We start from the raw sequence: 107453 nt of genomic DNA, 5'->3' as shown, positions 1-107453 counted from the left end.
AAGGGCGCCTCAGAGCCAGTAGCGATCAGACTGTACGGGATTCAAAACAGGAGACACAAGACCCTCGTTGGCTTCCGTGGGAGCAGGATTCGGCCCCTAGTTTCTAACTAGGGTGACCAGATGTCCCGATTTTATAGGGACAGTCCCGATTTTTGGGTCTTTTTCTTATATAGACTCCTTTTACCCCCCACCCCCGTCCCGATTTTTCACACTTGCTGTCTGGTCACCCTATTTCTAACTGCACCTACATCATCGCTTTGTGAGTCAATACACAGATCAGCAGCACAAGCCGCTGGGACGTATATAGCAATTACACCCCTCAGCCATTCTGGCTTCTCACTTCCCCAGCTTTGCCTACTTGCTACTGAAAATGCTATCAGCTCGCATGAGAGGCCAGAGTCTGACGGAGCTCAGTTCCATCGGTGTAACTCCTCAGGGATTCCTTTGACTTGCATCATTCTGGATTTACACCAGAATAACTGAGATCAAAATCTGACTCTAGCTCAAAAATTCATTCTGAGTTCTGCTGCTGCCTACAGACTGGCTTCCCCCTGCTGGAGTGCTTGGGCCATGCGGTTTATCTGTTAACTGCATCCCTCATCTCTCATGCAGCGATGCTGGGACATGTGTGGCTGTTTATGTTGAGAGGTGTGTGGGCATTCTAGTGGTACGTGTGATAAGGATGCGCTGTAATACTCTCTATGAGCTGAGGGGTGAAAACGTTATCTACTGAGCATATTTCCTTACCAGCTTTAGTTATAAACTGGCCCAGTACCCCTCTGTATGGTCACCAGTCTGTGCAAGTGGACCCAATTGCTGGGTCCCATATAATTCTGAGTCTGCTGGTTCTGGGTAGTTTCATCACTGTTTCTAGCTCTGGAACGCTAGGCATTCTGGGCCCAGCCCTCTCGTCTTGCATCCTTCCTTGGGACATTGGACACTAACTCCCTAGACCCTCAAACCAATGTCTGAGACCTTCTAGGTCTTCCCAGTCTCATGCACTCCCTCGGAGCTCTACACAGGGTGTGGACACTCATTTAATTCCTTCAGAGAAACCCTGGCAAGCAAGCAAAGAACACAGGCTTAGCGAAGGAATTTCTTAACCACAGTGACTTTGCCATTAAAAGCACTCAAGTTGCAGATAATTGAAAATAATTGAAGTCCTGAGAGACATTCTCCCCCGGCTGAGCTCACCCCTTCAGTGAGTGTGTAGTTCGTCAGAACTGCAGGCGGGGCAAAGTCTCTCCTGTACTGCCTTCTTATGTGTGCCAATGGTCAGGACCCCTTGCACAGAGCTGTAAAACAGAGCCCGTAGCTCAGTGCCGTGTGTTCACACTCCCAGTCCAGCCAGTCACGTTTGTTCCTCTCCCTTGCCAGCTCCTGTGTAGAAAGGCCTTTGTTCCATGGAGCTGGACCATTAGTTGGTGGCCCTAGATTGCAGTCTTGATGGCTCTCAGCAATGGTCATAAGAACGGCCATACTGGGTCAGGACAATGGTCCATCTAGCCCAGTATCCTGTCTTCTGACAGTGGCCAGTGCCAGATTCTTCAGAGGGAATGAACAGAACAGGGCAATTTTGAGTGATCCATCCTGTTGCCCATTCCCAGCTTCTGGCAGTTGGAGGTTTAGGGACATCTGGAGCATGGGCTTCTGTCCTGCCCATCCTGGCTAATAGCCATTGATGAACTTATTAAGTTCCTCCATGAACTTATCTAATTCTTTTTTTCAACTCCTAGTTTTGGCCTTCACAACATCCACAGGTTTCACAGGTTGACAGGGCGTTGTGTGAAGAAATACTTAAAACAACCTATGTTTGTTTTAAATCAGCTGCCTATTAATTTCATCAGGTGATGCCTAGTTCTTGTGTTATATGAAAGGGTAAAATATTCACTTTCTCCATACCTTTTTGCACTTTTGATCTTAATCATGAGACTGCCGATAACAAGTGTGCTTAGAAATCCAAGATCCAAACAGGTGTGTCAGTACTTCCTCAGGGGGCATGGATCAGTGTTCATGTCACACTCCCCGTCAGCACCCGGCCCAAGCCGGGGAAGCTAATGATCCAACCAGAGGACCAAATTCGGTGATGAATTCTGGTCATATGCCACCTGAGGCACATTGTGCATATGCTCAGAAGTACTTCCTCCTGTCCACTTTATCTCTTGTCCTGGTGGGGATTCATCCCAGAAGGAGATGGGTAGGCAGGGAGATCTACCCACCTGGCTTTGCTCGCTTCTCACAGCTGTTACACAGATGCCCTCATTTCCAGAACCATATCTCTCTCCATCCCACACAAGCCTGGTCTCCTTGCACTTTGCTTATTGTAAGTTAATGACACCAGGAATGCTGAATCATGGGACTGAGAGCAGAGAAAATTAGGATATAGAAACTAATCTCATGCTGTTTACAGATTCCTGTGCTATCATATTTCATTTCTTCCACATCATATTCCAGATCTTGGGCCACAGCGCACTGGGAGGTTTGGTTGCAATGCACCAGAAAAGACACAGGCTCTGACACCCCTTTATATTTTTGGGGGGACTTCCCCACAAAGCAAACCCTTCTGGGTTAGAGACAGAAAACTATTTGATTTGGAGGGAGTCTTTCTAGCCCCCCCTTACGCTCATCTTCATTAAGACCACTTTATCCAGAGCTGCTGTTCAAAACCCAATTACAGGGGAGATTTTCAAAGGCAGAAACGAGTCATTTGGTTAAGAATCGGCTATTGATTTAGTTATTGACCTACGTTAACAAACAATCTGAAATAGGCCACTTTTAAACCAAACGGAGAGTATCCAAACTGAGCTTCGCAGTAGTTTAATGAAATCCATTTAACCAAATCAGTTCAGCTAAACCAGTGCAATACAGTCAAGGCCTTATTTCCCTCCCACCCTTCGTTTATCTTTGTCTATTTAGATTGTGAACTTTATGGGACAGGGACTATCTCTTGCTATGTGAGGTGTTTGCTCCGGGCCTGATCTTAGTTAGAGTCTACAGGCGTGACCATAATACAAAGGGGAAGGGAAGTGGCCTCTGACAGCTGTCAGGCCATTTAGAAGGACAAAGGTGAGGACAATAATGTTTATGTCTTGTGCAGCTCCGAGCACGTTTTCCGCCCCGGGCAAATAATAACTCTCAATAATATTTCCTGTCTTGCGGTGCCTGCCACCCCAGGATCACAGCGCTCTTGATAATGAGTGGTCTAGTGTAAACTCTTTGGGAAGGGCCACCTTTTTGCCATGTGTTTGTAGGACACCTAATGGCCAGTCCTTGGGCCCTGATCCAAACGCATAATATCTCTCACGACAGCCCACGAGGCAGGTAAGGGATGCAGGGGGGCTCAGTCACCCACCACGGACATGCAGCCACCTCTGGGGCGGAAGGCGGCAGCTGTTCAGCAGACACCGGAGGCAGAGGCTCGGGCCAGGAGGCTGCTCGGTGCCTCCTTTGCCCCTTCCCCGCGCGGGTCTGACAGCGGGACCGGTCCGATTCCCGGGCCGGGCCTAGGGCTGGGCGGGTGCCCCCGGGACCCGCCGAGCTCGCCCCGCGGCCCCAGGGCCCGTCGCGCTGAGGATCCCGAAGGTGGCGCCCTGGAGCCGCGGAGCCGCCTCCTCTCCACTGCCATCTCCGCCCCGGCTGGCGGGACGTGAGCGCTCCGGGCTCGGCGGGGCTCGGCTAGCGCCGGCTCCTGCCCTCTGCAGCCGGGCTGGCCGGGGCGGGGAGCCGCGGCAGGGAAGAGGCGCCCGACGAGCGGAGCCCCTCGGCCAGGGACGGTGAGTAACGACTCGGGGGGTGCGGAGCCTGCAGAGTGCCCCGGGCAAGGGCAGGGGAGAGCCCGGGGCAGGCTGAGCGGGGGTGGGGGTGACCCACTAAAGTGGCTTCAAGTTGAGGAGCCAGAGACAGAAAAAGGGGGGCGAGGGAGACAGGAGACACCCCCCCCCCCCCGGGCTGGCAGCACGGCTCCCCTAGGGCTGGGGGCAAGCAGCCAGCGGGAGACAGACAGACATGCGGGCACACACACTTGCGAGGCAGCCTGGCCCACGGACCCCGGAGAGACAGACTGACAGGCTGACCGGCATTGAGACAGACGCAAACACCCGCTGAGAGAGACACCAACAAGGATCTAGAGCGAGAGCCAAGGAGACACGCAGGCATTGGGATGGACACAATGTCACACTGGGTTGCAGCGACCCGCCCTCCCTGAGAAGGGTCCCAGCAAACCCGCACAGAGGCACCGCGAATGCAGGGAGGCTGGTCCCAGAAGCTGGAAGATTTGTTTTCCTTCCCTTAGAAAGTGAAGCCAGAGAGCGAGAGTTGAGGCTTGTCTGGTTGCCATTGGAGACCAAACCTGCCTTGCAAATAACACCAGACTGTAAAGAAGCAAACCTGATGGTTTGGTGGGGGGATCCTGCTGCTTTTTCACTCCCTTCCCCCCTAAACAACCCATTTCACCCACTTTCAGGCTCTCGACCATCCCAGAATGTCTGGCTTTAGCAGGAAAATGTTTGCTACACAATTGCCCACGGGAGAGGAGAGCAATTTCTTTTGGAGTTTAAGTAACTTCAGTAAATCATGAAGAAAATGCAGGGGAGTTAGTCAGTTGCTCTGGGATTGCCTATTTCCAGCACTGTACAGGATCAGTTCATAATTTTTCCAGTGATAATTAAGAACTCCTAATTAGAGAGTCCACTGAGATTCAGATGCTTGAAAGCGAGCAGAAAGCAAACACACACTTTAAAATACAGTTCCTGCATAAAGTACACAGCTCAGAGGATTGTCATTTGTACCTGGGCATTACTGCAGGGCCAGTGCGTATATGGGGCCGAGCAAAACTCGTTTTTAAAAGATTCATATTAAGACCCCTATTGACTTCGGCAGGAGTAGAACATGCTCTGCAATTTGTAGGATCAGGCCCTCGAGTCTTATCATCTGTTCAAGTAGTGCCATAGCTGTAGATAGCAGTTGACAAACTTGTAGTAAGACGTGGTTCCTGTGAGCTCTTTTGGGCAAGGAACCATCATTTTGTTCTGTGGTTTTACAGCGCCCACTTCCTGGATCCCAATGAGGCATTTGCCCATGCCTCGGATGCCTAGGTGCTGCTGAAATACAAATTAATAATAATAGTAATAATTAATAATGCTTTGAGGAGTTTAATGCCCAATCCAACTTTGGCTGAAGTCAATGGCAAGACTCCTGTTCACTTCACTGGGAGTTGGATCAGGCCCTAAATATGACAGATGCAACACACTTGATTAACTATCAGTCTCTAAATGGCAGACTTGATAGTAACACCCTGGAGAGAGGAGAGGGCTGCTTTCATTACTACAAAGGCATTTCCAGAGGTGTCTCTGCAGTCCCTGTGCATTGAATGTGAAATCTTCCAGTTAGGCACTGGCAGCTGAGTCTCAAACCTGTGAGTCTTCATGTTTTCTCTTCAAGTCTTTATCACCGTACTAGATGTTCCCTTATTCTGAATAAGCAAAAGAATTTTCCATCTGACATCTGACTGGAGAAACAACTGACTAGTCCAACCTTTCTCATTTCACTCAGCTTTCCCATTTGCCACCATAGACTCAAAATCCCTCACCCTACAGGAAGTTAATCACAGAGTCAGTTTGAGTGATGCCTTTTATTTTCTTCAATTTCACTCCCATCCCCATTATACAGGGTGAAGGTGGGGCCAGGGGACACCTCACCAAAGCAAACGGTCTGCATGAGCTCACTTTACGTTGGTCTTGGATCTGTAGAGGGTCAGGATTTAATAGTTAAGGGATGTAAGTCTAAGTCTCTGGGTCCACAATCTTCTCATTTCCTTTGCCTGCCCTTTGGAGTTATAATTTGTTCCACATTGTAGTGTTGGAGCCAGCCCTCAATCCGCCCACGGTGTCTTTGCTGCTCTCCGTCTGAGGCTGCGACTCTGGTTTCCATTTAAAAAAGGAAATTCTGCAAAAAGGGACCTGAGATAAATAGCCTCACTGGTTGTATTTCTTGGACAGTTAAATCTGAAATAAGCAGCACACATGCATGTGCAATAGGCAAGCACAGCCACCTTCCCATTGTTGTGTGTAACCTGCATGCTCTGGGATAAACACAGGGGAAATTCAAGAAGCTTGGAAGAGTGCTAATGTTGTGCCAATATTCAAAAAGGGCAAACGGAATGACCCAGGTAACCGTAGGCTGATCAGTCTGACATCAATCCCAGGCAAAATAATGGAAAAGCTGATATGGCTTGCAATTGATAAAGAATTAAATGATTTTAGAATTAATGCCAGTCAACATTGTTTCATGGAAAATAGTTCTTGTCAAATAAACCTTCATTCTGTGAGGAGATTACAAGTTTGGTTGATAAAGATAACTGTATAGATGTCATATACTTACCCTTTTGTAAGGCATTTGACTTACTACTGCACAACATACAGAGTAATAAATTAGCACTATATAGTATCAATAAAGCACACATTACATGGATTCAGAACTGGCTGAGTGACAGCTTTCGAAAAGTAGTTGTCAGAAGGGGATCATCATTGTATTTCTAGAGGGGTTTTGCAGCCCCTTCAGGACTTGAGGCTAGCCAGTACTTGCATCAATGATCTGGAAATAAATATAAAATCACGGCTTATAAAATTTGCGGCTAAGACAAAGATTGGCAAAGTGATAAATAGCAATGAGCGGCCAGGCCTACAGAACAATCTGGATTGCTTAGTGAACTGGGCCCATTCAAGTAAAATATGTTTTAATATAGCCAAATGCAGAGTTATACATGTAGAAACAAGGAAGGCAGGCAATCCCTATAGAATGGGAGACTGTATTCTGGAAGGCAGTGATTCTGAAAAGGATTTAGGGGTCTGTGGACAAGCAAATGATTGTGAGCTCTCAGTGCGATGCTGTGGCACAAATGGTTAATGCGATCCTTGGATGTATAAATGGGAGTAGTGAGTAGAAGTCAGGAGTGGGTTTTAACTCTGTACACAGCCTTGGTGAGACCAGTACTGGAATACTGTGTACAGTTCTGGTGTTGCGTTTTAAAAAGGGTGTTGAAAAATTGGAGAGAATGCAGGGAAAAAAGCCACAAAAATGATTTGGAAGCTGGAGAAAATGTTTTCCGGTGAGAGACTGGAAGAGCTCAGTCTGATCATTTTATCCAAAAGAAGACTGAAAGATGACTTGATTGCAGTGTACATGTTCCTTCCTGGGGAGAAAATACAGGATACTAGAGAGTTCTTTATTCAAATAGAAAAAGGCATAACAAGAACCAATGATTGGAAGCTGAAGCTAGACAAATTCAAATGGGAAATAAGGCACACATTTTTAACAGCGGGGGATGATAAACCATTGGAATAAGCTACCAAGGGAAGTCAGGGATTCCCATCTCTGATGTCTTCAGATTAAGAATGGCTGCATTTCTGGAAGATGTGCTTTAGCCAAACATGAGTTACTGGGCTGTGTACAGGGATAACTGGGTCAAATCTAATAGCCTGTGAGATACAGGAGGTCAGACTAGATGGTTTAATGGCCCCTTTTGGTCTTAAACTCTGTGAATCTATGACAAAGATTATGTCTCGGCACTGACTACCTCTTTCTAAGGCCAGGTCTCCACCACAGACTTATAGCAGTATAACTATGTTGCTCAGGGGTGTGAAAAATCCACACCCCTGAGTGACGTACTTACACTGACCTAACCCCCAGTGTAGACAGCACTATGTCGGCAGGAGGACTTCTCCCATCAACATAGCTTCTGCCTCTAGTGGAGGTGGTTTAACTACGCTGATGGGAAAAGCTCTCCTTAATATAGAAAGACACAGCAAAATATAACAAGCCGAGGAAGAAAATCTTTGAGAGGGTCAAAAATAAGTTGCGCTCCCCACGGGGAATTCCAGGGCTTCTTGTTTTTCTCTGGGCAGTGTAGCACCTTTGATGAACTATTGGGCTGATCTGTTAGCTATACCCACTGGCGTATTTAACTCTCTCTACCTGTTGTGCCTGGCATGTTTTTTTATAGGCTAAAAAGGGAAGAGCTGAAGGAAATGTGCTCCTTCCTGACCCTGCACTCTCTCGAAGTCTTGTCCCAACTTTGTCCCCTTATGATCTTGGAGTAGTGCTGCTGGGATTTTGAGTGAGCTGCTAGACCTGGTTGTAGTGGTCTGTGATCCCAAAAGGGGATAGCATCCCTTGTAATTAATCTAAGAATGTGTTTGCAGATCTGTTTCTCTCAGGTATTGCGAAGGCACTTGTCATCACAGTATCTAAGCAACAGCCATCAACTAAAGATAGCAGTGAGCCTGCCCAAAGAGGGCTCTGTGCTTTCCATCTCCCCTCATTCCCTTTTTCTCACCTTCCCTTCCTTCCACTCGTATAATGCTTCCTTCTTGCCTTGCCTTTCTCTCCCCCTTCCTCACTCTTTGTGCCTTTGGGGTAGACTCTGCTAACTGGACAAGGCTTTGTTAGAGAAGTCGGTCTTACATTTAGACTTGAACGTGATCGGGCTCTGTCTCAGTCCGGCTTACCCTGCTAAGGAGATCACACTGCCGAGAAAGGCCTTGGTATCAGACTCTCAGCCAATCCAGCTGCAGCACCCTTGTGGAGTGTAGGTGCCTTGGTGGGTCATGGTTGGACAAGCAACTGTACAGCCATATCAGTCGCCCGCTCACCATCTACCCATCAGCTCATGGGCCACCTTCATCTGCAGGTTTAGCCCATGGAGACTACAGGCCCCAGCATGCCATGCTCTGCCTACTTGGATCAAGCTGGAGAAGAGTAGCTGGATATGAGGGCACCTGTGAGTAGTATGGTAGAGCTGTACTTTAGCCCCCGCGGCAAAGATAAAAGAACAGCTCCACCAGGGGGTGCTGTTATATCCGCTAGCCGCTGATATATTTCAGTAGAGCAGACCTGTGGCTCTTATACACACATAAGCCATCACATCGCACCATCGCTGGAGGACTTCAGAGGATATAATTGAATGGCTCTTGCAGATCTTTGTAACTGGGGTGAAAGTGAAATGATGTTCTCTATTTTCCTGTCCTGTTTCAGAAGTTGGAGGACCAAGTTTCTGTGAAAATGAATAATGCAGGGGAAGCTGCAGGGTTTGCCATGAAGAGGAGAGTAAGTGACTGAAAGAAAGAGATGTGAAAAGAATGGCAAGGTAAGTAAAGGTCTTTAAATAGGCATCAGGAGGCACTTAGCTGGAACATTTGGGACCGGCTGCTAATGTTTAAAGTTACTGAGGGCTGAGGCAATGGGGGAGTAGGGATTCCACTCAGCCATAGGAAACTGTCCATATGACTGTCTTTGGTACTAACAAGAGCTGCCCAGCTGATTTTGGGACGTTGAAATTATACCCCAACAAACCTAAATGACTATTAGATTTGGTGGTGTTTTATTTACAACACCATTGACCCGCTAATGATAAATTGCAGTGCAGTGCTCAGAAGGGAGGACATGTGTTGACCACATGAACATCACATTCATTTGTTGTGATCATTACCATAACAGTGCAGAATAAATAATGGCATCACGAATAGCCATTGTTGGTGTGGCCAGTCTGTGTGTTCCATGACATGCAAAGAGAGGCCTAGATACTCGATACAGATTCCGCTGAGAGGAAAAAACAAACCGCTGGCTGATTCCTTTATAGTTTTCAACAGTAAATGCCAAATAAATAAATAAAATAAAATCTTGCTTTCTACTTTTGCATATGGCAAATGTTTGGAATGTCTGGAGCTGCCTACCTCTGCTGCAAGCTTTTTGTCCTCAAACAGGCATGTTTTATAATAGCCTAATAGAGGAACTGTCCTGTAAGCACCAAGGAGGAGATTTGGGGGATTTAGGTGCATGAGGCATTTAGGTGCACAAGTCCTAGTGACTCTCCGTAAGGCTTGTGTGCCTAAATTGCTTAGGTGGTTTTGAACATTTTCTCCCCCAAATGACTTGGTAGACCTGGAGTTACTTTGACACGGGTAATATGAGCTGAGATGATCTTAGTTGAAAGCTAGCCCCGGTGTTTGTTCTACTCTTCTCTATTTTAGTTTCTTATAAGATGCCCATGAGCATAGAAGTCTGGAAAGAACATGTTTCATTATCACTCTATGTTGTGCCTTAGGCGCTCGGATGGAAATAAGACCATATCTTATTTTGTATTTTGCAGAAAGCCATGATTTTTGGATGGGCTGAACACCCATCACTCCATTTAAAGTCAATAAGGGCTCTGAGTTCTCAGCACATTGCAAACTGGAGCCTTTCCTGCACTACCAGCACAACAGTGAAATGACCATGCTCGGAGCCTCTTTGTATGCAGGGTTTTTGCCGCCCCAAGCGGCGCAAAAAAAAAAAAAAAAAGCTGCGATCGCGATCTGCGGTGGCAATTCGGCGGGAGGTCCTTTGCTCTGAGCGGGAGTGGGGGACCGTCCGCCGAATTGCCGCCGAATAGTTGGACGTGCCGCCCCTCTCCAGAGTGGCTGCCCCAAGCACCTACTTGGCAAGCTGGTGCCTGGAGCCGGCCCTATTTGTATGGATGAAACACATTTTGCTCTGAAGTTTTTGGCCTCTGGAACTAGAGAAGCTGAGTTTGCATAGGGCGTTCTACAAAAAGAACACAAAAGTTGCTGCGCTATAAACAATGTAGTTAAAATTCAGATGGGCACTTTAAAAAGCACATATGGTTTTAGCTGCCTAAGTTTGGGGCTTGAAGGAATGCTTTCTGCAGTTGGAAGTGTTATGAAGTTGTATAGGTAGGTGCTGTAGGTAGTTTTGCACTGATGAGATTAGCTGGGAAAATACACAGCTATCTGCATGTTCTAAATCAGGGGTCGGCAACGTTTGGCACGCGGCTCGCCAGGATAAGCACCCTAGCGGGCCGGGCCAGTTTATTTATCTACTGACGCGGCAGGTTTGGCCGATCATGGCCCACCCTGGCCGTGGTTTGCCGTCCTGGGCCAATGGGGGCGGCGAGAAGCGGCGCGGGCAAGGGATGTGCTGGACGCGGCTTCCCGCCGCCGCCATTGGCATAGGACGGTGACCCGCGGTCAGTGGGGGCCGCGTTCGGCCGAACCTGCCATATCAGCAGGTAAATAAACTGGCCCGGCCCGCTAGGGTGCTTACCGTGGCAAGCCGCGTGCCAAATGTTGCCGACCCTTGTTCTAAATGATTCTTACATAAAAGTTATTTTCTCTCTCTCACTCTCATCTGTCAGTGGAGTCTTTTGGGCAGACTCTTAGGGCAGGTCTACACTAGAAAGTTAGGTTTATCTAGCTACGTCACTCAGGGGTGTGAAAAATTCACACCCATCAGAGATGTAGTTAAGCTGATCTAAGTCCCAGTGTTGACACCATTAGGTCGGAAGAATTCTTCTGTTGATTTAGCTACTGCCTCTCAGGGAGGTGGATTTACTAGAGCGACAGAAGAGGGTCTACACTATAGCGCTAGAGTGGAACAGTTGCAGCAGCTAGTGTAGACATACACAGAGCTGCATCAATTTTTCTTCTGTCCTTTTCCAGAATCCCTTTGTCATGCTCCAGCAATCTATTGCTAGTGAGGACTGATTGGGCTTTCCTAGGTAGAGTTGGGCAGGAAACAATTTTCCCATCCCTCAAGGTTTTTTGATGTTTAAAGTTTTTTTTTCTGTCCCAAAACAGAATGAAAAGTCAAAATCTCAAATTTTTGTGAACCGATTTAAAAAAAAATTGCATTTGGGTCAGTCAATATGTTTTGTTTTGATTTTGATCATTTAAAAAAATGTTTAACCTTTTTTGTAAAAATTAAAATTTCAGAATGAGAAGTCATTTCAAGTAGATACATTGAACCTTTTTTTTAATGCCCAAATGGGATGTTTTGACAGTCTTGAAACTTTCTTCAAATAATGTTCAAACTGGGAGATTTACGTAACCAGCCCTTTCCTGCAAATAGTTTCAATGAATCAACACTTCCCAATGAAAAAAAAGGTTGTTGGAAAATTACTCACCATCTCTGATCCTAAGGGCTTGTGAAAGTTGGTCCTCAATCAGCCAGTTAGGGTCACTTTTGAATGACCTGAGATTTACTCTCCTCATGGCTTGAGCCCGTTGCTACAGCAATGCTCCTGAGAAATGTTATTTTCTAGAGAATGCCAAACTCGGTTTTTAAATCAGAACTGACGGTCAGGTTCTAAATCGAGGGAAGAAGAACGGTCTTGTGGATTATTATTATTTAACATTTCTATGGCACTACATGATAATTCATGAGTTCTGGGTTCTAATTCCATCTCTGCCACAGACTTCCTGTGTGGCCTTGGGCAAGAATCCCTGTGCCTCAGTTTTCCCATTTGTGAGATGGAGGAAAATAGTATTTCCCTATCTCAAAGGGATGTAGGAAGAATAAATTCATTAACATTTGATGCGCTTAGATGCTGTGATGAACCTCATAGATAAGTCAACACAAACCACAAAATACAACAAACAGAGCCCCCAAGATTATATATATTTCAAGCTAAATACTGCATTCTTTTAACTGACAAGACACTGCAAATTAAACTCCCGCGGCCGGCCCGGGCTAGCTGACTCGGCTCGGGCGGTGTGGCTGTAGAATTGCGGTGTAGGTGTTCAGGCGCGGGCTGTAGGGTCCCGGAGCCCAGGCTACAGCCTGAGCCTGAGTGTCTGCACCACAGTTTTACAGCCCCGCAGCCCAAGCCCCAGAAGCCTGAATCAGCTGATACAGGCCAGCCCCGGGTGTTTAATTGCAGTGTTGACATACCCTGAATGTCTCTCTGCCCTATTTCCTCATCTGTAAAATGGGGATGATAAAACCTCCTTTCTCCAACCCTCTCTCTGCCGTGTGTATGTAGACTGTAAACTCAGGGGCAAGCACTGTCCTTTACTCTGTATCTGTACAGCGCCTAGCACGATGGGGCCTGATTTTGGCTGTGGTGTTAGGGGCTGCTGTAATCACACATTTAGTCCATAAATCCATCTGTGTTCACACCAGGCCTGGAGCTGAGCGTCAGTTTGTGTGTGTGTAGTGGGGGATTCACCCCCTTTCTAATACTCTGCTGCACACATTCCTGTGGAGAACTTTCCCTCACTGCAGTGGACCAATCCCATTGCTCAGTGCTTTGGGGCTGACACCCTCTTTTTATTTGACCATCTATCTGTTTTTGCCATTATTAATTGCCTGCCTGAGGGAGAGACATTTCAGGGAGCCCGTTGCTCTTGGATGCTGCTGCTACTCCAGCAGGGAAAGTCACCTCTCTGCCTTGGAGCAGGAGGGGAAAGGGGCAAGGTTTTTTTCCTCTCTGTTTCTTGCTTTGTTTCTTTCTGTGCCGAATCACTGCAAAGGTAAATGCTATTACAGATTCAGGGGAGACTGTCTGACTCAGGATTGGAAATGAGATATTACCCAGGAGAGGAAAGCGTGGTCCAGTGCTTATAGCTGCAGACTGGGAGTCACTAGTTCTGAGTTAGAGCCACTGACCTTGCACAAGTCATGTAATCTTTCTGTGCCTCAGTTGCCTCATCCACTTCACCCCAGGCAGGGATGGGGAGGGGCCTGTGAGTTAATAGGGAAAGGTGTCTGCCTCCCTGCCCCCTTTTGCCCTGGGTGCACAAATGACTCTTGTAAGGGGCAGGCTAGTGATGTGAGCGGTACGGGGAAGGTGATAAGGGAGGACAGGGCATGAGAAGGGGCATCAGTAAGGCTGTATGGGAGCAGAGAAAGGGGATCCCACTGAGGCTAGAGCTGGGTGTGATATGTGCACCTGTGCAGACTGAATGGGAGAAGGCAGAGAGATTATACCTTGGAGAAGTTCCCACCGCTCACAAAAAACAATAAGACCAGAAGGTGACCTCTTCCATTAGCAGCAAGGGCGCTTTCCCATCCTGGGCTGGAAGATAGTTTGGAGTCTGTCCAGTGCCGACAGAGGATCTTTCTGATAACGTTAGCGCTCTTCTTGGATATTATGAAAGACCTGACAGAAATAGCATCGTCCACAGGAGGCGAAGTGGCCCTGTCGATCGGGCACATGTCTCAGTCTCAACCCTACTCTGATGATTATTTACTGTATGAATTTAGGTAAGTCCCCTGGCATCTCTTTGCCTCTATTACAACAGTGGTTCTCAACTAGGGGTACACATACTTCTGGGGGGATGTGGAGGTCTTCCAGGGGGTGCATCAACTCATCTAGACATTTTCCTAGTTTTACAACAGGCTCCATAAAAAGCACTTGCGAAGTCAGTACAGACCAAAATTTCATACAGACAATGACTTGTTTATACTGCTCTATGTACTGTACACTGAAATGTAAGTACCATATTTATATTCCAATCGATTTATTTTATAATTATATGGTAAAAATGAGAAAGTGAGCCACTTTTCAGTAATAATGAGCTGTGACACTTCTGTATTTTTATGTCTGGTTTTGTAAGCCAAGTAGTTTTTAAGTGAGGTAAAACTTGGGGGTATGCAAGACTAACCAGACTCCTGAAAGGGGTATAGTAGTCTGGAAAGGTTGAGAGCCACTATAGTACAGTATTAATAAAAGAGGGATAATGAGGCCTCGCCATCGTTGTGAAGTGCTCTGAGATCTGTGGAGGAGATATGCTAACTGTGGTTAATGATGATGATTGATGTCTGCCTCAGAGGGAGGGTTACGAGGTCCTTGAATGGAAAGCGCTCCCAGAGTGCAAAGTAGTAGTGATAATGTAACAGCAGTGCTAATTGGCTCTGTAGAACCTTTCGCCTGTAGGCTGCCATTTCACGGCCAGTCCAGGATACTAGTAACAACCTCGCTTAGTCACTATCTGATGTCTGCTCAGTGTCTGCAGCAAAATGAGCTTCATGGGCTCAGGCCCCAAGTATCCACATTAAACCCATAGGGCCATCACAACTGGCCCTGCTTGACGGTGTTGTTGACAGCCTCAGCAGAGGCCCGGGACTGAATGGGGGATGTAGACTTAGGTGGTACATTCCTGTTAGGTTTGATGCACAGCAGTAGAGTGGAGGAAGCTTGTCCTGATGCTGTCTGTGCTGTACCTGTTTTGGGATAAAGAGATGCCTGCGGTTTCCAGGGTTGTCAGCCCAGCACTTTTCTCCAGCAGTAATGTCACACGCTGTTATCTCAGAGTGTAGGTCAAGTAGGAGGAGTGTGGAGACAAATAAAACTCCAAATTCTGCCTTGTGTCCAGTGGAACAAATGCTCCTTCCATGCTTGCCCTTGATACATTCGCTCTTGGCATCATTGAGCTATTTAGCTACAAAGTGTTGTTGGGACTTTTATTGAAATCTCTTAAATCTAGGGAAGCATGTGTCCGGCAGTAACTCACATATTCACAGTTGCAATTGTGTGTCCATTCACGCATCCGGATAGTCACACTATGCTTGGTAGGAATGATCATGTTATAAATCAACTGTTGGTTTAAAGTTGATAATTTATATAACAATATGTATCCAGATTTTTAAACAATAGTCTATGAGAATGGGTGAGAGGTTCTTGGAGGGGAAAAATTCACATCGCAGGCCTACCAGAGACTGCTCCTGATTTGTCCACCTACTGTAGGGTGATTCATAAAGTTAGGATCAGCACCTTAGGATATTTCTAGCTGTGCTTAGCCTTGATGTAGCTGTAGTTGTGCTTAGCCTTGATGTAGATGCATAAGATGCTTTTCTCTTGCCAGATGTCTCTTGCCAGATCTCACTCGAGTCCTAAATGTGAGAATGATTTTAAAAATAAATCTTGTATTTAAAAGTAGAGCTGCAAAATCTAAACTGAGACGTAGACAAGCCGAGAAAATCTGTGCCAAATTCCTCCCCTAACTGGCCATGGCAAGCATTCAGCAAAGAAATTTTCCTGTGAGGTACCACCCAGTCTGCCACACATCACCGCGTCCTGGTTTGGTAATGCAGGCAGCCCTCGTTTGGGACCACTGGAGAATAGCTGATATACAACAAGGATTTCATTTGTCCTTTGGTTGCATCGGGAAGTGGTGTCAGTGATGCTACAGAATAATGCACTTTGGAATGTCCTTAGTGAACCAGGAAGTACCAGAAGATTTGGTGGGGTGGAGGGGAGAGAAGTTTTTAGAAAGGTTAATCACAACTTGTTTTTTCTAGTGCCTGTTAGCAGGGGCATTCAGCAGAGAGCTGCAGGCTTACCTTAATTTTCACCTGAGCTTTGCATTTCACCTTTAAAAGTTGAATTGATTCATAACTTGTAAGTGAATGGAACTCCTGAGACCTTGGCTACTAACCAAGAAGGTCTCTGTGATGCTTCTCGGGGCACGCAGGGCTGTGAGTCACAGTATTGCCACCCGCCTCCAGCACAAGGGAGTCTTGCCTTTGCCAGCTGGGTGTTAGCTCCCTAACACAACCAGCTTGTCAGCCACTCAAGCAGTGTCCTCTGGCCTATACCAGCCCTGCCTTTGCCCTGAGGGTTGACAAGAGATTCACCCTAGCCATTGACTCCCTTCAAAGTGTCTCCCTGCAGTATTCAGCCCCGATCTCTGGATACCCACCAAAACCCCAGATCCTCTCTTCCCAGCAGAACAGTGTTCCTCAGTTTACCAGTTTTACCTTAGCCTGCCGCTCCTGTATCACACTCAGCACTTGAGTTCAATTATAGTAAAAGAAAAGGGAGTATATTTAGGAAAGACTAGAGTTTCAAATAGAGCAAGTGTGAGTGATGGAAACAAATGGTTGCATATAAAACGCACACTAGGGCCTACGCTTATTAATAGCTACCTTTCCTGTCTAATAAAGAAGATTCTTACCCCAAAGTTCAGTCTTCTGCAGCATTTGCTAGCCACAAGGAGCTACTCTCCGCTCCTCAATGAATGCATCCAGAGTGTCTTTCTCCACCTTGCGATATACTGCATCAGTCTTTTGTCTTTATTCACAGACAGGGCGATCCCTTCACTGTCTTGCTGTTCCTTTCCCCTTCCAAGTGGTTTTGATGGTTAGTCTGTCTTTTGTGGTTTTCCATTGACTTTTCTTGGTTGGTGCACCAGTGGACAATTGAGCAATATATTATGTGATCGGCTACCCAGGGATTATACGTCACAGTTCCCTGGCGACTCACTTTCACTCCAAGATCATAAGGCCAAAATGTTCACATTACTCCTTAAATATCACCCAGATACACATCTCACAATGATTACGAGTATCGATAAATTAAAAGCTTTCACATGTGCTACCCTCCATAGATAAATACCATGAAAGCGGTGTATTATGTGTAGTGAGTTTGTCAGGTCTAAAACAGGAGTTGGTTGTAAAGAACAGTAAACCCTTTGCCAATTGGCACCAGTGAGCCTCCGTGTCACAATCTCCTCTTGTGTTCTTAGTGTAACGAAATTGCTGGGCTCTGCTTTTCTCTCACCCCGAGAACATCTGCAGGGAAGCATGTGCTTGGGTAGCCAGGAGAGACATCCATTGATCTATAAACTGAGGATGCACCAGATCAAATTCCTAGGGACAAATTCATCTCTGGAGTAATTCCACTGATTTCAGGGATGATGGATGAATTTGGCTCCTGCTGTCCTGTGTCACAACTCGCAGCATCATTCCTGCACTCTTCTTGCCATTCCAGAGATGACCGCATGTCCCCTCTGGGCCACAGTCCAGGCATGGGATCTTGGAGTCACTCCTGCTCCAGTTTGTTTGAAGGTTTCTGCTCATGTGCTTGCTATTATCTGTTTCCCCACAGGGCTTTAAAACGCTGATTTGCCTTTTTTGTTTCTGTTCACTCTGCAGCTGTGTCCCATGACGACCTCCCCCGCCATGTTCTATGGATCTTCGTCCGCCATGTCCCCACCTTCCAAAAACAAGCTCAAGCGTCAGAGCCGGATATTCTCTCAGGTCTTGTACCGGACGCTGAGCTATAAGGACCGCAGCTCGGTGTCGGCTTTCCCCCTTGCAAGCAGCGATGACCCAGCTGAACTTTCCACTCAGGTTTCAGCCCCTGGGGTCCTGAAGATATTTGGGGGCAACATCTGCGCGGGCACCAACTACAAGAGCGTCCTTGCCACTGGGAGCTCGAGTGCGCGGGAGCTGGTGAAGGAGGCGCTGGAGCGCTATGGGCTGAGCAAGGTGGACGCCGGCCACTATGTGCTGTGTGATGTCATTGGGATGTTCAGCGGCTCTGGGAAGCAGTGGCAAACGGAAGGGTTGCGAGTCCTCGGTGATAATGAGAAGCCCCTTCTGATTCAGGACCTGTGGAAGCCCAAGGAAGGGTTCTCCCGGCGTTTGGAGCTACGGAAGAGATCTGAGGTGGAGGAGCTGGCTGCGAGGGACGTAGACACGATCACGGCAGGTAAGAGACTAGCGGAGAGCTACGTATAAATGCTGAACTGAGCAAGGGCTGTGGCGTGAGCTCTCGGCTCTTAAAGTGGAGGATTTGCCCCTGTCTTGTGCCAGACCAGTGATGGTTTTATAGCCTGTAGGGGGCACCGAATCTCATATTTTAGACATTGAGTGCAGATCCTTAGCTAAGGTAAACAGGTGCTCTCCAGTGGCACCTTAAAGACTAACAGATTTATTTGGGCATAAGCTTTTGTGGGTAAAAAACCCTCTTGGTATCGACACCTCCTCATCAATTATTGGGAGTGGACCACATCCACCCTGATTGAATTGGCTCTGTCAACACTGGTTCTCCACTTGTAAGGTAACTCCCTTCTCTTCATGTGTCAGTATATTTATGCCTGCATTGGTAATTTTCACTCCGTGCATCTGAAGAAGTGGGTTTTTTACCCACGAAAGCTTATGCTCAAATAAACCTGTTAGTCTTTAAGGTGCCACCGGACTCCTCGTTGTTTTTGTGGATACAGACTAACAAGGCTACCCCCTGACACTTGAGGCCTACCTCTGTTATCCTCAGTGTGTGTAAATGGCCCTGGTGGCATTAGCATTAATCCACTTTATTACTTCCCACCCCCCTTTTTCTTCACATCAGTGAAGCTATGACAATTTACAGCAGCTGAGGATCTGGCCCTGGGAGCATTGTAGACAGGGCCGGCTCTAGGCACCAGCAAAACAAGCTGGTGCTTGGGGCGGCACATTTTTAGGGGCGGCATTCTGGCGTGGGCCATGCCGCCCCTAAAAATGTGCCCCGGCTGCCCTAACTCACCTCCGCTGCTGGCGCTCACGCGCCGCTGCTCACCTTCCCTCCCAGGCTCTCAAACCCGGGAGGGAGAGGGAGATCCCGAGCGGCCGCGGCGTGCAAAACAGCTGATTCGCACGCCGCGGCCGCTTGGGATCTCCCCCTCCCTCCTGGGTTTGAGAGCCTGGGAGGGAGGGGGAGCAGCGGCGTGCGAATCAGCTGTTTCGCGTGCTGTGGCCGCTGGGGATCTCCCCCTCCCTCCCTCCCTCCTAGGCTTGAGAGCCTGGGGGGAGGAGGCAGGGCTGGGGATTTGGGGAAGGGATGGAGTTGAGGCGGGGCCGGGGGTGGGGTAAGAAAAAAACGGGGGGGGGGGGGAAAGGGCACGGCCAAAATTGTTTTTGCTTGAGGAGGCAAAAATCCTAGAGCTGGCCCTGATTGTAGATCTTTCCTGAGCTGGCGATAGTTTATATAATATTGCAATGTGATATTGTGTCTCTGCCCAGTCGCAATCTGATGCACTCTGGGCTTTGTCAAAGGGCCTTACAGAGGTGCCAGTTCAAGTGACCATCCCCCTGGGGGTCCAGAAGGCCTGATAGGTAGAGGAATCAGCCTGCCCTCTTGGACAGTGGAAATTTACTATCAGTTTTAGGGGTTCCGCTCCTTCTATGGGACCCAAAGCTGTGTTCCACAAGCTTCCCCTGCAGTCCCATGCAAGGGGAGTGCTGATGGTGGGACATGACCAGTGGATCCACGACTAAGGGGCATCCGTGTAGGGCATAGGCACAGCTGCCACAGAGCCAGCTGTAACCTGGAGGCTACAGTAACAGCCATACGAGCATGGGGGACCCTGTCTTATGCTGAGGATTCTCTTAGGCTTGGCACAGGGCCTAGGGTTTGACCCAGAGGAACTGAACTTATTAGGATATTAGGAAAAACGTTCTAATTTTAAGGATAGTTAAACACTGGAACAGGTAACGTTGGAGGTTGTGGAATCCCCGTTTTGGAGGTATTAAGAAAAGGTTAGACAAACTCCTGTCAGGGATGGTCGAGGTATACTTAGTCTTGCCTCGGTATGGGGGCCTGGACTAGATGACCTCTTGAGGTCCCTTCCAGCTCGGTGTCTCTATGATTCTATGGCAATGCTGAATCTCACCTTTAAATTGTATGTCAGCATTTTAGACTGTGCTTGTTTTCTGTCCCTCCGGTCATAGTTAAATTACATTATGATGCCATTTGGGAGCCTGCAGACTGTTTTGCTATTGGCTGAGTTCCCTGCCTCCCCTCTCCTCCATTCCCAAACAGGCTTTATCTTTATCAGGGGAAAAACCTGAACCTGCAAGTTGAGCACTTAGGAGCAATCAAATGAAATAAAGAGATAATGAGAGAAAACCAATGTGGGCCAAAACGTACTCTGCATTATTGCCCATGGCTCTCTGGGGCCCATGGCTGGACAGTGGACATTAATTGTGAATCAGTGGGTTTGTAAAAGACCCAAGTGCAATGTAACGAAGCTCTGATTTCCCTTCCTGAATTAACACCCCCTGCTGGGGTGTTGCCAGGGGGTTAAAATCAAACTTGTACTGTAATACAGTCATTGGATCACTGGAGTGTCGGAGCACCTGACCCCACATCATCTGAGATTACTCTGACTAGGAGATACAGGATGGATTCTAATGCTTGGTTGGTATCTTCTCTGTCTGCAATTCTCACAGCTGCTTTTGCAGAGGAGATATGATATAATTTCCTGTTATTGTCACTGTTACCCCAGCAGGATGTTATGTTATGGGGAGAGGTGCTAAGGAAAGGGTTAATGGTGAGTCCAAACACAGCCCTATTAGCCTGGGGCTGAGTATACACGTATGCAAGCTGACTGAACTGAGTGAGGTGGCAGAGATGTAATTGGAAGCAGAATTGGGCATCGTATGTGCTGGAAGCCCTTCATTGCACCTATAGGAACCCATGATAGTTTGGTCTGGGTACAGAAGCACAGTTGTATGGACTTCCAGGCTTGGTGTTATGTGAGGTTTCTATCCAAGCCCGTTTTTGTTTTTAAAAACTGAAGTGGTGGCTATCAGAAGAGAGTGGCAGTTATACCAGAATATCATGAAGAATCCGCTTAGCCAGGTGGCAAAGTCCATCTCTCTTCATAAGAGGCGAGAGAGGATATCCTCACTACCAAGCATTGCTGCTCAGGTACCATGGAGGTGAGGGGGCCAGATGCTATCAGTACCTAGCTATATTTCCACCATTTTAATCATATGCATGGGATACTACGGATGATAGCAAAATCTATAACCCAGTGGTTCTCACCCTATTTACCATTGTGGGATGGATATGCAGCTCTCTACGTGTTACGTGGACGGCATCCACACAATATTTAGTACCTGTACGGCCCTGAGGATATCACATAGGCCGTAGCTATGTGCTGATTGGGCTGTAAGCAGCTCGTGGGCTGCAGGTTGAGAACCGCTGCTATAACCGCTAACGGAGAAGGAATTAACAGCCTGCTGCATCCACTGCTGAAGGGAATTTGGACGCTTTCCATTGGTTTTAACTGAAGTTGGATCAGGCCCAAACTGAACGAGTAAAGGAAATTCAGAGGGAAGCCGGCGGCTATTTGCTTCACCGTGAGGTGCAGGTGTTTCAGGACGCATTGCTCGGCTTCTGTATAGTCCTGGGCAGGCTCCCAGGTTTCAGGAAACCCATAAGTGTTGCATGGTGCTATAAACGCAACCCTTTCCTAGCTGCAGTATCCACCATGGCAGGAGTCCATTCTCTCTGAATAGGTAGAGGCCAGGCTTTCCAGAACCTCAGGATAATGTTTCTTTGGCAGTCTTTAAGCAAGTCTTAATCCATTTTATCTCCCCTTTAAAAAGTAAACAGGATAACTGAGCTGGGAAACCAAGCACACAAAAGGGAGGATACACGACTGCTAGTGTGTCCTTGGGATGCAGCTCATTTACCATGCAAAATCAAACCATATGGATGGGAGATTTGGGGTATCTTGTGTAACAACCGTGTAAGGCACGTCTTGCAACTGGGTTCAGATGGGAGGACCCCTGCCCCTACAGAGAGCCCCAGGAAAGACAATGGGGCTTCACGTGGATTGCAGGGGTCTGCTCCAGTTGCAAAATTGGGACACAGATTGGTGCTTTTAAGCGTTTATGCTGTCCCGTGCAGCCAGTGCCTAGCTTTGAAGCAACATAGCTCTAGACATGCTTCCCTAGACGTCTTGCCTTTGGAATTCAGTACCGTGCTCTAGGTTGGCACTTACTCTTATGTTAACCTGGCTGTAAGAGCCACTCTGCATTAAAGTTCTCTGCTCTGAAAAGTGACTGTAAAGGTGGGAGCTCCTTGCTCCCATTTGAACCCTCCCAGTTTCACAGCAAACCACTACCCTGAGTGTGGGTTTTCAACCAGTTTTGCACCCACCTTATGGTAATTTCTTTTAGACCACTTTTCCCTAGTTTGCTTATGAGAATGTCATGTGGGATTGTGTCAAAAGCCTTACAAAAATCAAGATATAGCACATGTACTGCTCCCCACCATCCAGTTCTGGCATTTCCTAAATTTCGACTGCTTGATTTTGCAACCTTAAGGGTATTTTGACATAGTTTTTCTGCGTTATCTCCTAGGTTTTTTAAAAAAAATAGCAAACTGATACCCCTTCCCTGAAATCCCATCATACTGAATTATATTAACACCCACATGGGTCATCAGCAGACTTGGGACCTTTAGATCCACTGCACAGACCTCTGCCATTCGAACTAACAGAGTAAACTGATAGCAGTAGTAGGTTGTCATCCTCTAGCTGGACCAGCCACTAGAGGGAGGCATGAAACACATACTTTGCCAGTGGTTTTCACAGATATTTGTTTTCAGCAGAGGAATGGTGAGACTCAGAAATCTTCCATTCCATTATGGAGGGGGGAGTGTGCTCTAATGGTCACTGACTATTCTGCCCTGTCTCCTCCAGTCGGTCCCAGTACTATGTCTCCTGCACACCTCCCCAGCTCCTTGCCCCAGGCTCCCCCTCCAGGCTTCTTGCCCAATCAGCAGGGCCGGCTCCAGACACCAGCCTGGCAAGCAGATGCTTGGGGCGGCCGCTCCGGAGGGGGGTGGCACGTCCAGGTATTCGGCGGCAATTCGGCGGACGGTCTCTCACTCCCGCTTTTTTTTTTTTTTGGCTGCTTGGGGCGGCCAAAACCCTGGAGCCGGCCCTGCCAATCAGTCTTGCTTCCCCCACCCCCTAGCCTGTGACTTCTCTTCAGATTTCAGTCTCCCTTCCTCCTACTGGACTCCTCAGCAGATTTCATTCTCTCCCTTCCCCATCTCCCCTGGGCTCCTTGGGGGGAAGGAATAGCTCAGTGGTTTCGGCATTGGCCTTCTAAACCCAGGGTTGTGAGTTCAATCCTTGAGGGGGCCATTTAGGGATCTGGGGCAAAATCAATACTTGGTCCTGCTAGTGAAGGCAGGGGGCTAGACTCACTGACCTTTCAAGGTCCCTTCCAGTTTTAGGAGATAGGACATATCCATTAATTAAAAAAAAAAACTGAAGTGATATCTGTACATTGAAAGAATAACAGGTTTCTTTCCAGCCTTGTGCATATTATCAACGCCAAGAACTTCTTGCCAAGTGGAAATAAGTAAGGGAGGCCACAGCTAGGCAGACAGTGTTTATGCACACTTTACAACTCCACAAACAAAACAGTGCCATGGTTCATGAACTATCTGCATTGCCTGAAGGAGCTCGCAGCTTTGCTGAGGAAAACATGAGGGAAACTGTGTCTAGGTTGCACCTTAGCTTACATTATTTTTTTAAGCCACCATCAGTTCTTCACCACCAATGGTTTGTTAAAATTGCAACCCTGAAATTCCAAGCTCAGATTAAATCGCTCAGGTCATTGTCATGAGTCTGAAGGCAGCTTGGTTTGTTTTATTTTCATTGCTCCAGCCTCCAGGTTCTTCTCTTTCCCGATCCAGGGTTAATTCCCCTCTGAGCTTGCTTCAGGGCAGAGGCAGGGCTGGGACTAGTTAAATCTTTCCCAGGAGGCTGGTATTTAGGAACAGTGTCACATGAAGAGCCCAGTGCTAAAATAAAGACAATACTTATCCGCATATGTCCTGTGGTCGGTGTTGGAGTGGCATGTCAGACAGCCTGGCTTTCATCAAGGGCAGAGACAGGAGAGTAGGAGCAGTTAAAATAGACAGGAACGTGTGTTTTTACCACATGGCTTGTGGTACCTGAGGTATCTCAAGGCACTGTATAAGGCACCATGTTGAGGCAAACGTGATAATCATAATGCACAGCCCGGTAGGTCATCTATTAGAATCTGCTTTTGCTTTATTGCCAAAGAGAGCATTGGTCAAAATGCCTGAGTTCTCCCTTCCAGGCCCCGTAAGGGAGCCCAGGTGAAAGTTTCTCTGCTTTGCTTTGTGAATGAAATCTCCCAGGACTGTGTCCCAAGCTCAAGGCCGAGCTGTTTGCTGCTGTGTTTTCCCCATTGCCAGTATCGCCTCTTCCATGGCTACCAGTTTCTTCTTTTCCCACAGCCCCAGGTTGCAGCTGCTCTGTGTCAGGAGTGAGGGGGCGAGGGAGTGCTGGAACTTGTTCCAGGTCTCCTCAGGCGGCGGTGTTTGGAAATGATGCCATGCAGAGAGAGGGCTGTGCCCAGCGTGGAGATAAATGCAGGCGCTATTAATGTACAGTCTGTGGGGGTGGCAGGGAGTTACGGGGAGGTTGTTTGTAATGTCGCTTGGCTTATGTGAAAGATGCAAGAGAGAGTGAGGGAGAGCATGGGAACTAACGGAAGCCATTCACCAGGCTGAAGCCTTGGGAAGGCGACGGGCTCATCTTGCTGCTGCTTGGAGACCTGGGCTCGAGGCTGGAAGATCCAGGATCTGCTGCTTTATTTGCTCCTGTCCCCTTACCAGCCGTTGCACAACAGCATTGAAGTCTTGGAGGAAACTCCTCCCCGGCATCAGGAATTGTGCTGTGACGAGATGTCTTGGTAGTAAGGGCTAGAATTTAAAGCCAAGATGCTAGAGGGGAAATAGAATGCTAGAACAAAGAGGGTTTTTTTTCTTGACCTGCCACCTGGACTGGCCCTAATTCTCCGAGTCACTAGAGGTCTCCCATGACGTCGGACAAATGGGCTAATGATACAGCAGTTGGTGGCTGTGTCTGACAGGGGACTTCCGCTGAGGTCTAGCTCATTGATTTCCCCCCACTCGTGATCTATAATGGTCATCCTTTCACACGCTGAAAATGCAGTGGAGTCAACCAAATAGCTGAAATGTAGTGGTGAGTGTCTTCATAGAATATCAGGGTTGGAAGGGACCTCAGGAGGTCATCTAGTCCAACCCCCTGCTCAAAGCAGGACCAATCCCCAGACAGATTTTTTCCCCCAGATCCCTAAATGACCCCCCTCAAGGACTGAACTCACAACCCTGGGTTTAGCAGGCCAGTGCTCAAACCACTGAGGTATCCCTCCCCCACTTGACTCTGAGATCTCCTGTAAAATGGCACACTTTGCTGATTATCCTGCAGGCAGGCTCTGTTTAACTGGCCAAAGCAGACCTCTTGATTTGTGTTCACAGTTATTTTTTGTCTCTCTACTCTCCCTCCAAGTGTCCCTAACCCACAACTGCCATGTGGCTCCATCTCAGACACCTGCACTCTGGGACACACCTGAGAAGGATCTGGAGGATGAGGCTGGGTTAGGAAATCTGGGTCGGATGGGAGTTTTGGTTCCACTTGTCCTCCTTCTTTCAAGTCACCAAGCAGTGGCCAGGACTAGTGGGTGAACTCATTTAACCCTGCTACTGATATAGGGCCAAATTCTTGGTTGGTGTAAATTGGCACAGTTCCAGTGAGGTCCGGGGCACCACACCACACCAATTTATGCCAGCAGAGAATTTGTCCCATAACATGAGGCCTGCTGGGAAGTGAGCAAGCTTCTTCTGTAACACAAGCAGTCAGAAAACAAGGAACTCCAGCATGGGATCTGAGTGCAGATTTCCTGCTTGCTAGTAACACAGGCTGTCTAGCTTCTTGAGCCCTCCTTCGTGTTCCAGATGTGCTAAGCTGCGTCTGCAGATCTAGCGGGAGCCAGGCAGCAGTAGCAGCCCCACTCCTATCCTCTAACGCCCCCCTCACTGCCCATGCTCATTTGGCTCCTCTCCCAGTCCTGTGCATGACATTTCACATTTGCATGAGACAGGATTCGACAAGCTTGTGTTTTCCTTGGTGACTCACTTATTTTGCTCTAAACATACATGAGGGAGGCAGGAACCTGGGACAACATTTGTAATTGTGACTATTTTTTTTTTAAATTGCTTCTACATCCTTGATGGGCCAAAATGCTCCTCCCATTCCACCAGCTTATGACTGCCTCCTTCCCAAACGTCGTGTCCACTGTCCTCCTTGCTAAATGCGATCGGGCACTGTCCCTAACTGAGCACACTTTTCTCCGCATGTCCATCATAAGAGGCTGGAACCAAAAATCCTTTGTGCATTACTTGGCATTTATCAGCGTTGAATTTCATCTGCCATTTTGTTGCCCAGTCACCCGGTTTTGTGAGATCCCTTTACAGTCTCTTTTGGACTTAACGATCTTGAGTAGTTTTGTATCATCTGCAAATTTTGCCTCCTCACTGTTCACCTCTTTTTCCAGATCATTTATGAATATATTGAACAGGACTTGTCCCAGTACAGACCCCTGGGGACACCACTATTGGCCTCTCTCCATTCTGAAAACTGCTATGACACTAGGATGTCCCATGTTCATTATTTTTAATGGGAAGATTTGCATGACACCACGGTGGGAGAGCTGTGGTGCTGGAAGCTGGCTTTGACCTCTGGCTGGCGGCATTTAGCACGTCAAAAAAATATGTGTTGTGACATTAGCGTGCTGCATGAATACCCCCTGCTGATTCATCTCTGACATTAGATTTGGAGCATCTGCTTGTGTTAGCCGTCCTTTGCCCAAGGATGAAAACCACATCACGCTGTCTTCTCTCCTGGAGGGAGCAGGCTTAGGGAGTGGAAGGGAAAGTTTAGGTCCCAGAATGATGCGATTTGGGTCCCCCAGACTCCTGTCAGGAATGGTCTGTAGTTCAGGGACATGCAGCAAAGCAGACCCATGCTGAGATGCTTTCAAGGTGTATAGGTGATCAATAAATTGTTGGGCGGGTCTTTAAAGGATGGGTTTGTGTGGACAACACATCTGCTGCCTTTGGTCACACACTGCCGTGTCACTATGTATATAGACACAAGCATGCCCGCCACACACTCCTTCCAAGGGCAGCTGGAAACTCCCCCTCTGCTGAGCTATTAGTGTGTAGAATAGGCTCTGGTTCCGTCTATGACCTAGCAGATAGCTTAAGAGTTTTATCTATTCGGTTATCCATTATCCTAATTAGTTTATTAGCGGCATCCCACTGTGGTGGGAGGGAGTTGTTCACCGTTCAAGCCACTAATTAGTGCCCAGGTTGTAAAGCTCTGTTTTACAACTGGGATAATGTCTTATGTTGTCTTTAGCCCTCTCGTCTCCTGTCTTCTATCACTCCTTCTTTGCTAGAGACCAGCCCTAAAGGCAGCTGACTTAGCGCCTGGGAGCTGACTAGCAGAGACGGATTTAAGGAACACTGCCCAAGGTGGACAGTGAGAACTGGAAACAACCAGTGGGACATCGATTCACATTGCCATGCTTGTCTGTTTACACATATTTGCCTTCTTGCCAACCAGCTCCATTTTCAAACCTTTCTTGAGGGTTTAGCTCCCACCAACCTTACTTACTCACACACACCTTGGGAGATTTAGGGATAAGACTATTATATTAAAGGGATGGTGCCAAGTAGTTTTTAGGCTCAAGCTTTGATTTACCATAACATGCTATTACTGAGGAAGAATTTCCTCGGGATTCTGAATTTCTCCTTTTTTTTTTTTTTAAACCCCACATTAACCCATCGTTGACAAATTAAAAAAAAAAAACATACTTGCTGTGCTTGCTGAAAACATCACTGAGTGCCCCCTGCTGTCTCGGCTGTCTAACACACTCTGCTTCCACAACGGTTGACCTATGTGACAACAAAGTTGACGACGCTCAGAAGTGTGCTCAGGAATTTAAAAAATAGACCGCTTTTGCAGGGGCACATTCTGCAGCCCGGAGGCCAGAGGAGCTCTGTGACCCAGCGGCAGCCCTGAGGCTAGAGGCGCTCGCTCTCCCTGCCACAGCCCTGGTGCTGGAGCAGTTCTGTGCCCTTGCCGATTATTGCGGGGGCATGCCCCTGCTTGCCCCCCCGCCCCCGTGCAAACTAATTTGGAAAAAACACTGTTATTCCAGAATAAGTGTGTCCATGCGTGAAGTGATTTCAGAATAGCTGCCCCTGAATAACTACTTGTGTAGACAAACCCTTAAAAATAATAGAATTAAATATCAGCTCAATCCCCTGATGGCCAACAAAGCTGAACCCCCTACAAAACGGAGCAGGTAACTCCCCGCAAATCTGCCCCCCATCAACCCTACTCTCTGCAGCAGCCCACTCACTGCCACGCAGGGTGCCTGGAAGGCCCAGACACTTGGGCAAAGCTTGATTCAAAGCCGAAGGCTCTGCTGCCAGCCCCTTGTCTCTTTCACATCAAGGCTGATCCAGCCGGAGTGTTTCTGCTGACTGCAGCTGTTTGGCCAGCAGAGCGAGGTGATCTCTCAGGCAGCAAGGCCCCAGGCCAGTTAGGGCTTTGTAGGTCAAGATTAACTTTTAAATTCAGTTTGGAAAGCTATAGGCAGCCAGTGCCTATCATGGAGCACAGGTGTCATGCACTACCATTGGGAAGTGCAATGTAATAAGTGGGTGACACATTCTGCACCAGCTTCAGCTTCTGGCTCGATATGGATAGCTCAGTGGTTTGAGCATTGGCCTGCTAAACCCAGGGTTGTGAGTTCAATCCTTGAGGGGGGTAAAATCTGTCTGGGGATTGGTTCCCCTTTGAGCAGGGGGTTGGACTAGATGACCTCCTGACGTCCCTTCCAACCCTAATATTCTATTAAGTATAGACCCATGGAGAATGTATTGCAGAAATCTAGTCTTGAGCTGACAAAGGCACAGAGTAAGGGCCTCCTCCAAGTGAAATAATCTCTGTCTCCTGGCCTGGTACAGATCGTTCAAAAGCATTCGTGGAAGCTGCTGTTATGTGGGGATCCAGAGATCCCATGTGGCACAGAATACCCCCAGGAGGAACCATAGTTAGGTCAATGTAATTCCTAGGGTAGATGTGGCTACAGTGATGAAAGAATTCCATATATGTAGCTACCACCTCCTGGAGAGATGGATTAACTGCATCCATGGAAACCCCCCTGCCATCAATGTAGAGAGCATCTACGCTAGAGTGCTGTATCTGTAGCACAGACATAGCCTCAGAAGGGGCCAACCACTCTCAACTCCAGTTGAAGCCAGTGTGAGCCACGAGGACTCAGCACACTTGAAAATCAGGACCTGTGTGTGCCAGTTTCCCAGTCTATAAAAGGGGATGATGCTTGTGTTGTTTTGAGAGAGAATAAACAAGTGCAGTATTGCCAGCTCCAAACTTTCAAAACTCCTGAGTTGGGCTCCAAAAAGCCCATGAGATTTAAAAAAAAAAACTGTAATAAATGTTGGGTTTGTTTTCTTTGCTTCTGGTTTCGGAGCCACTAGGGCACACTCGGGTTATGTTTTCAAGCTTCTCTCTGCACCCAGGAGGGCTAGAAAGCTACAATTCTCAGGAAATCGCTTGATTTCCTAGGAGCTGGGGCTGTCAATAAAACCGTAGCTGTCACAATAGCATTGCAAGTGTTGGCCACACTGAGTGTCTGTCCAGTGCTCTGAAGATGGAAAGTGCTGCAGAAGGTTCAATGCGGTCGTTAGTCCAGGTCATGATTCTTTGCCCTGTCCAAAAGCCCTAACGCACACATTGGCTATCCGGGTCCCTTCCAGACCCCCCTCGCTCCCGAGAATCTGTGTTTTCGTGTGGTATATAAAAGCAAACTGCCAGGCGCGCCCCTGAGCCTGGTGCCCTGGAGATGCCTGTCATACCAAGGGAGTGGGGGAACAGTACCAGAGGGTTAGAAAAATAACCCAGTTATAGAAGGACTTTGTTACGTTCAGGAAAAGAGCTGTGTTTATCTTTCCCTCGTGGCTCAGGAGTTAGAACAGAGCCTGTGACAGAGGCTCTAGCTAGAGTAAAAAGCAGCTTTTTCCTAGTTGATTTTGCTACACAAAGTAAATACAGAAGCTTCCTTTCCTCTAGATAAGAAAACTCTGAACATTCATGTCTCTGGTTGTGGGATGTGTGTGTGTGGAATCATTCAGGCAGACAGATTGCAATCTCTCCCAGGCCCCCCTTTCCACAGCCTGACCCCACAAGAGCAGCTCTTGGTTAGACAGAAAAGGGGCAGTTGGTTTTCTCCAGAGCCAAGCGCGCCGGCTTGTATCCCTGGGGAGAAGAGAAAGCCAGACCGAGGGTTGGCTCCTGCACTGCCCAGGTGCTGAGTGTTGGATGTATAAGAGCAAGGTAAAAAGTGCTGCGCAGGAGAAACACAAATCCGACACTAATGAGAGTACTGCCGCCAATCCACTCCTGGCCAATAGCAGGGATATGGCCTAAGATGGGGAGTGCAGAACTGGTGATCTCATGTGGGGCAGAGGATGCCCTGAAGGGACTAATGCAGGAAAGGGGCTTAACTTATCATTGGAGGTGTAATGTCTCCCCTTCTGCTCGCTGGCTAGAAAATCTTTATTGTTGCTTCACAGTGGGCTAAGGGTTGGGACTCCGGACAGCAAGACAATATTTCTCTGCCACATTTCTGTACACGTGCCAGGAGAGGGCTCCCATGCTGTTTCATACATCAGAGCAATGCAATCAAGTATTTTTTATGTTTTGTTTGTTCGTTCTCTCCATTTGGCCTTCTAGGTGAGGGTGTCCTGGCGCTAGGGAAGATGGGTTCTAATCCAGGCTCCGTCACGAGCGTCCTTGGGTAAACATGTCACCTCTTTGTGCCTGCACTTCCTCCTCTGTAAGCTGGGGATAACACTTACTGTTCAGGGGAGTCCTGTTTATAAAGCGCTTTGAGTTTCTATGGTACCTTCCCTCTGAGGATCCCAAAGTATTGTCTGTATCCTAACACATTACATTGACGGGCGATGCCGCTGCTGGATAGAATATTGCTCTTACTCACGTGTGATAATGTTGTCTTGTGTCTGCAACCTACACAGTATAAAATCCCTAATACTGCTGCACAGGGTTGAATGTTTCATAGGTTCTCAATAGCTCCTTGTTCTACCCTCTGAGAAACTGGAAAATAGCATTCCTTTCTCCGCTGTTTTTCTTTTTAACTGCCCCCACCCTTTCTTATATGCTTCCTTTTTTGTGCAGCAGTCTTGGAGTCCTGGGTGATGCCAGCAGAGCTCTGAGACTAGTTTGTTAGTGAAGTGTCTGCTGTAGATCCACAAAAGCATGAAATATTGTTTTTTGCGCAGTCCTAAGGCAAAGGCATCCACAGTTTGCCCAGCTGAGCGGCTGCATTGGCCAGTTGCCAGATTGCAATTATTCTAGACTCTCAGACTTTAAGGGTAGAAAGGGACCGTCATGATCATCTAGTCTGACCACCTGCACATCGCAGGCCACAGAACCTCCCCCGCCCACTCCTGTAATAGACTCCTAACCTCTGGCTGAGTTACTGACGTCCTCAAATCTTGATTTAAAGACTTCAAATCAGAGACTCCACCATTTACACTTGTTTAAACCTGCAAGTGACCCGTGCCCCGTGCTGTAGAGGAAGATGAAAAACCTCCAGGATCTTTACCAATCTGACCCAGGGGAAAATTCCTTCCCAACTCCAAATATGGAGATCAGTTAGACCGGTGGTCCCCAAACTGTGGGGTGCCGCCCCCAGGGGAACATGGAGGAACATTCAGGTGTGGAGGGAGCGCATCAGGCCTGGGCCAGCCATCATGGGGGGTGCAGAGAGAGTGCCACCCAGCCCTACTCTGCTCCCAGCTGCAGTACCAGCTCCCAACCCCACTCCCAGCCCCGGCCCTGGCTCTGGTCCTGGGCCCAGGCCCAGGCCCGCCTCCAGCCTCAGCCCCTGCCCAGGGCTGATTCCAGCTCCGGCCTCAGCCCCTGGCTGCGGCTCCGTTCCTGGTCCGGGCCCCAGACCTGCCTCCAGCCACGGCCCCAGCCTTGGCCCCCTTGCCCCTGTCGGTGTTCCCCGTCTTCCCCCTAAGCCATGGCCCCGGCTCCTGGGGGGGCGCACAGACAGGGGTAAGGGGGGGTGACCCTGAAAAGTTTGGGGACCACTGAATTATACCCTGAGCATGTGGGCAAGACCCACTAGCCAGACACCTGGGAAAGAATTCTCTGTTGTGACTCAGATCCCTCCTTGTCTAGTGTCCCATCACCAGCCATTGGAGATATTTGCTGCTAGCAGTCACTGATGGGCCACATGCCATTGTAGGCAGTCTCATCACATACCACCCCTCCATACACTAATCAAGCTCAGTCTTGAAGCCAGTTAGGTTTTTTGCCCCCCACTGCTCCCCTGGGAAGGCTATTCCAGAACTTCAGTCCTCTGATGGTTAGAAACCTTCGTCTAATTTCAAGCCTAAACTTCTTGATGGCCAGTTTATATCCATTTGTTCTTGTGTCCACATTGGTGCTTAACTTAAACTTAACCCCTCTTCCTCCCTGGTATTTATCCCTCTGATGTATTTATAGAGCACAATCATATTTCCCTTCAGCTTTCTTTTGGTTAGGCTAAACAAGCCAAGCTCCTTGAGTCTCCTCTCATAAGGTAGGTTTTCCATTCCTCGGATCATCCTAGTAGCTCTTCCCTGCACCTGTTCCAGGACGGAAGCACAGCCTATGGAGGCCACGTCCTAACCTGCGCTGCCCCATCTTGCTCTGAGATGGCAGCGGGCCGTGTTTCAGAACTCTCTAGGCTGTGTGGCCATCCCCTGTCCTAATCCTAAGGCATGTAAACAGTAGGGCTTATTTCTCCCCCGCCCTCGTCTACTTCATTTTCCCAGCAAAGGAGCGATAGTCTCAAAACAAACAAACAAAAAATGTGCTTCAGAACCCAGAGTCAGTTCCTCACCAAATAAGGAAGGTGGCATTTTGGGTCTAACCTCGAGAGTGTCCCTTTAAGCAGCCGACTGCTGAGTTTGCCTTTCCAGTTCAGAGTGCTGCTCTGTTCTGAACAGAGGGATATGGTTGGTGTCTCCCTGTGTGAGCTGGAGTTTGACTGAGTTCCTGCTGGGGAGAGCCTGTATTCTGCAGATGTCTGGCGTGTGGTCCAACAGCCCATAGAAGACTGCAGGAGGAATCCAGAAGATGGGGAGTCTTGCGCTTTGTTTTAACAACGCCGCTGTTGCTTTAAATTAAATTCTGCTGTTGCATTAATCCTGAAACAGAATTTTCGAGACCCCTTTATTCTCCTCCCATGTTAATCAACGAATGAGCCTGCAGCCGACCTTCCTGCTCCTGGGGACCCCGGATGAAAGGTCGGAGGATTCCAAACAGCATTCACAACTTCTGTTTTTCTTTTCCAGAACTTGCGCCCAATGGGTGATGTTTCCAGCATAGAGAGGGACTTGGGCACCCTGGCTTGTTTCCGCAGTGGGGAATCCAGTCGGGCTGAGCAGGATGGGTTTGGGTTTGGCCGTTTGATCCTATTTATACACTGGCTCTAGCCCCCATTTGTCTTCCTGACAGCTCTCCCGAATTGATGCTTGTGAACTTAATTACAGCTCTGCTCTGCAGCAGGCAGGCAGGCACGCTCTTCACTGCAGTCTGCAGGTCCTGGCAGTCAGCCCTCACACCCCACTCACAACCAGGTGCACTTAGCCAATGGTGCAGTGCTCAGGACCCTCAGTGGACCCTGCCTGCTGGCTGCCTGGTAAGGGATGAAGCCCCCGGGCTGTCACTCTGCATTCTGGCCTTTGTTTGTTTTTGATCAAGGTATTTTCCACCCTGGGTGGCTTGGGCCAGCTGGTAAAAAGATGCTGCAGATTTGAGATGGATCCTGGCTGCTCCCAAGTAAGGTGGGGAGGATATTTCAAGAGACCATTTTGTGGCTGGAATGGGAAGGGTGGGGGGTGGGGCTGGGAAGTTACTCTCATTGATTAGCAGGGTGAAGTTGGCATGAAACTTGATTGTATTTGCTTCCAAGAGCTAGTGTCTCGCCCTCAAAAGCTGTCAGTTCTAGGGGTCCAGCTGCATTGCTCAGGAAACAGTGGGGGTTGGGCTTATTCATTTTGGAGGGATAATGTTGCTTTCCCCTCCTGGTTCCTGAATGGTGTGGTGAGTTTCCAGGAGCTTTAAACAACATTTTGCTAATCCTCTGCTGGCCAAAGCGGTGAGAAGATGCTGGACAGAATATGACTAAGGGTCCTTTCTTAAGAGGCTCCTCTGCTATTCAGAGTCTCGCAAGTGATGCATCTATTTATGATGGGTTTAAAGATGCTGGCCCGCTGGCTTGGAGATATAGTCCAACTGCAGCCCCAGGTTCTAGGGGACCTTAGGATTTTCAATGCCCTGTGATCCTGGGGCAGGTGACAGCAGGTTCTAGGCAGAGTCTGAGCAGGGGAGTACAGGCAGGATGGAAAGGCAGTTCGTGCGATGTCTGGGAACATGTCTTTGCTGTGCTAGGGCTCTCTTATGGCTCCATCTATGCGAGCGGCTGACTAGAAGGCATGTGTTTGGGCAGTGATGAAGGTGTCCAGAGATAAAATGGTGGCCTAAGGATTAATAGACAGAGAGATCTCCAAGGCCCTCGTTTGGCAGGGTGAAGCCAGGCCTAGGGAGTGAAGGCCGTGTTCAGAGAGCCCACACTTTGGTATCTGGGATGTGGCTGGCTCAGTTTCTGGCTGGGCAGTCCCAGGGCCAACACTCACTTTTGTTATTCCCCAAGCAGGACTGGCACAGGGCAAAAAACCAGGGAAGCTCTTTGCATGCCCCAGCACTGAACGCTGCTCTCGTCCTTAGGCATCAATGCCCAGGCTCGGAAGCTGCAGAGGAACCGTGCAAAGGGCACCATGACCCTGCTGACGGGATGCAAGCGACACTCCACGCCACCCACCCTCCGACGCAGCGTGAGCGAGACCAGCCTCAGTCACGTGGGCTCGCCAGAGGAGGAGCAGCTCAAGAGACATTACTCCACGCTGCCCGAGACCATCCGCAGCCTGGAGAGCTCGAGGGATGAGCAGCAGGCCCCCACGGCGGAGCGGAATGGCAGCAGTGTGCGGTACTCCCTCTACCAGTCCCCTCACCTCCTACTCCTGCAGGGCTACAGCTACCAGCATGTAAGCACCCAACCTGTCACTCTGTGAGGCTTTACTTACATTGACGGTCTGTGCGCTCCCTCTACAGCCCATGCCATCAGCTCCTGACAGTCCCAGCAGGTGCCCTAGGGGAGGTGTGGGTTTTCAGACACTGAGATGCTTTATGGCGTGGCATTTGCTACTCTCCTGGAGTCCAGAGACATGCTCGGAGAGTGGGCTGCTACATCCCCTGCCCCAAGGGAAGGGGGATCCTGGCACAGAGATGCTGAGGGAAAGAACTAGCGTCTGCTAGTAACCCCGAGAGCCACTCAGGCTGACTGCAGTTGTGGCCTGCCGGGGGTTTTGAGAGAGAGTTGAGTTTTCTCAAACAATATTTAAGCAGATGTCTTGTCTCTTGACTTTGCTGCAAGGGCTCCTGCTTGTTTGGAGCATTGTCCAAGTTGCGTCTCTTTGGAGCCATGGCGAAACCTGCATGGCGACAGGGACAGGCGTGAGCGTCAGCTGCTCAGGTCAGCCAAGTCCTGCTTGCATCAGAGCCCAGGAATAAGGGTGGAGTGGGCACAGGCAGCCTACCTAGAATATGCTGGGTTTCCCTTTGGGAATGTCCCATAAAGCACTAAGGTGAATGCAGTGCAAAGCCGCTGCACTGTGTAGCAGGGGTCGGCAACCTTTCAGACGTGGTGTGCCAAGTCTTCATTTATTCACTCTCATTGAAGGTTCCGCATGCCAGTCATACACTTTAACGTTTTTAGAAGGTCTCTTTCTATAAGTCTTTAATATATAACTAAACTATTGTTGTATGTAAAGTAAATAAGGTTTTTTAAATGTTTAAGAAGCTTCATTTAAAATTAAATTAAAATGCAGAGGCCCCCGGATCGGTGGCCAGGACCCAGGCAGTGTGAGTGCCACTGGAAATCAGCTCGCGTGCTGCCTTCGGGACGCGTGCCATAGGTTGCCAACCCCTGCTGTATAGTGTGCCGTAGGGCAGCATAATAAATACCATTGGGGCTTGGCAAAGGCACTCGCCAGGGGCGATCAGGGAACTTTCCTTGCAGAATTTAAGATTTGATGATTTTTTAAAAAAAGCCTTCATGCGTGTGACGAAAACCTTCCTACTGTTGGCCCACGCAGTGCCGTCTGCCTGAGTCTGCAGCCAGGCAGCCGGCAATGACCGAGAGCTCCAAGCTGCCTCCATTCGCTTCCATGGGGTGTTACCTCTGAAGCTGCTCTGTCATCGTCTGTGCCAATTTAACACCCCTGAAAGGTGATACGTAGATGGGTCATGTGGGAAATTTCAACCACTCCCCAAACCCAGCATGCACTTTGAGTACTGGCAGCGAATAGCACTCGTCTTCCGGCTACTGACCTACTAACTGTTTTGTCAAGGGTTGAATGCCAGAGTTTGCTAAGATTTCGTGTTCTGTTCTGTTGTAACACAGATCTTATAGTCCTTGCCAGCTGGTATTGTGCTACCTCTGCTTACTATAGGGTGCACTGCGAGCCTCTAGAACAACAACGCTTGTTATCCCCATTTTACAGATAGGGAAACTGAGGCACTGAATAGTTAAGTGAGCTGCCCCTTGTTGCAGAGCAAGTGAGTGGAAAAGTTAGGAACAGAGCCTTGGTGTTCTGGTTCCCTATCCCCAGTTCTGACCACTAGATCCCACTGCCAGTGCAAGAGAGAATGGGTCCTGCTCTGTCCTCACACATGGAAGTCAGTGAAAGATGCACTTGTATAAATGAGGGCAGACTTAGGTCCTGTGTGATTTTGTCTTAGCTGCCGCCCCTTTCTGTAGTCTGAGAAGAGAAATGAGAGTGGAAGGTGGGAAAGAAAAAAGTGCTACAAAGAGCAAGTGAAACCCACTGATCTTGACCTTGGAGAGAGGGACTCTCCATTTATGTCTGAGTTCCAGAATGTCCCTGACTCCGGTTATGGAGTCACACTGAACAGTGATTTTATAGAGCAGTGATTAGTGATACATGAACTCATTTGAGTTAACGTGAGAGTGTGCTGATGGCCAGAACCATCCTGAGAGTTGACCAACTGTATCTGAAGGGTTGATGTGTATGACTTAATGCTGTGTTAGTCCCGTAGAAGTGGGAAGAGTCAATGAAGTGAATGCCCCTTACTGTTTGCAAACTAGCAGATGATACCAGATAGCTTGGGGCAGGTCAGCAGATCTCCAGCTGTTTGCTCCCTTTGCAATGCATCCTGGGAACAGTAGTTCACTCATTCTGCATCCATATACCCAAAAGGCGCTGCTAATCTTTGATGTTAATTATTGGCACTCATTATACTGGAGTAGCTATCCAATTTCCGAGGAATTATATAACCTTCCTCCCCAGCTAGAGTCAAGTGGGATGGATGCAGGTTGCTCCGTTACTTGTGTAACGGTACCAAATGTATTAGCCGGTACATGTAGCGAGGCGATAGGCACAGCAGAGTTACATAGCAATTGCAGTGGAAATCGAGCCATTGCGTGCTAATTGCTCCGAGTCCTGTCTCTTGTAGCATGCCTCTTCTGCTGCATGAGTCACTGCCACGCCAACTCAAGTTATAATTTGGGGAAAGCACTGCAGTGTTTGGAATAAAAAATAGCACTGCAGTGCAAAGATATGGGCTGTGGGCACCCAGGGAACTGCAAGAGGCCACCGGCACGGATGAGTCAAGATACCAGAGCGAGTGACCAGAGAGGGAAAGCTAGATTCATGGCTTGACGTCCTGTCAGATCAAGGCACTTGTGCAGCTGCCCGGGGGTCGTGCCTGCTTTGCTACCTGTTTTCATGCTTGCGTTCTAGGATAGCTTGGTTTACCTGCTGAACCGCGAGCAGCACACAGTGGGCCACCGGACTCAGTCCAGCAAACCCAGCATCAGCCTCTTCGCCCCGGACATCCTGCCCCTCCACTGCACCATCAGGAGACTCAAGCTGTCGAGCCGCTCCCGACACCGTTCGGAGGAGAAGCTGATCCTTGAGCTCATCCCGGGGGCCAGTGTGTCCGTCAACTTCTCCGAAGTGGGAAAGACCATCGTGCTGCACCACGGAGACCTCCTGTCCCTGGGGCTTTACTACCTGCTGCTCTACAAGGACCCCACGAGGGCCCAGCCACTGCCTGCACAGACGCTGATGAGGCTGAAATCTATGCATCGTGCCTCGGACCCTGAGGCCCCCGTGCTCTGTAAGATGTGTGGCAGCCAGCTCAAGGAGAGGGGCCCCTCCTCCAAGAGGCACGGGCCCTCCCCCGCCTCAGGCCAAAGATCAGCCAGGAAGAAGCTGCAGCTGGAGTTCGAGAGAGCTGCCGAGGACGTGCTGGTGAGAAGGATCATGACCTTGATCGAGCCTGGGGGTGACGATCACAAGTTGACACCGGCCTTCCTGTTGTGCCTCTGCATCCAGCACTCCGCCACCAGCTTCGAGCCGGGCGACTTCGGCCAGCTGCTGCTCAAGTCAGCCAAGATGATTCAGAGGACGGTGTGGGTCAGTCTGTGAGCTTTCCTAGGGGAGTCGGGGACACGGGGTAGTGCCGGGGACGCAGCAGGTGCTGTAGGGTCTCCGAATAACACCTCCTGTGAACTCGAAACCTAGGGTGGGGTATTCAAACTTTGCCCGTCCAAGGGCCACATTGGTGGATCCGGGGGCCCAAGGGCTGCACTTACCAAATCACCACCGTCCTTCCCTGTCACCCAGCTGTGCAGCCCACAGACACTAAGTTTGTGAGGCTCTGCCTGGACGTCTGCCCAGGCTGGATTAAAGCAGGTGGCAGCCCTGAGGCGCACTGTAGATCCCCATGTAATTCGTAGAGGCTTGCAGGCCTTGAACTATCTTGCAAGGGTCCGTTGATGAGGAGCCAACCCTGTCCATCAATCCGAGGTCTTGTCCCCTCCCTCGCCATAGCGGTTTGAGAGATCCCAGGGGCTTGGGCTGAAGGGGTTGCTTGGTGTTGATTGATGTGGTCAGAAGGTGCAAGGAAAGGCCAAACCCCTGTTAAATGTTTGATGTTCAACCCGTAGGATGAGGGGTAGCTCCTAGCCTTGCTCAGTACCACCCCTCCTTTCGCAGCCAATGGCCTTGGAAGCACAGACTGGAGGCCTATGGGAAGGGTTTTGGACTGCTGCTGCCGTATGGGAGAGGTCTGGGTTTATAGGTCACTGCAGGCCGGAGTCATTGTTAGCCGTATGCCTGGTCACGGGGCAGGAATGCCAGCTACCATACATCACAACCCTCCATGTTGCTGCCCAACTGTCAGGGAGCGTGAGTGGAGGAAATGCACTTGTGGAATCAGGGTTTGTACGTTTCCTCCTTGTTAGAGATCACCTCGTTCTCCTGCAGCGCGCGGTGCCATTCTGGCCTCGTTTACACCAGACTTTGTTTCTCACCATTGCTACCCAGGTGAGGCTGCAGGCAGCCACCAGCATTTTAAGCAGAGTAACCCTGCTCAGAGCAAGTTTAGGACAACACGATGATTAGAATGGCAGTAGCCTGTCTAATACAGGTGCAGCTGGTAGCAACGGTGGGGAACTTCAAGGGGAAGCGTTCCTGTAAATAAAACCTTAGTGCCGTGCAGCACATCGGAACTGAAATAACAATCAGTCTGGTGGGCACAGTGAGACATACACAGGAATCCCAGTGGGCAACTTACCCTGAAATAAGCACCTACATATTGTACACTGTAACACATAAGGATATATCTGCGTAATTATATTCTAGGCAATTGCATAGTTCCAGGCTCCCTGGTTCCTTCCCGCCCCATTCCTTTTTGTGCGCTTGCAACATATATTGTAATTATATTAGCAAATCGAGCGTGCTTGTCGCCATAGCATCTGTGCGTCATTTCCTTTCGTTTAACTGTCTATGCAGAACAGCTGCAGTTGCTAGAAGGTGCATTAGAGATGGAGCAAGTCTCCAGTAGGCATTTTAAATATAGTTTTTGGCACAAGTTAAACAAAAGTCACCAAAGTTTTGCTCTGCCTTCCAATAAAGCGCAGAATAGCCAGCCCACTCAATGTCCCTGACAAAACTATCCCAAGCTCCTGTCGCAGATAGTACTGTTTCCCCTGGGTGTTTGTGTGTGTGCGCGTCCCTGTCTCTCTCTGCATTATGGTTATCTCATATTGACTTATGTTTTCCCCCCCATTAACCTAGGAGAAAACGAAAGAGCTGGCCGAGAAGCAGTCCCAGCAGTAAGTATCACCCGTCTTTACTCTCTCTGCCTTCCTCCTGCCCCACTCCTGCTTCCTCTTATGAATAGCGAAAGAGCTGCACCTACAGGGAGAGAAATTGCCAAGAGGGAAGTTCTGTAAAGAGCACTAGGCCAAGGCAGCATTGTTAATATGCAGGCCCCGATTCAGCAAGGTGCTTCTGCTAATGTCTAATTTAGGTAGGGGCTTCTTGCCTGGTTCACCACCAGAGCTGGGCGACCTTTTTTTACACACCACTTTTTTTTCGGCGACAAATGCAAATTCAGCGACACAGGAACATTTTGTGAATTCATGTCCGTTTTGGCGAATTGTTCGTTTAGAAAAACAAACACAAAATCGGAGAAAACTCAAACGTTTTCTATATTTTTTTCTTTGCAATGACTTGGTGTTTCAAAACGTCACACAGCTCGACCCCCTACCTTGCTGAAGCAAGGACATAAAGCTTTTAGCACCCCTGCTGTCCGTGCCCTTTATAAGGGTAGATAGAAGGCAGTGCTGTCCTGTGGCCAGGAGACGGCTAGCAGAGGTACCTGTGGGCCTCACCACATCCTCGCCCCTGGAAAAAACCAGATGCCCTAGTGATGTAAAGAGCAATGAAAGGCCACTTTTTAAAAGCAGCCTTAGCCCAGCTTCTGATTTTGCAGTTGCATTTTCCCACCAGCAGTTAGTTGCAGATGCTGGCAGTCAGAGCACATCTGGACTTGGAGCTGGGGCTGTGATTCCCAGCTCAAGGAGACATACTCGTACTAGCTCTCACCGAGTGAGCATGCTAAAAATAGAGTGTAGCCATAGCAGCGTCAGCAGCACGGGGGGCTAGCTGCCCAAAGAGCACGCCCATCAGAGATGCTAGGTGTGTACTTGGGGCAGCTCATCCCTTGAGCTACCGAGGCTATGCTCTGTTTTTAGCACATCAGCTCGATCAGAGCTAGCACCAGTACGTCTCCTCTCACTTGGAATCATACCCGCAGTTCAAAGTGCAGACATGCCCTTTGATAGTGGAGTGCTAGCATTTGTGCCAGCAGAACTGGAGGCCATTTAAAAAGATTTAGGCCCTTAAAGCACAGATGGGAGCGAATAGAGATTTTCCTTTCATAGTTTTACAGTAACACCTTGGGGGTTTTGTTGTGTTTAACGTAGTGACAGTCCCCCAGAGAGTTTAAATAGACAAAGGGAAGGAGAGGAAACAGGTACAGAGCACTGAAGTGACTTCAGCCAAGGTCTCTTACCAGGTCAATGGTAGAACTGGGAATTGAACTGTAGTTTCCTGAGTCCTAGTCTTCTCCCCTAGCCATTGGGCTATGCTGCATGTTAGCCCTCATGACACGCTTTTATACCGGGACCCTGCACAGGCATTCCCTGAAGTGATGTGATTCCTTGACAGTCAGGGTTTACATGCATGTGGACTGCAGGTATCCGGATGCATGCTGTACATTCCACAGCCCTGAATGGGTTCATTGCCTCACTCCTTCCTGTGTTTATGCTGGATCCAACCCCAGTACGTCCCCCAGAGGCCTGGCGTTGGCCTACTTTTCCTTACACTATTTTCTGAACATCACAAGAGTGCTGCGTTTCCCCTCTTGTGTGATGTTGGGCTGCTGCGTGTTTACCTCTTGCACACTTGCAGTCTCGCTGTTTCTGCCAGCAGTGCCAGCTATCACCAGCAGCTGGGAAGCCCAGCCACACGCTCTTCAAACTAAGGTTGATCTCATATTAAATGCGAGAGCTTCAAAAATGGCTATTCCTTTGGGTACCCAGCTTGAGACACTCTAAAGGAGCCTGGTTTTCAGAGGTGAGTACGCTGCACTTTCTGCAAATCCAGACCCTTTTCAGGTGTCTCACAGTTGGGCATCCCAAAAACTGAGGTCCCAAGTCACTAGTCTCTTTAGAAGACCTTGGCCCTGTGTACATCTCAGATTTGGGGAGTGCCATTTTAAAATTAGCCATAATAGGCGTGAGCAGGAACCTTGGGTAGAACTACCTCCTGCAAAGGGTAATAGCCACATAGAGTGAAGCTGTAAAATCCAGGGGTGAACTATGGGGCAGTCAGATGACTTGGTGCTAAGGAATTTCATGGGGGGTATGGTAAATCACAGTGTGGTAAAGATAAGCCTATCCATCTGTTACAGCCATATAGTTCCGCTTCTTCCGTTCGGGGCTGTGTACAGGTGTCGGTTCATTATTGTGTTGCGCGAGCAATCCTATAAATGTGGCTAACAATGAAGCCTTTTTGCCCAAAGTCCCTATTTTTGACCGGTTTAAAACAGTCCTCAGAAAAATATCTTTTGAGGCTGAAATTCTTCATGGTTGTTCTAAAGTGAGCTGGTTTTACAAAGTTATCAGAAATCCCATCCAACCATTTTTTGAGTGATCATAGCATGAAAAGCGTTTCGCTAGTTAAGAAATTTTCCAGATGCTTTAAAAATTTTTTTTTATAAGCCCTCGGTTAACTCAAGAGGGTTACTGCTCTCTGTACCATACTCAGCCTCTGGATTGAGAGCCCGTCATCAGCACTAAATTCACAGGCAAAATCCCGGATGGTTGAAAACAGTCTCCTCAGCATTTGCAGTGCTATATAAAGGGCCTGATCCTGAGAGGAGCTGAGTGCTTTCAGTTCCCATTGACTCAGCGCCTTTCGCATCAGGCCAAAGTGATAAAACAAACATTTGATCCAAAACTTTGCCTTTGTCAAGAGCATTTTTGCAGAAAGTCTTTTTCGGTTTCAATGCTGCTTTAGTGCACTTGGGCTCTCCAGCCTGGGGGTTGGGGGCTGCTGTTAATAGGGCAGGGCTCTGGGAAAGACTTTCAAGAGTGATTTGTAGGTGCCTAATGTGAAACACCTTAAAAGGGGGCTGGTTTTCAGAGGGCAGGTTCTCACGAGTCTCAGGTTGGGCAGCTGACATTCCCCCCGTCGCTTCCGAGAATCTTGCCCAGTCTCGACGACCCTGTTGGAGTGCCGGCTGCTCCAGGCTTGATTTTTAACCCATCACTTTTCTCCTCGTTTGATACAAGCCCCTGTATCCCACTATTGGCTGCCACCGTACCGTACCGCATGACCAGGGGAGAAGGGATCATGTGACCACCATTAGCGTTGTTGTTAATTCCTAAGAGCCCGGGAAACACTCGGCCCCTTCAGCTCCGATTGAGTTTGCTCAGCATTTCTCAGGCGGTGCTCAGCACCTGACTGTAAAACAGCAGGTCGGAGGTTCTCAGGATGGTTAGCAAGTCACCGAGATCCAGCATTTGGTCTCTGGGGTGCTGGGCTGTGGCGTTTCCGCTGATTGGGAAACAGGAATCCCATTGCCAATTTGCAGACTAGTTTCACAGCACATCCGTAACTCCCCAGGGGAAGCCAGCTGCTGGGTTTGGTTTGGGTTTGCTTTCTAAGACCATTACTCTTGTGCTGGCAATAGTCTGTGACCGTACTCATTCTGAAACTTCTGAGAGTGTCGGGGAAAAGTGTGTCGATGCAGTTGCAGGAGAATATAAAATACTGGAGTGTTGTCTGTGCTGCCGGTGTATCCATTACTGCATTGTTCATGCCCACTGGGACTATCCTGCATCGCCAGCCTCTGAGAGGGGCACAAGCCTTTCCCGTAGCCAGGGGCTTCATGCACACACAGAGAGACTACAACTGCAACCAGCTTTGTCCTGACTGGAGTCTGAAACGCTCCTCTTGCCTTCTCTGTCTCACCAGTCAGGATCCTGGATCCCTGTCCCGCTTCACCGTCACAGACCTGGTCCCGGACCTGCAGCACATTCTCTTCTGGATGTCCAACTCCATCGAGCTCCTGTATTTTATCCAGCAGAAATCCCCCACCTACATCCAGAGCCTGGAGGAGGAGCTGGATGTCAAGGGTAGGACTCCTTCTTCTTTATACCGATATGCCTCTGCCTTTGTACTGACAAAACGTCCCCAGCCGTATGCCCACTGTGCGACATGTCAGGCAAAGGGGGCGCTGTAGCACCAAGCTGGTTTGCTGGTGTTGTCCTCCCTTGCTGCTCCAGCAAGGTACTTCCATCCTGACTTCAGAGACCCCCGTGTTGCCTCTTTATCCCAGATATGCCCTTCGATAGTATTGGGGTTTGTGGAAAGTAAGGGAACTTCACCCACAGTGCTCATGACCCCACCAGCTCTCTGGGACGTCTCCTGAGCAGGTTCTTGAAGGATAAACTGTGGTGCCTTTTGTGGCACGTCCGCTGGAGATTGAGCCAAGGCAGCCACAGCACGTGGACGCTTGAATGTCCTGCTGGGATCTGCTCACTCTGCTCCCCGTTACTCAATCCTGAGTGCAGAATTGCTTACCTGTGAAACTGCAGGTGCAAAGGTAAAAAAGGAGGCTGGATTGAAGTCAGTCTTAAAATCAGGGCTTTTGTGTGTCAAGAGTCCCTTTTAAACAGACGTGAAAAGGAGGTTATTCTTCGAATGCTTGTTCATGTCCATTCCAATCAGGTGTGTGTGGGGGCACGGCAACTGTAAGATTTTCCCCCTAGGAGCATCCATCGGGTTGGCCTGGGCGCCCCCTGGAGTCACGCCTTCATGGCGCTCAATATAGAGCCCTGCCAACCCGCCAGCCCCTTCTTACCGCCGGTGATGGTTAGCTGGAATGTCCCATAGGTCTTGCCTTGGCAAGCGCCTTTGCAGTGTCCATTGTATATAGCTGTTTACCTCTTAGTATAGTTAGTATTAATAGTTAGTTAGTGTTAAGCAAGTGCCTTTCCCAACTAGCTTGAAAACAAAGTCCCCCCATTGTGTAGAGTCGAAACTGAACTCTTTCCTGGGATTTTGGTTTATTAATGAGATGCTAAAGCTCAGATCAAACTTTCTCCCAGGTTTAGCTGCTCCCAGGGTTCCTCCCTCAGGATTGCTCAGCTCACGCCCTAGATCCTCTTTCACTGGAGGACTACTCCCTTCTCCCTTATATCTTCATGGGGTATCAAGCCACCTGCCTTTGAGTCCAGGGAACTCACTTGGCCCTTGTCAGAAGGGGCTTGCACAATGATGAGCTCTTGCACGTAGCCTTTTGAAGCCATGAATGGATATGATTTTGGGGCATGGATCCCATTGCAACCAAGGGGTCACCATGACTTCTGTCACCAAGAATGGACTGGTATCTATGTGTTGATACCTGAGGTAACAAGGTCCTTTCCCTGAACCCTTAGTCCTGGCCACTGAGATAAGAGGAAAGGGATGCAACATCGGTAAGGAGGAGGCTCTGGGAGTATTCTGCAGGCCGCCCAGTCCTCCAGGCCACAGTTGGAAACCCCTGCCTGGCTGCCAGCCCTTGCTCCGCATTCTGCAGCCTCACCTCTCACTCCACCCTGTGAAGTGAATCCATTAGATCGCAGACCAGACCGGCTACCTGGTTAGCAGTGTTGCTCAGTATTACCGGTGTCTCTGGAAGCACTACTAGCTCTCAGGGCTGCTAAGCTAAGTCCTCCAGCCCTGTGAACACTTGGGAGGGAAATAATCCCCCTTATCAAATGAGTGGTGACAGCTTGCAGCCGCAGGGAGTCTAATACGGTGAGGGGATTAGCCGGGCTTCACTCTCAGCGTGGCCTCGTTTTCTCATTCCCCTCGGAGGGAGAGGGAGCAAAGCACTCAAGAGCTGAGTGCTGGAGGCTCTCCATGTCCTATGCTATCTTGGTTCCCATGCTGATACAAGATGTAAAGACCCATGTGCGGGTGGGAGGGTGGGACAGCGGGTGCATTCTTATTCAGTGAGAGCTCTAAAAAATGTGCTTGTAGGCTAAAAATACTGCAGCCCTCACAAAGTGCAGGGCGCACATGAGCAGCTGCTGGGAAAGTGAGATGATAAACCCCAGGAGTTGGGGTTCAGTTCATCCATTGCAGGGCTCAGTACGATGTCAAGAGAAGATCCTGAAACTAATTAGGTCTTTATCTTTTCCTTGAATCTTTCTCTGGGTTTTCTTGCGGCCTGGTGGCTTCCCCACCATTGGTCTGAGTATGCCCACCCCTGCTGTTCCTCACTGTTTGGATAAGGGCTTCCCAGTTGTCCCAAACTATTTTCTTTATGTTTCTCACCATTGTTGAGTCTGTGTTAATTTAAAGGGAGATTTGTCAAAAGCACTCAGTGTCGGCCCAACTCTGCTCCCACTGCTGTCAATGGCAAAGCTCCCACAGACTGCAATGGGAGAGAGCTAGGCCAGCGGCTCTGAACCTTTCCAGACTACTGTCCTCCTGTCAGGAGTCTGATTTGTCTTGCGTACCCCCAAGTTTCACCTCACTTAAAAACTACTTGCTTAGAAAAATCAGACATAAAAATACAAAAGTGTCACAGCCCGCTAGTACGGAACAATTGCTGACTTCCTCATTTTTACCATACAATTATAAAATAAATCAATTGGAATATAAATATTGTACTTATACTTCAGTGTACAATATACAGAGCAGTATAAACAAGTCATTGTCTGAAATTTAGTTTGTATTGACTTTGCTAGTGCTTTTTATGTAGCCTATTGTAAAACTAGGCAAATATCTAGATGAGTTGATGTACCCCCTGGAAGACCTCTGCGTACCCCCAGGGGTACACGTACCCTGGTTGAGAACCTCTGAGCTAAGCTAACACAGAGTGATTTTGAAAATCCCACCCTTGCTCTCCTTCCTCATTTATTACGGGCCCCATTTTGTCTCTAGTATCCTCCCCCTCAACACCCACACAGAACACAGGGCATGGGCACAGACGCTGTCCCCCTGGGTAGATTTGTAAAAGTCTCTCTCTCCATTTTTGCAGCCCTTATTAGTAGTCGGCCATTCCTAAAGGTCTCTCTTTTCTTCTTTGCTCACCACTCCACTTTCCCATCACAATACAGTCGATGTCATTTTGTATCCTTCTCTTCGAACAACCCTGTATGAAGCCTCGCTGGAACTGCAGTCTTTTTCTTCTTAATTGTGGTGTTTTTTAGGGTGACTAGCTGCTTTCTGCATTGCTGGGTTTCAATACTTCCTTCGACTGGGCCTTACTCGCTGGGGTGAGATGGCGGCTTCACTGAAGTCAATGGCAAAACTCTCATTGACTTCAGTAGGGCCAGTATTTCACCCTATTTCATTTCTCACAATGTGCGTTCCTGAATCCCAGTCATGCCCGTGTACAGCTGCGTTCTGTGAATCCAGTCCTTACTATTCTGAATTCAAGAAGTTTCCTTATTATTCTCACAGTCGTGATCAGTTTCTCCCTGTTGGTAAAAAGCAGATTTAGGATGGCTTCTCTTCCAGTTGGAATCTCCACTTATTGGGTCATAAGGTTGCCTTTACATCACTAAGGGAAATCTTTGATCATTCCTGGATCCAACACAGGCAGGGATTGTTGGGAAGGCTTCACGCTGATTGAGAAAAGGCGGAGAGAGCACTTCGGGCAGAAAGACTGGATCGTTCTGAAACCGAAGATGAAGGATAAGCATATGAATGCACAGAAGTGTCTGTGCACAAATGCCGGGGTAGGGCTGGCTGAAAACCATGAACGCTTTTCACAAAACATCTTGCAAAAAATTTGTCCCTGTTTTTTGGCAAAAGAAATTTGAAATTCAATTTTTTTCAGCCAGTTCTATCCAGGAACATGGGAAACAACCAAGTGCTAGAAGTATTACTAAGTGGTGTCAGTTATTGTGTAGCTGGCAAAACCCACACCCTACTGGATGAGTCCCATAACTGGAGTATTACTATGGGTAAGTACAGTCTACAGAGATGAGCGAGATGGGTGATGCTCAGCTTGCAGGGGACTATCGATAGAGAGATGTGAAATATATTTACAGTGCCAGCAAGCTTACAAGGAATGAAAAGTCAAGGAAGATGACGGTGGGCATTTGCTGCTGATCACTAGGACGGGAGGAGAGTGAGAGAAAAACCTCCTGGGCCAAATCTCCAGCACTCAGAACCCTAGGTCATTGTGTTTAGGTGGATGATAATTACCCAGATACATGCTGGGTAACATGCACGGAGAATTCTGCTTAAATTGGCCATGGGCAGATCCAAGCAGGTTCTCCTTGCAGCAGCTAATCCAATGTTCTGTGACTCTCGGTCCTTCTGTTCTATAGCACCAGCCCCTCCCTCTGCTGCTCCCTAGTATCAGATCTTCTCCTTCCTTTGCTGGCATTTAGTAGCTGAAGGGTCTCTGAGATGAACACCTGCCTGCGTTCCTCTCTCATATCCCCGGAGGGATTCTGGGACATTTGTCTTCCCTGGCTGGTAGCGTTTGCTCCCTCCTGGGCTGTAATCGGTGGGAACAGCTAGATTTGGGTTGCTGTCTAGAGAGAGGATTCTTTAAATAGGTCTGTTCCCTTAGTGGGAATGGTCTCTGGGAAAGTGAAGTCCATGGCATGTGCAAGAGTGAAGGCAGCAAGCATGCAAGTGAAGGAGCATTCTGGGTTTGTGGAGTGAGCGACATTTGCTTAAAACGCCAGGGCATTGTAAGGGAGAGAGATTTACCCCCTGCCCATTCCAGGCCTTACTTCAGCAAAGCACTTAAGTGAGTGCTTAAGTCCAGCCCTGTTCAGCAAAGCACTTAGGCACATGCTTAACTTTTAGCACGTTCTTAAGCCCCATTGACATCAATGGAACTTACGCCTGTGGCTAAATTAAAGCAGGTGTTTAAGTGAATTGAGCTGGATGGCTGAAGTGGGGCCATCCTGACTCGAGGGGCTGATGCTCAGCCAGGAGGGTGGTGGCAGGGGTGACTCCGGGTACCAGCACAGCAAGTGCGTGCTTGGGGCGGCACGCCGCGGGGGGCAGCGTGCCGGTCGCCCTGAGGGCGTGAGTCAGGTGGCCTTTGGCGGCATCTCTGCGGGAGGTCCGCCAGTCCCACGGCTTCAGCGGCAATTTGGCAGAAGGTGCCGAAGGCGCGGGAACGTCAGATCACCTGCAGAAACACCGCTAAATCCGCGTGACCAGCAGACTGTCTGCAGGCGCGTTGCCGAAGGCTGCCTGACTGCCGTGCTTGGGGCGGCAAAAAATATAGAGCCGCCCCTGGGTGGTGGGTCTTGGTGGGGGAGGGAGCAGCGTAGTGTCATATAAATACATCTTGTGCCTGGGCAGGTTTTGGTGAATCAGGCGGGATAGAAATAACATAAACAAGAGGGTGAGGGAAAGGTTAAAATCAGTATTTTGGCCTCTTGACATCCCTCAGGAAATATCTGTGGGAAGAGTTTTAAAAATAAAAAAGTCGTAGCCTGAGAATAAGTGAAATACTTTTGATTTTCAAAGTCTAGCCGGTACATTGGAGTGCACGGAACCCACAGGCTGGCAAACGAAAAGGAGAGGTTTTTTCCTAGACCTTTTCCCTTCCCATTCATTGCTATCTAGACCAGGGGCCAGGACCGCCCCCCCTTTCCCAGATTGCTCCATGGGGGGAGAGTTTTGTGAGAGATGGGGGGATTCCAGGTGTGCAGAAGGATGAGAAACCCTGGGCTGACCCCCATCTTTCTACATGTGAGGGTGTTTCTCCTGGCACATGTTTTTAACACCTTTTCCACTCAGGTGATATGAAATAGTCTGAGAAAAGCATTGTACCCCCTGGGAAATGCAGGTGTTTAGACCTTGCTGTATGAGCAATTCTGTCCTATAATTAGAGCAGATGGAATAGTTAAAAAAAACGCAAAACAAAACCCAACAACCCTGATTTGGGTATATTTTTGTGACTAAAAGCCCCATGTTCAGTTCACAGCTTTGTGGGGACATACCATCCATGCATCTCTGGATGCCCTGGTATTCATGAAGCCGTGTGCCAATCCCAGAAGCTTCATGAATCGTAGCACTAATTAATATTTGCCTGAAAACTTGTGCCAGAAAATGTGTTACTTCTTTTTCGTTACTCTCCTGATCCCATGTGATTTAGATGACCAGTCAGGCAATACAAATAATGGCTACAAAGTAGTCAAAGCAAACCGTTTGTGAACCAGCCCATAGGCTGAACATTATTTGTTGAAACTGTTTGGTGAATACTTACAAATAGATTCACAGAAATCAGCACCAGGGCCCAACTGGATCCTCACCGAACCCGGGGCTGGCTTCCTATTGAATATTATTCCCACAAAGCTTTGGACAACAGTTGAGAAACTTGAGGACAGCTTGGGTGACAGTCGCTCAGGACCAGATGTATTACTGGGGACTTCCTTAAAGAGATCACACAATACTGAGTACTTTCAGGACCTCACGGAATCCATAGTCTACACATAGGAAGCGCTATCCCTTGTGTCTCCATACCCCTCTCTGCAGTCACCCCCACCTCTCGGCATGTGATCAGAAATATTCATAACATGGACTGGCTATGTTTGGCTGTGATCCTTATTTTCCGGTTTGAAATCCTGCACTGGCAGATTCCCTAGCACCTCGGCTTTCAATTTAAATTGCCTGAGACAGATGAGCACCAAGGTTTCCTTCTGCATCGTCAATGTTATTTTTCATGTCAGATTTGAAAATCTTATTATGGCCATGTTTTTAAATTGACTTTTCACTTCAGAAACTTGGGTTCGCATCAACCTCGGGTCACATGTGAAATGAGTTTGAGTGGTGTCAGCCTGCTCTGGAGTAGGTATTTGCCAGCCTTTACAGAGTCCAGAGTGATTAGCAGTCTCAGTTCCAAATAGATCAGGATTAAAATAGCAGATCGGGACTAAGGTTCCTTGGCACAGCAGTGCGGGGTCCTGCTATTGGAATAGCAAGTGGGGCTGTAGACCAGGATTCAGGTGCATTACGCAGTGCTGTATGTGGAAGTTTACAATGCTCCTGCCTTCATTACACATGGGTTGATTGAGTCTTATTAGCCCCTCACTTTCCTGAGCCTTAAAAATTCACCAACTTACCTCCCTGAACTGCCGCAAAAGGGTGTGTGGCTGAAAAGTCCTTCACTAACCATCTGCAAATGGGACTTGGGGAATGGTCAGGTGGATGATGTCATGGAATTTCCCTCTTTCTGATTCCACATCAAAGGAACGTGGGGGTGGGGCTAGTTTGGCAAAGCTATCGGGACCTTCTCTTCTGTTCCAAAGGCAACGTTTTCTGACAAGCTGCGTTTGGAAAGCACTTCATCCAGCTGCACAAATATTCAGCATATGGGGCTGGCGGGGCTGCAAATCTGGACTGAAATCGAAGCATTGCTAGAAGAAAAATGTTAGTCAGTGGGGGAAATATTACCCCTCCCCCGCAACCTATCAGTGCCCAGAAATACAACATATATGTGTTTAACAGCCACTGCTATGGCAACCCCATGTTTTATTAGATCTGGATTTCTGTACACACTCCCTGCTCACAATGCACCAAGGAAAGTGAGGTGCAGTTTCACGTCTTTAAGGGAGAGCCAGGAAAAGGCCCCAGCAGAATGCAGGGTTGGAGTTTTCGATTCCTGACATGGCTCCCAAGCCACTGTGGAAAGGGAAGGCACCAGTATGAATTTATATTGTCTCCAGTGCAGTGTCCTTTGGAGACTGACTAAGGGGCAGGCGGATCCTGGCACAGATGATACAATGAGAGAAGAAAAGGGAGAACCAGCTGAGTTCTCCTGTAGTGGAGTGAATTCAGGGGGTTGCAGTCACGGCCCTGGAGACTGCTGCCATCAATTCAAGCTCGGGATAAACAGAAGGGGTTCAGCGGGGCAATGGAAGTGTGTCTGCTCTGCTCTCTGATCTGGAGTGGACCATCTCTGCTAGGGAACAGGAGCTCTGTCTTGTGCATTCATCCTCAGGCCTTTTGCTGTGACTGCCAGCACTGGTGACAGTGTCAAGGTGCTTTTTGTGATGTGGGTATCTGTCCACTAAAATGAGAGCACCATACGCACCAAATGGCCTCAGATGGGAATGGCTTCTCTTTCTGAACCTCTGTCTTAAAAGAGCCATCTTGAGCTGTCCAGCTTCTCAAAGTCAAGCCAGATAAATGCGCCTTCAGCTTTAATTTCACTAGTGCAATGGGGACATCAAGTGGCCAGGTAAAGTAGTGCAAGTTGTGCATCGTTGTGAACGTCCCAAGGATGCATCTGCTACCTGATTTTTTTTCCATTTGAGAGTGACTGTAAGAAATAACGTAGGCATCAGTTCTCCTCCATGCCAGCTCCTCTACCACTCTTTGAAATAGTCCTCACTGTTGGGAGCCTTCGCGAGACAGCAGTGTTAAGTTATGCTGCCCAGTAGGGAACTGTTGCTGCTACAACACCGTTTGATTTGCTCAAGGGCACACAATGAGTCAGTGGAAGAGCTAGAAATAGAATCCAAAACTTCTGGCTCCCAATCCCACCCTGTAACCACTAGCCATGCTTCCTTTGCAGTAACAAACCCATGGCAGTTCGGTGTATGTCAGTAGACTTTGCATAATGAAATACAGCATCACAAGTTGACCCTCAGAGAGACAATTCGTCTACTAAACTAACAAACCCGGTTTGGAGCCCTTTGCTCTGACGCATTCCATTGCTGTCTTTGTCCTTTAGGTTCTAAGGAGTCTCTGTTCTCTTCAACCATCACAGCCAGCGAGGAAGCCATGACAGTCCTAGAGGAAGTGATCATGTATACTTTTCAGCAGTGTGTCTACTATATCTCCAAGGTATGTGCACCCCCAACACCTCCCCCTCTCTCCCGCTAATGCACAGCCTAATCCAGAGGGCTGCCAAGGGCGAAGAGGAGCTTTGTGCTGATGGTGTCTTACTGGAAATCAAAGGGGGATGATGGGAGAGGGAGGAGAGAAGTCTCCCAACTGAGCACCCGTGCCTGAAATTGCCCTCCCTCTCCCTCCTGTCCTGGGACAGCAGGTTCTTCTTTCTGCTGAATTAAAAAACGCTGGTCTCTAGGATGCAGTGCAAGAAATGCTGGCGCCAGGGGATTTGATTTCCCTAACATTCCTGAGTCACTGAAGAGGGTCAGAAACGACGTTTTGAGGGCTCAGAAATGATCAAACAGGTTGATTTTTTTTTAAAAACCACATCGATGTTTTTGGATGGCCCAAGTTATTTAGCTGGTGTTTTTTTCTATTACAGTGCTCAGCCAGGATCAAGGCCCCATTGGGCAAGGCATAGCACAAACATATAGTAAGAGAGAGAGACCTTGCCCCAAAGAACTTGCAGTCTAAATAGGTAAGACAGACACAGAGCAGTAGACTCGGACTTAGGGGCCGGGGTGAAATTCCCAGCTGAGCCATAGGCTTGTGGCCTGACCTTAGTTGAGGCATTTGATGTACCCTGTAAAATGAGGAGGATACATTCCTAGCTCTCAGGTGGGTGTGAGGATAAAATCCATTAAGGATTACGAGTGCTTGGATGCTGTTTACTAACATGAGCCTCCCCCATTACTATAGTATGTGAGCGCCTCATGATCTTTGAAAGATGCTACGCTGTATAAGAATCTAGATAGCAAACTGGGCGAGTTTCAATATAATCACCCTAGCAGGTGATTGGCAGGGGGGAGAGCTGCATGTTGGATACCTTGAACTGATCGCAGTGAATTTCTGGCAGGTGAGAGGTCCCTGAAGAATTAACAGTAACACTGTCTCCTAGGGAGGCATTTGCTCATTACGGTGTCCCCATTCGTGAATGGCTTAGCCAAGGCTACACAGTCACTTTCACGACCAACTCTTATTCTCCCTCACTCCTCCTTGTAACTTTTGGATGAATTTTCCTCTGGGCTCAAGTGTCCCAGTGATGGTCAGAGCCCGAGGAGAGTGTGAAATTACGATGGAACAATTCTCTGCATGGCTAGCGACTTGGAAACAAGGCACCAGGCCACAGGAAGCCAGGAAGAAATGAGTGGCCCACAGATCAGTAGGAAGAGTTGTTGGGATAGTGCGTCCAGCCCTCCTCAGCTTGTTTGTGATTTACAGTACAGTAATAGCCCTGGGTATAATGAATTGATTCATGTACATGATGGAAATATTCCTTCTGGACTCGCTCCGTTAGGCCCCTGGAGTGAAATTTTATTGCGAGTGCTCATTACAGAGCGCTGAACAGTGTGTGCAGTGTGGGCCCAGAGAAAGGCTGCTTGTGTCTGCAGGGTGGGGACTTGTTTCCATTGAAAGAGACGTTAAACTCGACTGATGCTGCTGCCTTTCCACCAGCTCCCCCTGCCAGGTCTGGTGATTACAGACTTGGCCTCTCGCTGGGAAATGGACTATTTTTCTTCTTGATTCTATTTGTAGCTCTTTTTTTCCCCTCTGTGGAAAGAGTGTTCCACTATTCCAGCAGCCTCTCCCCCTCTCTGATTGGTTGATGCTTATCCTGTCTCATTTGCATACCTAGCAAAAGCTCTGATTGGACACTGCTTTTCAACCTTTCTCATTTACACAAAGGGAAGTGTCTCTAATTGGACACTGCTTTTGTCTTCTGCCTTTTTTTCATAGCATGTGTATTAGATCTTCAGTTACCATGTGGGTGCATAGAACGGGCACATTCCTTTCACTTAATAGCTACAGTAGTTTGTCTCTCACATTCCGTTTGTTCCCCAAAACAGACCGAGACCAACTGACCACCATGTATGGTGTGAAATTATTGCTTAGGGACAGGGCTGAGCAAGCTTGCAGGTCACAAGGAGTTAGTCCGTGAGGGGGGCAAGAAATATGCTCTTCCTTGTTTGAGAACAGCAGGGCTTGAGCTGGTTATGGGATCATGGAAACGAGAGATTCAGAAGACCTGTTTAGGTCACCATCTGGCCAATGCAGAATTGCTTCCCACAGTAAATCTCCAGCGCTTTGAATCCTGGACTTGTGTATTTCTTGTCTCCTCCCTCTCCAGTCTCTGTATGTATCTCTACCTGCCCTCCTGGAGTGTAACCCCTTCCAGAGTGAGGGCCAGGAAGGTTGGCGGGCATCATCCCAGTTGCCTGAAGAAATACGCCGAGTTGTGTTAATCTACCAGGCTACGCTGGACCTGCTCCACCAGTATGAAGTGCACCCTGAAATAGCCTCCCAGATGTTTGCCTACCTCTTCTTCTTCTCCAACACTCTGCTCTTCAACCAGCTCATGGACAAAGGCGAGTGACCTTGGGACCAGGGAGTGAGACATTTGTGGGAGGGGCAGGCGTTCCCAAAGACTGGTCTTGTCTGTTTTGAAGACCTCTTTGTGTTTATTCATTAACTAAAGTAACAGACTTAAAATGCCCCAGTATTGCAGCCAGCCAGGCTATGAGATGAGGATCGGCCAAATGTGGGGAAAGATTTTACAGCATCTGTTGGGATGTTTTAGGTTGTGAGGGGCTTGGACACACCTGGAATTCTGCATTCAGCAAAGGAGTCTTGCTGCCCTGTTACCTAAACTCATGTTAAGCTATTGAGCCCCCGTGCATAATTCATCAGTATGGCCCCACTGCCAGGGAGAGACCCCCAGACTGGTCCTGACAGCAAAGCAGCCAACTTGTTTCCTACAGGGGATAAGGATGCTTTAGAACTTGACTTAAGCTATTGAGTCCTTTGTTTAACTGGTGTCAGCAGAGAGGTGGTTAGGAATAAGTGTCACTTTCAATCATTCAGAGCCCTGCTTCAGCACTAAGACTGGGGTGGGGTGTGAGAGAGGGCGGGGGGGGGGGCAGGACTCTGCCGGGCTAGTAGCAATTAAACCTATGGGAGCTAGAGGCTGGGTGGGGGTGGGGCTCAGCTACACCCAGAAATGAGGTCTTTGTGACTTCACTTCCTTGACTCTGATGGGCTCCCTGGATCGCAGCCTGTGCGTTCTGCTCTCTAGGTGTATAGTTGGCTCAGCTAACAGCTTAACTCGGGTTTTAGCTTCTGCTCCCTTGGCTTGACTCTGCCTTTATATTTGCTGTCTTGCCCGAGTCTGCTGCCTTTATCGATAACGCTCCACTAACCCCTTCTTAATGCCTTGGATTTTCACTGTGATTCCATTGTTCATGGGGATGTGTTCAGGGGTGAAAGTAACTTAAAGGACTTACCAGTAGGCCGGAGTTGTTAGGGGGGCGGAGCCTCAACCAGAAGGGGGCGTGGCCTCCACTGGAAGAGGCTGTCCTTTAAATCCCCAGGCCCTTTAAATCTGGGCTCTGCTGCAGTAGTGGTGCCTGGAGCCCCTGGCCCTTTAAATCACCGCCGGAGCCCCGCCGCCGCTACCGCAGAGCTCCAACAGCGGGGCTTGGGTGGCGATTTAAAGGGCCACTGCCAGGAGCCCCAGGCCCTTTAAATTGCTGGCCTGGGGGAGCCAGCCCAGTACACTGTACCAGACCGTACCGTCTTACTTTCACCTCTGGATGTGTTCAGCCTTTGTTAGCTCTCCCCCCAAATTAACCTACCACCCCTCTAATCGCTTGTGCTGGGGTTGGTATAAGGTCTGCCATTTTGATGCCGAGCGGAGGACAGGCCACAGGCTGTTAGTGGAGTTTGTTCCCCAGCACCGCCTGATTGCTGTGCATAATAAAACATTGCATCCTGCTTCTTAATTGAGGCGAAAATCTGCTCATTAATTAATCCTAATTACCGCAGAATTCCAGTTGAACTACAGAGCATGTGATACCTGTATAAACTCCAGCAGCACCTCCTTACCATCAGGTGTATTGCAGCTAATACCATATGAGTTAATAGGAGTTGGGTGCTTAAAGAATTAACCTAATTTTGCCACTCAGCCCTGTCAGGCCTCTGTCCCTCTTCCTGCCCAGCTCCGCCCCACTTAGAAACAGAGTCTCTGTGGTGAGCCGCAGAGCAAAGGCTCTGCCAGCGCTGCTCCCTCCGCCCTGTCCAATGGTCCACTAAGCAAGAACAAAAAGGGGAAGGGAAACTGTGTGCTCCAGTCCCTTCGCAGTGCCAGCGAGTATGTTGTTGAGCCACAGCCATGACGGCCCCTGGATTTAGAGCTTTGTCGTTGTCGTTGTTTCAAATAGAAGGTAACTTTAGAAGGTGCCAGGGTGTCAGTTCTGGAGCTTGGACTCCTCCATTTGGCCCTGATTCACCAAAGCACTTGCTTAACTTTGAGCATGCCAGTGTTCCTATACCTGTTCTGCGAGACACATAGTTAAGTCATAGAATATCAGGGTTGGAAGGGACCTCAGGAGGTTATCTAGTCTAACCCCCTGCTCAAACCAGGGCCAATCCCCAGACAGGTTTTTACCCCAGTTCCCTAAATAGCCCCCTCAAGGATTGAGCTCACAACCCTGGGTTTAGCAGGCTAATGCTCAAACCACTGAGCTATCCCATTAAATGCCATACAAGCAACTTATCTTGCAAGGTTTTATCCAACTTTTAAGACTTTTTTGCCAGTTTGAATGGTGGGGATTTCCCGAGAGCTGCTGTTTACATAGACTCTTGGATGCATCAGACCTGCAGACAGAAAACCATCCCCCATCCAGTATTGGACTGGACCTGCAACCAAACCCACGCTGACTGCAAGCTGCTTGGGGCAGTGCCTAGGATGGCAAGTAACGCCTGGTCTAAGATTGCGGCCCCAGGTGCCACCACAACATAGATAATAAAAGCCTCTCTGAGCTGGGCTAAGGCAAGGGAGCTCCGTAGCAACCCAAAAATAACAACAATATAAAATTACCACGGCACACATCAAATGGATTAAAAACTGACTAACTGATAGATCTCAAAATGTAATGGTAAAGAGGGAATCATCATCAAGTGAGTGTGTTTCCAGTGGGGTCCTGCAGGGATCGGTTCTTGGCCCTGCGCTATTCAACATTTTTATCAGTCGCCTGGAGGAAATAATAAATCACTGATAAGATTTATAGATAACACAAAAACTGAGGGAGTGGTCACTGATACAGAGTGATCTGGATTGCTTGTCTACATCTAGGAACAAAGCATGTTGGCCATACTTACAGGAAGCAGTGACTGAAACAGATTAGGGGTTGTAGGGGATAATCAGCTGAACACAAGCTCCCACTCGGACACTGTGGCCAAAAGGCTAACGGTGACCCTGGGATGCATAAACAGGGAACTCTCGAGTAGAAGTAGAGAAGTTATTTTATTTCTGTATTTGGCATCATAGGCGCCAACTTCCCCTCTGCCCCGTGGGTCCTCGATCCCCTCTCCCACGGCCCCCGCCCCACCCTCGCCCCACCCTAATTCCACCCCCTTCCCCCAAGTCCCCGCCCCTACCCCGCCTCTTCTCCACCTCCTCCCCCGGGTGTGCCGCGTCCCCGCTCCTCCCCGTCCCTCCTGGAAAGTCCTAAGCGCTGCCAAACAGCTGTTAGGCGGCGGCCGGGAAGTGCTGGGAGAGAGGGAGAGTAGCGGAGATGCGGAGCGCTCGGGAGGAGGAGAGCGGGAGGAGGCGAGGGGGGGACAGGGGGAGCTTGGCTGCCGGTGGGTGTGGAGCACCCACTAATTTTTCCCCGTGGGTGCTCCAGCCCCGCAGCACCCACGAGTCAGCACCCATGTTTGGTGTGATCGCTACTAGAATACTGTGTCCAGTTCTTGTGCCCATGATTCAAGAAGGATGTTGATAAATTGAAGAGGGGTCAGAAGAAAGCCACTAGAATGATTAATGGATTAGAAAACCTGCCTTATAGTGCTGCCTATCAAGTGCTCAATCTATTTAGCTTAACAAAGAGAAGGTTAAGAGGCGACTTGCTCACAAATCTGCTTGGGGGACAAATATATAAGAGCGAGCTCTTCAGTTTGGCAGAGAAAGGTCTAACACAATCCAATGGCTGGACAGTGAAGCTAGACAAATTCTGACTGGAAATAAGTTGCAAATTTTTGACAGTGACGGTAACTAACCACTGGAACAATTTACTCAGGGTCGATTTTAAAATCCAGATGCGATGTTTTTCTAACAGACCTGCTCTAGGAATTATTTTAGGGACGTTCCCTGGCTGTGTTATCATAGACTGTCAGGGTTGGAAGGGACCTCAAGAGGTCATCTAGTCCAACCCCCTGCTCAAAGCAGGACCAATCCCCAAATGGCCGCTTCAAGGATTGAATTTACAACCCTGGGTTTAGCAGGCCAGTACTCAAACCACTGAGCTATCCTGTCATCATGGAGGAGGTCAGGCTAGATGAACACAGTGGTCCCTTCTGGCCTTGGCATTTCTGAATCTCACCCGCTAGTGAGGCCGGCAGGGCCCAGCGTGTGGGTCCTGCGCGAGGTGGTTTGCTGCAGGAAGCACACGGAACCTTTCGCGCTAGAACAGCGAATGGTGAGCCCCGAGCCTGAGGTCTGTCCGCCAGAGTTACGTTTTCCATGCAGCCTTCGGCATCGCCGGAAGAGCAGTTAGTTTTGTGTCCATGCAGCGGGGTTGCAGTATAGGACACACGGTCCAGTGGGGTGATAGAATTAGGACCTTGATGAGGCTAAATTAGCCCTACGTCCAACAAACTAGAGCCCTCTGCTGTAGCATGGCGTCTCTCTGGTTTAATCAGCATGGGCCCCACCCTGCTCCCAGTGAAGTCCCTGGCAAAGTGGCTATGGACCCTCTGGTACAGGATCAGACCCAACACCTACAGCAGAGATGGGCTCTACACCCAGATCAAACTTCCTCCCAGCCTGCAGGGCTCAAATCTGGTGTCGGGGCAGAGATGTGAGGGGAGGGTCAGATTCTGAATCACAGTTCGGGGCGTGGGGGGGGGGGGTTCAGTAGCTCCTAGTGTGGAGGGTGGTGGATGCTGGAGCAGCCCAGCCCTGTTGGATCAGAGTCTCCTGCCGCTGTTGGTTCTTCCTTTTAACCGGCGCACCAGCTCCTCTCCCCCCCACCCATTTCCATGGGTCCACAGACTAAGGCTTGGCTCACTGCCTATCAAGGACAGCATTAGCTTTCAAATGTTGGTCTCCGGAGTTGATTTCCTGCACGTGGGAGCTGATTAGAGCAGATTTGAGTGTGAAATCCTGCTGTCCCCTGGGACAGCCGGCTCCTCGCCGGGGCCATGCTGTGTGCCATGCTCTGCCCTTGTGTTCTCGGAGCTGGGCCTGGCCTCAGGGCCCCAGATCCCAGGGGGAAGGGAAGTGCTGGGTCACCCCCATGCAGGATCATGGGGGGAAGGCGGAAGAGCCCGGCCTTCATTAGAAACTGGATCTGAGCACTGACACTGTGCATCTCTCGCAATAAAACCCCAGGGTCAGCCACTGCCGTTTCTGCTGCCCCAGTTCTGTGGCCTGGCTTTACCTGGGTGCAGCTAAGGAAAGTCTGGGGAGATTAGGTGTCTGGCTGACAGCAAGCTCGGGTCAGTCATTATCCGATGGCTGACGCAGAGACATCCCCCGTGCCCGCACTGCGTGGGGAGACGAGGGCACGGGCTGTGTGGAGCGCTGCCTGCCGTGCACAGTCCAAGTGGGTGAATCGGTTTCTGGATGCAGAAGCATGTGGAGGTGGAGTCCTTCTCGTGGACAATACAGGAGCTCCGGGATAGCCTGCTGGGTGCTCTGCAGAGACTCTGTGGCTGGGGAAGGCAGAGGCTGCAGATTAGGAGAAGTTTGTTTAAATGGTAGCTTGAAAAAAAAGTTTGCTCCCTTCACCACAGCCCCAGGTTTTGCTCGTAGGAGACTTCTGCAACTGGGCATTTATCTGTATCCATCTGAAATGTGCTGTATGGCGTGCGGCAGGAAGCCCAGCCGCTTCAGAAACGTTACACGCAGAACAACTGAAATGCAGCCACCTCTGGGGAGAAGGCTGGCAGCTAACCTCCACATAGCGCCTTGTACAACACTATGGGGGCACCAAGGCACTCTGGCTAAGGCACTTCCGAAGGATGCTCTGGGGTCTCTAGTGTCCACACAGAGCAGATGGAATCTCACTTCTCGTGGCCAACGTTTTGCTGTGCCCAGTACGTGCTGGCGTCTGTCAGAGCAGGGTGAGCGTGTGCAGCTAGGCGAAGTCAGGCACTGTAGCACCCAATATGCAGGCTCTGGCTGGAGGGGGCTGCTGTGCCAGCCAACTGACTGGGCTGGCTGACTTCTCCTTGGCTCAGCCTGTTGGTGGGCTGGACAGAGCAATCTTTGACCCTGACAGCCGATTGCCTTCATGCTGTATCTGTGCCAGGGAGTGGGGTCGGCAGGTGTCTTCTGAAGCCTGTAGCTGTCTGTATTGTGGTGGGGCCAGGCACCTACCGCAAGTCAAGTTAAAGCAGCGCTGCGTGTGGCTGTTCAGTCTCTCTTCCCCGCCCTGTCCACAGGCTCCGCCTTGGGCTGCTTCCACTGGTCGAAAGGAGTGAGGATCCGCGCCAGCCTGCAGCTCCTCCTGGAGTGGATGCGGGGCGTGGGCTTCGGGCACCTGGCCGAGCAGTTCTTCAGCAAGCTCTCCAGCGTGGCTCACCTGCTGGCCATGCCGAGCTCTCAGCTGGCGCAGGTGAGACGTGCATGGGCTTCTTGGCCCAGGGTGTTGATGGCCTTTGGGGACCAGACCCTCATAGGCCTGTAGCCACCTAAATCCCATTGAATCCAATCAGATCCCTTGGAGGGTCTGGGCCTGCAAGTGGCAGGAGACTCTTGTGAGCATCATGGATGGGGACGTTTGGGAGGGCCAGTTATTAGATGGGGCTCCCCAAGCCGGCGCTCCCCACACTAACTGAGGGGTCATCTCCCCAAGGTAGGGAGCCCGAAGGAGCACAGTCTCTTTCGTATGCAGCTTCCCTCCCTTTTCCCGTTAGAAGCATCGTGGGACATCAAAGGCCTGCCCATCAGAGCAGAGGGTGTGGGGGAATCAATGCCATTTCCCCGACATTGGGCCAAGATGGGAGATCCCTGAGGTAGGAGTGGAAGGCAGGGTTCCCTCCAGAAATTGCACAGCCAGCATCCGACACACGAAATCCCAGAGACTCGGGTCCGTTTTGTGTGCTGGGTGAATCTGATCCATCCCTCAGAACGTGATGTCGCTCTCGGGCCAGGCTTCCAAACGCTGCCCCAGAGCATGCCCAGGCCTGCTGGCTCTGCATGCCGAACTGGGACAGCCAGCTTGGCATATGGGGACTAAGGGGCCGATTTGCGGGAATGTATTTGCTTAAAATATCCAGGCTATTTTCCAAAGCCAAACCATCCTCTCGACCAACATCTGTGCCCATTTGGGTAGGAAGCAGCAGCGTGAGGCTGACTGATGGGAGCAGGTAGCATTTCAGGCTTTGTGTGTCTTACATCCTGTCCTTGGCTTCAGTAGGCAGCTCCCGTATTGGGAGTAGCAGCGACGCAAATGCACAGCTGAGCGTCAGTGGTGCCCTGCCGCTGTGCTGCCGCCGTGCCTTCACTCCTGGGCTCTCCAGACCCCTTAGCATGCCGCTCACTTGCTGAAGCGCCACGCTGAGCTCATTCCCCGTTGATCAGACTGCTTCACTCCCTGCCGTCTTCCCTGTGCACCGTCCTGAGGCCTTCACCCCAGCTCTCTCTTGCTTGCTCAGATGACCTGGCCATTGCTGAGAGCCGAGTTCCCCAGCCTGAGTCCTGCTCAGCTCCATCACATCCTGACTCAGTACCAGGCAGCGTCTGATGTGGGGTGTGTCGCGGCCTGGCAGCCCTGGCAGGACGACAGCCCTGCAGCCTTCAGGACAGGTGAGCGCACAGCGCTGGTGCGGCTGCGTTGCACTGATAGGGGTGTGATCTGTGCCCTCAGTAGCACTTGGGGTGTCCTGACTCTGGGTTGAGCCACTCCGATGCACTTCTGTGTATGCCAGGCCATGGGTGGGGGAAGCTAACAATGGGGTGGAATCACAGTCTTCCCCGACAGATACAGGGGACACGTGACTCGCCCGGTGGGTGAATGTTGGCTTTACCCCGTGCTATCAATGCCATTAGCTATGGTATTTATATCCCCCCCTTACCATAGAGCCGAGCACCTTGCAGGCTTTAACGTTCTGACAGTACTCACCCTCATTGACCAGACAAGGCTCAGAGTGACTTTGACTCACCTGGGACAAGCGGTGGAGCAGGGCATCGCACCGAGCTCTCTGAAATCCCAGGCTGGCACCCTAACCACTAGACCATCCTTCCTCCACTAGCATGTACCCAGACATACTGGGCTGTGACATGGGAGGGGCTAAAGTGTGGGACGACTCAGCACTTTTCCCCAGCAGCATGATCTTGGCTACCGGAGAAGAGAGAGATCAGGACACAGTGAAGTGGGTGGAAACCGATCAAGGAGTGCGAGAGACTGGATTACGGCTCTTCTAGCAATAGCTACAGGGACTTGGGGGGATAGAGCCCAGAGCAGTGGATCTGAGAAGCTGCGGAGCCCTTTTCTAAATGACACAGGGAGGGAAGGGGATAAAGGTTCTGAACAACCCATTCGAGAGTTTGGAACAAGCAAGGGGCACGACCCAGGGGAGCTAAGCAGAGCGAAGGCATTACCTAGCACCCTCTGGAGGCCAATTGTGTGGGGTCGTGACCTAGAGGATGCTGGGATTGGTCCCCATGCAGATACTTGGCTTGCAGGACCTGGGGAAGAGCAATGGCTCCACAGTCCGGGAGCAGGCCTGGGGCTCAGGTGAGTCACATATCAGCACCAGCTTCCCTCTGTGTTTTGCAGACGAAGTGCTGGAGTCCTTTGATAACCACCCGCCCATCGTCCTGCCAAGTGGAGGATTTAAGGTGGACTTGGAGGTGGAGACGCTGGACGATAATGTGTACCGGCATCTCCTGTACATCCGTCACTTCCTGTGGAGTCTGCGGAGCAAGAGCCCCCACGCAAGTGACTTGCCAGAGTCAGAGCCCCTGAAGGTAGCAATCACTGACCCAGGGAGAGCATTGTCCCTGCCAGCCCTCTCTGAGGGACATCATAGCTCCCCAGCCATCCTGCACAGATCTGCCACAATCTCACCTTCACCTCTGAGTCCCATGCTCTACCTGCCAGACCATACTGCCCCCAGCTGCTCCCTCCTCTTCGATCCACGCTGCCCCTGCTGTTCCCTCTGCTTCGCGCTGCTCTCTCCGCTTCGATCCACGCTGCCCCTGCTGCTCCCTCCGCTTCGATCCGCGCTGGCCCCTGCTGCTCCCTCCGCTTCGCGCTGCTCCCTCCGCTTCGATCCACGCCGCCCCTGCCGCTCCCTCTGCTTCGCGCTGCTCTCTCCGCTTCGATCCACGCCGCCCCTGCTGCTCCCTCTGCTTCGATCCATGCCGCCCCTGCTGCTCCCTCCGCTTCGATCCACGCCGCCCCTGCTGCTCCCTCCGCTTCAATCCATGCCGCCCAGCTGCTCCCTCTGCTTCGATCCACGCCACCCTGCTGCTCCCTCTGCTTCGCGCTGCTCCCTCCGCTTCGATCCACGCTGCCCCTGCTGCTCCCTCTGCTTTGATCCACGCCGCCCCTGCTGCTCCCTCCGCTTCGCACTGCTCCCTCCGCTTCGATCCACGCCGCCCCTGCTGCTCGCTCTGCTTCGCGCTGCTCCCTCTGCTTTGATCCACGCTGCCCCCTGCTGCTCCCTCCGCTTCGATCCACGCCGCCCCTGCTGCTCCCTCCGCTTCGATCCACGCCACGCCCCCGCTGCTCCCTCCGCTTCGATCCACGCCGCCCCCGCTGCTCCCTCCGCTTCGATCCACGCCGCCCCCGCTGCTCCCTCCGCTTCGATCCACGCCACGCCCCCGCTGCTCCCTCCGCTTCGATCCACGCCGCCCCCGCTGCTCCCTCCGCTTCGATCCACGCCACGCCCCCGCTGCTCCCTCCGCTTCGATCCACGCCACCCCCCCCGCTGCTCTCTCCGCTTCGATCCACACCGCCCCTGCTGCTCCCTCCGCTTCGATCCACGCCGCCCCCGCTGCTCCCTCCGCTTCGATCCACGCCGCCCCTGCTGCTCCCTCCGCTTCGATCCACGCCGCCCCCGCTGCTCCCTCCGCTTCGATCCACGCCGCCCCCGCTGCTCCCTCCGCTTCGATCCACGCCGCCCCTGCTGCTCCCTCCGCTTTTATCCTATTAGCCAGGAGTTAGTGATTCACACTTTCCATATTCCCATCACGGCTTGCTGTAGCTGAGGCCAGCAAACATGCCCCTGCTCTCTCTCTAGGTTTCCTGGGCAGTGGCTGACATTGTCACACTGGCCTCTGCCGCTCCCCGGGACTCGTTAGTCCAGTCCATTTAGCTTAGACTTTATTGGGGCAAGTGGCACCGTTTTCATATAATTGACGAGTTAGAGGGAGGTGCTGGTATCCAGGAGCATTAGGCAAGATGTGACCACTAGAGGGAGGTGCAATGAAATCCAGGGGAGATTCAGCCAGAAGATACACCAGGTGAATCTCTCTGTGCTGCTTTCCTTTCCTGTAGGATGTGAATGTGCTACATTGGAATGGAGGTGTCCTCCATTCCCTGCAGAATTTCACAGGTTTCTCCGATCCCCCACCGCTGGCCCTGCTGGGAATGCAGCCTGCGCTGTGCATTCGTCAATGACTAGAGCAGTGGTTCTGAGCGAGGGGCCTGGGGCCCCCTCGGGGGCTGCGAGCAGGTTTCAGGGGGTCCACCAAGCAGGGCCAGAATTAGACTCGCTGGGGCCCAGGGCAGAAAGCAGAAGCCCCACCACCTGGGGCTGAAGCTGAAGCCTGAGCAATGCAGCTTTGTGGGGGCCCCTGTGGCATGGGGCTGTTTGCTACCCCGTACTGCCGGCCCTGGCTTTTGTATGCAGAAAAGCAGTTGTGGCACAGGTGGGTCGTGGAGTTTTTATTGCATGCTGTGGGGGCCTTAGAACAGAAAAAGGTTGAGACCCCCCCGGGCTAGAGCACGCATCAGCAAACTCAGTGACCGTGACCAGTGCAGAGCTCTGGTTCCCTGCAGCTGCCCTGCAATGGGTTTGCGTCTCTCATGTCTGCTGCAGTTCTTCCTGGGGTATGTAGCCTAATCTCCCACCGGCGGCTGCTTTGGGAGGGAAGCGCATGCTGACTGTACCAGGGTAAAGGAGCCCCCTGCTGCATTATTTGCCAGGTGGTTGTTGGGCCCTAGAGCCTGACCATGAAGAGCGGAAGCAGGGGAGACCCTCTCTTCACAGACCGAGGAGGAAGCCTGCGTTAGTGCGTGCCTGGGATATTCTAACCACGGCCCCAGTTCTGCAGGCCCTGTGACCTTCTGCGACCGCCAGACTTCACGGGCTGTGCGCCTTTGGGAGTTTACTGGAGCTGTGGCTTCCTTGTGGGCTGCAGAGGCTGGAAAACCCTAGCGAGCTGATATCTCAAACAAGAGGAACCTGCCCGCTGCTGGGCGGGATTAGCACCGCTAATCCCCTTGCCTGGAGGAGGGCGGGGAGGTGCAGAGAAAGTACACAAGTGTGTTAGCAAGGAGGGGGAGGGAAGTTCCAGTTTGCAATGCGGCCTTTCCCTCATCTGTGCCCTTCCTGTCTCGCCCCCGTAGAAGTGGGGAGTACGGGGTGGCTCTGGGCTCCAGGGAATGCCCCTCCCCCTCCACGGGGGGTAAGCAGCCTGGCCCACTCTCCCGTCCACACGCAAGCATTTGTGGGGTTAATGTGAAGGTGTGTAAAGTTCCCCTGTGGCGAGACCATAGACAGGCTGTATTTACCTGTGGGCGGGGCATGCTGTGGTCAGGACAGGAGATGGGGACTCAGAAACTTTGGGGTCTCTGCCCAGCTCTGCCCTGTGACCCTGGCCAAGTCATTTCCCCTCTCTGGGCTTTGCTTCCCCGTGCTGACTAATGGGGCTAACAGCACTGCTCCAGCCCCCAGGAGGGTCACACTGCTAGGGTTACCATATTTCAATACTGCAAAAAGAGGACACTCCATGGGGCCCTGGCCCCGCCCCAACTCCGCCCCTGGCCCCTCCCCACCTGCCACAACTCCGCCCCTTCCCCAAAGTCCCCGCCCCCTCCCCTGAGCACCCCGCATTCTCCCTCCTCCCTCCCGCCCCCCGGCTGCTGCGCTGGGGAAGTTGCTTCGGTCCCCGCTGCGGTGGAGAGCGGCGGGAACCGGGAAAGTTGGAACCCGGGGAGGAGGCGGTCCCCTTACCATGCCTCCCTATTTTCCCAGACATGTCCGGCTTTTTGGAAATTCCTCCCGGACGGGGATTTGAGGACCAAAAAGCCGGACATGTCCGGGAAAATCCAGATGTAGGGTAACCCTACCCCAGAACCACCTCCCATCTGCCCGCCGGATCCCCCCAGGCCTCACCCCAGAGCCGCCTCCCACCCGCCCGAACCCCCAGGCCTCACCTCAGAGCCACTTCCTCCCGCCCGCCAGACTAGGGTTACCATACGTCCGTATTTCCCCGGACATGTCCGGCTTCTTAGTTGTTAATTGCCGTCCGGGAGGATTTTTTAAATATATAAAAACGTCCGGAAAATACAGACATATGATAACCTTACCCACAGCCACCTCTCCTCTTGGGGTGTCAGCTCGCTCAGCCTGCGGATTGCAACCCCCCCGTGCTGCTGCAACCCTGTGCCCCATGGCTAGGAGCGGTGGCGTCTCTGCAGCCAGCTGCTGGTGCGGGGGACCTGTGGCCGCTTCTCCCTCCTCCGAGCATCTCCCACAGCTCTGGCAGAGCCTCAGTCTCCCCCCTCCGTCCCGGCCATGCAAGAAGCCCCCCCCTCGCCAGCGGTCCGTGCAGCCGGGGCCACCCTCAAGAGGAGAGGCGGCTGTGGGTAAGGTTATCATACGTCCGTATTTTCCGGACGTTTTTATATATTTAAAAAATCCTCCCAGACGACAATTAACAACTCAAAAGCCGGACATGTCCGGGGAAATACGGACGTTTGGTAACCCGACACACTGCTGCACATTTGCCCCATGTTCAAGCTCTTTGGCAGAAGTGCCAAATACTCCCGAGTTACTCCTTCACCTCCCTGCCCCCAGTGGAGGCCAGATACCAAGGTGGGGGGAGCCTAGATAGCTAGAGGGGGCCAGGCTAACGCTCAGTATTTTTCTCCCTTTAAAGAAAGAAGTGCCCACCAGCCAAAACGCCCCCGAGGTGCCCGAGAACGCACTCACCTTGCCAGCCCTGGGGAATTCCTTTGGCCAGTCGGATTACAGACGCCCAGGAAGCTGTGCTGAAGCAGAGGCTGCTGGGAGCCCTCCGCTCCCCACAGATCTGAGCAGATCCCCCAGAGACTATTACACCAGTGAGACACAGCTCCAAGAAAAACTCAAGCATCTGCAACTGCACAGCAGCCTGGGGAAAACCCCCCTCTCCAAGGCCAGCGTGTTGCCAGTGGATCCCTCCTGCTTACTGACCCCTCCCAATACGCCGCTGAACTTTGACCCTGGAAGCCCGGAATCCCCTCAGAGCACCAGCTGTGGGAAAGTCATCCAGGACCCCAGGAAGGATGGACTGAATGGCACCAAAGCCACCACCCCTGAAGGTACCGAGAACCTTTCCTGCCCTCAAATCCCCAGAGCTCACGTGTGTTAGGCTCCATCAGTTCCTCTAGGAACTGCTTCCTGTAGGGAACACAACAAGTCTGCACCCCAGGAGAACAGACTGGGGTCAGACAAGCCTGGCACCAGGAGGATAGAGCATAATCCAGCACCACTGGTTCTCCACGGCCTGGCCTCTTTGCTTCTTGCCACAAGGGGAGGCTTCATGGCTTAACCATCAGCAAGGCGATGATTTTGTCATGCAAATGGTTAGTCAATTTCACAGCCAAGGTATGTGGAAAAAAAACCCATCGTCACGGAAGGGTCACGGCCCAGGGGCGGGAGGGGTTGGAGAGTGAACCCCACACCAGCGGCTTCTGTCCCGCGGGGCTGGGTCCAGCTCCCTGCTTCAGTCAGTGAAACCCTGTGTGCTTGGTGGCACCACCAATCAGATTTGGCTCATCCGCCCCTCTGTCTCCATCTCTGGCGGGGCGGCCGGCCAAACCAGAATTGTACTGCGACCCTGTGAGTCGCAATGGCTGGAGTGGGGCCCAGAGGAGCCGCGGCGGCAGGGGTCACAGACTGCATGAAAATTCACAGTTACCACGAGCAGCGTGACCTCTGCGCCGCAATCTAGCCTGAAGCATCAGGTGAGCAATACCTGCCTGCCCTGGCCCCAGCCGAGGTCACCTTAACCTCGATCGTCCCAAGCTAGCTACACCGAGCTCCCTCCCAAAGGCCTGGCTGCTCTGTGGGGGCACTGAAGAGTCTTTGGTGCTTTCTGTAAGAGCAGGCTCCTTTGGCCAAAGCCCCCCCTTTCCCTTCCTTCCTGCCCTTTGCCATTAGCCAATGAGCTACCGCCCTGCAGCCTGCCAGTGGCTGCATGTGCACAGACTGTGAAGTGCCTTCGGGATCCTTCGGGTTCAGGGTAAAAGAAAGAAGATTTGATTACCTTGCTCCCAGGAGCAAGCAGAGGCCTCGTGCTTCCATTTCAGATGTTTGCAGGGACTCAGTGGGTGCTTGGCATCTAAATCCAGTTGCATCTCCTGAAGAGGGAGCAGTTAATTGGTTTGAAGGTGTGACCCAGCGTCCAGGAGATGGAACTGAACAGAGGCAGGAAGGTGTTTGCGAGACACCTGGGCATCAGGGGGGCACTCCTCGTTGAAAATCCCACCCTTTGCACACATTGGCAGCTGCGTTTCTCGTGGCCAATGGCAGGGTGATTATGCCCATGTGTTTATTTTTAAACCCCAGTCCCTTCCCCCCCAGCTGTGAGCCAGGAGAGGAAGCGGAAGGCCAGCAAATAGAACCCAGATGTCAGGCCGACTGTGTGCTAAAGCACCACGCAGCGCTGGGTGGATTCCAGCCCTGAGCCGCAGGAGAGCCTGTATCCATGTGAGAACGCAACACTCCAGGCGTGTTTTATAAGGTCACGATGGCTATGGGGGCCAGCAGGGGAAGCCAGACCCTCCTGGCTGACTGGGCTCCGCCGTGCTCATGAATGCAGAGTGGAGTCATGGCCAGCTTGAGTCTTCATTGGCGTCACCTACCAAGCCGTGGCCAAAAATGTTCAGTTCTGCAAAATCCAACGTGCTGGAGGAATTGAACGGCCTTTGCTTGCTCTCGTGCCACCCTTTATTTGGAGAACTCTCCTGCCGCTGAGAAAAACTTGCCCATGAACGCCTGAAATCCCGCAGAGCTGTTTAGGGCCAGATTTGCAAAGGGGCAGCAACCCAAAGTGTCATTTTGTGCCCTCAGGATTTGGGCGTCCTGGTTTCTGTATGTGCAGACATTCCGCCATGGTGGGGCAAGCGGCCTTTGCATGAGCACAAGCCAAGGCCTAAAACCTTATCCAAGAATCAGTGTGAGGGCAATGCTTGGCCACAATTGGAGAGGCCCCTTTGGGCTTTTAAGGCCACCGGGTTCTGGAGCTCTCCAGGCAGCCCGGGGGAAGAGGGCAGAGTGCTTTCACCAGCCAGCCTGCCTCTCCCATCTCCCCGCCTCTTCGTCCATGTTATTTCCCAATGTCTGCCGTTCTAGACTGATGTTTAACGGATCCTGCAGCCACTAGACTCTCCTCTGTGGGCCGAGCCCCTCGTCGGGAAGCATTTTCTGCCTTTTTCACTGTCTGTCCCCAGCTGTCAGGGCTGGTGCTAGCCCATTGCAGGCCCTAAGCAGGAATATTTTGCCCCCCGCCGCAACACATGCTAATACGAGACCCCCTCGAGTTGCTCAAGGCCCTAAGCAATTGCTTAGTCTGTTTATGCCTAGCGCTGGCTCTGCCTGCTGCACTCCCTGAGTGTCACTGCATGGGCAGTTTGGCAAAGCCCAAATGAAGTGAGCCCCCCGGCCCCCGCCCGACAGATGTGCTGCTGCCAGGCACAGAGGCACTCCAGGGAGCCTGGCTGATACACTGCTTAGTTCAGCTGTGATTGCCGGTGGGGCAGGAAAGGGGGAGCTCCGTGCAGAGAGGAGCAGGCGGGGTTGGGCGAATAATATTTGTCTGTCCCCTGAAACACCATCTCTTTGGCCCCAGGATGCTCTCCGATGCCCTATGACTATCCCACGCCAGCTTCCTCCAGTCGCAGCTCAGCCACGGATGATTTCTGCTACGTCTTTGTGGTGGAGTTGGAAAAAGGGCCCATTGGGCTGGGGATGGGCCTGATTGATGGCTTGGTGAGTACATTCCGCTCTGCCTCGCAGAATATTTCGACCTAGGCTCGTGCTGCAGGGAATGGATTATATGAAGATGAAAAGTGACCTGTAAAGCTAACGCCGGGTGTATGCCCTATAGCTAGCCCCAGCTTCCTTTCCTATGAAATCTGAACAAGTGGTTGCTTGGATTAATCTCTGGGGTGAATGCAAGTGCCATGATCTCTTAGGTTATACTGATGGATCCCAATAAGGCCCTGTAAGGAATCAGATCTCAGACACCTGCTAGCTCAGACCTAGCTGTAATGCTTATATCAAAGCTGCCCCAAGGCCTGCAGAGAATAGATTAAATTAGATATGCCCAATGCTATTGCTAGAGTCCTTTGCGGCAGAAGGTTGCAAGACTAGGATGAAAACAACAAGGAGTCTGGTGGCACCTTAAAGACTAACAGATTTATTTGGGCATAAGCTTTCGTGGGTAAAAACCTCACTTCTTCGGATACAAAGTGAGGTTTTTACCCACGAAAGCTTATGCCCAAATAAATCTGTTAGTCTTTAAGGTGCCACCAGACTCCTTGTTGTTTTTGTAGATACAGACTAACACGGCTACCCCCTGATACAAGACTAGGATGCAAGACTAAGGAAGGCCTTTCCTGCCCCGTCGCAAGTAACAGGTGAATGTCAAAAAAAATCTGGCCGGATGCTGGCCAGGTGGAGGGCACCCTCCAAGAGCTCATTGCTGAGTAGGAATGAAATGGTTTGTCCTGCCCTGCATTCACGGCACACGCTCAGAATAGCCAGTGCTGAGTGCAAGCAGAAAAGTCACAGGAACGTCCCTGCTCTCATGCACTAGGACAGTGGTCCCCAACCTTTTTTGTCTGGCGGGTGCCAGACGACGAGCCACGGAGGACCGTGGTGGCGGACGAGCATCCGCCGAAATGCCACCGACAAGCAGCGTCATCCAGAGGCGTCACCGCCGAAATGCTGCTGATTTTCGGTGGCGACGCCTCTGGATGATGATGCTTGTCGGCGGCGACACCTCTGGATGACGCTGCTTGTCGGTGGCATTTCGGCGGATGCTCATCCGCTGGCCAGTACGCGGGCGCACTTAGACACACCCACGGGCACCGTATTGGGGATCCCCGCAGGGTTGCAATCTGGTTTAGTGCAATGGGTCACTGTAACAGGGGGCTTTCTCAGCAGTGTATTAGTCTGTAGAAAATAAGGCCTTACCCCTAGTTCTGATTGCATTCCATGTGCACTCAGTGAGGGAGCTTTGTCCTGCCTGGCTTGTTGATTAATCTTCTCCCATATTTAAAACAAACAAGGGAAGCGTGGTCAGCAGTCTCCTCTGTCCACCTGGAGGTACAAACAGGGCTGAGGGCTGCCCTGCTTTCTGCTTGGATGAGAGCACACCCGTAACCCAGGGCTTCAGACACCCAGCTTGCTACTAGAACCCCCAGGAGGTCCACAGGCAGCAGTAGATGCCAGGCCTTCAGACTTTCAGCCAGCTCCTTTTCCTCCTCGCTCTGCTGCAGCCTTGCCCTGGCATTTGGAGAAGCTTGGCCTGTTGGTACTGCAGAATTCTTGGAGCAGGTCATGAGACTCCCACTGAGCGTACAAAGGAACTAGGGCACGTGGTTGGCATCTTCTCAGTCTGTCGGAATGCATAAGCTGGGGAAGTCACTGATCCGAGGTCTCCCTCTGTAGGTGGTGGGGATAGACTGCAAAATCTATTTAATGCGCACACAGCTAGTGTTCGCCTTTTCTCTTGTGAAGTCATCTGCACTTGGAAAATGTTCTACAAGTGCCTCACCCTTGCTCACATGGATTCAGCTCTACCAACATTAGCAACGTTGGGGACCTTTCTGTAGCTGGGGCCTGGGCCGCTACAGGCAATTAAAAAAGCAACCAAAACCCACCCCACACAGGGCGGGACCATTTTCAGAAATGCCGATGTCCCATTTTCAAAAGTGACTGACACGTAGAAGCTTATTGGAAGTCGGGGGCCCTTAGCCCCCCCCCAAAAAAACAACTTAAAAAGGGGACTGTGGCACGTCAGTCGTTCAGTTGCTTTTGACGATTGCACCCAGTGTCTTGTAAGCTTGCTCTGAGCAGGAGTTTTAAATGCCTGCAGCAGCTAGTAACCAGTGGACGCTAAGGCTCCCAACGCTGCCGACCCAGAGATGTCGAGTCCGAGAAGCTGTGTCCCCCCTTGCCTTGTGCAGAACCTGTCTGACCACTGCCCTGGTACTGACTGTTGTTAATTGCTGACAGCACACTCCTTTGAACTCTCCTGGCATCTACATCAGGACCCTCATCCAGGACAGTCCTGCAGCCTCAGATGGCAGACTCTCCATAGGAGACCGCATCCTGGCTGTTAACGGCACCAGTCTGATCGGAGCAGATTATCAAAGGTAAAAAAAATAATAATAAAAAAAGCCAGGGTGTGGGAGGCTTTGAAGGCAGTGATGTATGTTGCAAAACAGCAGGCCTGGCCCTACTGGAGACTTGGCCCAGTACTCAACGGCGCAGGAGAAAGTCAACGCTACACCCTTCTCCAGCGGCTGCAGGCATTTTAAACTCCTGCTCGGAGCAGGCTCACAGTCTCCTAGTTGCTCCTGGTGATGCCTGGGCTAATAGCCAGTGGCTTAGTACACAGAGGGGAGCGTTCTGTACCACTGGGAAGGCAGGAGAGCCACCATGTGGGTAGCAAAGTGGCATCAACAAAGGAAGTTTGTGAGAGAGCAGGGGAGCCAGGAGTTTCAGATAGCTACTGATGGCAAAAAGTGTGTGTCTGGTGAAAGATCAGTGCTCTCCTGCCAGCCTGGGCATGTATTTCCCTGCCCTGGAGTCCACCTGCTAGAGCGGGACACGCTCCATCCCTGGCCACCACCAGGCCAGTTGGTCTGACGCTTTCAAGATAACCCCTCAAGTGGCATTTCGTTGAACTGCAGCCCAGCATCCATTCAGCTGGAAGCAGCAGCAGCCTCTGCAATTGGCCTGGCCCTTAGAAAGCTCCAGCGTGAGTCTCGGCTACAGGGGGATGTTATTTTGACTAGAACAGCTCCAGGCATTGCAGGAGATGCTTGTTTCTAATCAGTGACGTTGCTCTGTGGGGTCAGTGCGGGCTGCGACCCTCGTGGGGTTAAAAACAATTCCAGAGGAGAAATAACCTCTGCTGGTAGCACCGAACATGCAGATGTTGTGTGTGTCTCCTGGGATCAGGCCGTGATCCAGCTCGGGGTGGTGGTGGGGAGACGGTAACTTGTAATGGGAGCAAGGAGCAGCCGCGTGTTGAGTATCACAGGGAGGGCAAGCAGCTGGCTGCAGCCCGGCTCCAAACTCACTTAATGCTTCCAGAGGACAATTAAATTAAAGCCTCAGCCCCTCCTGGCTTTCGTGGATGTGAACAAAGAGATAAGTGAGCTGGCCAGCAAGTCTAAGGGGGAGAGATGGGATAGAACAGGGGTAGGCAACCTGCGGCCCGCAAGTGGATTTTCAGTGGCACTCACACTAGCAGGGTCCTGGCCAACGGTCCGGGGGGCTCTGTATTTTAACTTAATTTAAAATGAAGCTTCTTAAACATTTTAAAAACCTTATTTACTTTACATACAACAATAGTTTAGTTCTATATTATAGACTTATAGAAAGAGACCTTCTAAAAACGTTCAAATGTATGACTGGCACGCGGAACCTTCAATTAGAGTGAACAAATGAAGACTCGGCACACCGCTTCTGAAAGGTTGCCGACCCCTGGGCTAGAACCTGATTGCTCGGGAACTGGAGGAGGTTAGAGAAGTGGGGGAGATGAGTAACTGTAAAGCCCCCCACCCACCAAGTGAACAGCAACAGCAGCTCCCCAGAGGAACGCAGTGAAGCAGCTTCCCCCGAAAAGCCTGGCTCCTGGGACTGTCTCTCTAAAGCCTGCCTGGCACTTGCTGTGCCAAGGGCGAGGGGGGGATGGCGCCGAGGGAGAGCCTCCCGCAGGACGGCCAGCCCAAGAGTGGACTAGCAGGATCCTCAGTGGGTCACACCAGCCAGCTGCTACTCTGGTTAGTGAGCGTGGGGCCGTGGCATTAACCTCTCCCTTCCCGTTTGGTCTCTCCAGTGCAGTGGAGCTCATCCGGTCCGGAGGGAAGAAGCTGCGGTTTCTGGTTGCCAAGTCCGACATGGAAATAGCCAAGAAAATCAGCTCCAGCTCCTCATCGTCCTCTTAACGCTCATGTTGCAAGGGCCTGTCCATGGCCCCCTGCAAACGAAGCTGCTGCCAAGGCCAACTACACGAAACCTGGGGGGATGGGCAGAGACTGTGCCTGGAACATGGAGGATCCAGTTGAAATTGCACCATTCCAGGACTAAAGAACTGTTCTCCATTTGCTTTTCAGCCTGCTGGGGGTCTCTCTTCTGCTCTGCACTGCTGAGCGAGTGGGGGAGGGGGCTGTACAATCCAAACACCCCTCCGCTCACAGCTGTATCACCTGGGCTCATTTTACACTGATGTCCTTCCCCCTGCCAGCCTCAGCATGGGGTTTGCATAGCCCACCCCACGCTCCTCTCGGCAGAGGGGAGATCCCGTTCCAGGCAGGCAGGAGGGCTCGTGGGCTCCACCGAGGTTAGGAACAAGCTATTCCATTCCTCTGCACTCAGTGGGCATGGCAGGGCTGGTAGATGAGCTTGCCTGATTGGGGGCGGGGGGCCCCAGTGGCTGCTGTTGCAATTATTGCGTTACCTAGCGCTGGCACCTGGGAGATTTTGAACACCTAGTGATTAACATAACAATTACAGTTATCGTAGGCCAGAACTGCCAGGGAACGTTTATTACAAACGGAGGTTCCTGGGTGGCTGGGCTGTGAAAGGTGGCAGCAGAATGTCCCCCTCTCACCCTTCAAGCTGGATTCCCAGGGTTGGGGGTGTTTTACGCACTAAGAAATGACAGAACAGCCTGGGTGCCGGAAATGACTGGGGGGCTGCACAGGCAGTAGCAAGCCCAGCTGTGACTTTACAAGGACAGGCTTTAGCACCGTAAGCTGACGTGTGGGGCTGTCTTGGTGGAACTGATGTGTTACATTCACTTCCTCCGCAGCACAGCCTGAGAGTCAGTTCACCCTGCTCTAGTGTGGTGCCTTGCTGCTGCTACACTAGGCCCATCGCCCCTGGGCTCTGCACTGGGGATAGAAAGTGGCTACAGCAGAGAGAAAACAGTGTGAGAGCAGCTGCAACCGCTCCCAGGCTTGGCAAGAGGGTGCTGCCGGAAGGGTTCTTCTCCTTTCCTCATTACCATCCCACACCAGGGAGCGGGCCGCTCCCCTGCTCTGGCATTGGCCCTGTTGCACAGGAGAGCTAGTGTTAAATCTTCTCTGTGTCACTGAAGCTTCAACAGCTTTCAGCGACATTGGCCTGGGCAGAGACTGTTACACTGTGAAGCCCCCAGCCCAGGTGAACTAATATGACCTCTTGCTTTGGTAAAGTACTCACGGGTACAACCTGCGCTCCATTACAAAATGGAGACATGGCTGCACCCAGGCAGAGTGGCTGCTCTCTTTGGCTGCATGGGTGATGCCTCATCCTATGCAGGGGCAAGTCCAGGCTATTGGAGAGACACGGTGCGGGAGGCAATCTTTTTTACTGGACCAACTACTGTTGGAGAGAGAGAGAGACACACACACACACACACACACAACACGGTTGAGCTACGCCGAGCTCTGCTTCAGGTCTGGGAGGGGCACTGCTAACTACAAGATCCAACAGACAGTTTAGCATAAGTACTTACCACATATTCTAACCATTCAAGGGGAAGCGGCCCGTTAACACCCCTGTAGTCATGTAGGACAAAAATGGGGCAGGGGGTTAGATTGGTGGAATAAGCCAGAAATCCGTAGCAGGCAGCCGGTAGCTCATTAGTAAGCGAAGAAGTCAAACCTCCCCCCCCATAAAGCGAAGGTCATACTTTTGAAGGCACCGCTACTTTTGCAGCTGGACTTGACTAAGTGGAAAGGGCAGCAGTCAGATGGCTAGTAGCCAAGTTGCAGGCCCCAGCAGGTATGTAAATCGAACTAAAAGTAGCTCTGGGGGTAGTTGAATGTGGATGCCAAATCAGAGGTAGTTTTAAAAGGGGTAGCCAGTGCTGTAGTATACAGGCAGAGCTGGGGAGTGCGCCACGGGCCTGATTCTGTCTCCCATGCACCATCCCATCTTCTGCATACCTCGGCTGCTCAGAACTGCCTGCAACTGCCGTGCTGCTGATGTTAAACAATGTCTGGCCTTGAAAGAGACATTCCCTTTTTGGAAAGTCAGTCACAGCTTGAACTGCTTATTCCCAAGAGCCCACACAAATCTCTCTGCTCTCTCCTGCCAGCAGCAAAGCAAGGCGGCTGCTCTACCATGTGGGGAAATGTTTTAATTGCAAGTATATTCTTCCAGGCTGTTGTAGATGAGCTCTGTGTGTGGGTTAGCAAGCACAGAGAGAGAAAACCCTCCCCTCTGAAGCCAATGGTAAAATCACAAACTAATCACTGTAAGGTGGAAGTGCGGGGTTAGCCCACCCACCATGCCACAGGGTTCTGTGTAGCCTCATGGGCAAGGCATCTAAACCCCCATTGCAGCTCTCCAGGCTGACAGAAATAACCACAGAAGGCTAGAGTCTGGCTTCTGTGCTGTGGCATACTCAGAACACCTGGGCTAGGCCACCTGCACAGCAGTGACTAGAGATACCCTTTAATTGGAACAGAAGCAGGTAACCGCAGGAAGACAGCTCAAGGCTCTTGCTGCCTTATTAACGGTCAAAAGAACTGTGAACATTAGCTTGACCTTCCTCCACTGAGCCCTGGAAGCACCTCCCTGTCCATGCCCCTGCCAGCTGAGGGCTGCAGAGACAGGCACAAGAACTGCCCTCGAGCCTCCAGGGAATCATGTAGATCCCCCTGCAGCCCGGCTTGTCCCAGCCCAGGGTGCAAGAGCCTGAGTTTGCAGCATGACAAAGCAGGCCCAGCTATGGCTTGATTCAGCAGTACCAGAGCAGGCCACACACATACTGCTCTCCAGCTTTGCAGCCCACCCCCCTAAGGAGAATAGCATAACTCACACCACAGGAGAATCAGCCAGCCTCCACAGCTGGATGGGAAGCACCAAGCAGTCAGTCCCCAACTGTCTCTAGTTAGCACTGCATACTCTGCTAAATATTCCTATTGCCGGAGTGCAAAGTCAGGGGCCCCTGGAGGGCACATGCTCGCTGCCAGCAGCAGAAAGTAGGGTTACCATACGTCCGGTTTTTCCCGGATACGTACGGCTTTTTGGTAATCAAACCCCCGTCCGGGGGGAATTGCCAAAAAGCCAAACATGTCCGGGAAAAATACCGCTGGCCGGGCACTTCCCCTCCTGCGGCTGCTATGCTCCTCCCCTGACTCTTCGGCTCTGTTTAAAGCCGAGCTGCCCAAGTGCTACCGGCTTCGGGCAGCCCCCATGCCTCCGGACCCTGGGCCGCCAGCCGGGCACTTCCCCTCCCAGGCTCCGGGGGCGCAGGGTCCAGAGGCACAGGGGCTGCCCGAAGCCAGTAGCGCTCGGGCAGCTTGGCTCTTAAACAGAGCCAAAGAGTCAGGGGAGGAGCACAGCCGCTGGAGCCTGGGAGGGGAAGTGCCCGGCCAGGGGCGCAGGGTCCGGAGGCATGGGGGCTGCCCGAAACCCGAGCGCTACCGGCTTCACGGTTTGCCGGGCAGCCTCCAGACCCTGCGCCCTTCCCCTCCCGGGCTTCAGCTGCGCTGGGGAAGCGCCGGCCGGGGGCGTAGGGTCTGGGGGCTGCCCGGCAAACAGCGAAGCCGGTAGCGCTGGGGCAGCCCTTTTCGCGTGGCTGGGAGGGAGGAGGGGGAGTTAGGGCGGGGACTTTGGGGAATGGGGGGAGTTGGGGCAGGGAAGGGGCCAGGGCCCCATGGAGTGTCCTCTTTTTTTATTTTTTAAATATGGTAACCCCAGCAGAAAGGGGCATGACCACTCCCCCATTCTTGTTAATACTGTACAACTCTACAATGTATATAGTTCTAGTGCAGACCTGGAACAAAGATCAGTGCCCCCCGGTTACAGGGCTGCTATGGTCAAGGAGTTGTTCTTGGTGTGAAAAATAAACTGGATCCAATAAAACCTCCCTAAGCTCCATTCTGGTGGCAGTGGTTTGGAGCCTGTTTAGGCCTTGCCAGGTTCAATTTAACTTTAGAACAAAAAGGGAACGGGGGCAGACCCTCGCTTACCTAAATCATTCCCACAAGCTGCCTACGCGTCACACCATTTCCTGGCCACAGGACTTGCCGTCTTGCTCTAAGCACCTGTTACGAGCAGAGCAGGTGGGGTAGGAACAGCAGGAGGAGTCACAATGCAGTCAGAGCAAAGGAGAAGGAAAAGACGACACGTAATGGCTGAGCGGTAGGACAGGGCAAAGTGCCCCTCAAGGGACTTGCTGTGGAGTCGGCCCTCTGGATTTTCAGAATCTTCCAGGCCAGAGCTCCTTTGGCTGCTGCCATGAGCTGTGAAGGGAAGCAGGCTGGGCCCCTCCAGCAAACCCCAATTCACATACACTAGCCAGCGCCCTTCCCCTGTATCCCTGGGTTTGTCTGTCTGGGGTGCATGCTGAGTGAGTGAGCTGCTCCTGTCTCATGGGGGTGATGTCACTGATCTCCCCGGGCGGGCCAGGACCCGAGTCCCACAGCAGGAACATTGAGAAGAGTCAGTGGAAACACTTCCTGCTGCAGGGGCTGAGGGCAGAACAGCCACCTACGAGAGGAAAGACACAAACCACATGGTCAGGCTCGAAGACAGAAACTGTTGGCTCTGGTTATTCCTCTTTGCCGTCCTTTATTGCCCATTTCCAGGAAGGTGCAGCTTGGAGCACAGCCTCATCCCTCCACCTTCCCCATGTTCCGTTAGGCAGAGTCAGCAGCAGCAGGTTAGTCAAAATACAGCACAGAGCCAGCCAGGTCTCGTCGGTCAGAGCTCTGCAGTGTACACTCAGATCTGCCATCACCTCACCCTGGCACGAAGCCAGTCCCCCTTTCTAACAGCCGGCTGGCTGTCTTCATGGCGAGAGGCAGGGACACGTTAGTGTCTCGGTGAAACCGTGGGCTGGCAACCTCCGCTGATGGCGTCAGCACAAACTGAGCCACGCTGGGCATTTTCAACAGGTTCATCAGCTCAGCGGCCCGGGTCAGGATCTCCTCATTGTCTTCCTCGCTGTACACCGAGGCCATGGCCGGGCTCTGAACAAATGCTCTCATCTTGGACAGGAACAGGGACATCCTGCAGGAGGGAAGGACACAGCTCTGAGCCAGCAGGAGCTTCAAGAGAACAGCTTTAGATTCATAAAGCTCCTGCCTCAAAAGCACCACTCTTACATCACTCCCTAGATAGAACCTACAGGTGAAAGCACCCTGCAGCCGGAACCACATCCCCTCTGTCACCAACACCTGCTGGGTAAAGCTTGGCTGGGAACAGCTGAGGGCTTCCTCAACAGTAACAGTGCCACCTCACTCCCTTCGGTGCCTCCTACTGGGAGTGGCTGGGATTACACACTGCCTACCGTACACTAGTCTCGCTAACCACTACCTAGACACATGCACAAGATGTGCTGTAATTTGGGCTCCCCCGATCACACTTTTCTATTGCTTTCACAGTTTGCCTTGTTTCAGTTCCTGGGTTTTTCATGAAGCCAACAGGAATACAGCAACAAACATTTGCTTGGTAACCTGGCTGAACTCCACACCATGACCTGCTGCCCTGTTTCACACCTAGGGATCAAATCTTGGCTGCGTGATGCCAGTTTGGTCAGCGTCGTCATGAGAACCGTGATGACACGTGGCGAATACTTGGGGATGCTGGCCGAGGGCCGGAGTTGCGTGATTTCAAACAGCATGGCCTCCAGGGCTTCGAAGAACTTGTTGATCTGCTCCACGGTGCACCTTTTGTCGTATGAGACAGACATGTACTCTCCAATAGCCCAGACCTGCAGCAAGACAGGCAGAGAGGTATATAGACACCATGGAGAACAGTCTAAGGACGTGACAGATGAGATTAGCTTGCACCAGAGGTAGAGAGGACAAGCAGGAAGTTCGTGAAGAGAGTCCCCCAGTAGCCTGCAGAGGGGGTATAGGTATCAGAGGCAGGCAGGCTGGCTCCTTACCACGTAGGTGAAGATATCCTCTTTGTTCCGGATGTTGCTGACAGTTCCTGAAAACTCCAGAAGCTCCTTGGACAGTTCCACTACCAGGGAGGGGTGCAGCTTACACAGAAGCACCAGCTGGGAGCTCAGCACCCTGCCAGGAAGAAGGGAGAGGGCGATAGCTCGGGAATACAGACACTACCTCCAGACCACTGGTCACCCACAGATCTGAAAGTGCTCGACAGAGGAGGAGAGCAGCGAGATTCAGTATTTCTGTTACGGCAGCGCCCAGGGCCTCGAGCAGTATCAAGCCCTATTGCACTAGGCAGACCTCAGTTTAGTGACCTGCCCAGCAACACAGACAGAGGGACAGAGTTACACAGAATCCCTCCCTAGCACGAGTTCCATCCCCAGAGTTTGGGCTCAACCAACTGCCTGGCACCCACAGAGATCAGAGCTGGCTGCTCACCGGATTAGGTAACCCCAGTGGCCCACTAGTAAGGGAGGAACCCGCCCCCAGACAGGAGTCTGCACAGTGACGGCCAGTGAGTGCACGTGTGTGAATGGCAAACAAGTGCCTCAGTGTGCTGTGATCAGGGTGTGCATGACACCAAAGCCCTGACTGCAGTGCCCAGTGGCTCCAGTCACTGTCGTCAGGGGTGGGAGCTTCCTGCAGCTGTTTGTCCAGAGGGCTCATCCCCAAGACTCTGGTGTCCAAGTGCCTGTGACCCACATGGTTTTCAGGACCAAAGAGAGGGAGTGGTTGATTTCCCTCCAAGCGTGCCACCCGCAGGGCAGCATGTCACTGTGCCCTCCGAAGAGAGGCCATGCAGGGATCGTGCCGAGGCTGGTCCCCGGCTACCCTTGGAAAGCCAGACTGGGGCTGAGGGCTGTGTAACCCTCCTCCTGGCAATTCCATCCACTGTCTCCCCTTCTCAGAGGCGCCCATACTCGCCTATGGACATCGGCCTTAAACGCCGGGATCTCGTAGAGCTGCTCACTCCTCTCCAGCAGCACCAACACCAGCTGGTTTATCAGGGGCCCGTCTGCAAACTGGAGATGGAGAAGCATTTCCTTCAGCAACACCACAGCCCCCAGCCACTCCAGAGGGAATGCCTGGAGGAGCCTGGCAGCCTGACCCGAGTGACACAGGGTGTTGGGCAGGGGCTTTGCCCTTGTCCTGCTGCTGCCCACACTTGGAGACGTCTCGCTGGTCAGCAGCTGCTGCTGGGAGCAGCCTGGCGAGGATTTCCAACAATGCTGCGCTACTGCAGCAAAGGCCCTTTAACACGAAAGGAGCCTGCCCAGCCACAGCCTAGAGAAACACCCCCCACAATCCCAGGACTTCCCTTTACAGTTTCATACACCCCACTCTGGGAAATTCAGGGTCCTGGGTATTTTCACCCCCCATTAAGGCCCAGAGCAAAGGGACGAGGGCACCCTCCCGGAGTGAGCCAGAACCCAAGCCAGAGAGAGTTTAACCCTTTGGTTCCCAGGGATATTCTTCCCATGACAAAGGGAACATCAGAGACAGCAACACACAGGACGTGAACTCCCCAGTGAGCTGCCTGCAGGGAGCCCTACCTCTGCCACCACACCGAAGTAGAGCTGCAGTAAGACAGGGATGGTGTCTGCACACTGCACAACCCGGGGACAGCTGGCCATGGACCCCAGCAGCTGGCGAAGGGGAGCCAACCTGTTGACAACAGACCCCAATATCACCGTCAAAGCAGCTTCCCTGAAGAATCCCAGGTTCCCAGCCCCGCCCTTTTCCTCACTACGTCCTTCAGCTTTTGAACACCTGGCAAAGAGGAGAGGGAGACGTGTGCCACATTCCAGCTGTGCCTGTACCCAGGAGCCAGCCTGTGATCGTACACAGCAACCCCAGCTCTTCCTCGGCCCAGAGCCCTGACTGCCGGGCTGCTTCCGCCTCCTGGAACCCACAGACCTGAGGCAGCTGTGAGACGGGGAGTCACAGCACCCCCATGCAGCTGAACCGGACGCTGGCTGCAGCCTCGTACCGCTCAGGGGAGTCTCTGGGGGCGGTCTCAATCCGGAGGAGATACTGAAAGGTGCTTCTGTAGAGCGGGTGGCGGAAGGCCTCCAGGCAGCTGGCTGGCTTGGCAGCAGGATCCCAGGTGGCTCTCTCCGAGATGGGAGCAGAGGCAGCTCTAGTGACGGACACACACAACACAAACTGAAGTAATGGGAACACAGCAGCAAATTGGCTAGGTCGCAGTTAGAGGAATGTCAAGGCGGAGGGGCCCCAATAGCTGATCAACCCCCCAGAAAAGTTTCAGGTTTAATTCAAATAGTTCCCAACAGTGAAATGGTTCTCGGGCCTTCAGAACAAGAACAGCAACAGGGTAAAAAAAGCAGGAACCTGTGTATAAGAAATGCTGGGTAACAGACGGGAGCCCAGGCGGACTGCACCATCCCTCAGCAGCGAGGCATGATGCTACTCTCCCAGCTGTCTCAGCAGAGGACGGCGTAATGCCCAGCAAACCCAGTGCTCCGTAATGACCGAAGTCCCCTCTGCCAGCACACAGCTCCAGTGCGAATCTCCGTTCTAAGCCTCCCCAGGGCATGTGTGGGGTAGCGAGCCCCAGCTCCCTCTCTGCAGGAAGCCAGTTCCCTAGAGTTCCCTTCCATTCTCACATGACCCCCCCAGGAGAGAATCTGAACTTCATGTCTGCCCGAGAAGCTAACAAGGGCAACAGGGCAGGACATAAGTGGGCCTGGCAGAATTTTTATTTTCTAATCACTGAGATGGATAATATCAATGTTTAGTTTTAAGCGTTTATTTTTTTATTTTTATCCATTAACATTTTCACAGTTGCAGGAAATTATGGGTGGTGGTGGTGGCCAGATAATAATTATTTATTGACATGTTGGAGGCTCAAAAAGTTAAAGCGTTATAACCATCAAAACACAAAATATACACTGTAAATATCCTTAAACTCTAATCAAGGGCCATTTTTCTGACCTTGCCTATCTGTAAATTTCGATCATCATCGATGGAAATATTTTTTTCATCGGTTTGTGTCTATGATGAAATCAACGCTTACCAATAAAAATCGAATCCTTCCAAGCCTAAATGTAAGACTGGCTAACCGAGACCACCAGTTCTGGCATCCTCTCTCTGCCAGTGGCCAATACCACATGCTCCAGAGGGACGGACACCTACCAATTGCTCAGAGGTGGACATGAGGGAAGGGAGGGAAATTCCTTCCTGACCCCTAACAACAGTCAGCCTACTGCTCAGAAGCATGAGACCTGACTGTCCCTATCTTTGCACATGCAGCAGAGCTACAAACATTATTGGTCAGGTGCTTTCGCAGCCTCATATAAATCCAGCTACAGTAGCTGCTGCTCTGAACTGATGCGGTCGTGGGTGTTCTTTGGGTGTGGGGCAGCCATTTCAAGCAGTTAGTTCTGTCTCAAAGAGTGGGTCAGGACACTGCCCAATGTCAACGCCCTCCTAAAGAGTGAGGAGGGGAAGGTGATGTCACCTCAGCTGGATGTCCAGAGCAGCCACCAAACACGGCAGGTCAAGCAGCAAGTGAAAGATCTCGATGGCTGTGTCTGCACCAAGCAGAGCTGGCAGAAGGTCCATGAACTCAGAGATCAAGGCTGGGCTATTCCATGCTAGGAGCTGCAGGGAAAAACAGGCAGAGATTTTCACAAGCAGCTAGCAGTAGGGCTTCTTCTCTTCCCCCCCATAATCGGGCTGGATTCTCCCACCTCAGAGAAGGCAAAGCATATCACATCGGAAGTTACAGGGGCAAAGGGAGAGGAACAAAATGCACAGAACTGTGGAGTGCCGGGGCAGTTCAGCTCCGAGACCCCACAGCCAGAGCGAAACATTTAGAAACGGATGATCCGAGTCCCTCACAAACCAACACAGCAAATTTCACCGCATGGAGCATTTGCTTCGAAAGGCGCTCAGGCTGGCCCAGCAGAGAGCTGGATTGACCCCACAGGCTCCAAAAAGGGGGGTTGCAAGGACGACACAGGAGCTCCCAGAGGCCACCTGCACTGGGGCTGATCTCAGAACTAGCAATTTTGAATCCCTAGCCTTAATGCAGGAGAATTAACCCCTGCCCCAACCAGGCCCTGCTGCCCTGGGTGTCGTCAGACTCCAATGAGGGAATTAAAGGGTGCTGTGGACAAACTAGGAACTACTCCATCCCACAACACAATCATTCCCCTGGGATAGAGCCCATTGACACCCTTTCTGCTGCAGTTTGGTTGCCAAGCCCTTACTCCCTTGCCCACCCCCAACTACTGTATTACACACCCAGACGCCTCCGGATCAGAGATGCTACACACAGCCTTTCGTGCCCTAAATAACCATGTAAACATAGCCAGAACTAATCCCCCACCACACACATGCTTTTAAACTGCTGGTGAGTCCTTCCATGCCTCAGCCTGTCTGTCATACGTGCATGGCAATGGGCCCCAAACTGTGGGGCGTGTGGAGAAATGTTGGGGATGGCACACAGCGGAGCCTGGCCAGCCCCTACGGGGGACAGGGTGGGAGCATCACCCAGACGCAGTTCCGCTCCACCCCCTGCTCTGCCCCGGCCCCAGCTGCAGCTCCACTTCATACTCCTGGGGGAGTTCTGCGCCAAAAAATTAAAAATTCTGCACACAAATATTTTAAAATTCTGCATATCTTATTTGTTAAAATAATGCAATATAATCACGCTAGTTTCAATTATTTTGGTAATTTATTTAAACTATAATACAATGGATGGAGAATGGGAGTGAAGAAAATCCCCGAACGCCCTTTGTTTAATAGTAACGTAGCTAGTATTGACCCTTCAGTTCCAGTTATTAGTCAATAAATATATGCAGCCATATGCTCAGTGTTACATCAGAGGCAACTGAAGAGCAAGTGAGGGCTGGGGACTCAAACTCGCAATTCACATTGGCTACTGACCATCTCCAGAAAGGCCAGTAGCAAACAGTTCATGGAGCACATTTTGATAGGAAATTTTTTCAGTGCAAAAGTTTAGACGAGTTCTAATCACTAAAGCACCATAAGCATTTATAAGGTCACGCTGTCCTTTTTAATAAAACTTCTTTACACCACTCTGACAATGTAAAAGAGCCTAAACATTTTTACACCTGTTTTATAATCTTGGGGGAATTCACTAAGAACAATGGAAACAATTCACTAAGCAGGCAGGCTGCTACATGCTGCTCTGCCTGAGGGACAGAGCCTGCCCCACACTTACCTCCCCAGAACAGCCCAAAGCCCTGCCCCTCCACGCCAAGCATGCCGCAATAGTGAGCAAGAGGGACACAGGCATGACTGCCCTGCCCCAGTGGCGATTTACGTCTCTACCAGCTGCTCTGAGCGCCCAAACCAACCTGCCTACACTGCTGGGGAGGGGTGCATGACCGCTCTTACAGCTTCCCTTTGCTTCCCTGTCAGAAGTAATTTTTCTGCAGGGAAGCAAAAAAATCTGCGGGGGCCATGAATTCTGCACATACGCAGTGAGGCAGAATTCCCCCAGGAGTCACTCCACCCTAGTTCAGCTCTTGCCCCAGCTCCACTCCACCCCCTGCTCCACCCCGGCCCAGCTCTGTCCCCAGCTCAGCTCTTGCCCCAGCCGCAGCTCCACTTCTAGTCCCGGCTCCTCCCCCATCCCCAGCTCCTCGCTGAGACAACTGTGCAACTGTAGAGAGGGGGCGCAGACAGATTCCATTACTGGTAAGGGGGAGTGCGACAGGTTTAGGCATCACTGGTGTACAGCCACCTCCTTGAGCATTAGGGGTTTCCATTCCAAGGAGACACATGCATGAAGAGCAGTGCTTGAACCAGCCCCAGTCCCCGTACCTTGAAGAGGTTTGGGAAGCTCCGTCTGAAGATGCTGAGGTTCTCTGTGAAGAATTGGACGTTGTCCCTGCAGAACTGGATAAACTCAAAGGCCAGCATTGGGCTGTGGAAGAGCTGAGCAGGAATCCTGGTGAACAAGTGCTTGTAAACTGCCTCTGAATCCACCGCTGCTGTCTCACCTGGGAAGGAAGGCACACTCAGGACCTCAGCCCACCCAGCAGCCACCCTTCAAGGGCTGGAGATTTTTACAGAGTGGCTTTTGTAACATCAAGACCAAGAGCAATAGGAGAGGGCGGTAGTGCAACTTCTGGATCTCCAGCACTGGGCAGCCCAGCTGAGAGCATGTTCAAAGCCGTGCAAGCAGCAACTGCTGCTGGGGAGGCACAGAGAAAGAAAGCCGGTCCAGCATTGCTGAGACAGCGCAGCGTTAGATATACTAGCCTAAGACATGGTCAAAGCTAGAGAGTAGCAGGAAGCCAGGGAGAGGAAGAGTATTTCTGTGCCTACTGATCCAATCCTGCCTCTCAAACAGAGGCCTGAATGAGCGCACAGGTACTGCACAGATTCCCAAAGCTTATGGAGGCTGGGGGGGGGGGGGGGAAGAGGGGGGAGGCGCAACAGAAACAACATCCCAACCCCCAGCAATCCCTGTCCGAGCAGCTCTAGAGAGGACAGCACATGTGCACTGTCAGCTTACTGTGGTTCAGGAAGAACTGAGCAATGGGCAGCAGTGCCCTGGCATAAGCAAGGTCCCCACTGATTCTGCCATGCAAGATCTTCAGGCAGGAGAGCGTCCGGTACACATAGGAGGAGTCCTGCCTGCAGATAATATCCATGATAGTGACAGCCTCGATGAGACACTGCACGAGAAAGTACAGCAAGATCAGAACTGTGCAAACAAATCCTCCCCCCTGCCCCTTGTGTACTTACAGCTTTTTGCAGGTCCCCATCTGGTTTCTTCAGAGCCCCTGACAGATAAACAAATCAAACTCAGTCCCCTGGCTCACGCTGGGTATTTGTCATTGTTAAACTGGGCAATGCTGCTGGTATTGGCATGGGCTCTACTGGGAATGGCTTAATGCTATCAAGTCCATTATTAGATCAGTGGAAGCTCTCCCTTCAGCCAGCAAAACCAATGTGATGAACTGAGCCTTCTTGGACCTCCCCAAAACACAGTGCATCCTTATCGAACACACAGCAGCCCTCTCCAGGAGGTGTGGAAGAGACGGCCCAGAATTAAGGATGGTGGGGAAGAGCTGTGGACCCTAACTCAGGTAGTTCTGAGCAGTTACAGTCAAGAGAGTCCACACCCCAGTGTCAACACTTTCCAAAACCCACATCAACAGCATGAGGTAGAACACAGAATCTGGCAATAGAACCAGGTGATGTTTGAGAGCTAGCAAGCAACTTCTCCCATCCCCAGCTAATCTCTCTAGGGAGTCTCAGCTCAGATCCCTTCCTCCGCTTCCGCAGACACTAGGGAGTCATTTAGTGACTCCAAGCCAGAGCCATGGCCTAGCAGGCGGCTTGAATAGATTCTTGGGCCTCGTCTCAGACCAGTGGGGAGACCGTGCCCCCGGCCCAGCAGGAGACTGAGCAAGATGATTAAGAATGACCCTGAGGGGCTCTGACGAGAGTCCTACATATTCAGACCACAACTCACGCCGGTTGCTTTGCTCGATAAGCCGCTGGCAGTATTCAAAAGCCTTCTCTCTTAGACGCTCCTTTGGAGGAAGCAGGCGACTGGAGGTGGAGGTAGCAGAGACCATGGACATGATAGACCCATCTACCTCTGATTTGTCATCTGCAGAGAAGAGATCATCACAGATCACACACTGCATGGTACTGTTTGAGAGTTTCACCTATGAACGAGGCTTTACAAACTGCCCAGCTCACCATGGGCGAAGAGACGGTACAATGGAATACACCCCTGTATTCACACCCTACACACTGTGGTAATAATCTTTGTACAAAGCATGCCTTGTAAGGGATCGTCTGAAAACACAATTTGCTGATCAGTATTGTCCTGGTAAAATATTTGTGGCAACATTGTTTGTGAAGTTATAAGATTCCCTGTATGATGTTATCAGCACATGTTCCGAACCCCACAGCCCTGCCCAGCCAGAAGTCAGGTCTGTCCTACGCAAGGAAATGTGTGCTTGCCTTCATTTGCATTTAAACAGTAAACAGAGTCAGCAAGCAGAGAGGAAAAACAAAGGAAGTTTAAACAGAGGCATTTCTGACTTTTATGCCTCATTACTTGTAGTCACTTAAAATCTCTCTCTTTATAGTTGTTAAACTTGTTTTACCGCTTTATCTAATCCAGTGAGTTCAAATTGAAGTGTCAGGATAACTCCATTTGGGGTAACAAGTTATGTGCATATCACTCCCTTAAAGGACTAACGGACGTCACATATTTGTACTGCCCAGGAGAGGGCTGGGCAGCAGAGGATATACATTTGTGGGTAAAGATCTGGGTCCGGGGGTGTGTTGGGGTCACCCTGCAACATAACCAAAGGTGGTCAGAGCCAAGGTGTGGCTGTCTGACTGCAACACACACACTCACAGCTGGGAGTGTTTTACATGCTGGAGGCTGTTTGGGGGCAGTCCAGGCTGGAGGCTAGAGCAGCAAGGCACTGTAAAGGACACCCCGGATTGCAGGGCAGGGGTGACAGCTACTCACTGGTCTGGATTGTACCCTGATATGTCACAGAGGGGAAGTGGTATCTGATTCCAGTCCCAGGGGAACATTCTGTGGGAACATTACGACAGCACCTAAGGGGATGCTATCTCCACGCCTGCCCTTCATTTCTTTTTCCGCGAAGCCTGGAGGGATTTCTCCTGAAACCTGAGGGCCTACGTAAATGGTTCATTCTGGCATATCAGACCATGGTCATTCAGCAGGCCCACTGTGACATTTCCTTCACAACAGTCGTAGCCCTAGCATCCCCAGCTATTGAATTCAGGGACCCTCAATTCCAACCCACAACCCTCTGTTGGACCAACTCAGGCAGCAACTGGGGAGACAGTGCCAAACACACTGAACCAAATGGTGGTTTCATGGTGAAGCCACCAGATGCCCTTTCAGGACTAGATCAGGAAGCACATCCCACTCGGGATGTAATACAACACTCAACCCCAGCCTCTAGGCACACACCCAGCGCACCAAGCCAGTACCTGAATTAGGGCTGTTTGCCCCCTCGCTCCCATAGCACAGCAGCCACTTGCGCAGCATGGAAAAGGCCTGCATGTTGAGCCACTGGTCCTCTGTGTAATATTGACCAATCGAGAGCACTGTGAAGAAGTCTGTGGCAACTGCACCATCCACCTCTGTGACAGGGCCAGGCTGGGAATTAGAAGATAAACTGGGTGAAGTGGCGGGACTTCCTGAGATAAAGATGGTCGGGGAGAGGGGAAGTAGAGTTCACCAAACACATGAACTGAATCAGTGAACAGGTTTGTATGTTTACATGTATATAGAAGATGGGGCCCTCCATAACAACCAGAGGCCCAGGATGGGAAGGTGCAGGTCTTTTTCCGTGGGAGGGGCCCTCAAAGTCCTTTTATTTCCCATCTCCCTCAAAAGCCACATTTCAGCAACCTTCCGTTTCAAGATAAATGGTTCTCAACACATGTCCGTGTGGTCACCAAAATCTACAAGATGCTCTCTTCCACCTCTCCCTGGGGCTAAACCTTCTGTCTCTGTACTCCCATTAGCCTAGGAGTTTGAAATCCAAACTCTGATGCCCAAGGTGCCTGACTGCTGCACCCACTGGCTGTCCAGCTGGCTAAGAACAGCAGAACTTTTAGATCACCTTTCCTAAAAATGACCTGAGCTCAGGAGCCTTTAAGGGTGGGGAGGTGACATGACATGGTCCAGGTCCTTTGTGAGGGTTTTTTGAATTCATCACTCACCTGCCTTGCCCTGGGATTGGAGAAGAAGCCTCCAGAGGGCTGTGCAACTCCTTGCTGAACACTTGCGTATCTCAGCCAGTCCACCATCCTTTTATTGACCAGATTGGTCTGATCTACAGATGGAAAGCAATGCAGGTAAGGTTTAGACTCATCATAGCAAGAGGCCTCTGCAGCACACTAGTCACTAAAAACTGCTCCCGAACTGGTATACTTTAAACCTAGCCCAAGACTGCCAGCAGAACTCTAGTCCAGCTCTTAGCAACTCTCAGAGCAAAGAGATTCCCCCAGTCAAACTCTGTAGGTGATTTTTACACACACACACACACACACACACACACTCCGGTTCTTCTACTTTTACACAAACTCAGAGACCAGCATCTTTTATATTCCGTTCACAGCTCCGTATACGATTCCCACCCCCTGGCCCTTCCCCCACCCCTGTTCAATGCTATATTTAATTTCATCAATGTTCTGCACAATTCTTCAGCCTGAAGCCTGTGCTCACTTTCTGACACCTGGGATTTGTAATACAGATCAGCCCAATGGTACATCTATTCCCAAGTCCTGTCTCCAACAGAGCTATCAGATGGATAGTATCAGAAGGTGAGATGTAACGGACAATAATGGAATAACCTGTCTGTGGGGGATGTTTTTTCCCTAATTCAGGGAGTTGTGATTAGTCTGAGGCTGTAGCATGAAAATGCATATCCCCCATACAGTTTTATCCTATTGAATGTAGCAGAAGCCCAGGGAAGTGGTGCTGCATCCCAGGCAAAGGCAAATATTCCATTCCAGCCTCTTCCTTCCAGCCTCCCCCCGTCTCTGTCCAAGGAGCGCAAATCTCTGAGCAAATTCCTGAACCTTGTCGCAGCACAGTGCAGCATCTCCTTTTCAAAAGAGCATTTCTGCACCTTTTTCCATCGAGCCCTCCATGACTGGAGTGCTCGCCCAAAGCCTACTCATCAGGCCATCCCCTCCCCCCAAATTTCATCATCCCCACCTTTCAAATTCTCTGCCACTCCAAATACCACTTTACCAGGAAACCTATGAAAAGTGAACTGGCTGTTCTTCTGTATTCACGAAATAGAGAGACGCAAACTGGGGAGCCATGTAAACCTTTCCGCCCCCACCCCAAGCTCCTCAGGGTACATATTTCTATTGCAATCGCACTCAGAGGCCCCAGTGCTAGGCACATACATATAGCGAGGATCTCTCTGCCTAAAGAGCCCGTGTCTTTCTGTCCCGTGAGGTGCCTAGCACCCTCGAGAGCATCGAACAAAGAAGATAATGATCCTCAATGGATCAGAGTTTCACCTTCCCTGGGATATAGGTGCCATTTATAATGGCAATTTGTAAGTATCCCAAGTCATACTCTTGGGTCTAAGCCTTCAAAGACCCTTCTCTTTATCACCATGCTGCGTGATTGTGATCTGTTCATTCTCTGTGGGTCTCTAGGACCCTCTCGCATTTACCTTCAGTTAGGCTTGCTGGCGATAGACTGATGATCTTGGAGAGTAGAGGAAGAAGGTGCCGTGAACTGTGACCCTCAGGCAGTCGCCCTTCCAGGACTTTTACAACACGCTGCCCCACTGCTAACACCTCAGCCTTTTTATTTCCCTTAAAATGAAGCAAAGATTAAAACAAGATGACCATTTGCAACTGAGATTTTAATGATTTCAGCCTTACAAACGCTTAGATGAGAGCTTCTCTGCTCTGGTGCTGAGTGCATCTATTTTACCATAGTCCACAGATCTCTTCTACACGCTGAAGCCACAGTTCCCAATGGAGAAAACATCGGATGAAGCAACAAGTTTGTGGACAGTCACAATTTAAAGCTGAATTTATTTGTCAAAAGTGGCTTTAGTGGACCCCCTTCAAATACAATGCTACATTCATCCAGCATGGATGGAGAGGCAAACAACAGAGCTAACAACTCCATCTAATCCCTAGTGGTGAATTTGCCAGTATGATTTTTAAACGCAAGGCTTGTGGCTTTGAGTCAGATTGATGAAACATGTTCCAACATGCCTAGTTAGCCGGCACCTGTAAGGAGAATAAAACACTCTCTGTTTTGACAGTCTTGATGTGGTTTAAGATACATAATTAGACTGAACTGTCAGGGGACCTGGGTCATCCCTCCTCCTTTGGGATGACAGGCAGATACCAAACCTTTGGAGAGGCTGCGCTAGTGGTAGAAAATGGTTCTCTTCCTCCTCCAAAGCCATCCTGCTAGAGAAACTGAAACCCATTCGAGTATTCAGAGTCTCTGACAGTCTCCCCAGCTGGCTGCCTCATCCTCTTGATCAGAAAGATGTAAATCAACACCAACCTGTGGCATCACCTTGTCCACTAGTTATCAGATGTGTGCCCTACTCAGGAAAAAGCAAGGGATTTGGTGTTGAGCTACACAACTTTCTAGAGGTGAGGGAGATGCACTTGGGAACCCTACTCAAGGCTAGTAATGCTGTTAACATACAAATACATACACGCTCCTCCCCTCCCTGCCTCCCCCCCACACATGGACAGATGGACCCAAGAAACACATTAAAGAAGAGGCTTATGATTTCGGGATCATTACAGTAAAGGAAAATGGTACGAGGACACTCCATCCCGCCTGGGTTACAAAGCTGTGACACAAACGGAACTGAAGGAACCATGTCGTCATGCTGCTGACATGCACCTTCAGGAGCCCTGCCTGCTTTCTAGAGAGAAGCATGAATGAATGATGATCCATGGCAGATTTCCAGCTTTTAACAAGTTTACATGCCACTTAGAGGATCTGCTCTTCACCTGTTAGAAATGTCCAGTGTCTAAAATTACATCTGCCAGTCTACTCTCCCAAAAGTAGAAGAGCAAGAGGCAGAGAAGCCAGGGAAGAAAGTTGCTGCAGCTGCCTCTTTCTGAGGCAACAGTAAGGCTACAAGCTCTGGAAAGCTACATGTCTCAGGCAAAGTTCGCGGGACTCACAGAGCTGCAATGACAGGTAGGCAAATAGAACGAGTGACTCACTTCCCACCTCCACTTCATTTCCTTGCAGTTAGAGGAAGAAACTCATCTAAAGGAGACACTGACAGGCAAGAACGAAAGATAGGAGGGTCTTTTTGTAAGGGCTCTGCTGAACAGTTCCCGCTTTCATTACATCAAGTGGGACATTGCTCATTAGTGCCACTTGCTGTAATGAGTTGCCGTAGCAGCACTAAATCTGCCAAATCAAAGCGTCAGCAACATCAGAATAGAGCAAAAATGTGTTATGGTTCGGTTTCTAATTCAAGGGTAAAGACACAGATGAGAGGCCAGTTTTAGATTTTGGAATTTTTACATTTTTAACTATGCCGCTGCTTTCTGCTTTATAAATAAGTTACTTTCCCTAGTAAAGGTACATTAGAGCCTTGCACACGATCCGAACCTGACAACAAGTGAAAACAACCCTCCCCTCCCCCTTGGGTCATCTCTGACACCTCTACCTGCTCTTGGGGTTAGCAGCAGCTGCGTGCCATGTTACTGCCAGCCACCACCACCTTGCTGCGCTCTGTGCACACTGCAGAACGAGCGGGCCAAGGAGTTGCAGCCCTCTCACTTTGCAGCACACACAGCGCAGCAAGTTGGGGATGGCCAGCAGGAGCATGGCATGCAACTGCTACCGATCACCCCTCACCACCATGGGCAGGAGAGATTGGATAGTGGGCTCGGGCAGCCACCATCAAGCCAAGTCCCAAGGACGAGGCAGTGGCAGCATTTACACAGGTTGCGGGGGAAATGTACGTTCAGGTTGGTTCAATTCTGACAACGACTCAACACTCTAACGTCGGGCTGGGATCAGCTGCGCTTGGCTCAGGCTTTAAAGTTAGGCCAAGTAGACCTCTACATGTTATGAAAAACCAGCACCATAAAGAGGTTAGAAGCCAAAATAAATTCACTTTTCAATCCTTTCCTTTGCAGGCATTAGCAGCAATAGCTTGAACTCTATTACAGGAGCTTGCACTGAAAGGTTCCTTCCCGCTCCCCAGGTCACAGAGCCCACTGCTCTCATCCCCTCACGCTATGCACACGTTGATTTTAAATGGCTCATTATCAAATCTTGAATACACAGAAAACTCTACCATTTGATTCCAAACAAGGCATAATCTATTCTTCTTAATTTACTTGACGTTCCTTCTGTTCTTATTTATACACACGTAAGTACATTTTACTTCCCTTAAGTGAAGGGGTGATGAAGTCTAGACAAGATTCCTGACAGCACAGTCCATCTACCTGAGCCAAGAGGATGGAGGACACTAGACTCAAGAGCTTTGCATCCTGGATTTCATCGCAGGATAGGATCAGATCATTGCTGGGTGACATCTCTCTCAAGATGGCAGCACACAGCGCCTGAATCTGCTCAGGACACTTGGGCAGACACAGTACTTTCTGCAACAGCTCTACAAATTTGCCATCCAACCTACAAAAAAAAAAAAAAAAAACAAATAAAATAAAACAAAACAAACAAAAACCAGTCATTCAGGTATCACTGAAAGAAAACAAGAGGATAAGAACGTTTACTTATATTCCTATTTGACAGTCTTGATATAGTGTCTTCTTTGAGGCTGGCCCTAAGTAATCTCATATTACTCAACCTCTTCAGTTTGAGCATCTCTGAATTTCACTCCTTTAATAAGGCCTGATCCAATTCGTAACCAAGTCAGAGGGAATTTTTTCCACTTACTTTAAATGGAGCTGGACGGGATCTCTAGTTTGCAAGGAGCAAGAGAGTGGACTGGATTTCAACATCTGCAACTAACACAGCGTTTTCAGTAAAGGGAATTTTTTGCAGTCACCCAGCCTTCATTTCTGATCTGTCAAGAACAGAATGCTTTGCATCTCCTGTGTACTGGAGAAGCACAAGCTTCAATTTCAACATTTTATATTCTAATAGAAACACAGCTGCTGGGATTAGCACACTGAAGAGGATGCTAAAAAAATATTTTCTGTTACAGAAACAGAAGACAAAAAAACCACAACCAAACACGCACAGAAATTCCATCTTCACAAGATTTACTTTTCATGGTTAAGGTGCAGAAATACAGATGTTATATAATAACAGGCAGTAATAGATTTAAAAGAGCATAGCACTCACCCCTGGGTACAATGACATATTGGTAGATACATTAAAATACAAAAAAGCTATTAACTATTTTTGGTCCCTGCAAATGCAATCCACAAAGGAAGTAGGGCAGATCTGTAGTAGTACTGATCTATAGAATGCTGAAACACATTCTTGAAAATACCCTGTTACAGTGACTGCCTAATAGGGCTTAACATGTCCTCTCACTCACTTCCGGCCATATTTTGTGGCTGAAACAATAAGGAAAAGTCTCTGCAAACAGTCAATGGTATCATTTCCCAGGTCATGATTCTGGAGAAGGCTTGTGATTCGGGAACTAAACTTTCTCAGTTCTTCATCCTGGATCTCCCTAGTGAAGAAGAGCAACAGAGGAATTAGGAAGCCCTAAACCAGGAAAATTCCCTGGTCTAAAACATACAGAAACAAAAACACATAAGTCCACATTCTACTGCTCTGTTAACCCCAAAGCCAAAATACTGGTATCAAACCTATTTCTGTGATTCGAACTATCTGAAATGTTTGTTCCTTTAAAACCATTTCCCCTTTATTTTTGTGCTATGCGGTTTTTATTTGCTTTTCAAGTTTAAGAAGTCAATTTCTAAGCCTCTTCTCAAATGGCAAGTGTCTTTAAAGAAAGGAAATAAATAGCTACTACCACTTCAAAGCTATGGCTGCTAAACTGGCAATTTAAGTGGGAAAAAGCTTTAATATCTCCTCAAAAGAAGCCATTCATCCCTTCATTTGCCAGAATGGAAACAAAGCCAAAGCTAGGAAGACCCAAGGGATGTCTGCAACTCTCCTCTGAACACATCATCCTGCTGGTATCTCAGCAGTCCTCTGAAAGCACACTATTTTAGTCGCATCCTTGGGAGCAAGGTTTCAGGAGGGCTTCTGAGAAGGCTGAATCTGGAATTGTTTCCAGTGACACTGCAGCTGCACCCACTCCCACTGCCTATTGTCAGCAATGGGAAGCCTCTCAGCGGAGACCAGTTCCTGTCTGAAGCGTCCCCTTCTAGCGGCGATAGATTGGGCAAGTCACTTCACACCCCTGCCTCAGCCTCCCAGGCTGGGCAGTGGGGAGAACAACACTCCCCTTCCCCCTGGGTTTGCAGATGTCAGTGTCGGAGGAGCCCTCAGTGTGGGAGCACAAAGCGCTGGGAACACTCACAGCCTCGGGAACTATGTTGCTCAATTCACCAGCCGAGACACAACTCCCCTCCCCTGCCCGCCCACAGCGATCACTGCCCTGAGCAGAACCAGGGACAGGCAACCCCCCACACGCGGGGCACGGAACCCAGGCGTCCGGCGGCCCCTCTCCCCACGCGGGGCACGGAACCCAGGCGTCCGGCTGCCCCTCTCCCCACGCGGGGCACGGAACCCAGGCGTCCGGCTGCCCCTCTCCCCACGCGGGGCACGGAACCCAGGCGTCCGGCGGCCCCCCTCCCCACGCGGGGCACGGAACCCAGGCGTCCGGCGGCCCCTCTCCCCACGCGGGGCACGGAACCCAGGCGTCCGGCGGCCCTGAGCCTCTTCCCCAGCGACCCCCACCACACACGGGGCCGCGTCGCTAGCGGAGTGAGGTCTGGTTAAGCCGGCTCCCCCCGTACCTGGCCTGCCGCAGGAAGTTTTCCGCCCCCGGCGTGAACATCCCGCCGCTGTTAGTCTAGGATAATAGGGCTTTAGGGCAGCGGAGGAAGGAGCCACATTGTTTCCGCTCCCGCCCCGGCCACTTCCGGCAGGCGGGTCCGTGCCAGATGGGGGCTCGTGGGGAACGCGGCTGCCCCCGCACGAACAGTTCCGGGAGCAGTAGCCGCTCTGCCATCCTCCCCTCCCCCGGGCTCGGATGGATCGCAGCGCAACATAACAGTATCCTTCCGCCGCGCCGGGGGCAGGAGAGGTAAGAGAAATAGTCCCCCCATTCTTAGGGGAGGAGGGGACGGATTGACGTGGTTTAAGGCTCAGTTCAAGGGTCATTTATGTACAGTCGCCCCCACCCCATTTCCCCTCCCCGCGGGAGTGGCAGGGGCTTGCCTAGGCCGTGCAGTAGTAGCACCTGTGCCCCGGCCCTCCCTCACAGTGCTAGATGCCCCAGGATGAACAGAGGCCCTCCCTTGCGGCCCAGCCCCCACTTATCCCCTGCCAGGGCCTGGGGTGCACGTGGAGCCCGCTGGGGCTAACACTGCTCAAGGGAAGGGGCAGCCAGGGGCCCAGCCCCCACAGGCTCCACGTGCACCCCAGGCCCTGGCAGGGGATAAGTGGGGGCTGGGGTGCACATGTTACAGGGAAGGGGTAGTGCTAGCCCCCCCCCCAGGGTTGCCCAGCTTTTCCTGGAGATTTCCTCCCAGGGCGATCTTTAATTCCTGGAGGTTTGGCAACTGTAGAGCCCCCTCCCAGGGTGAACCAGCCTGACACTGGGCCGGCCACCCCCTCCCCCCGAGCTGTGATGACTGAAGGTGGAGCTTGTGGGCAGAGGCGTAACTTACGCACGAGCAGGCCATGCGAGAGGTCTGGCACAGCAGCTACCTGCGACACAGAAATTTAGTCAGCAGCACCGCAACATTTACTGAGACCTTCCTCCTCAAGCAAAGCTTGGAAGAACCATTAGCTGCAGGAACTTAAAATGGCAGCTGCCCATAGAGGTGGCAGAGTTGTAGCATGGGAGCTGCCATGCTGGAGGAGGTACAGTTGGAGAATTGACCTCCCTGCAAATATCACCTAGCAGCAGTTCAGGCCCCCCCTTTGTTCACAGTCAAAGCCAAAGCATGGCTGTGAGGTCGTCGCCCCTGCGTATAGGACAAAGGCAGGTTCTCACAGAGACAGTCATAGCACTGTGTGTAGAAGTGTCCGTAGAGCAGAGATTTTACATTTTCATTTTTGGAAAATGTGACAGGGGCAGAAGCTCTTAGCCTTCCCTAGGACCCATTTGAAAATAATGTATTTTGAAAAGGCCAAGATAAAAACAGCTACGCAGCAGGCTAGCTTTATAGGTTCCAAAAGGTTAAAAGACATTAACATTTCCTTCCTAGAAATATCCCTTCCGACTGCTAATAAGCCTGTAGCTTTTAGAGCTGCACTTACCAACAGTCTTTCAGCAGGAAGGGATAGTACCGTGCAAAGTTTGCTGGTTCTTTTACCTTTGGGAGTTGAATGCCTTGAGCCACTCATTGGTATAAAGTTCCTTAAAGAGCTTAATCAATAACAGTTTCCATTAGCCATCTGTGTGCCAGCTCATGCTGCCCTTGGAACCAGAAACTTCCATTGCTGTAGCTATCGACAAAGTCATCATAGAGCATAAATCAGACATACAGAAAACAGAGGGCCTAGAGACCAAAGGTTCAGCTTTTCCCAAATATAATACAGTGGGGAGCTTGTCCATTATATTTTAAAAACGGGTCCAACACTGATGCTATATTTAAAAAGGAAGATGCTAAAGGAGGTGCCCAGATCTAGCTCTCTACAGACTTTGTCTGCTAAGTATTTTTGCTGATCTGGGCAAGATTTTTAACACATGAAGGAGTCAGCCAGACTATGGCTACTTGGCAGGGAGAACCCATCTTTAGGTCCAGAGGTCTTCATGGCATTCACATTAAATTCTGAAACTGACAACCTGGTTAACTAAAATGAGCAATTGGAATAGGGATGGTGCAGATGACATAAGGTGTCAAAGGGAAGAGTAGGGCATAAGCATTATCTAGCCTTAAAAACGGGAGGACTTGGAAATGTTTTCAGCCCATGTACAACTTCTAAGCTTCGCAATATGCTGTCTATCATTTACAGCAGCAGTTAAAATGGTTTAGCACAGAACTGGTGAAAATCCTAATGGGTAAGTGAAAACTTGATCCTGAGTCTACAGCCAGTTTGAGGGATGATGGGCTAATCCACATGGAAAAGATTATAGATCTCGATGCAGAAAAGAGACAGGTTATTTATTGCCAACAATATGAGGAGCTAATGTTTCCCAAATGTACCTTCCAAATACCAGAGCTGAATTGATGGCTCACAGCTAGGATTTTTCTGAACCCTGAAGATGTACAAACATACACCTAATGTTCTGCACACAATTCAAGGGCAAGAATGGAGAGAAGAAATATTTAAGTTCTGTCATCCCCCACTGTACACTGCCTGTTTATAGCCATGCACGAGACAGAGCGTCCAGAAGACAGGCACACACAATAGCACCAGCAGCACAGAGCAACAAAGCCCTTTGGGATATTCTACAATAGGGAGAGCTGGAAGGAAGGCAGGCCCAGGCAACCTCTCTGGTTCCATAGACATGGGTAAGTGATTCTGATCACACTGAAAAATAACTGTTACAAAGAAGACAAACATGCCAGCCTAGGCCTCTGCTAGCAGTGAAACACTTATCTGTCACAGTTACTAACTGTACATTAATCATGTGGAGACAGACCCTGTTTAGAGCCAGCCATACCACAATTGATTACAAACTGGGCCTAAACACAAGCAGTTTATACCAAGAAAATGGTGAAATCCACACCACAGGCTGCTGAGGAAATCTTCCAACTCATCACAATGCTATGCAGGCAGTAAGAGCATATCCTTTAGCCACTCAAAAGGAGTAAGCAATTTCAGGGCACCTTCTCTTTAATATATAATTTTATTTCTGGTTATAGAAACAAAATGCTAAGAGGAGAAGCAATACTCCTCAACCACATACATCAATTTAAGATAATAGATAACAGAACAGGTAAAATAAATGAAAAAATAGTAGAAATTTAAAACTTTGTTATAGCTTTAAAATATTAATGTTTTGATACATTAGAAATCACATTCAGATCTCAAATTACCTTTAAAAAAGTATGGCTCCTTATAAAAAAAATACTGGATCCCATTTGACACAAAAACGCAGGTCCCACCCTTGGATGTTGCATTCCCACACCTTCCCCTCCCTTAGTGAACACAGACCTCTCCCACCATCCCAATTTGTACCCACCACTTTTGTACCCACATACTCGGTAGTTGCAGTCTAAGTGTTTCACAGATGGCAGCACTTGCAACATAACCAGGAGAGAAGCTGAAATTCACATCCAATGCCATAGACCTAGCGTTTCCACTTTAGAGATACAACCCGCTTTTTAAAAGCACTGATTAATAAACAGGTCATGAAAAATCCTTTCTACATCAGAAAGGACTCTATAAAGAGTTATGGCAGGAGATGTCTTCTCTGGCCAAGAACAGAAGCCAAAATGCAAACATAGCTACATCCCACCCATACCATTCTCTCAACTAAGTGCCAAACTGCAATGCAGAGGGGACAAGGTTCTCCTCTACATACCTGTGTATAAAGGAACAGGATCAAGGTTCTGATATTCTGGGGCCTACTCTCTGTTATACATATCACCCCCCTAAAAAACACACAGGAATAAACTCTCACAGTCTTAGTTAGAGATTTAACAGTTTTCTAATAGATCTTCAAAATTTGAACAGGATTTTATTGCCTTCTTACTGGTTATTTGGTGTTTCTTATAGTTACTGTTGAGATTAATTAAGATCCGGTTTTCTGCACGTGTAATGCAATTTCCGGATCCTTCTGAAACAGCTCTTAACCACCATCCTCTCTTAAGCTTGGATTTCCTGGCAGTCTGGAGAATTCTAGTCTCATCGGGATAAAGAGCACTACATTAGGAATCAAAAAAGTAGTACAGCTTTGCCATTTTGTAGTCTTTTCAAGTACACTTTTACATTTTTTCCTGCTCTTATTTTTCATAAGATAAAGTCTCTTCAAAACTAATACTACCCTGGTTCCCTGTGACTGCAGGAACATTTTGGGGGAAATCAACAGAAAAAGAGTGCTCAAGTTTACACTAATTCCTTCGCCGTTGGACCCAGTTGTGTATGTCAGCAACCTGTCCACTTCAAAAGTGTAGCACTTAAGTCAGTGTAACACAGGATCTTTTACACCAGATTTTTAGCAGTGAGGCAGAGATGGGGAAGGGGATTTGCATTTTTCTACTTCAGTGTGGTTTTTAACCTGGGTTCCACAAACTATGTCTAAGATTTCCAAAGGGGTCCACACCTCCATTCAAAATTGTTTAGGGGGTCCGCAAATGAAAAAAGGTTGTCAACCACTGTTCTACTGGATCTAAATCCTTTTCTTCCAGCCAATCCTAGAAAATATCCTGACACTGCACCTGTTTTTTAATGATGGTTCTGCTTTTGAGTTTTCAGTGAAGCCAAATGAAGTGCAAGAAGTCACATGACTTATTCTTGGTCATATGAGTAAGCAGCTGAAGCCCACACTAACCCCAGAATGATGCTGACTCCCAGGGGCCTTTGCTGTAACCTTTAGGTCATGTCTGGAGAGGATATGGAGTAAGAGCCATAATATACAGAGGGTCAAATCTGGATTTCACAGTGGCTTTTCTCCCTTGGGGAAGAAGAAAAGCTGTGGTTTCTTTCACTGCCCACAGCACCATGGCTACTCCCTTTTGAACAACCTTCAGCCCAAATCACCCTCCCAAGAAAATCAACCACCAGATCCTGATACCAGCAGAAACCTAGGAGAAGCTTGTATTCTAGGTCCTCACAGAAATGCAATGAAATATTACTTGAGAGACCTCACAGAAGCAGCTTCTTTCTGGCTCCCTAATGCTATGAGTAACTTTGGTAAGGTCAAAATAAGTCAAAATTCATCCCAAGGCAAGTCCAATAACCTCAGCGGAGTAATGCTAGGAATGAATTTGGCACACTCAGGAGCGGGAAAGGAGGAATTCTAATTGCAGGCATATTTTTAATGAGATATATGTTATCTAGGAGACTCTACGCCTCAGGCCAGTGGGAGGTATTCTCATACAGAATGAGACAGGCTGCACCACCTCCGAATACCAGCCAGAAAGCAGCACTCAAGCTTGTCAAGAGCATGTTTCCTTCTTGACTGCAGGTTTTGTGCAGAGATTCAAATGCAGATGTCTGGGGAGTGGGAATCAAAGAGAAAGAAGAGATGGGTAGAAAAAAATCACACACACACACACACACACACACACACACTAGCCTTGTATCCTAAGTCATTGTCTTTAGGGAGGTAATATCCTATACTACACAAGATGCTAAAGTGACCAGCCGGGGGAACTTCCATTCCTCCACAGAATTCTTGGGGGATCCCAATTCTAAACCTTTCGGTAATTCAAAGCAGATGGGAAAACTGAACATGATGCAGATAAAGCTCACCCTTCAGCCAGCCCAATTAATTTCCAATTTATAGGGAGGCGTTTCCCTTATGTACAGGGCAGGTTGAGAATGTGTAAGGATCTTGGGGCCTGGTTTTCTCAAACCACGGCTGGGAGACAGCTTGAATCCCTTTCATTCTCTAATTCTTATTAGTGCCATTTGGGGACTTCCCTGCCAATAGAACAGCTTGTGCTGCTGCTACAGAGTTTCCCAGTATTGTGCCAGAAGTGAGACTCATCCCAGAGGGAGAGCAGAGTCCTAAACTGGTCCTCGTGCCCCATAAGAGGAATGAATCGACGGGTTCAAGCTACACCTCTGCAGGCCGCTCCCCACTCTGTACTAAAATAGAGATATTCTCTGAGAATTAGTGCCTGCAGTTGGAATTTACTAATATATCTATGTCAAGTACCATTTACGCTCTTAACAGAAGGGAATAGTCATGGACCATTTTTTTATATATCTATAGATATATATATAGACACACACACAAAATGTATACTTACATAGATCTAAATTAATACTCTGAAAAAAGTATTTTTAAAAGGGTTGTTTCTTAGATGTCATTCTCCTTGTGATGTGCCACTTTGGAAGCTGGGGAGTGGATTCAGCCCAATAGCCCACTTATGCCTTGGCTACACTGGCGCTGTACAGCGCTGCCACTTGCTGCGCTCAGGGGTGTGAAAACGCACCCCCCGAGCGCAGCGAGTGCAGTGCTGTAAAGTGCCAGTGTAATCAGCGCCTGCAGCGCTGCACGCTCTCTCGCAGCGCTGCAAGCTACTCCCCTCAGAGAGGTGGAGTACTTGCAGTGTGACTACACTCACGCTTCACAGCGCTGTGAATCCCCAAGTGTAGCCAAGGCCTTAGGCTCTAGCTCATGAGCTATAGCGGTGAGAAAAGTCTATAGTTCCATAGCTGTAAGGACACATCCTGCCATGCATGCTGAAAGGTCTCATACAGTGTCGTTAAAATGAAATAGCACCCACAGAGGATTTGTATTGGTCATCTTTTTAACTTAGATAAATAGTCAAATCTTTACAAAAAAAAAATTAAATTAAAAACGGTGCTCCTGGCAAAAGTCCAAAGCCTGCCCAAGTTTATTCACCCCACAGCACATGTTTACAGCCATATCACAACACCCTGAAAAGACAGAATTTTAATAGAAAAACACCATCATGGCTAGATGTTTGCCACTACTAGTGGTGCTAGGTGCATATGATGTAACTAACACACACACACACACTCCTGAATATAACCCACCTATTGAAGAGAATGACTTTTGACCTAACCAGAAACAGTCACTAGACAGCTATGTATAACAAGGGAACTCTTCCCTGTAAAGTCACAGCTACATTTTGGTCAGCATGAGGCTATGCAAATGGTTTAAGATCCTGTACGTACAAGGAAGTGTGCGTCTCATCCCTAGTAGCTCAGCAAATCTCACACTAGACAATCTTGTAATCAGATTTCCTGCAGCACAACACTCTTCAAATGGCTCCACTGCATTTTACACAGTACCGCAGTAGTGTATACTAGAGATATAGCAGCTTTAAAGGAATTATTATTATTTTTTTTTAAACTCAAACAGAAAAGTCACACAACTGATGTCTTTTGTCCAACTGCAGCGACAAGTATTGGGCACAATCAGTCTTACCACACGCAGACCTTTAAACCAAGGCATATAAATGAGCATTTAGGTCAGAGGCTCATTGAAATTGAAGGAAACAACTGCAGAAGAAAAAAAACAGCGTGTGTGTGTGTGTGTGGGGGGGGGGGGGATGGGAGCAGAAATGGGAGATGGATCATGGCTTGGATGCCAACAAAGAAAGATTGTTGCTGCATGTTCATGAACGTTCACAAAGCAAAAGATCAATATGCTGCATTATAATGGCAAATCTACAAAGCTGGTCACGCCTCTTTTACAGACTGGTTCTTAATGCCCAACTCCAGTTTATTAGCAGCAGGATTAAGAAACCCAAGAGAATTCAATTAAACAAAAAAGGCTCCTCTAATATAGGGGTCGGCAACCTTTCAGAAGTGCTGTGCCGAGACTTCATTTATTCACTCTAATTTAAGGTCACGCGTGCCAGTCATACAATTTCATGTTTTTAGAAGGTCTCTTTCTATAAGTCTATAATATATAACTAAACTATTGTTAAAAGAAGAACAGGAGTACTTGTGGCACCTTAGAGACTAACAAATTTAGTAGTTGCTGCTACTCGTAAACTATTGTTGTATGTAAAGTAAATAAGGTTTTAAAAATGTTTAAGAAGCTTCATTTAAAATTAAATGAAAATGCAGAGCCCCCCGGACCGGTGGCCAGGACCCGGGCAGTGTGAGTGCCACTGAAAATCAGCTCGCACCCGTGCCGTAGGTTGCCTACCCCTGATCTAATGTAAAGCTGCACATAGAACTGAAGCCACTGTTTGATTACACAAGCCAAGGCATGGCTTAAGCATTTCTAAAGCTGGCCAAGGTCCCCAACACTGCTTCCTGCTATGCTCATAAAGCCACAAGCCAGAACAGCTCCGCAGAGAGGGACAAGGTAGAGTCCATCCGCACAACTGGCATTGTCAGAACCTTTACGATTCCCTATGCTGCAACTCACAACTATCCAGCCTAGTTTGTTGCCTGGGACACTGCATATCAGACAAAGATGCGAACAATCCCCACCTGAGGATTTAATAATTCAAACACAGGGCTGGGTTTAAATGAGGAGCTTCTGGTCACAAAGTAAAATATGCAAAAAGTTAAAACCTGATCTATTTATAATTTAAATTCCTTTCACTACATCTGCCATCCAACCTTCATGGACATAGCTATGGCAGAAAGTTCTTTTCTTCCTTTTTCCTCACCTTCTAATATTCAGGTACATGCTACAGTACATCAAAGGTGCTAAGGGTCTCCTCGGGGGAAAAAACTCCCATGAACTCAGAGGTAACGCTATAGCTCCAGCCTGAACACCTCCAGTTGACCTAGTGAACAATGTTCCACATCACACTACATGCCAGTTAAGGTCAGCAGCTCTCACTGTGGTAGATTTAAGTCCCAACCTTAAATGATTTTTTGAACAATGAAACAGTAAAATAAAGAAAAGGGTTGTGGAAGCAGACTCAATTGCAGTTGTCTCTCTAGGTCACTCCATACATGCACAGGCATCTAATTGGGGTATGTGCAAAATCAAATTAACAGTTGCTACTCATATTCAGTAGTTTATTAGCTAATGTAGCAACCAGCAGCTAATTTCTAAAAGACAAAAAATTGAAACACGGCAGAATTTTTTTTTATAAGCTGGTCAACATGACGCCTGTCCAAGTCCCCCTCAGAGCCTGCGGATCCCAAATGTGTTATCCTTTAGTCTTCTCCCAGCCTTGTGTTGGGCAGCGTTCAATGCAAGTGCTCTGTCTTCACCACACTGCCCCCTACAGCTCATCCAGTCTCTCCTGGCCCAGAAAAATGGGACTGAGCTACAGCCATGAACTTTGCTCCCACCTGTGGGCAGCGTGATGGGCTATCACGGAATCAGGCCAAATTGACACCACTTTGACAGGGTCCCTGTATCAGATCAAATTCACCACAATATTGACATTTTGCAAAAATACGCTTTTACAAAGCCAAGTTCAAGAGAAACGTGAATTTAAAATAATTCCAATGGAATAAAACCAACAATCTCTTTCCTGTTTGCAAACCCAGGCATCACACTAGTAAAGCATGAGTGAAAGGAGCTATAAACTGCCTATAAATCAAAGTAAAACTGATTCATTTCTCATCATTGGCCAAGCTCAGAAAAATGCAAAAAGGAACAGTCAATATATTTAATTTTTTTTCCCTTCAGTTTTAGATTATCCCAAGGTATGGGTTATAGCAGGTAAAGAAACTTAAAAAAAACAACCACCATATGGTACAATCTCCATTAGCC

At 50.1% G+C, this 107453-nt stretch overlaps 2 protein-coding genes across 7 annotated transcripts; one reads left to right on the top strand and one right to left on the bottom strand.

The window, feature by feature from the left end:
• Positions 1 to 3604: 3604 nt before the first annotated feature.
• On the top strand, positions 3605 to 77169 carry RADIL (Rap associating with DIL domain). Of its 4 annotated transcripts, XM_005289083.5 has the most exons (16): positions 3606 to 3773; positions 9031 to 9142; positions 17710 to 18268; positions 35076 to 35392; positions 38171 to 38848; positions 40514 to 40551; positions 44264 to 44424; positions 52998 to 53110; positions 55287 to 55524; positions 61604 to 61776; positions 62819 to 62969; positions 63943 to 64133; positions 68277 to 68700; positions 71232 to 71371; positions 73625 to 73764; positions 75459 to 75723. In XM_005289083.5, the coding sequence occupies exons 3-16, from the start codon at positions 17719 to 17721 to the stop codon at positions 75565 to 75567; spliced, it is 3423 nt and encodes a 1140-aa protein (XP_005289140.2). In that variant the 5' UTR covers positions 3606 to 3773; positions 9031 to 9142; positions 17710 to 17718; the 3' UTR covers positions 75568 to 75723. The 4 variants fall into 4 exon arrangements, 3 of the variants coding, with proteins under 3 accessions (XP_042709058.2, XP_005289140.2, XP_065416218.1); XR_006175134.2 differs by lacking the exons at positions 73625 to 73764; positions 75459 to 75723 and adding an exon at positions 69950 to 70090 and having other exon boundaries at positions 3605 to 3773; XM_042853124.2 differs by lacking the exon at positions 73625 to 73764 and having other exon boundaries at positions 3605 to 3773; positions 75459 to 77169.
• Positions 77170 to 80171: 3002 nt separating this feature from the next.
• On the bottom strand, positions 80172 to 98289 carry AP5Z1 (adaptor related protein complex 5 subunit zeta 1). 3 transcript variants are annotated; one of them, XM_024102317.3, is made up of 18 exons: positions 97960 to 98017; positions 96564 to 96701; positions 95954 to 96083; positions 95503 to 95689; positions 92724 to 92868; positions 91252 to 91364; positions 90514 to 90682; positions 89000 to 89140; positions 88267 to 88304; positions 88034 to 88196; positions 87337 to 87515; positions 85001 to 85143; positions 83510 to 83659; positions 83073 to 83184; positions 82444 to 82541; positions 81510 to 81642; positions 81118 to 81332; positions 80172 to 80629 (listed from the first exon to the last, which is right to left on the bottom strand). In XM_024102317.3, the coding sequence occupies exons 3-18, from the start codon at positions 96016 to 96018 to the stop codon at positions 80359 to 80361; spliced, it is 2322 nt and encodes a 773-aa protein (XP_023958085.2). In that variant the 5' UTR covers positions 96019 to 96083; positions 96564 to 96701; positions 97960 to 98017; the 3' UTR covers positions 80172 to 80358. The 3 variants fall into 3 exon arrangements, with proteins under 3 accessions (XP_023958085.2, XP_042709059.2, XP_005289141.2); XM_042853125.2 differs by lacking the exon at positions 95954 to 96083 and having other exon boundaries at positions 96365 to 96701; positions 97960 to 98289; XM_005289084.5 differs by lacking the exon at positions 95954 to 96083 and having other exon boundaries at positions 97960 to 98285.
• Between the last annotated feature and the right edge of the window lie 9164 nt (positions 98290 to 107453).

Source organism: Chrysemys picta, chromosome 10, assembly GCF_011386835.1.
Source record: "Chrysemys picta bellii isolate R12L10 chromosome 10, ASM1138683v2, whole genome shotgun sequence".
In the NCBI taxonomy this organism is placed as follows: Eukaryota; Metazoa; Chordata; order Testudines; family Emydidae; genus Chrysemys; species Chrysemys picta.
Note: the sequence above shows the minus strand (reverse complement) of the source record. Positions and strands in the feature narration are given on the sequence as shown.

Coding starts and splice junctions, on each gene's coding strand:
- RADIL (XM_042853124.2), top strand. CDS start 17,719: ATGACGACCTCCCCCGCCATGTTCTATGGATCTTCGTCCGCCATGTCC. Junction 35,393..38,170: donor AGGGCTACAGCTACCAGCAT/GTAAGCACCCAA, acceptor CTTGCGTTCTAG/GATAGCTTGGTTTACCTGCT. Junction 61,777..62,818: donor CGAGCTCTCAGCTGGCGCAG/GTGAGACGTGCA, acceptor TTGCTTGCTCAG/ATGACCTGGCCATTGCTGAG.
- AP5Z1 (XM_005289084.5), bottom strand. CDS start 98,000: ATGTTCACGCCGGGGGCGGAAAACTTCCTGCGGCAGGCCAG. Junction 96,702..97,959: donor AACTTCCTGCGGCAGGCCAG/GTACGGGGGGAG, acceptor CTTCTTCACTAG/GGAGATCCAGGATGAAGAAC. Junction 88,305..88,999: donor TATCGAGCAAAGCAACCGGC/GTGAGTTGTGGT, acceptor TTTATCTGTCAG/GGGCTCTGAAGAAACCAGAT.